Here is a 135,665-nt window from a genome sequence, read left to right as displayed (position 1 = left end):
CCTGTTGCTTTCACACTATAGTGAACTGATCAGCCAGCCCAGACCCCAAAACTAGACTTAGGGACTTGGTCACTGGACTTTTCAGTCTTTGGGTCAATAAGATTGAGCGGAGCCTGGTATCCGAGAGGCCCAGCATGGTGGCTGAGGAGTTCCCGGGCTGACGGTTCCTGGGAACCTCTCACCCTCGTCAGAAAGGATGACACTAGAAGAACCCAGAGGGTGTGTTTAAAACCAGCTCCAGTGCTTGGAGCCTCGTTTCACACAGCATCAGCTTTCCTGAAGACCATCCACAGAGATAGTCTAGGCCATTAGTGGCTCCCCCACCGCTGTGGCCTGGGCAGCCCTCTCATCTCTCAGGCCCTCGGCTTCCTCATCTTCAAGTTGGACAAAGTAATCCGAGCTCCCTTCCAGCCCTTATATCCTGATTCTAGGTAATTTCTCACTCGTTTTCTTCGAGGGGCCTGACTGCTTTACAAACTCAAAATCTTTCCAGCCACGTGTTACCACCTCCAAAGATTCTCATCATTAGAGGTCATATATTTGACCTAATGTAGTTGGAGGACTGTTAATCCTGAGAGATGCTCAGTGGTCAAATAAATTTGGGGAACACACCATGCGCTTTCCCCTCTTGGAGATCTGCGGCTTTGAGGAGCCCTGGGGAACCTAATCAGCCTGGAATAACACCACGTCTCCTAGTGGCCATGACCTCAGAAACCACTTTCTCTGCAACACTAATGACCCTCTCCTGGAATGTGCTTTGAAAAGCACTAGGCTAAGGACATGGAAGTCCATTTTAAGATATTAAAAAAATTCCTACAGAAAGACCACTGGACGTGCAGGCAGTCATGACACCTGGGCACAATTAGGGAAGCAGGGACCTGGCAAAGTACTGAAGGATTTCAGATGGAAAGGAGAAGCATTTTCATGATGGGAGAGAATAGGGTAGGGGAGTGTATTCGTTTGCTAGGGCTGCCATAATGAAATACTACAGACTAGGTGGATTAAAACACCAGAAATTTATTGTCTCAACAATTCTGGAGGCTAGAAGTCCAAGATCAAGGTGTCAGCAGGCTTGGTTTCTTCTCAGGCCTCTCTCCTTGTCTGATAGATGGCTGTCTCCTCCCTGTATCTTCACCTGGTCTTCTGGGTGTGATAGTGTCCTAATCTCCTCTTATAAAGAGTTGAGTCGTGTTGGATTAAGACCCATTCATATGACCTCTTTTTACCTAAATTACCTCGTTAAAGCCTCTACCTCCAAATACAGTCCATTCTGAGGTACTGGGGTTTAGGACTTTAATTTATGAATTTGGAAATGGGGGGAACACAATTCAGCCCATAACACTGGGGAAGAGGAAGGATACATTTGAGAAAGATGCTGTCTCTGGGGACCCTGTGGTGCCATTGCTTTGAGAAATACTTCTTGAATACTGAATATTTTCACACTTGCAAGATTCTATATAAGATTAAAAATTAGTCATGGCACAGACCTAAAGGAACTCATGAAATCATGGGAGGGATAAAAAATGCATGCAGTGAACTAGAGTGTGAAGGAGACTATGGTGATCCTAATAATCACTAGCATTTACTGAGCTTTCTCCATGCCAGGCATCAGAAAAAGTGCTTCAAATGCTTCATTCATTTAAGCTTCACAGCAGCATGTAGGAGGTAGGTGCTGTTATTTACCCCCATTTTGCAGATGAAGATACTGAGGCACAGCTCTCACAGATGGAGAGTCCAAGTGCAATAAAGGTTTGTGGATGCTGCCACTGATCCCTGGGATGAACCCTGCTTGGAAGATGTAGGTAAGAGAAAAAGGGCAAGCCTATGATAATGGCACTTTTAGCCAAAATTCCAGGAGGACTTTTTTGTGTCATGTACAGCATATAGCTTGAATTTGTTACTAGAAGATGTGGTTACAAGAGTGTCTCTAATGATGTCACCATTTTTGGAACATAAAAGATTATGTGTAATATGGAGCTGTTCAAAGAGCATTTGATGGAATGCATATCAGATTTCACATTATAACCACTTTCTGACACTCAGCGGAGTTGCTGACAAAATGCTGTTAAAGTAATTAGATTTAATTTAGACAAAGTAAAAGATGCACTAAAAGAGTTAAATAAAATCACAGAAGATCCTCGAATAAAGTGAGTTGTGGTCCTGAGGGAAAATAAAATTAATTTTGAATTTACACTAACTATAGCTATTTGGTATGAACTAGTGTTTACTATTCACATTACAAAAAAAGGCATTTAAGTTTGTCTAATTTATTTTAAGAATAATTAAATATATTTTTACAAATTTTTACATATTTTTTTGCAAATTTTAGAGAAACTGACTTTCCTAAATGAAAATGCATGTGACATATACAACAAAATGAACTTCCAATAAAATATAAAGAAATTGAAACAGTAAAACAAAAATATTTTACATGACTAAGGAGGAGAAGAGTCACATACAAATAATTCCAAAGTAACATGTTTACAAACTATTTTTTGGCCATTATAGGTCAAAGTAAAATCTTGATCAGAGGAGTTCAGAACAAATTGAGCCACATACTGCTTTTAGGGAGGTTTCCTTATAAATCCCAGAATTGAAGAATTTGAAAGAATAAGAAATACCATATGCTCTAGATAATGCTTTATGAGACAGTGAAAATTGTCATATAAGGGATATTTATATAAATGATTTATATAATAAAATGAATATTTGTAATATTTTCTGTAATAACAATAATTGTATGTGACCCCAGTACAGTGGTTGAATGTAACATGGTTCATTTCTGAATTTAAGTGTTGCTTTAAAAATCTTATTGATAGTTTCAGATGCTACCCCTTATCAGAGCAGAATTTCTTCAAATTGAAATTAATGAAAAAAAAACCAAGAGTTACAATGACTCAAGAAAGGTTGTCTAATTTGGCATTACTGACAAGAGAACACAAATTATATAAAAATCTTGATCAGGGGCTGGCCCGGAGGCTCAGTGGTTAAGTGTGCATGTTCCGCTTCAGCGGCCCAGGGTTCACCAGTTCGGATCCCGGGTGCAGACATGGCACCTCGTGGCAAGCCATGCTGTGGTAGGCATCCCACATATAAAGTAGAGGAAGATGGGCTTGGATGTTAGCTCAGGGCCAGTCTTCCTCAGAAAAAAGAGGAAGATTGGCAAATGTTAGCTCAGGGCTCATCTTCCTCGAAAAATAAAAAATAAATTTAAAAAAATTTAAAAATAATAAAATAAAATCTTGATCATAGCAGATCTTAAGTGTTCTTGCAACACCAAAAAAAACCCAGTAACCATGTGAGTTGATGGATGTGTTACTTAAATTGATTGTAGCGATCATTTCACAATGTATACATCTATCAAAACATCATTTTGTACACCTTAAATATATACAATTTTTATTTGTCAATTGTATCTCAATAAAGCCAGGGGAGGTCTTGATTATGAAGCATAATGTTGCTAAAATGAAGTCAAGAAAGTAAAATTTGTGGTATAAATACATATTAACTTATGAATTACATATGTCTTTATTTTATCCAGTCTGAACATCACTGGCCCAACAACAGAACACCTAGAAATATGCAATGATAATTGAGTGATCTTTGGTATTTTTGCCAACTTTCAGTCATATAAAACCCATGACTTTACGTATGCCTTATTTTGTGTTACAAAGATACATTTTGTTGTCAGGAAGACAGAGCACATTTTGTAACAGTTTAGTAGCGTGATTTAGAACTTTTAATTATTTAGAGGCATATGGTATGTGGTACTTTTGTCCCAGACCCTGCAGATGGTGGGATGGGGCTGGCTCTGATCCTGCCTTCAGTTTCCCTAATAAGCATAAAGCTGGAGGTGGGAAAGGGACAAAGATGCGTTTGCTTCCCTCTAGGCGAGAAGCAGAGTAACCAGCCCCAAAGCCAGCCCCCACTTCCCCATCTGGTTTGATTTACTCTGATTTCCTCAGTCTGAGCTCCTTCTCAGCCTATTCCCGCCATTCCCAGATGCTGCACCGTCTGGCTAGCCTGGAGCTTCCGGCAGAATGGGGAAAGAGGAGGGTTTCCCTGGGAAAATATGCTGTGAGATGCTATCAGAGCTAAAAATATGCGGCCCCTAAGCTCCACCTTCATTAGTCAGAAGAAAACCCAGGGATTTCTGCCTTCTGGAGTTTCAGACCAACAAGAACAGGGGAAATCAAAGAGCGCCTGATTGGGGCTTTTCTTAAACACTTCTTGGCAAGGATCCCAGCCCTGAGCTGGAGAAAGCTCACTGGGCTCATGCGTGACCGCATTGGTCAAGGGGCTGACTCTCAGCAGGGCAGCCTGGGGTCAGCCCATCCACGCCTACCGCATATTCTCATTTAATTTACTCCACCACCGTCAGCATTCCCTTTTTATACTTAAGGACCCAGACTCAGAAAACAATAGAAGTTAACCATACCACTGGCTTATTTCAGTTCATCCTGGGGCCCCAGGCTCCCCCTTGCACCGCCAGAGGCTCACACCTGCCAGGAACATTCGCCCCCCCAACCCCACTCACCTCCCTGTCTTCATAGACTAAGGCCTTCCATCATCCTTCAAGTCTCACTTGAAAGGCCTCTTCCTGCCAGAAGCCTAGGTCCCAATTGCTCCGTAAAATACTCTCCGTGCATTCTGTGCTTGACCTTCTTGCCATGTATCAGAGTTATAATTCAATGTTTATTCCGTGACCATTGAAGGGATACAGTCCGTGAGTACAGGGATTGCATCTGTCTTGCTCCCCATCATAGTGCCTGTGCCTCTCACAGCAGGTGACACACCGAAAGTGTTCCATCTATGTCTGCTGAACGAATCAATCCCCTACCCCCTCAAAAAAGCTGGCCATGTAATTGGTGTCAACAAGTTAGCCTGCCTTACAGCAGCAGCTGTCATGAAAGAGAAGAGAATAAAGGACTAATTGTCTGGCGTCAAGCTTTACGGTTGTACTATACACGGGGTTGGGAAGACTGTGGGGGTGGGATGGAGGCAGGAAGGACAGGGACAATCCCCATAAAGGAACAGAGTAAGGGACGGGCATGATTTGGGGGGAATAGCGTGGAGGCAGAGCCTGCTGGGAGCAGTTTGTGGTGCTGTGAATTTTCTCTCTTTTGGGACCCTTCTCAGCCAAGAATGGGGGTGAAAGAGAGTAACTGGTTAAAAGCAGGGTTGAAAACCCAGCTCTGCCAGGAATTAGTAAATTCTTAATCTCTGAACATCAGGTTTCTTATGGATAAGAATAGCAAAAGTGAGGGGCTGGCCCGATGGTGTAGTGGTTAAGTTCCTGTGCTCTGCTTTGGCAGCCTGGGGTTTGCAGGTTTGGATTCCGGGCACGAACCTACATACTGCTCATCAAGCCATGCTGTGGCAGTATCCCACATACACAACAGAGGAAGATTGGCATGAATGTTAGCTCAGCGACAATCTTCCTCAAGTAAAAAGAGGAAGATTGGCAACAGATGTTAGCTCAGGGCCAATCTTCCTCACCAAAAAAAAGAATAGTAACAGTGATAATACCTACTCTGCAGCTGTTGCAAGGACTGAATGAGAGCATGCACAAAATCACCTAAGCACAGCGCCTGGCATGTTGTTGGTGCTCAGTAACTGGGACGGATTCAGAGAAGAGGGTTCAGCCAGCCAGAGTCCCTCATTGTTTCCCTCTGCAGCCAGGTGCCATTTCCTTCTCTCCCACCTGGGTTTCCACTCAGGACTCCCCAGGGAAGGTCGAAGTACATCTTGGGAGATTTCGTCATCCTCACTCCCCATTCAGTCCAAAGCTATCTTCCAACAGATTCAAAAACCAAAAAGCCTGGATGAGGAAGAAGAAACCAGTTGGAGACGACTGTCACAGAACCCGGGAAGCCAGGAGGTTAGATTGGGTTGTTCCTAAAAACCAGAGGGGAGAAAATGCACTGGAGGGGAGAAGGCAGGGCCTATTTCCCCATCCCAGCCCCTCCTTGGCAGGCTCTTTAGCTCCCAAGAGGAACCCAGAAATCATTCGAAGGACCTGGAGCCTGAGGCTAGGGGTCCGTGCTGGGTCTTTGTACCCATTCCCCACCCCAGCAGTGGGCAAAGCCAGGCCATGGGAGGCCTTTCCCTCCTGGGGTTGATCGGTTAAGAAAGCTGGTCTTGGCTGCCAAGGTGTTTCCAAGCCCCGGCTTCACCCAGGAATGCTTCCCATTCCTCCTCCTCCCCCACAGACAGAGCATGTGCAGACAAAGAATACACAGGACCACGAGTCCTGAGGCCCAGGACTAGTCTTTTTCTACCTTGGGCCTCAATTTCTGCATCTTTAAAATGAGCATGGTACCCCAGGTGACCTCTAAGGACTCTTCCTGCCCCAACAGTCTGAGATTTCCCAAACTGAGACCATGGATGTGAATCTCAGCCTGCCTTGGAGGAGCTGGCAAGGGAAGGGGAGTCTGAGGTCCTAAAAGGACAGCTTGAACCTTAAGAGGTCCAGGGACAAGCTTCTGGGGTCCATGGTCTCTCTGAAAACAGCAGACACACATATATGTGCATTCTTTTCTCCTTTAGAGACAGTGGTTCATAGATTGCCTCAGATTCTCAATGGGATCCAAACAGGTTAACAACTTGTGCTCTAAACTGGCAAAGTTTAGAGCCTATTTCCAGTATTTGAAAAGATTTGGGGAATCAAACACCCTCCTCCTCTCTGGGTGCACATGAGAGAGGATGCAGCCCTATATCAGGCTTCTATTGCTGCTTTAACAAATTACCACCAATTTAAGGGCTTAAAGCAACATAAATTTATTATCTTACAATTATGGACATCAGCACATGGAAGTCTTCTGACTTAGTCACTAGGCCAAAACCAAGAATCAAGATGTCAGCAGAGCTGGTTCCTTCTTGAGGCTCCAGGGAACAGTGTCCTCCTGGCCTCTTGCAGCTTCTGAAGGCTGTAGCCCAGGGCCCCATCTCTTTAATCTTGCTTCATGTTCGCAGGGCCTTCTCTGACTCTGACCTCCTGCAGCCTCTTATAAGGACCCTAGTGATCAGGTCAGACCCACCTAGGTAATCCAAGCTAATCCCCCCACCTCACGATTCTTAACTTAATCACCTCTGCAAAGTCCTTTTTATGGTGTAAGGTAACAAATTCAGAAGCAGGGACTAGGATGTGGGTACTTGGGGGAGGGGATAATATTCAGCCTACCACAAGCCCTTTGGGAGGAATCAACATTTTGAATAATCATACCCTTTAACTCAGCAAACCCACTTTCGGAATTTCTCCCATAGGTATAACTGTACGCAAGTATAAAGATGTATGTTCAAGAACGTCCATTACAGCAGAGTTTATAATAATGAAACCTGAAACAAGCTGTCCTATTGATAATCAGTAGAAAAGTAATTAAATAAGCGATAGAATATTTATATATCAGAATATTCTAAAAAGATGCAGTATTTGAAAAATAAAGTATATTCATAAATACTAACATTAAAAAGTCTGCAAGATACATTACAAAATGAGAAAAACAGATTGAAATACAATCGGTATAATGTGATCCCATTTTTTAAAAGGATACACGCTTTTAGGTCTATGCGTGTAATATTTGGATAGAGACGAAAGAATCTGTTAGTGGCAATGACTGTCTGTTTATTGGAGGGGAGCCAGGGGACTTTTAGCCTTCATTTTATACTCTTTGAAACTGCAATTTATTTTTTCTAAACTAAAAGTGTGCATGACTTTTATCATTTAAAGAACATATGTTCCAACTGAAATTCAGCACTTTGACCAAAAAAGGAGTGGGGGTGGGGTCACAGCTCTGCGGTCATCTTCAGGAAGCTAGGATCTGGCTGCATGAGGGAGAGGACCAGTCTCCTCTTCCTGTAACTTCAGCCTCAGCCCCCTCCTGCCCCACCCCCCTGCCCTCATCCCCCTACTGCAAGAGGAGCTAAGAAAAGAAGACAGTTCGTACACCACTGTGCAGCTTTGGTGTCACACAGGCCTGGGTTTGCATCCCAGGGCTACCACTGACAGCTTTGTGGGCTTGGGCAAGACCCTTAACCTCAGTAAACCTCAGTGTGAAATGGTGATAATACCACTTACCTCCTAGGGTCGATGTGAGAGTTAAAGTTGGACAGGGTACTCCAGCACAGGGCTTAGCACTCACTGCCTTGTGGTTGTTATCATCAATAAGATCGACTGAATCAGAGCAGGCCATAAGAATTCCAGAGGAGGGACTTCAGTTAGATCAACACGTACATTTTGAGTGTCTTGGTGCCTGGTGTCATCAGCACTAGGGACGCCAGGATTCATATGGCAAGATTGGGCTTCCAAAGCACCCCAGTGTGGTGGGAGAGGTAGTCACCTAAATAAATAGCTCCCATACAAAGTAATGAGTGTAACAGTCTTGTGTGTATGGGGTGGTGCTAATATGGAGAGCAATTATCTCTGTCTGGGTTAGGAGTAGATGTTGTGAAGGCTTCAGAAAAGTGTTGTCAAAATTTCCTTGGGTCAGGGGCTGGCCCCGTGGCCGAGTGGTTAAGTTCGCGCGCTCCACTGCAGGCGGCCCAGTGTTTCGTCTGTTCGAATCCTGGGTGTGGGCATGGCACTGCTCATCAGACCATGCTGAGACAGCGTCCCACATGCCACAACTGGAAGGACCCACAACGAAGAATATACAACTATGTACTGGGGGGCTTTGGGGAGAAAAGAAAATAAATAAAAATTAAATTTAAAAAAGCAACCACATAAGGGAAAGAAACTGACACCAAACATCAAAATGCTCAGAGTGGTTCTATTAAAAAAAAAAAATTCCTTCTGTCATCGTGAGGGCTGGAAATGTTCTCTCTCTTATCTGGATGGCAGTTACAAGGGTGTATACATACGTAAAAATCCATTGATCACGCTGAACATTTCAAGATTTGTGCACTATTCTTTATGAAATGTACATGCAAACTTTAGGATTTTTTTCTTTATCCAAAAACCAAGGCTTACTAAGCAAAACACCCCAGAAATTCAGTGCAAAGTGGTGTGTGCAGGGAAGTGTGTGCATCTTTCTGGGGAAAGCATTTACAATTTTTGTCAGATTCTTAAAGGGAGGTGGGACCTCTAAAAATTATCAGTGAGGCGCTTTCCTAAAATAAGGACACTCACTCGTAGTTCTGCTGGGATTTGACTAAAGGTCGGACCACTCTGTGCAGACCAGGCTTTCAGGGAACGCGGGATGCGAGATGGAGAGGCACAAACATCTTTATCAGACCGGCTGTAAAATAAACAACTGCATTTTTCTTTGCGGAGTAAAGTGCAGATAATTATCACTAGTTGATCTTTAGCTCTACTGAAAAAAAGGTGTGTCTTTCTATTGGCCCAGCGCCTTGGTCTGCAGCCAATCCCGAGGCGGGCGGCTCTGCCCGCGCCCCCTCCCCCACGTCCCCATCCCTATCGGGGCGGAGGTCCTCCTTAGGCCCCTGCCCCACCTGACAAGCTGGGAAGAAACCTTAACCCACGCTCTGGATTCCTTTGGCGCTTCTCATCCAGGCCCGGCTGGCAAACCAGAATTTCCAGTGTGGCTATGTTGGCAGAAAGTTAACCAGCAGCAAGGAGGCCAGGGCGCCAGCTGCAATGGCTCTTTCCAAGCGAGCAGGGCTAGGCGCCTCATCTTCCATCTCTCTTCTTGGCAGATGGGAGGAAGGCAGCTCAGAGATTGGAGGCTAGCAATGGGAGTGAAAGCCCCACGGGGTGGGAATCCAGAAATTGAAATCTCACCCCCAAAATGTATTCGTGTCTTGTGTATATTGAGTGCTGGTTGGATGTATACCAGGCCCTGTGCTATCTAAAAGCTTTGCGTTGAAAGAATGGGCTCTGAACCAGACAACCTAGGTGAATCCCAGCTCAGCCGCTTTGTAACTGTGTGGCCCCAGGCCAGTTGCTTACTCTCTCTGTGTGCTACGACCCTCCTCTGTAGAAATGGGTGTAACAGTAGTACCAACCCTAAACTCTTCAGCATAGCTTCTAAGCTGGCTCCTGCCTAGCTCTCTGATTTTTTAAAAAATTGAGATACAATACACTTACTATAGAGCTTATCCTTCTCAAGTGTACAGCTCAGTGGGTTTTTTGTATATTCTCAAAGTTGTGCACCAGTTGGCACTACCTAATGCCAGACATTTTCATCATCCTGAAAAGAAACCGCATGCCCATTAGCAATCCCTTCCCATTCCCCCCTCCTCCTAGCCCCTGGAAGCCATTCATCTACTTTTTGTCTCTATGAATTTACCTATTTTGCCCCTTTCATGTAAATATGATCATATAACGCGTGGCCTTTTGTGTCTGACCTTTTCCTCTCAGCATAAGATTTTCAAAGTTCGTGCATGTTGCAGCATGCATCAGGACCTCATTCCTCTTTACAACCAAATAATATTCCATTGAATGGATGCACTACACTTTCCTTATCCGTTTATCAGCTGATGGACATTTAGGGTATTTCCACTTTGGGGCTATTGTGAATAATGCTGCTGTGAACATTTGTGTACAAGTTTTTGTATGGATGCATATTCTCACTTCTCTTGGGTGTATATTAGGAGTGGAGGATTTTATCTTGTACCACTCTCCCCTTCCTGGTCAAAAGGGCCTTCCTTCTGTCCCTCAAACAAACCAGGCTTGCTCACACCTCAGGGCCTTTGCACTGGCGGTTCCCTTTGTCTGGAAGGCTCTTCCCCCAGATTTTCCCATGGTTTACTCCTTGTTAATCAGATCTCAGTTTAAATATCACCACCTCAGTGAGGCCTTCCCAGACCATTTTATCAGTCATTCTCTGCCCTTTATCCTTTTTTATTTTCTTTATATCTATTATTTATGTTCTGATTTATTTTTTATTTATTTGCTTATTTGTAGCATAAGAACGTAAGCTTCTAGAATGTAAGCTCCATGAGAGCAGGGTCTTATCCGTATGACATTAGCTACCCCTGGTTGCTAGAACACTGCCTGACATGTTGTAAGCACCTTCTAAACATTGGTTGTTATTACTTGGTACCTCACAGCAAACTTAGAAAGTAGGTGCCATTATTATCCCCATGTTAGAAGTGCAGGAACTGAGAATCAGAGAAGTTAAGTGACTTGGCTGAAATCACCCAAGTGGGAAGTCTCAGAGCCTGGGTTTGGTATCAGGGCCATCTGGCTCCAAAGCCCATGCCTCTTGTACAGGGCTTCCTGCTTACCGCAGCTCCTGGACCTGTCTGGCCTCACAAACTGACCACTGCAGTGAGGATTCCCTGAGCTTGGAGAAGAGACAGGGAGAGGAGGCAGACTCGTGGAAACTGTCTGGTCTGGCAGCACCTAGAGGCCTGGCCCCAGGGGGAGGTGGGTAGGAGCACCCTACTCCTGGGAGCTTTGGCTGGAGAAGGGGCTCCCCAGAGGCACCAGCCAATGGCCAGCCTCCCTCTGGCAAGGCCTAGCTGGCCACAGACTCCAAAGTAGCAGACCTCGCCTGCAGTGCCACCGTCCCTCTGGTGAGCTTCATTTTATGCAAACTCCAGCAGAGACAGTGATAAATAACTTCTTACTTCATTCCAGCTCCTGTTCCAAACACTTTTCATATATTAACTCACGGAACCCCCAAGTTAGCCTGATGAGGTGTATGCCATATTGTCCCCATATAACTGATGGGGAAATCGAGGCCCAGGGAGATTAAGTAACCTGCTCAAGGGCACGTGGCTAGAGAATGGTGGAAGCAGGATACAAACCCAGCCTGTCCAACTCCAGGGTCCTGCCCTTAACCTCTTCTCTACCCTGCAGCTCAGTAGTGAGTTTGAGAACAAGGCTTCATTTACAAAAGAAGCTACCACCGGGTAGCTGTATGACCTTGGACAACCCACGGAAGCTCTCTGGCCCTTAGTTGCATTATCTGCATAAATGGACAAGAGTCAGCTTCTCTCTCAAGCCTGTTCTTTAGAACAGGATGTTAATAGCATTGTGTGTGTGGCCAGGGGTGGGAGTGGGGAGAGATTCCATGATGAATGAGGTCTGGAACTCTCCAGGTTTAACTAAATTAAGCAGGATTTTTACAAGAGGACTACTGGGTGCCTTTAATATGCTACTATGCAATAAGCATCTCTAAGAGGAGGGCTGAGGATGTAGCATTTCCCAAAATTTATTGAACACAGAACAAGGTGGAGTGGTGTTTCATGGAACACAGTTTGGGAAACACTCATTCAAGAAGTTTGTTTGCAGGAAAAAGGTAATTTTTCCTGAGATCAGATGGAATTCTCTTCCCTTTCGGTAGCTTAACTTGCTGGGAGAGTGGGATTGTGGACGTTTGTCATCTCCTTCAGGGCTGTAGAGGACCTATGGGGCTTCTAGCATAGGGACAAGGAAAGGGAACCCGTTTACTGAGCACCTATTACATCCCAGCTCTGTGATTATGCCTTAGGTTATCTTTTGTGATTCTCAAAACAGCCCTTTGAGGCAGGTTTCATTTCAGAAGGTGGTATAATGTTGCAGGTGAAAATGTTGTCTTTGGAGTCAGATAAGCTTGGGTTTGCATCTTAGCTCTACCTTTTGCTAGCTATGGCTGTGTGAACTTGCACAAGCCACCTAACTTCTCTGTGCTTCGGATTCTGTATCTGTAAAATGGATAATGCGACACCTACCTCATGAGGTTATTGTGAGGGTTTGCCTATATAATACACAAGAAGCATTTACATGAAGTCTGCACATAGCCAATATTTAGGAAGAGGTAACTTTATTATTATCTTATCATTCTGATTATCCCTGTTTTACAGATAAGACGTCTGAGGCCCGGAAATGTAAGTAACTTGCCTAAGGCCACATAACAATAGTGTGTGGCCAAAGTGAGACCCACACAGGACCGAAACCTGCTCTTCCTCCCCAGGAGCCCCGAAGGAGGCTGAGCTAGTCAGAGGCTTACAAATGAAACACCTCTCTCAGCACACGCCTCACACTGCGTGCCACTCAGGAGTGTGTGGCAATTTCCCCCTGGGATTCAGACTGTGTCATCCACACAGGAGTGTTCAGACCCATTTGGCAACAAGGTACTTGTGTCCAAGGTCCTGACAAATGGGCCTGGAGAACTGAGGAGGTCCTGAGCCTATGAGCATCCCTTTAAGAACCTCCCCATGCAGTGGAGTCTCTGGTCATCCTTCTGAAGCCTAAACCAGCTCTGTGGGAGCATCCCATGGGAGGAACGGCCGATGCAAGTGTTGTGTGCCCGGGACGCCCCGACTATCAACCTGGGATCTTCCCTAGCCTCAGTGGGGGATGTCTTAGCTGCTGTGGGGGAGGGGGCAGCAGCGAGACAACATGGAGGCCAAGGGGACAAGTTCCAAGCTCCTACACGGAATCAACAAACGAGGCTCCTCTTTAAAGAGTTTGTATGTTGTCCTTCCATGTAACTTTCTGTTTGGAAAGAAGGTTTTGCTGCCCACTCCAATCCCACAGAAAAAAGGGGGGAAAGCTCTAAAAACCACCGAACTAGACCTTCATTTTCATTGCATATGTTCCAGAAACTGAGACCCAAATGGGAGGCAACTGCCAGAGGTCCCAGCATGCTGGCGGCAGAATGGGGCCTAGAACTCACATCGCCTGCCTCTCTTTTCCACCAGCCTCTCAGGCATCAGAGTCTAAGATGGGTTTATTTTTCGACGTCTGAAAGAGAAAACAGCTGATGTTTGTCCTTCATTTTCAAGCTGACTCTTCCCACTTTTGGATCAGAGTCTTCACTCTGGCTGCGAAGCTCACGGTGCCCTGACCCTCCCTGTTCCCACATTCCAGATGTTGCAGGTCCAAACAGCCCGGGGGACGGGCATCGCCACAGGCCCCTGGAGCCCCCACCCTGAGGTTTCTGTCCTGAGAGTGACTCAGAGATGCGAAAGGCAGGGAGCATGGAAAAGATTGCAGAAGGAGCTTCGAGGACCCGCTCAAATCCAGCTCAGCCACTTGTTATCTGTGTGACCTTGAGCAAGTCACCAGACCTCCCAGAGTCTCAGTGTCATCAGCTGTAAAACTAAGATAACTTCATGTGCCTCGTGGGATGGCTGTAAGGATTGGAGGTTAATTCATGCAAAGAACCTGCTACCCAGAAGTTGTGCAACACATAGTAGTTCATCTCAGTATTATTATCTTAACTATAGCTGGGTTTCCATAAGATTTAAAGTTCTTTTCCATAAATTAAGTGCATTCGGCTCTCTGCACACCCACACCAAGGCCAAGCGATGCTGCCCTTCCACGTGTTCCTCGGGATGAGCTCTGCCCTCCATAGTAACGTGAAGCTTCTTCTATCCGTAAGCAGATATTCTGATGGGAGATCCCAAAAACACAGTGTGATCAGCCTGAGAAGAGTGGTCAAGAAACTGGCTCTAGGGGCTGGCCCCGTGGCCGAGTGGCTAAGTTCGCGCGCTCCGCTGCAGGCGGCCCAGTGTTTCGTCTGTTCGAATCCTGGGTGCGGGCATGGCACTGCTCATCAGGCCACGCTGAGGCGGCGTCCCACATGCCACAACTAGAAGGACTCACGACTAAGAACATACAACTATGTACCGGGGGGCTTTGGGGGGAAAAAGGAAAAAAATAAAATCTTTAAGAAACTGGCTCTAGAATCAGTCTGCTGGGTTTCATCTCGCCTCCACTACTTAATTGCAGACAAGTTACTTAACCTTGCTGAGCCTCAGTTTTCTTATCTCTAAAATAAGAATCGTAACAGTACCTAATTCATAGGCTCACTGGGAGGAGTAAATGGGATAAGGTGTGTGAAATCCTTAGTGCACTGGCTCACCCTTAAAAAGTGGCCAATAAAATAATAACTCATCATATGCCTTAAGGGCAGCCCTTTCTGCCCAGAAAGAAAGCATTGAGGGAGATAAAAGTGCTTGATTCGGATTCAAGTGACTTTGAGTGAAGCCCTGATTCTGTCACAAATTAGTAGTGATGCTGGGCATGACCTTGCCCTGCTCTGTGCCTCAGTTTCCCCATCTAAAAACTATGATGGTTGGATTAGTTGAGCCCTTCCAGCTCTAACTCTGAAGGAGAGCTGATGAGAAGGCTGTACAGCCACCCCATTTGGTTTTTGGATAGCCCTAGTCTTCTTAGCTACTCCAGACAGAGGAGGACCAGGAAGAGGTCTGGGAAGAAGGCTCTGGCCTATTCAAACCAATGCCTTGGTTAGGAGAGTGGCTCTGGGGATGCACAAGCCCAGCTTGAAATTCTGTCTCCACTACTGTGTGTGACCTTGGGAAAGTCACTTCACTTCTCTGAGCCTTAGTTCCCTCATTGGTAAAATGGGACTTAAAATGGTACCCAGAGTAAGGGATTGTAATGACCATGTGAACCAATGCCTGCAAAGTGCATAGCCCGCAGAGAAAGAACTCAGTAATAGTATCCTGTTTTAATAATCATTATTGATGCCAGTTTTGTGCAGACTGCATTCCTGGCCATGGTGCTCTTCTTAGAGTTGGTCTGAGTGCACCTGTGTCCATTCCAAGCATTATTTCCGATGACAATAAAGCTCTTTGTGAGGACAGCGGCCATCTGGAGAAGAAGGGTGGGCCTGCCTCTGCATGTCCACCGTCCAGATTCCCATGATTCCAGGTCAGCATGATGGAGGTGACAGCCATCTGTCCTTCCCCACCCTGCCCAGAAGACCAGCTCTTCAGGGCTGGAAAGAACTGAAAGCTACAGCATGCCCAGCCCTTTCACCTAGGGTGGGGTGCCAGGAGGAGAATGACCCAATGGAGTCTTGTGGCGTGGTTCTAGACCCAGGACTATAAGAAGTCTGTGTAGTATTGAAAAGAGTATCTGCGTTTGGTTCTGGCTTCTCAACGTACAGGCTGAGTGTCCTCACTGGACTTCAGTTTCCTCATCTGGAAAATGGGAATAATAATAGAACCTACTTCCCAGGATTGTTGCAAAGATTAAATGAGCGTGCATATAACATATAACAAGGGCTCTACAAACACCATTGATATTATTCATGTCTCTACCCTCTATTCTTCTGTCAGTGCTTTTTGGCTGAACCACACTGGAAACACCCAGTGCATTGATTTTTGGATTTCCTTTCAGCCATGAAGCTGTGTGGAGCAGTCAAGTTGGTCTAGGGTGCCTGCCTGGAAACGTGGTTGGAGCCCTGACTCTGCCTCTCTGTTGCTCTGGGATCTTCTGCTGGTCATTTTCCCTCCCTGGCCCTCAGTTTCTTCTTCTATAACAACACTGTCCAACAGAAATACATGTGAGCCACATACGTGATTTTAAATTGTTTAGTAGCCACTTCATAAAAAGTAAAAAGAAATAGGGAAGATCGATTTTAATGATATATTTTACTTAACCCAACATATCTAAGATATTGTAATTTCAACATGGAATCAATATTAAAAGATCATCAGTGAGATATTTTACACTTCTTTTTACACTCAATCGGGGAGATTCTGGCAATTGTCTGGGTTGTTTTTGGTGGTCACAAGAGGGGAGGAGGGGGACGGGGGGGTGCAGTGGCTGTGTGCCACTGGCATCTAGAGGGCAGAGACCAGGAAAGTCACTAAACATCCTACAGTGCGTAGGACAGCCACAAGCAAGGGTTATCTGGTCCAAAAGGTTAAAAGTGCCTGTTATCACATACACCAAGGTTCAGAAGAGCCACTTTCCAAGTTCTCATTGGCTACATGGGGCTGGTGGCTGCCATATTGGACACTACACCTCTATAACATGAAACATTTAGACATGCACTTAGAAAAGTCACATTTTTAGGAATTTGAGTTTTGGTAAATTTGTGTTCCTGCTCATCCCTGAATAATTGGCCAAATGAGATGTGACTGGTTCACCAGCGCCTGGCTGGCTAAGGACACAGCCCATCTGTCCCTGGCTGGTCAGACTCTTCTAAAGCCGCCCGCCCTCCCTGGGAGACAGAGCCTGGGACAGACAGTGAACCCCATTGTTCTTTTCTGGGGAGACAATGCTGCCGGCCCTGCTACCTGCCTGACAGGGCTATTGTGGCTCAGGGAGAAAAGGGCTTTGTCAGGACAGCAGCCAACGAGCCTGCAGTTCAATGGGGCCCTTTATGTCTGCACTCCCAGGGTGCTTTGGGGATGCTCATGCCAGCCCTGGCAAGGCCTGCCCCCTCCTAGAACAAATGGGGAGCCTGAGGCCCAGAGACTGTGTGGAAGGCCCTCCAGTAGATCCGAGCTCCCTGCACCTCCGCCCATTGCCCTAAAACGTGAAATTTACCTAACTCTGAAGAGCCCAGTCTCAAAGCACAGGGTGAACTCAGTGTTGCCTTTCACTCAGGGCAAGGGGCCCCTGCCGCATACCCTGAAACTTAGCAGCTCCACAAATTGTAAACACATACAAACAGAAATGTATTAAAGAACGTGTGTGCGCCCGTCCCTCAAGCTCCGGGCTCAGTTCTGGCCCAATGCAACCATAAACTAAACGTCCTCTCTTGTAATTTAAAAAGCCCAGGCCAGGAGGAAATACTCCGCATCTCTAGTCTGATGTCCTTGGAACAAAAGCAATCGAGTTTGAATGCAGCGAGAGTTTGAAGGCTGTTCCCTGGTCAGCCTCAGAGACAGACACTGTTTTGTGGCACAAATTGGATCTGAGCAGCAGAAATGCTTAGGTAAGAGAAAAGACAAGTTAAATTCTCTTGTGCAATCCTCCCTCTCAGGTAGCACGGATGCAGATATTTTTCTGTAATGAAGTATCACTTCCTAGTGGGGCTAGTCATCCCATCTCTGGCTTCTCTGTGTTCCAATTCATACTGGTCTTGGAGGTTCTCACCTCCATTTGAACTGTGGCCCCACATCCCTCTAAAGTCAGGGGCAGGCCTGGGTGCCCTTAAAGACCGGTGAACTTGGATACATACTGTTGGCAACATCTGTGACTTCCCTTTCCCTTCTAATCTCTGCCCTGCCCACCCACCCTGGGGGAGGGTGAACCGTGGTGGTTCACACACACACACACACAAACACACACACACACACACAGAAAGGAGCAGGAAGGGCTGTCTTGTTTGACAGGTGGGGAAACTGATCCTCATGGAGATTAAGTGACTTGTTTAAAGTCACCCAGCAATTAGGGGAAGCCATATGCTGGGAGAGCCCGGCTAGAAGGCCGCAAGTAGAGGGTGGAGTGTGGTGGCTGGGAGGACAGGCTTGGGGGCAGAGCAGCTCCATTTACTCCGGGTGCCCTTGCTTTTAGCTGTGGGACGTCGGGGGCAAGTTTCTCAGTGTTTACAATATGTTTTTTCTATATGGGAACTCTCTGTACTATTTTTGCAACTCTTCTGGAAATCTAAAATTATTTCATAATCAAAAGGGTTTTTTTGTTTGTTTTTGAGGAAGACTGGCCCTGAGCTAACATCTGTGCCCATCTTCCTCTACTTTATAGGTGGGACGCCTGCCACAGCATGGCTTGATAAGCGGTAGGTAGGTCCACGACTGGGATCTGAACCTGATCCAGCGAACCTGGTCGGAAGTGGAGGCCGGAAACAACCACTACACCACTGTGCTGGCCCCCATAATGAAAAGTTTTAAAATACAGTTTCCTCTCATCTGTGCCACGGAAATAAGAATGGTACCTGCCTCACAGGAGGCCTTGGTGAGATAGCGCCTGTCAAGGGTTAGTGCAGTGTCTGTCCCGTAGTGAAGACTCGGTACAGAATTATTTTTGAAAACTGCCTCGTGCAGGAGGCCAGTGACGGACACTGTCAGAAGTGACCACTGCTTTCTTGGCAGTCCCACATCATCACTGCACCAGAGCAGGAGTTTATTTCAGTCTAAAATGACAGGCAGTTTAGTGTGGGTGCTGGGACCGTGCATTTGATCTTGGCTCTTCCCCTCGCTAGCTGGGGTCTGAGCAAGTTACATGATGGCTCTGTGCCTCAGTTTCCTTTCTGTAAATCATAAAAGTATGTACTGCGTATGGATGTCATCAGGATGAAATGAAGCAGGATTTTTCAGCACTAATGACTGTGCCTGGCCTATAGCAGGCACTGCACAGTTTTTTTACGGTCCAGGTCAGTATTTCTCTAGCTTCTTTTACTATTACCCACAGTAACAACTATTCTTTCCATCACCACTATTTTTTAATGGTGATTTGGAAAACACCGGTCTCTAGATAGTTGACTCCATTTTGTTTCTCCTATTACTATATAAGGTTCTTGGGGGACAGGCAATTTGGCTCATTTTGGTCTCCATTCACTTCCTTTCCCTCTTCCATTCAATTTACCAAGCTTCTATCACCCATTCATTCCACATGTATGTATTGACCATTTATTGGGCACCAAGATGTGTCTGCTGTGTAGTGTCCTAGTGCCCAGCACAGATCAGGCCTATGTTGAATGAATGAATAAGACAGGGAGGTGGGAAGCCAGGAAAGCATGAAGGAAGGAAAAAACCCAGGGTCCTGGACCTCCTGGCCGGAAAGGGCCCCAACTGGAAGCAGTGACCCTTTCCAACACCCACGTTCCAACTTCCACCTTGGCCTGAAAATTTCCCCCTCCCTCACCATCCTGGGGCCATCAGCTCTGTCACTGAGGATGGAACTGGGTGCGGCTCCCGGCGTCGCTGAGGGGCGGCGCCCAGGGACCCGCTCCCTCGCCTGCTGCCGAGAGCGCCGGGCGGTGACTCCTCGGCGGCGACACGGGCAGCCTCCGCACCCCGGGACGGCGCGCGCTCCTCCGCGGGCAGCTCGAGCGCCGGGCCCCCGGCCCATGGAGTTGCCCAAGACGCCGGCTGACTCCTCCCCAGGGACCCTCCCCCTCTGGGGCGCGTCATTCTCCCCACCCCTGGGTTCCCACCCCGGCGGCTTCTCGCACGCCGGCCACGCGGGGGACAAGTCTCTGCCACCTGCTCCGGAGCCGGGGATCCGGGGGCGCCGTCCGCCCGCGCGTCTGTCCGCGCGCCCAGGGCCCCATGGAGCTGCCGGCCAGCAACGCCAGCTGCGGGAACGGTGCGTGCGGGCCGGGCGGGGACACGGGGGCCTCCGCGCTTCGCGCCTTCCCTTCCCCGCCGCTCCTTTCCTTCGCGTCCTCTCCTGCCAGGGGCCCAAAAACTGGAGAGTGGGGGAGGTCAGCACGAGTTGTTTCCCACTCAGTTCTCAGGCCCGTCTTGGGGAGGAGCAGGATTCTGGCTGACTTCCCCCATCTGTGGAGCTGGGTGACTGAGAGGGAGAATGGGAGAAAATGGGACGTATGCGGGAGGGAGGAGGCGGAGGCGGGCATTATCGGCTGGGCCAGGTCGACCTAGAGGTGGGAGGTTGCAGGTTTTTTTACGTATACAGGGTGGTTGCTGCAGATTTTAGTACCTGCCCAGGTCTGGCTGTCTCTCTGGAGCGCACCAAAGACAGGAGCGAGGGGCGCAGACTCAACACCCCAAAACCCACACACACCTTTTAGAAAAAGGAAGGAAAGAAGACCCTCAGGAAAGGATACGGAAAGACCCTTGGCTTTACGTTGAGTTCTTACCATGAACCGGGTAGTGGACTAGGCCCTTTACTTGCGTTATCTCATTAATCCTTAATACAACTCTAGAAGGCAGGTGGGTATTATTACCTTAATGTCTCCATTCTGGAGACAGAGAAACTCAGGCTCTGAAAAGTCTGATAGTTTGCTCAAGGTAATATAGCTGGCAAATGGAATTTGAAACTAGAGCCTTTGGATTCTAAAATCTGTACACTCTTATTAGGATCCTCAACTCCTTTCTTGGTATAGCTCCATTTTCCTCTTGGAACTGCAGCTGTGGCATATCCCTGTTTCTCTAACTTCTCTTCTCCAGTGAAACTTTCAAAGCCAGCCTGTTGGGTGTTCACTGGCTTTGGTGTCCTGACCAAGGCAGTCCGTTTCCAGCCTCATCTTCCCCTGGGAAAGAGTGTGTTCTCCGGTCCTAGCCTATTCGAGAAGAGAGGCAGGAATCAACTGGCCCAACGCCCATTTGTCAGCTGAGCATCCTTCTCAAAACTGGACTTCTGAGATTTGGGTGATTTTGGCCACCACCCCTCTCTCTTTTTCTTTTTACCCCATGGGAGAACTTAACTCAGTGGAGGGTGCTGCACCCCTTGGGTGCTTCAGGACTCCCCCAAACAGCCAAGCCCACCCTTTGGCTCCACCTGCTGGAGACACACCTTCAGGAGGGCAGGTGAAGGATGTGGGAATGGGCTTGGCCTTCCTCTTGGGAGTCACCTTCCTTGGCCCACATCCTCCCAGGCTCTGGCTCATTTCCTGAGCTCAGGGAACTCCCCAGACTCAACTCGTGTCCAAACTGAGGAACAGGAGTGAGCCATCAGAACCAGTTTGATTAGAGACCGAGATGGCTTCTTGTCTCATCTTCTCTTGATTGTGACACAGGTGTCAGAAAGAGAGATCTCTCACTGCAAAAGACACATGGATGTCCCCTGGGGGGTTCCAGACCCAGCTCTGCTACCAGGGTTTTTGTGAGACTCAAGCAAGTCCTTCTTCTTCTCAGGGGCTCAGTTTCCCCAGCTGAAAGTAGGAGGGTTAGACTGGCTGCCATCTAAGGGCTCTTTCAGCTCTGTTGTTCTGTGCCTCTGTGCCAAGGAAGAACAGTCAACATTGCCCGTACTCTGTTCCACCAAGATGCCACTCTGTACTCCAGATATGCCAAAGCCGGGGCTGCCTGATCTTGGACTTTGCGGCCCTTCTAGTACTAACCTCGAGTTCTAATTGGTCCAAGAAGTGCCTGGCCCAGGCTTATGTCCTTGGCACGGGAGCCCAGGCCTTTGTGACACACAGTTTGAAAAAGACCTCCTACCACCAGAGGTCACAAACTCAAATGCCTCAGGGGCTGAGCACATAACAAAAATGCCTGCAGGGAGCCAGTACAGACTCTGGGGAATTACAAAGAGCTTGTCCTGTCTAGGGGGGCAACCGCTGCTCGGCTACAGCCCATCATTGCCTGTGGAAAGGTATGCCCACTAAGGTAAGCAAAGGCAGCTCAAAAGCTGAATTTTCATGGGAAATCTCCTGATTTCTACAAGTTGGTACTGAATTCATGTTTTATAATTTCCCTGAAGAAGCCAAATGAAGCCCCACCCTCCTTGCTGCCTGCTTCATGGGAGGACAGGGGGTAGGGGTGTGTGATGGTTAAGAGCACGGGCTTTAGGGTCAGATGGGCTTGGGGAACAATTCTGGCTGCACCACTTGCAACCAGTATAGCTTTAGGCAAGTTAGTGAACTTATCAGGGCCCAGCGTCTTCAGCTAAAACCCTGGACCTGGTCATTGTGCCCTCTCCATGATAGGAATGCTCATGGAAAGCCGCAGAGCAGAGGCCATGTGAGTACTGGCACTGGAGGATTATTGGCTATGCTTTGTACTGTTTCATTGAACTTGGGCAGCTTAGTTCTTCTCACTGAGGATCTGCCCCTCATGCCCAGGTTTGTCCTGTTGTCCTTGGTGTTTGTGCCAAAAGGGCAAGCAAGGGTGGACTGGATCTGGGGCATGCGGGCTGGTTCAGACTCTTGGGACTCTAGGCCTTGGAAAGCAAACTAAAGACAGATTCTGCATGAGATGGTAGGGACACCTATCCCTCTGAGGCCTGAGGGAGGTCCCAGCCACTGACCACTCACACCAGAGGTCTTAGAAGTAAGGGCTGGGAATGGTCAGTTCTAACCAACAGGAGGCTCGTATTTACTCATCTTCAGGCCTAGAATGGGCTGTGGACTCTCTACCTTCACTCCCTCATGTTACCTGTCAGGTGTGTCCCTTGTGGCTGGAGTTAGGGATACATAAGTGAGGAGAAGGAGAGAATCCTGTGTGATCCTGAGCTGTTGGAGGCCGGTGTGCCCAGAGGCTAGGCGGGAATTCCTGTGGAGGGCAAGAGGTTAGATTCAGTGATGCCTGAGAGCTTGGGGGACCATGCTTGGTGTTTGGGGCATCAGCATAGCTTAGTGGTTATGTGCTGGAATTCTGGAGTCAGACAACCTGTGTTATTGGGCAAGATACCTGACCTCTCATGGCCTCCATTTCCACATCTATGAAATGGGAATTTAAGACAGCACTTATCTGACAAGTGGTTGTAAGAATTTGATGCATTCATGCAAATAAAGCCCCTAGCCTGGAGTAAGCACTCAGTGAATGTTAACTGTTATTTTTAGGTTGAGGCCCAGTGTGTGGACAGAACCCCACAGTAGCTGAAGCAGTGGGTCTGAAACAGTGGCCAATTCCAATTGTTAAAGTGTGCAAACGTCCCCAGCATGACTCTCTCACTGTGGTCTTCCCCTCTAGGTTCCTTGATCAGCCTATACTGCTCCTCCCGACAAGTCCTGTGCCAGGTCGTCGGTGACCTCAGCCCTGAGATGCCCAGCAATGTCACCTCTCACAGCTGGCAGGAGAGGTTTAGGCAGAACTACAGCTTCTACATTGGCTTGGGTCTGGCCTTCCTGTCCAGCTTCCTCATCGGCAGCAGCGTCATCCTCAAGAAGAAAGGCCTCCTGCGACTGGTGGCCTCGGGGGCCACACGGGCTGGTAGGCTCCTGGGGGGCGGGTGGGGATGGTGTGCTAGGCAGCTGAGCCCTTAGCCAGCCCCGTGAACCTCCTTACAGGGACCACTGTAGCAGTTTGAGAGCCTGGCCTAGTTGGGCACAAAGGCTCATTGTCAACCCCATTGGGAATTCAATCCACCAACAGGTGACCTTCCTTTGCAATCCAATATTTCCTGCCAACTTCAAGATACGTTAATTGGAGTGAAGAGAGAGGAAAGTCTCAGGGTCAAGAATCAGAAACCCTAAGGCTGGTCCTGGTTTTATTTCTTACCAGCTGTGTCATCATAGGCAAGGCAAGTCACAACTTCCCTGAAAAATGGGAATATAAATACCTCTGCCCAGAAGAATGTCAGACACTAGTATGCCCTTGCTTACCATCAAACTGAGTTCCCTTATAGGCCACAAAAGAATTGCTGAGTCTCTGTCCAGAGAGATTTGCTTGTTTGGAAAATAAGATGTGTATCCATGAAATGATTCTTGAGAAAAGGAATCATGTGTAAAAGAATTCATTCATTTAATCATTCATTGAGTACCTGCTGTGTGCCAGGTATCTTTCAGACAGGGGGATGCAGTGCCTTGTGGGGCATTGAGTTGAGTGGGAGAGACAGGCAAGACAATAGACAATTGTTCTGTAGTGTGTTAAGTGCTATCACGGGGAAAATCCAGAATGCTATGGAATATTTTGGAGGGGCATGTAAAGCTCAGGCTTAGGGGGTAGGGGAGCTTTCTGTAAGAGGTGATCTAGAAGCCAAGAAATAAATAATGAGGAGATAGCAAGGTGGAGGGGAAGAGAGGGAGATGTAGTGTTCCAGGCAAAAAGAACAGCATGTGCAAAGGCTCCGAGGAGAGAGAGCGTGAGTGACACTAGGAACTGAAAGTGGTTCAGGATGGCTGGAGCATGAGGGCTAAGAGATGGGGTGAGGGCCAGACCATGAAGGGTCCTGTAAAGTGGGCTCCGGAGTCTGAGTGCAATTGTCAGTGACTGAAAGGCTCTATGCAGAGGAGTGACTTAGGCTGGCTTATGATGTGAGAATATCCCCAGTTGCTGGGTGGAGAATGGATTAGAGGACAAGCCTGGAGGCTGGGAGACCAATCAGAGGAGCGAGACAACAGAACTTGGGCCTGGGAGTAGCAATGAGAGTCCAGAGACAGTCTTTGAAGAGAGAACTTACTGGATTTGGTGTTGACTGGCTCCAAGGGGAGGGTGAAAAACAGGGTCAAGAATGACTCAGCTTTCTGACTTGAGCAACTGGGGAACTGAGGGTGCTATTTTCTGAGATAAAGAATGCAGGAGGAGCAGGTTTATGGGAAGATGATATGTTCAAGCTTGGACATGTTCAGTTTAATGTTCTGTGGGACATTGAACTTTGGAAGCCGATTCCTGGGGCTCCAGCTCCAGCTCTTCAATTCCTGGTCATGTGAGCCTGGGCAAGAAAAGTATTTTTCCTGTGCCTCAGTTTCCTTATCTGTGAAATGGGGATAAGGATAGTTCCAGACTCAAAGACTGTTATGAAGACCTGTAGTGTGTTTAGACAGATGCTTGGCACAGGGTAAGCACTGGTATTAGTATTACAGTTAGCTAAGCGGGATGGCCCAGCAGGCAGTTGGACACCCAGGTGTAAAGCCAGGTTCGCTCTCCAATGGAGAGCTGTGAGGTGTGAACATGAAGTCTGGAGCACTGGTCATTGCTGCTCTATCCTTCACTTCTGGATAAGTGTTTGAAAGGCCAGAGCCCTCCCAAAGTGTGAGAAAAACAGCTGCTTGACTTCAGGGGAGAGCAGGGGAGGTATCATTGCCCATTCAGAAAGGCACCTTCCCTGGAGTCAACTTTTTCCTCCAATCTGCTATTTCAACATCTTCTGAGATTTTAGCCCTTAGAGTAAAATGCTCTCAGAGCTCTTAGCTTTTATGGGAGAGTCTGACCCCTTTAGGAACCTGATGAAAGCTAAAATCTTCTGAGAAAAATGGGCATTCACAAAAAGCGACATACAATTTTTGGATTTTCACAAAGCTGTCTAAAATCCTTCCATCATTATCATCATCATCATCATCATCATCATCGCTAATATTATTGAGTATTGACTATGTACCAGGCTCTGAGCCCCCCATGTGAACAAAGCAGGCACATTTCTGGCTTCATGGAGCTTCCATTTTAGAGGGAGAAATGCCAGAAAATAAACAGATCAATGCAGATAATAAATGATAAGTGTCATGAAGGAGAAGAGCTGGGTGTGATGAAAGAGAATCCCAAGGGAAATAGTAGAGATAAGGGGGTCATGGAGGGCATCATAGGGGAAGCAACCTTCAGGCAGACACCTATAGAGTGGGTGTAGATTTACGCAAATATCGTTAAGAAGACTATTCTATTCCAGACATGGAAAAGCATGTGCAAAGCTCTTAAGGCTGAAAAGAGCTCATCATTTCTGAAGAACTAATCGAAAGCCTGAGCAGCTAGACTGTAGTAAGAAGAGTGGCAGGAGATGCCTTTGGAGAGGTGAGCAGGGTCAAAACTAAGAACAGGCTTGTGAAGGATTCTGGTCTTTATCCTAAGAGTGTTTGGAAGGCATTGGCCAGCTGTAAACTGAGGAGTGACATAATCTGATTCACATTCTTAAAAGACCACAGACTGCTCAGAAAGGAATGGATTAAAAAGGGATGAGAATAGAACCAGAGGAACCATAGGAAGCTGTTGCCTCAACCTAGGCCAGAGTTGATATGCCTTGGAGTAGGGTGGTGGCAGTGGAGTGGACACACGTGTTGCTTTTTGGAGACAGAATCAGCAGGATGGAGTAGATGCAGAAAGTGGAGGAGTGGGAGGAGTCAAGGGGGATTCCCTTCTTTCTGGCTGAAGCAACTAGGTACACGGAGGTGCCATTTACTGAGTTTCATTTGATGGATAGGTGGGAAGCCCCATAAATTCAAGAGTTCCATTTAAGATGGAGTTTGAGACGCCTGCGAGAGATCCAAGAGTTATCAAGTAAGCAATTAGATATACATCAGGGCTCAGAAGAAAGGATCAGGGTACATATACAAAATAGAGACACCAGCATATAGACGGTATTTAAAACTTTGGGAATGGATGAGCTCACCCAGGAAAGGGCCCGGAAGCAAGCTCCCAGGACTAACTGCAGCTGACATATATTGAACCCTTAGAGACTGGGGAGTGAAGGTGCCTGAGAAAGTGGGGCCAAGCTCTAACTTTGTGTCCATTCCTTTCTACAGTGGATGGAGGCTATGGCTACCTGAAGGATGCAATGTGGTGGGCTGGATTTCTCACCAGTAAGTGTGTTCTTTGCTGCTAATGACAGTGACCTATTGATGGCAGAGGCAGAGATGAAAGGAGGGGTGGATGGGGCATTTCCGTCTCTATTGTGCAAAGTATGAACCTGAGCCTTGGCAATCTTTGCAGGTAGAACATCTTACATGTTTCTCAGATCACTTTCTCAGCCCAAAGTCAGTCTTTCGTCCATGAAGCATCTATCCCCAGAGAGGTTTGTACAGAGTGGGTAAATGAAAAAGGCATTTTTTTCAACTTCCCTTGAAACATAGGGAGATATTACTGCCTATTGGAGTCTCCTGGTCTTCTTGCTGGGACTTCTAAGCCAGTTTCCCCATTCCACAGGCAGTTTGTTGGCTCACTTAGGATATGGTTGGTCTACCACTTAAGGTTTGCCCAAATTTGCACGTTTACACATTTCTCCTGCTTTCCACCCACCCTCTCTGGCTTTCAAACCCGAATTCCTTTGGACGGAAAATTAGCCAGCTTTCCATTTATAATTTCCTAAGTCAGATTTTAATGTCAGTCTTAGCCAGAGCTATCATATTCATCATCTGATTTCAAAGGGCAGACCCAGATCATTCTCCACCAGCAGAAAGACAGAAAAAGCACTTGCAGGAGTCTGCAAACTGAAAACTCAAATGGGGTGAATTAGGCCCTTTGGAAATATCAGACTTTCTAACCACCTGCCTGTCAGTCTCGACTATCTACAGTTCCTCTGGGAAAGATAGCTACATCGGCCAACGCGTACCTAAAGAATCAATAGCTGTAGTTGTTTCTTTATTTGATAATTAACACTTTCTAGACCTTACCTTGAAGATACAGACCAAACATTGGCAGTCCCTGAGATACACTTAACAGTGCCTGGACTAGAAGCCAAGAGACATCAAGAACAAGAAGGCGTCTACTACAAACACGTCATGTGACCTTGGACTCTGGGCCTGGCTTCCTCATCTTTAAAATGGAAAGATTTGATCAGAATAGTCTGGGCCTGACCTGATCAGATTCTCCAGGGAGAGAGCATAATGATCAGGGTTTTAAGGAATGCTGGGCTGGGATTCTATGAATGGTTGAATACTGAACGAAGTCGTCTCTACCCAGATTCATTTGGGCTGGAGATGGTGCATCGGCTCCATACTAGCCTCTTTTCTCCCTTAATTTCCTAGTGGCTGCTGGAGAAGTTGCCAACTTCGGGGCCTACGCATTTGCTCCTGCAACAGTCATCACACCTCTGGGAGCACTGAGTATCCTCATAAGGTTATTGTCACCTCTCTTGCTGTCTCTGGCTCCTTCCAATTTTCAGTTTGTTGAGGTTTGGAACTGCCAAGTGGGGTCACCTGCCACTTGCAATCAGTCCCAGCTCCCAGAAAGTGGCAGTGTGCTGTCCAGCACTCTGGACCCTTGGATCGTTTGCTGCCAGTTGCTCTAGCATCCCATTGACTGACTGGGCAATGGAAGGGCAGGCCAAGCCCAAACCAGTTGGAAGGGCTTCCACTGCCGCCAAGCTGAATGTCTCAAGTCAATGTTTTGGTGCCGCACTGGGAGAAGCATCAAAGTCAAAAACATCCTCCCCAGATTAACACTCCCTGAGTTCTAACCTTGGCTTTACCACCTAGTAGTTACGTTACCATGGGCAAGTCAGTTAACCACTCTGAGGCTCAGTTTCTCCAGCTGCTAAGTGGGGATGCTAATAATACCTACCTGAAGGCATTGCTGCAAGGACTAAATGACATAATGCACAGAAAGTGTGTGGTACAGACCTGGCACTGAACAATAACCACAGCTAACATATATTGAGGGCTTACTATGTGCTAAATCTTCTAAATGTCTTGCACGTATCAACTCGTTTAATCCTAATTAGAAAGTAGGAGAGCTGAGGCAGAGGCTAAGCAATTTGGCCAAGGTCACCCAGGTCCCAAGAGTCTAGGCCAGGACTCCCATCCAGGCAGTCTAATTTCAGAGTTCAGGTGTTAATCACAATGCCATGTTGCCTCTCAAATGTTTCATAGTTTTACAAATAACTGATGTTAAATGCATGTGATTCCCATTGCCCCATTCTTCCACGCTACAAAAAATGGTTCCTCTGTGGGGGGTCCTGAAGCCCCATTTGAAGCTGACTCTGATTGTCGGCTTAACCTTGGAGCCCTGGTAAATCCCAGCTAACCACACCCTGTTCTCGTAATTTCCTCTGTTTTGTATTACCGTCTTGATGACAAGTTTGCAGCATTTACTCAGTCAAGAAACAAATAGGACCATGACTCACATGGCACAATTCGCTGATGTAGCTGCGACACACTATTGTGTGTATGATTAGTTTATAAATTCCCGCCCCCAGGAAGTTGGAAGAGGCAGGGAATCCTCCGGTGTAACCTCTGCCTGTGCTGATGCCACCAGACTCTCTTGAGTGGGCATTGTGGTTAAATGTTTTTGGTAGTTTTAGAGGGGCCGTGGGAGACATGCAGAGGAACTTGGACATCCGTTCCCTCTCTCCTGATACCTTTAACCAGGACTTTGGAGGCTAATTGAGTGCTGGGTGAGCCAACAGATTTTTATCCTAAACGGATGTCACCTTTGTAAAGAAACAGAAGCGTGCCCCAGTGATCATGCCTCTCTTGCCCAATTTCCCTCCCTTCTTCCCTCACTCCTGCTGGCTCATCTAAAGGATACGAGGGGAATGAAAATCACGCCACCAAGGATAGCAAGGAACCAGAGGCATTTTGCCAAGAAAAGAGAAGACTCAGGAAAGTCACAAGAATTCTCTTCAATGAGCTGTAGAGGAAAAACCATAGGCTTTATAATTAGACAGAACAAGCCCAAGTCCTGGCTTAGCTACTTAGCAGTCGTATGACCTTGCGAAGTCATTTTGACTTCTATAAGACTCACTTTTCCCATCTAAAAAATGGAGATAGCATATTTTACTTCTCAAAGAGTTGTGAGATGTAGGTGAGATAATAAATGGGAAGTTTCTAGCATAATATCTAATACATAATACATGCCCAAGACAGAGTGCTAATAATTGTCATTTGGGTTGTTTATATTGGCTTATAATATATGGAATTATTATAAGGAAATGGAAGAAGGAATAGATTTGTTCTGTATGGCTCAAGGAATAGGAATGGGACAATGAGTAGAAATTACCATATTTTTGGTGAATAATTACAATGAACATATAATAGATTCATTTGCCTCATGAAGGAGTGAGCTGCTTTTCACCAGAGATATATAAGCCAAGGCTGAGAGCCATCTGTTTGCAGTGTTAAAAGAAGATGTGCTCTTTGGGTAGGAAGTTAGACAAGAGTGCTTTGAAGGGCCCTTCCAACACTTCTGTTTTGGGACACTCCCAGCCTCTAAAATGAAAGAAATCCATGTGTATGTCAATTCCTCCAGCACACACTGTAACCCTCCCAGAAATGAGTTTCTATTTCAGATGTTTTTGGGGGGGTCTAGAAAAGCTTTCGTGAGAGAGTAGTGAGTCCTGATCTGTTGTTCTCTGTGAGCACTTGCTCAGCCCCCATTTTTCTTCAGGACCCTGAGGCAGGCATGGCTGCCTAATCTCTTTCTCCTATTTCCACGTGCAGTGCCATCCTTTCCTCATATTTCCTGAGAGAGAGTCTGAATCTGCTGGGAAAGCTGGGCTGTGTCATCTGTGTGGCGGGCAGCACAGTGATGGTGATACATGCCCCTGAGGAAGAGAAGGTCACCACTGTCACTGAGATGGCTGCCAAGATGAAAGACACAGGTAGGCTCCAAGCCCTGGTGAACAGGAAGGCACTGGGGGATGAATCTTGTGGAGAGCCTGACTAGGTTCTGAGCATCTCAGGTGCTGCCACCTGGAGGACGAGGCACGCTAAAGAAAGAAAGTTGGGCTGGTCCTAAGGTTAGCTTACAGGTTCCCCTCCTGATATATAGTGATGCCATTTATTAAGTGTTTATTATGTGCCAGGCACTGTTCTAAATGCTTTATATGCATTGTCTTCATCAGTTAGGTCTGCTATAGCAGAATACCATAGACTGGGTGGCTTATAAACAACAGAAATCTATTTCTCACAGTTCTAGAGGCTGGAAGTCCAAGATCAGGGTGCCAGCAGATTCGTGTCTGGCAGGAGCTTACTTCCTGATTCATAGATGGCCGTCTTCTCCGTGTCCTCACATGGTGGAAGGGGCAAAGGAACTCTCTGGGGTCCCTTTTGTTAGGGCACTAATCTCTTCATGAGGGCTCCACCCTCATGACCTAATCACCTCCCAAAGGCCCACCTCCAAATCCCATCACACTGGGGGTAGGGTTTCAGTCTATGAATTTGGGGGGACATGTTTAGTCTATAGCATGCGTTATCTCATTTAATCTCCCCAAAGTAAAGCCCTATGAGGAAGGTCCTATTATTAGCCCTATTTTACAAATGAGGAAACTGAGGTCTTGGGGGTTTAATTAATACCTTGCCCAAGTTATTAAAGAAATTGTGAAGCCGGGACTGGAACCCATGTTTGACTCCAGAGCTCAAGTTCTTAATGCAACATCCCATTGCTGTGGGCAGGGGGCTCTAGGTGCTAATTGCATCCTCTACAGCTCAGGTTCTCTCTCTTCCTCCCTTCCTGAAGGGTACATCGTGTTTGCTGTGCTTCTGCTGGTGTTCTGCCTCATCCTCATCTTCGTCATCGCCCCACGTTACGGGCAAAGGAATATCCTCGTTTACATCCTCATCTGCTCTGTGATCGGGGCCTTCTCTGTGTCCGCCGTCAAGGGTCTGGGCATCACCATAAAGAACTTCTTCCAGGGGATGCCAGTTGTGCGGCACCCCCTCCCCTACATCCTGTCCCTGATCCTAGCACTTTCGCTCAGCACTCAGGTCAACTTCCTCAACAGGGCGCTGGACATTTTTAACACCTCTCTGGTGTTCCCCATCTACTACGTGTTCTTTACCACAGTGGTGGTTGCCTCCTCCGTCATCCTGTTTAAGGAGTGGTACAGCATGTCTGCTGTGGACATTGTGGGCACCCTCTCCGGCTTTATCACCATCATCCTGGGTGTGTTCATGCTTCATGCTTTCAAAGACCTGGACATCAGCCAGACCAGCTTGCCCCACATGCACAAAAACCCAACCCCACCTCCTGCCCCTGAGCCCACTGTCATTAGACTAGAAGACAAGAATGTCCTTGTGGACAATATAGAACTCGCCAGTACCCCATCGCCAGAAGAGAAGCCCAAAGTATTTATAATCCATTCCTAAAGCTTGGAATACGTGAGCAAGAAGATGAGCCCTACGGTACAGCCTGACTTCTCAATTTCAGAGCCACCTGGTTATTTTCAGCACAACTGTTACCAGTGGACTCTCCTTTCTGACACGTTTATTTATACCTCATCGCTGTTTCCAGGAGAAAAGTCCCTACCCAGTGAGTGGTGGTGGTAGAATTTCCTGGAAACACAGCCTCAGTGACCAAATACCCTACTTTACGTTGGTGCCAGCAGGTCCCAGGGACCTGCCTTCTCACTTGTTTCCTCGGTGCCGTCTCTATGTTGTTGGGAAGAAGGTAGAATTTGACCCGTTGAATGTAGCGCAGGCCAAGAACTTTCCTGAAATGTTGGTCATCAGGAAATCCTTAGCACTAGCTCTCCTCCTGAGACTGAATCGCCATTCCTTAGCCCAAGGATGAAGTGCAGCTGGCTTCCAGGGACCCAGAGAGCTGTTCGCCAAGCCTCTTCATCCAGAGCTGATAGAGACACAACTAATGTAAGATGTCTTCCTGCTTTCGCCACTTCTTCTTCGGAGACAAAAGCAAGATCTCAGCTGACCCTCTTACTGTGAAAGCCACCTGATGTCTCAGGGAAACATTTCCACCAACCCCATTCCCCGAGCACTCCAGCCTGGAGGTCAGCATCTTAGTTTCCATCAGCTCCACCCTCCTCCCCACCCTTTCCCTCTCTCTATATGTCCTAAGAGGTCAGTCACTGAGACAGTCAGTTATCGTAGAACTCAAAACATCAATTTGCCTCCCTCTGGAGAGAGAACAGCAGTTGCACCGCTCTTAAAAGTAGCCTGGCTGTCCAGCTAGAATTTGGCAGAGTGCATTTTCCTTTTTCTTGAGGAGTAAACCAAAATATGATTTGGGGACCTGGGGAGAAGAGTGAGGAGCTAAGTCAGGATCTGGCAGAAAGCAGCCACAGGCTCTCTGGAAACCAGGGGGCCACCTTTTGTATTTGCTCTGGTGCCCCACCAAGAACCCAGGTGGAAAGGGCTCTGGGTAGTTTCTGGCTGCAGCCTCAGAGGCTTGGCCAGTGGAATCAGCTTTGAACTTCAGTGACCACGTAGGGGTAGAGGCTTGGCGTGGGGTGCATTCTGGCTGTTGACCAGATTGCCGCCAAGTCTCCAACTCCTCTGATGAACTGCCACACTGGGAAGCAGCGTGTCATGACTGCTCCAACACCACCTGCTTTGGGGACTGCCTTTGGTCCCCTCACATTTGGCCAGAGGCGTTCAAAACATAAGAGCAGCTGGAGAGATAGAATTGCTATTCCTTCCCTTCCTGTCTTCTTTTTAGCTGCAAGAGTGTGGGAGTTGGTGTAAGGACCATTGAAATGGAAGTGAGGGAGCCAGCATATTTGTAAAGAGGGAAGACTTGATCCTCAGCCCCCTAGCTGGTGCAGAGCTTCTCCTGTCTAACTCCACGTCTGTGTCCTGAATTTACGTCCCATGCCCTAAGAGAGGCAACCCCAGGCCAAACTCCTGCTGGCCTTGGAGCTCCAAAGGCTCAGCTGACCAACAGACTGGCTTCCTGCGCCTCCAGCCTCAAATCTCCAGTTTTAAGTGAATGTGGATTTCTGTCTGTAACTAAAATCAATGCAACATGTTGGATCTTGAGAAGAGCTGTAATCTGTGGGCCCTGGGAGTGTGGTCTGCAGGGTCAGGAATAAAGACCTCTGAGTGTGTTTACTTGATACTTGCGTCTTGGCCTTCCTTGGACATGGAGCAATTAAACTGGTTCCTCTAGTGCTGGGGGACCAGTCCCGCATCTCTGGAGGGTTGTGGCTGCCAAGGATGTCCCTGCACTGCCTTCCCCAGCCATGCCCTCACTACAGTGGGAAAGGCTGTTTTGGGAATAGAGTCAGCTGAAGACACTCTTCCCTTGTTAATGCCTGAGCCCTGACTAGGAGCCAAGCACAGTGTTAAGAGCTTCACGTGAAGTCTTTAAGTCCTCACAAATCCCCAAGGTAGATATATTTTTATCTCCGTTGTATATATGAGAAAAGGTCCCAGGGAGGTTAAGTAATCGCTCAAGGTCACACAGCCAGGAAGAGTTAAAGTTGATATGTGGTTCTGAGCCCACAGTCTCAAGGGCAGTGTGTCTCTCTAAAAGATTAAACTTGTCCCTGATTGCATAGTCTGACATTCCTCTGTTTGTTTCTTCTTGTGATCTGTGCTGTCTCCCCTCTGGATGTATGCCCCATGAGAGTTGGTCTTTATTTACTGCTTATCCTCAGTGCCTAGCACATAGCTGGCACTCATAAAAACATATATTAAATGAAGGAACAATACCATTCCAAATAGTCCTTCTTTGCCCAAACTCTCTTGGGGGCCAGTTCCCATCCCAGAACAGATCCTAGTAGAAGCCCAGCATGTCAAGCAGAGCAACTCTAAAACAGACTTAGGCAGCAGTTTCTGAGCACATAGCCTGCACCAGGTATGGGTGGGTGCTTTCACATGGGGCACTTCCCTGGTGATCACGACACTTTTGAGGTGGGTGTTATTCCCAACTGTACAGCAGAGCAACTCAGAGTTCTGGAATTTATCCACTGTCACACATCTAGGAAGCAGCAGAGCCGGGATTTGAACCCAGGTCTGTGCAGCCAGGCTCTGTCTTATGCTGCAGACCAGTCCATGACTATCAACCCAGAGACTGGCCGGCAGAGTGGGTACAACGGCTGGTTTAGATGGTGGTGTTAAGTGGGCAGGGGTGTTTGGGTGGCGGCTCATTTCATGAGCAGGCATTTTAGTAGTCAAAGCATTTGTGTTTCGATGCTTTTGAGGTCCTTAGGCAATCTCATAATGGTGAGAAGTTAGAAAAGTATCATCAGCTCTCAGAGACCCAGGGCTTGGTGAAGATCGGATGAGCTAAAGCCGCATGCTATGCCTAGCATATGTTAGGAGCTCAGGAAATGTTACCTCTTATCATGATTATTACGATTCCATCTGTCTTAACCTCAAAATTGAGGGTGGGATCCTTTTGCAGACTGGGAAGCACTAAAGGATGTGAGCTGTGTTGTCACACACGGCTCTAGAAGCAGAAAGCACACGCTCGGCACCTGCCCACCCAGCCCAACGGACCTTGGGCAAGTCCCTCCCCTCGCTGAAGTACAAGATCCCCAGGAACAAGATGAGGAGGCCAACAGAGGGTTTCGGCTGTCTCCTAAACGCCATAGTGTAGGATGAGAAATGTCTCAAGAATCCCACGGTCTTTCATGTCTTTCGTGACCTGAGACCTAATTAAACCAGACCAGCCTGTGTCCAGGTGCAAAGGGAAAGAGCCCCCTCGACTGGTCATGGGAAAACCCAGGGCTTTTCTATCAGCTCGAGGTCTCGCATTATGGCCTGACAGGCTGGACGGATGGTCTCTGTGGGAACTCTTCGGAAGAGTCCTCATGTGATGGATCCTACGCAGTCTGAGCAGTGGGATCTTAAAATAAAGAAACAAAACGAATTGCCAAAGCAGGCAACATCTCAAATGACAATTTATTTTAATTAAATACAAACAAGGAAAAAAGGCACCATGGCCCATTCAAGTATTTTGCATAGATGTACAAATATTGTAAACAATTAATAGGTGGACGAGAGAGAAGAGGATCTGTTTTCCATGAACAATCTCCCAAATAAAAAGAAAATTCACATTGCCCTGGATCCCAGACACATACGTACACACAGTGGATGGTTTGAGAGGATGCGCGGAAGGGCGACTTTGGGGGCGCTTGGCTTGGATTCTGCAGAACCTCTCCTTAGCGAGCTTCCCTAGGGATGGGGCACCTTTCCAGTTGGCAGTCCCATGGCTTTCTCGAGTGTCCAGTAGAGCTGTTATACACACATTTAACGCAATCCCTGACTTTAGAACTGGTCCCCGATGTAAAATATGCAAGTCTTCCAGACCCTCTGCTAAATAAGAACAAATTTGGACATAGGTAAGGGGAGTCTTTATTCAAAAGGATTATTGCAAGAGATGAGGGAACAGCTATTGCAATACCCTAAGATCTGTAACGAGAGACCAGAAGATCTGCAAGCATCTCTGAGCTGGGGCAGAAGAGGCTTTTCCTTTACAGGGAGAAGTAAACAAGGCTAAAAAGAACCTATGGCAAGCAGGTAGCCACAGCCTGGGGGAGGTGCCCTAGCTAAAACTCCCACTGAGACAGAAGACAGGGGCGCCATCTCCCTTGAGGTCCCTTGAGGTTTACATTTCAGAGATGGCTCCCAGGCTCTTAAGAAAAACATTTCCAGGGTTGTAAAACTGGCAGGAGGCTAAGTTAACTTTTAAAAAGATTTACGTACATCTCCAGCTGAACAAAGGGCGGGTTAACTCACCAAGCCGTGGTTAAGTCTCTCCTCCCCACTCGACCCTGAGCCAGGATACAGCCCCTCCTCAGAAAGGCTGAGGACAAAGACGTTCCCTTCTCTGAATGCGGCTCCTTCTAGCTGAGGTCACTCCTTCCCATAAAAGAGGCCTCTTTCTTCTGAGCTTTGAGATGCTCGCAGACCTTGCAACAGCTCCCCTGAGCGTTGTCGCAATGGCCCCCTGCTCCTCTTGTAATAGTACCTCTCCTGGTCTTGCAGTAATCCTTTCCAAGAAAGTCCCTCCTTCCTGAAGTCTGTCTCTGTTTTTATTTGTCACCTCAAAGCAGCACATGGGCACAGGAGGGAAACAGGGTTTTGTAATGGCCGGTCTTGCTCCCCGGCAGCCTCCTTGGCCTGCCGAAATGGCGACTTCTGGCTCCTGAACAGAACCAGGAGTGAAACAGTAAATAGAACCGGCTGCCAAAACTCTCTATCAAATTTTAAAAATTCGATCGTCTTCCAGTTCACAGTACAATTTTATGGGGTGGAGGTGGTATTAAAAATGATGGAAAACAAAAACAAAGACAGAAAACAGCAACAACCTAGGTCTCTTTCCCATGTGGTTCCAGGGAGGGTGGATATCAGATTCAAAAGACTCATGCAGCCACGGTGGCTGTGGCATTTTCACTTCAGAGCCTCCTACCTCCTGATGTGAGGGAGAAAAGCTGGATAAGCCATAGGAACTCTGTGAGGCAGGGCCTGGGTTTAAGGGTGATTTTTTAAGGGGGTGTTTTCACCTTTACTTTTCTGGGACCCGGCCTTGAGGCCTGAGGCATCTGGAGCAGCACGCTTAGATGGAAGGCTGTCCCCTGACTTAATCAGGCAGCAAAGAGAGTGGAGATCAGCTACGGGGAGCAACGGGGGCCATGTCAGGGAGACCCAGGGACGCAAATATCACCACTACCTGAGGGAAAAGAACCTCGTTTCCTGAGAGCGTTCTAAATCCACCCCACATGTGTACCCAGGTGCACATCCCTAATATTCCACTTGGCTACAAACCCCAGAACATCTATTGAGCACCTGTTGTGTGCAGAGCACTGTAAGGGCGTCCTGGGGGTGGCTGGGGAGTGAAAAGCTCAAGCCTCTTCTTTGCTTTGAGGTTTCAAGAGTAAACGACTGCTCATGCAGGAGTGGGGCCAGCCGCCCAGCACCCTTCTGGGGGTGGGAGACAGTCCCAGGGAACGTCTCCGGGGACTCGGTGAAAATCATCCTGTCTAGCAGAGCACCACGCAGCCTCCTTCTCTGCCGCAGGAGGCCGGGGCCCGTGGGATGGCATCCCCTGGCTGCTCCAAGTTCTCTTTCAGTGAGGGTCAGAGGAGGGCCGTGGCCAGAGAAGAGGACACCAGGACGTGGACAATCAAAAAGCCTGGTTGGCCCCAGCTCAGACCACCCCATCAGGGCTGTGGATTGCTGCTTCTCCAGAGATCTCCAGAGACAGGTCTGCTCTCTGCTCAGAGGGCAACAATCCTGCCTCAAGTCACTGACCAGACCTAGGGACAGGCTGGGGCATCTGCTTCCTTCATGGCACCTTTGGCCATCCCTGGGGACCTTACTCAGACTTAGGTGGGGGAGGAGGGGAGAAGACTCTCACCCTGCTGAGGTCACGAACACAATGGAAAATAAAGCTACGGCCCCCACAGCCCAAGTCTACTCCAGACAACACTCTTGGGAACCACAGCAGGAAATCCAGTGGCCAACCCTTGAGGCAGGACCCTGACGTGTGGGTCACAAGCACCAGGTCCCCAGGAAGTCAGGACTGCTGAGGGTCCACTCTCAGAGCATCGCACATCAGGTGGGTCCGAGAAGGGAAGGAGAAATCGAAAGCACAGGGCACTTGGAAAGTGCAGAAGAGAAAACAGAAGGCAACCAAGAATGGTGAGAGTGGACAGTGGCACCTTTGGCATTACGGCTCAGAGGAGGCCCAAGCCTGGTGCTCCCCCTGCTGTCTACACGGCCTACAAATAGTACCTGTGTGAGTCAGAGTGACCCGTGTGAATAAGGAGATGCAGGGATTTGGGAGGGTGTTGGGGGGGAGGGACTTGATTTGTTCACATGTAGCCAAAGAGCCGGGAGCTGTCACCTCACCCAAACCCTGGGCAGGGCCACAGCAGTGGCTGCTTTGACTCCTCTCAATCTCAGAGCTAAAAAGGATGGGTAAGTGCCCAGCCTCTATCTAGCCTGGGACCTTCGAGGATGACAGAAGCAATGGAAAGCTCTCATGCGTACCCTCCACCGTAGGACGTGGATGGATGGCTTCTCTAAGCTAAGTCCTGGACTGAAAGACTAAAAGAGACTTTTCCCAGCTGGACTCGCCAGCTCAGACAGCCTGGACCATCTCCATTGGCACCTCTAAGGTGAGGGGCCCGTTGAAGGGAGGTGGGAGGAGAAGCTGCCATTCATCCTCCTCCGTGCTCTCCCTTCCCTACCTGGGGCTGTCTATTGCACAAAACAACACTCAGATACCATCGGATAGCAGTCCTCCTGGGCCTCCAAGGAGGCCAAGGGGGCACTGAGTCAAGAAGGAGATTTGGAGATGCAGTGGTTCTGGGAGGAGGGGAGGAGGAGCTCGGAGGCGGCCAGACGTGCTTCTTCCAGATTCCGAGGTCACAGATCTTCCATGGTGTTCAGCAACCTCAAGGAAAGGGAGAAGCCCTTTCAGATGGGTCTAGATTTTCGAGCTAGTCATCATCCCAGACCTCTGTGATCTGTAATCAGGAAACTGTGGAAAGAAAGAGAAGGGAGAGAGAGACACATCAGCCAAATGCTGATCAGTGGCATCAACGGAGAGCTGTCCTCTTGCTTTTGACAGGTCGGAAGGATAGACAGACCATCAGCTGAGAAGAATGGTTTCCCGTAGAAGTTTGTCGACGTGTCTGCTTGTCCAGATCATCAACCCTACAGTGAGAGGCATGGTGGTGCCCCTACCCCGAGCTGATGAGCCATTCCCCCTTCCCCCCCGCCCCAAAGCTGCAGCTTAGTCCACAGATTTCCTAGGGCCTTGTGGGAACATAGGGCAGTTAGCCACACTTCCTCACCCCCTCCCCTCTGCCCCAATTCCCAGGACTGGCAGCCTGAGAATATGTCAGCCCCACAGAAGAGGTAATAAGAGGGGCCATTTGTGTGCAGCCTAGCATAGGCCAGCAGTTCATATATAATCGACTGCTTTGACTTCACAGCAACCTGATGGAGCTGGTTATGGCTGCTTCTTATTGCCTCCTTATAGATAAGGAAACTGAGACTCAAGAAAGTGACTTGCTCAGGGCCACTCAGCTGCACAGTTGAAGATCCAAGTTTGAAGCCACTGTAGCTCAGGCTCCTAAGTGTCACTTTTCACACAAAACCAAAAACCCTATTGCCAATTTAAGACAGTCAGGCAGGAACCAAGGAACGCTAAATGTTTGCTTGTCCTTGGCTTTTGTTCTGGAAGCTCAGCCCTACCTACAACAAGAAGCATGAATTGGTTTGTTTGCTCAACCACATTCTTGCCCCATGGAGCTCTCCGGCCCCAGCTTTTACCCCGAGGGCTTCCGCAGACTCACCTTTGGAGCAGGTGCTACCAGAGGCCGGGACTGCTGAGGGTCAGCGGCAGTGGGCCGCAGTATGGAGGTGCCACCCGGCCGGGGCAGACTCTTGCGGCCTGGCACTGGGTTAGCTGGGAGCGCCTTCTGGGGTGGCCGAGGCCTGGAGAAATCCTGCGGAGAAAGCCACAAGCCTGACTCAAAGGCCAGAGGGGCCTGTTCACAAGAAAATGTTCCCAATATATTATGGGTCAAAATGAGATGAGAAAAGGGATTTACTACAGGGTCCCATTTAAAAAGAAATTGTGTGTGTGTGCACATGCTCAAGAAAAAGCCGTTTTGGAGAGCAAGTTGGCAGTATCTATTAAAATTAGAAACGATCATTCTCTATCTAATAATTCCACTTCCTATTACCCATGCTAAAGAACTATTTGCACAAGGGCATGAAAATGAAACTGCAAGGATGTCCCTTGCAGCACTATTTGTGACAGCAAAAGAAATGATAAATAACCAACATTTGCATCAATAGACAAATTACTAAAATTATACAGTGATGTATGATGCAGCATTTAAAAAGAATGAAGTAGGCTGATATGTGCTGATGTGGAAAGAGGAGCCAGCCTCACTGTAAGCTGAAGCTCAAATGGTTGAGGTTTAGGTAAAATAAGTCACCATGCACCCCCACCCCACGTAAACGTAAACTACAGAAGGACGCCGGGAAGGACACAGACCAAAGTGCTAACAGAGGCTAGGGATTGGGCATGGGGGCGCTGCCCAGGTGAACATTCAAGTTTTTTAAGGAGAGCATAAATGTGTATTACGTGCACAAATAAAATTTAGAAAAGAAGAAAATGCGTTTTTTCACACTGCTTGTCTATGGGTGGCACAATTAATGGGGATTCTTCCCTTTAGATTTTTATATCCCCTTCATGTCCTGTCACCTTCTCAATACGACCTTCCCTGACCACCTTATTTAAAATTACAACACCCCAACCCTGGCACTCAGCATTCCCAGACCCCTGTATCCTAATCTACTTTTTTTTTTTTAATAAATCACTCATCCTCTTCCACATACTATACAATTTACTTATTTCGTATTTTCTGCCTCTCCATCCCACACTAGACCAGAAGCAGGGGCTGGGGTCCTTGTCTCTTTGGCTCACTGATACAGCTCAAGCTTCTAGAACAGTGCCTGGTATATAGGCAAACACTCAACACATATTAGTTGAATAAATAAGTTTCTGTGCTAGTCAAAATTTTTAAAATACGTATTTCTTCTGTGATCAAAAAACATATTGAAGGGGGGAAGAGTGGACTGTGCCACGACTCGCAGATCCCCAAGCTGGTGGGGTGTAAGAGAAGCCAGTTCGATAGGTGGGAGCTCCGCCTGCTGTCCTTGATTGTTCCCCTTCTTGAGTGGGTCACTAACAAGCACAAAAATGACCAAAAGGCAAGCATGTGGAGAGGGCGGGAGCAAATCAAAGAACTGGGATTTTCTGCAAGAAGCTTCTCGGCCATCAGTAAGCTGAAAGCAGAAACTAAAGCTCAGAGAAGAGAAGAGCAGCAGATTCTTGTCACCAAAAGACATATTCTCCAGCTCCATCCCTTCCCCAGAGGACAATGGGATCCCCCACCCTTCCAGCCCAGACAACAGCCAAATGGCCAAATGGCGGTGGTCTCTGGAGGCCAGGACAGAGACCTTCTGAGGGAAGAAACAGCTGGGTGCAGATGTCAGGCTACAGTTGGGAAATGCTGTGCTCCCTCAGCTGCTTGCTGTGCAAAGTGAGCTACTGGGTGGGGGAGGTGTATCCAGACAGGAGCCTTATCAACATGGCAACACTGGGCCTCCGGGAGCAGCACCCTGCCGCAGGCCACACCTGCTATGACCCAGCTCTGCTGGACCAGGGGCCTCACCCAGCACTGTTTTCCAGAGGGAGGAACAGTCTCTGAACCCCCCCCCCCCCCCAGCCCATTGCTCCCTTCCTCAGGGGACCGCACCTTCATCACACAGGCTGCACAAGCCAGTCACTGTGGTGGGGATGGGGGCAGGGTCTTCTCCTGCCAATCCCCATCAGCAACTGTTCCCCAAGTCTCGTCTATTTTCTCTTCTACACATCTCTCACCAGCTTCGCCCCATCACCCCTGCCCCCTCCGGCTCCAAGCTACCATCAGCTCTCCTCTGGACACCGTTTAAACCTTCTAACCAGTATGTCCGAGCACCCAGTCTCATGCCCCTCTGATCAGTAATTCGCACTGCTGCTAGAGTGAGCTGTTCCTTTTTCAAAACTATTTTTTAATTGAAGTGTAATGTACATATAAAAACACGAATCATAAACATACAAGTGGATAAATTACCCCAGAGTAAATATATCTATGTAATCGCCACCCAGGTCAAAACACAGAAAGCTCACAGCCCTAGACACATCTATGGGCCCCTCCCAGGCACTGTGCCTCCCTGCTGCCTAACAGGCAGCCCAAAGCACGATCCTTGTAAATGGTAAATCTGATCACATCACCCATGCCCCACCACTATCCCCTTCCCATGGAATGAGACCGAAGCCCTGACCAAGGCCTGTGGCACAGCCTGGCCCCTGGGCTCTCCAGCCTTAGCTCAAAGCTCCTCGGCCCCCAGGCACCTGAGCCTTGAAGTTCCTTCCACGTGTGGGCCTCTCTCCCATCACTAAACCTCCACACCAGCAGGTCCCTGGACCAAGAAAGCTCTTTCCTGCTAACTCTTGCTCATCCCTCATGTCTCAGCACAAACATTACCTCCTCAGGGATGCCTTCCTGAATTTCCCAGACTAGGTAAAGTCCCCCTGTAATTTTCTTTCTGAAGCTCTCCTTCATAGCACTGATCACTATGGTAACCACATGTATCTGAGTCTCTTCCCCAGCAGAAAGTGAGCTCCGCGAGGCGGCGATGGCATCTGTTTTGCTTAGTGCTGCCTGGTACAGAGAAGATGCTCATACACATTTATAGAGAACAGAAGAGGTTACAAAGCTTCACCCACCACCTCTGCAGGGTGGTGCATGTCACTCAACCAGGAGGTGGGGGAGCTGAGCTCCAGAGAGGGTGCAGGAGCCCACGGCAAGATGGCATCTCACTCAGCTCGAGATCCCAGGGTCTGAGCCAGGACCCGGCAGGCAGGCGGTGAAGGGTTTGGAGTCAGACCTGGGTTCAAGTCCTGACTCCTCACTTACAAACTGCAATCATGGGTTAGTCCCTCCAACCCTGTGAGACTCAGCTACCCCGGCGAGAAAATGAGGGTAGCAATAACTTGCTTCTTGGAATGGTTCTGAGGAAGAAGGCAGCTGCCCAGATCTAATCCCTGCAGCCTGTCCTCAGAGAAACCCCTGTCCGGGCCCCGGGGCCCAGGAGAAACTGTGCTTGGGATCTGTGTTTTGGGATGCCTGCCACTGGTTGGAAGCCTTCTGTGCTCTGGTTCCAGCCAGCAGCCACCAGGGAGAGCAGGAGTCAGGGCAGGACATGGAGCATCAGAATTTCTCCCCACAGCTGGATTCCACTACCCCCGGTGCCCCCCTGGCTACTGCTTGGCTCCTTGGGGTGACACTGACACCATCTTTGGTGAACAAGTCTCCAGAGTGGGTTTTTCAGGAATAAAGGTCTAAAAAGGCTGCTCCTCCCGCCCTCCCTCCCCCTGCACCTCTGCTCTCCCCTTACACCCTTGCCTCTACATGGTGGCTTTCTCCTCTCTTACTCCCTTCCTCTCCTTTCCCTCCAGTACGGGCTGAACTATATCCCTCCACCGCAATTCATATGTTGCAGCCCTGACCCCCAGTAGCTCAGAACGCGACTGCATTTGGAGACAGGGCCCTTAAAGAGCTGATTAAGTTAAAATGAGGCCATTAGAGTGGCCCTAATCCAATCTCATTGGTGACCTTCTAAGAAGAGGAAATGCGGACACACAGAGAGACACTGTGGCACACATGCACCAAAGAAGGACCATATGAGGACATGGGAGAAGATGGTCGTATGCAAGCCAAGGACGGAGGCCGCAGAAGAAACCAAACCTACTGACATCTTGCTCTTGGATTTCTAGCCTCCAGAACCATGGGAAAGTACGTTTCTGTTGTTTAAGCCTCACAGTCTGGTACAGATGATCCCTGACTTATGATGGTTCGACTTAGGATTTTTCGCCTTTACAATGGGGGAAAGCAATATGCATTCATTAGAACCTATACTTCAAATTTTGAATTTTGATCTTTTCTCAGGCTACAGATATGTGATAGGATACTCCCTCGTGATGCCGGGGCGAGGCAGCGAGCCGCAGCTCCCAGGTAGCCGCGCAATCCCGAGGGTGAACAACCGATACACTGGTCCCATTCTGTCCCCAGACAACCATTCTGGTTTTCACTTTCAGTACAGGATTCAACAAACTACATGAGATATTCAACACTTTATTATAAAATAGGCTTTGTGTTAGACGATTTTGCTCAACTGTAGGCTAATGTAAGTATTCTGAGCACATTTAAGGTCGGCTGGGCTAAGCTATGACGTTCAGTAGGTTAGGTGTATTACGCGAATTTTCGATTTACAATATTTTCAATTTATGATGGGTTTATCAGGACATAACCCCATCATAAGTCAAGATCTGTACTTTGTTACGGCCCCCTGAGCAGACTAACACACTCTCCATCTCCTCTTCTCTTCTCTCTACTCCTCTTGCTCTTTTCCCTTTCTCCCGCCGTCTCCACTCTCCCTGTTAGTCTTTGCCCTCCCTTTCTGCATGGATTTTTCTATCCCACTCTTGCCCCAGATGAGAAAAATGGGAGAGTGGAGGTTTCACATCATCAGAGAACCAAACCTGATGCTCTCAACTCTGCTGAACTGTGACACTGCTCCATGTCCGAGGGACCTTCCAGAGCTGGTGCCAACTCTATAGTCTTTAGGGTCAGCCTGGGCCCCAGTGGAGCCCTCTGGACCATACCCAAGAAAAGCAGTCACAGCAGGAAAATGAGCAAGTCCCCTCTCCCACTTGAGGGGTCACACCCAAAACATGCAAGCCAGCTCCGGAAGGCACCACACCTGATCACTGCCCTGGACCCCGCTGCCACCCTGGAAACATCTGTGTCTGCGGTGTGGGAATTTCTGCCACAAGGTACAGTTGGAGCCGTCAGAGCACAGACATGCCAGGTGAACAGGCTGCTGAGCAGCGCGGTTCTGCTTCCAACGAACACCAGTCACCGCGAGGGTGTACAGCCAGACCCCATTCACACCTCCCAGAGGCCCCTGCTCCTCGAATGAGCATGGCATCACAGTACCCTCCTCAGTCAGACTTCCCGCCTAGTGGAAGACACCAAGAGGTACAATTCGGTGGGATAAGTACTATGATGAGAGAAGCACAGGGGCACCAAACTCAGGCTTAGGTGTCAGAGAAGGCTCCTCAGGGGGGGTGGCATCTAAGAGGAGACCTAAGGATGCATAACAGGCCAACCAGGGAGGAAATCCTCTGTGGTTTAGGGGCTGCCCAGGGCGTGTATCTCCCCATGCTCATCACCCTTACCTTCTGTGCGACCCCCACATTTGCCAGAATGCAGGAAAGGCGGTCAGCTCATGACTCAGTAAGTCATCTGTCATTCTCCGCTGCAGTGGCCTTAAAAGCAACACCCCCAGCCTAGGGTTTCCAAGAGTCCACTTACCTGGGAGAGAATGCAGTTTGGTGCAGGGGGCACTGGCCGGCTTGGAGGAGGCCTCCTGGATGACTCGCTCCTCTCGACTTGGGACCCAGCCCCGAGGGAGTTCCTGGCAGCCCTGCTGAGGTGCGCTGACAATGGTGCAGGTAGGGTCCCGCCATGCAGATAGTCCGGAGGGGGCCGGGGAGGAGGCTGTGAGGGCTTCCGTGGGGTTTCAGGGGTGTTGGTCACCTGGATACATAAGACAAGGAATGACTGAGACACAGGAACCCTCGATGCACTTAAAACCTCAGGGGGGCCCTTGTGTGTCTCACTGAGATGACCAGAGGCCAAGAGGAGGACAAGCTGGCCTCTTAGATCCCCAGGACCCCAGAGGTCAATGCAACCTTTAAAGTTATTAGGGGATGTCAGAACCAACAGAATGTCTCTCAAGCTAAGAAAGTGGCTTTTATTACCAATCCCACAGGCCACAGGGGCTCTTAGAAAAATCCAGAAGGGTCCTGAGGGATAAAAGAAAAATAGTAAAGTTCAACAGTGCAAATCCTTACCTTTCGCTTGCCCTGAGGGGTCTGTAACTTGAATGTTGGGTTGGCATGGCCAGTTCCACTGTTGTGAGACACCCTGAAGGGACAACTGGGAACAAGGAATGGGGGAAGAGGAGGAAGGGGGCATTTTCATCGAGGGTCAGTGTCTTGAGTTCCCTCTGACCCAAGCACAGCCAAGAAGCAGCTAAATCTTCCCCAGGTCTGCTCCGGAGGAAGTGGGATGGGTCCTCCTAAACCCCAGCTCCCTAGGTATGGAGACAGCACATGGCCAATGGAGAGCTCTCAAGGAAAGGGAGTTGGCCTTTACGCAGCAGAGTTTTCCTCAGCACCTTCTCTTTGCCCCTTTAAGAACTTTCTCCCCCACGGAGACATAAGGATGTCACCAGCCATCAACCAATTCCCCTCAGGCATAGATCCAGAAAGACCTGGGATTTAAAATCCCCTCCACAACAAGTGTAATTTAATAGAGGACTCAGGGCCTACACATCATCAACATCCAAAGCAATGAACTGCTTAAAAAAAAGTTAGTCTTTGTCTTGAGCTGACGTCCAGCGACACCTGTGATTGACTTGGGCTACTCAGTCATTCTCTGTTGCCTCAGTATCCTGGATGGGGAGCAAATAAATTCGATAAAGGATGGCAAATCGATTTCATTTCATACTCCAACTTGAATTGGTTGGGAACATTCTGCTGAGAAGGACTCTGAAGAGATGACCAGGCTCAGTAGGGCGAACTTATAATAAAACCATCCAGCAAGGTCTGCCATGGTCATGGAGCATAGCAGATGGGGGAGGGGAGTGTGTACCTTGCATTTGCCTTCCTTGAATTAGATCCACCAACACAACTTTTTTTACCAGGTATTGCTTACAGAAAGCTTTATGATCCATAGAGGACCCCAAGTCCTTCATGGTACCCCATCATACCTGAACTGTTGCCTCAACTTGGAAGGGAGGGCCAAGGGCTTGAGGTGGCCCAGTTTGTTGTTCTGTCTACAGCAGTAGTACATCAGCATAAGGGCCACCAGCACAAAGATAGCTGTGAACACTCCAGCTACCACAGCACCAACACCTTCCAGAAACAGAACCGAAGTGAGAGATTTAGAAGCGGTCTGGGCTGTGGATTTCAAACCACATACTCCTAATTCTTCTTCAGATATTTGATTTGCACTTAATTTGTATTACTTATTTTAACTTAAAATTATAATAAAAAACACATATTATGTACCACTGAGAAACCACTAATATTAGCTTAAATAGCTAGGTCAATTTGCTTTGTGCACACCACATAATAAAATTTCTCCAGCCACTTCTGTTTAATTGAAGAGAGTCCCTTTCAGGGCAAAGAGTTCCAGCTCTATTATTATTTATCACTACTTTTCAGCCTAAATCATAGTTTTCCTAGACACAAAGAAACCAACACAAAACACTGAGGGTCTTAGACTGACCTAAGACTGGAACTGTCACACACAATCTACAATTTCACATTTGGTTTCATCAAAGCTGCCCCAATGTTCTCACGAATTATCAGTCTAACATACAAAATATATATATACCAGTGACACACTTTTATATATTGGGGTTTCTTCCTTGAAGGATTTTGTTAAAAAAAATACTTTGCTACTATTTTTTTTAAAAGCTTAGAAAGCAAAGCGTTAGAATTCATGAGATTTCCACTAAAAAACTAAAATTTTCTTAGTGTCTGGTTCCCCATTTTAAGCTTTGTTTATTCAAGGGAATCTGAACCACTATAATTTGCCCCAGGTTCATGATTATGTTTAAGTGGCCGAGAAGGACTAATCGCCAACCTACCCCCCAAAAAAGGATGCAATTATTCAATAACCTACAGACTCTCTTAATCTTTCTCTTTCTAAGCAGGTTCACCCTCCTCAGCAGAAAGGACAGAGAAATAGCTACTGATCTGAGCCCCCACGCCAGGCTGCTAGCCTCAGCCACTCCTCCCACTCAGCCCCTCTTTTTCTTATTCTCTTATCTACAAAATCAGGATCACGGAGCTGACTCATCTCTCTCCAACATGCCACTTGCCCCCACAGCACCCAACTCTCCTCACAAATGTGGGCAGAGGCCCAGAGCAGGCCAAGAACTCACTCTCAGGGGGCATGGGCCCGCTGTCGATGCTGCCCCCCAGGCCGGGCGTGTTGCAGAAGGGCGGGGCCCAGCCCCGGAAGCAGTGGCAGTTCTGGTTGTTGTTGCAGACCTGGAACGAGGGAAGGGCGGAGGCATCAGCACCCTGGAGAGCTCTGGCCTCCCATAGGGCCTGCTCCCATCGACACCAGCAAGGTGGGGCCCCAGGACCCTGGGCACACGTACCCCTTGTCCATTGCACTTCTTGCTGCAGCCTTCCGTTTCAAAGAAGGAGGTGTTCCTGCACTGCCCCTCGAAGCAAATCTGCAGTGGGGAAGAAACCGAACCGTCAGTACAATGGAAGGAACACTGTTGGCAATCAGGAGACTGGGGTTTTGCACTTAGAACATATGGGACTCAAAAAGGCAGCTCCCTTCAGGTTATTTATTACAGTGACAACCTAAAAAGCCAAGGGCAGGACAGTAGTTAACTAAATTCTGCTATTATTTTTGTGACTAGGGAGAAAACAACAAATATTATATTGTTAAAACATTATACTTAATAATATAATATATATGTGTTATTACATTCTACATTACTACTGTTGGTTATATGTTAATTATTTAATTGTATATTGACATGCACTAATTTTAATATTATACTTAAAAATAATGATGATGATGACAGCAGTCTACTCTGTGCCAAGTACCATACCAAGTGCTTCATATATTTTTTATAATTTCATTTTCATAGTTCACTCTGAGATAGGTACCACTATTTTCCCCTGGGCTTTCCTGATTCCTAGAGGAGTCCATTTCTTAATTCATATGATAATTAATGATGAGGATGATTGTGATAATAGCTAGCCAGTCTAAATGGTTTACAGGGATTATCTCATTTAATCCTTATAACAATTCTATGGGGTGGCTGCTTGCTATTACCAACACACTTTATAAAGGAAGCCACTGAGGCACAGAGAGGTTGGGGAAGGTACGATTCGAGCCCAGGCCTCCTCCCTCCTGAGCTCACAATTCCCAATCACTGCCCTCTACAGCCCAGCCCCTGAGGGAGGCTGGAGGAAGAGACTCACATGGTTGTAGCCACACTTGGTCCCAGTCATCACCAGGCCTGGGTCCAGCATGTCACCCTCCTCCTCAGGACCTCGGTAGACGTGGGTGCCCCGGCATCGGATCTGCCTCCCGTTCATGGTGATGGTGGTTTCAATGGGCACTGCGTTGGACTCCAAGGGTCTGGCCTCGTTACTCTGACACTGGATCTTCCCACATTTGGCATCTCTGGGCCCAGGAGAGGGAGAGAAGGAGGTGGAATCAGAGGCAGAGGAAGAGCTGGGGGGAAGAGCTTCAGTTTCTCTTGACCAGGACAGCAGGCTTGGATGGGGAAGGGGTGAGGGGGCAACGAATTTCCTCTAGGGACCCACCAGGAGAGACCTCATGTGGACTTAGATCATGGGAAGGAAATAGGATTGTTGTCCCTAAGCAGATCTAGGCCAGAGAGTTGGCCTTGGGAAGTCCTCTTCACTTGTAAGGACAATGACCCGAACTGAGCAACGTGTCCCCTAATGATCCTTGCACCATCATGCACCAAGGTGCTCCAGCCAGAAGCCTGGTATCACCCCCAACTCCCCATTCTCCCTCACTCTTGGGTTCAAGGAATTTTCAAGCTCTGTCAATCTTCCCTCCTATATATCTACCCTAATTCACCCCACCATCCTCTCTCACCTGGACACCGGGAAACCGATCTCCCTGTGTCCAGTCTTGCCCTTTTGGAATCTAATTTCCAAACTGCTCTCAAGCCACATTCCAAACTCCCCTAGCCATGCATTCAAGACTTTTCATGATCTGGTCCCTGCTTAACTATCCAGGCTCATTTTTCAGCAGCTCCCTCTGCATTGTTCCCCAGCACTATACATTATATCAAATTGTTATCAGTTCTTCTGACCACCAGCTTTTCTCTACTGATCTTTCTGCCTTGGACACTCTCCCATGTACTAGCACCTTTCCCCACCCTGTTCAACTAGATAATTTCTCCAGATCTCAGCTTAGGCATGACTTCCTTTGGGAAACCACCTCAGCTCACTAAGATTGAGTTGGGTGGCTCTCTCCACATCTCTATTATCACACTACACCGTATTGTTAATTAAAAGTTCCATGTACTCAGCATGGTTTCTGGCATGTCGTAAATACTCAATAGATTAGCTAAGTGGATGGGTGGGTAGGTGGATGGATGGATGGATGGATGAATGGTTGGCTGAAATGAATGAACGAATGAGTGGATGAGTGAATCAATGATGGGCTATTCAGATGAAGGTATAATTAGCACCCTGCAGAAATGACCCAAGGGGGCTGATTCCCTGCCCTACTGTAAGAAGGTCCCAAAAGGAAGTCTGACCAGGTTTCCGGGAAGCATTCCCATCCACACCCTCCCTCTGACTTCTTTGGGGCTGAATGATGCATTGTCCAACAACGGGCCTGGAATAGATCACTGACTACAACCAAATTATTGAAAGGCCCAGCTCTGGGGCCAGCCAAGCTGTGGGGCTAGGGAGAAGTGAGGACAGAGCTCACCCCTCATCTCACGGGGTCTTCCCTATGGTCATCACCTCATGTTGCACTTCTTGTGTTCCCCATTCATGTCCTTCCCACAGTTTCCAAAGGTGTCCCCTGCCACATTCACCTTCTCGAAGCAGAGATCAGGAGCAGGCCGGGCTCCTGGGTGGGTAAGAAACATTTATCAGTACACTAGCCAACTTTAGTAGAAGTCAGAAGCCCCCAAAGGACAAAGCTAGCCCTTGGTAAAATGACGAGGGGAAGAAAGTTTCGGGGAAGAAAGTTTCGGGGGAGGGAACATTCAGCCTTTTCTTCCTGCACCCCCATGAGGTTATTCCACTCCCATCTTCTCAAGACCTACTCATAGAAGGTTTTATATCAGTCCCGTATATCTTATTGAGGTTTCATATCTGTGGGAGGTCTGTGTGCTGAGCCTTCTCTCTAATGAAGGAGCCCTGTCCTACTTCAGGAATTTTAAAAATAGGCAATACGTGTACAAAATTTTAAAGAAATAAAGTCTGTCTTGGAAATTTTTCCAACTAGCCGTTCCAGTTCCTACTTCCCTACCCCCTAGAGAAGCAATCATAATTAACAATGTATCTTCCAGAGAGAATCTAATAAAGAATGGCAGCATATCCTATTCACTGTTCTGCATCTTGTATTTTTTCACCTAATTTATTGTAGGAATGATTTTATTCAGTACACACAGAGTTGCCTCCTTCTTTCATTCAGCTGCATTACGTTCCACCGTACAGATATGCTAGAATTAATTTAAGCAGCCCCTACTGAAGGACATATAGGGTTGTTATTGCTATAACTAACAATGCTGCAGTGAATATCCTTGCAAATCTATCTTTACATTATTGTGCAAATACAGGTAAGATACATTCCTAAGTAGTGGAATGGATGGGTCCAATTTAACGGCATTTAAAATTTTGATATCTCCAAATTACTTACTATAGGGGTTGTATCTATTTCTTCCCCACACTTTCCAAAAACACTATATTATTGTTCTTGTTATTGCAATTATAGTATCATTATTATATTAACTCTTCAGTCTTTGCCAATCCAATATATGAAAAATCCCATCTCATAGTAGTTATAATTTGCTTTCACTTAATACGAGTGAGGGTAAACATCCTTTCATAGCTTAAGGGCCACTTGCATTTCCTTTTCTGGCTCCATCCTCTGCCCATTTTTCTTTTGCATTACTCTTGTCCACCTACCCACTCTGAGAACTTAAAGCATCAAGGGACTGGGAAGAACACTGTCCACTGCCTCTCTCTGAAAGTCTACCCTGAGTCAAGGGTAGTACCTGGAGATGCTGTTTTGAAGCCAAGATTCTAAGCTACCCCGAGTGCCTGAAAGGGGAGGCTGGCTCGGCCATAGGGGGGCGGGGGGCGGGGGGGCAGCAGAGCACTTACCAGGACCCCACAGCTGCTGGCACTGCTCTTGGTAGGTGAGGCACATGCCGTTGTAGCAGTAGGCCTGGCCACCCTCGCAGGGGGTGCCGTCCATCTGGTAGAAGTTGGTGGGGCAATGGGGAGACTTGCCCGTGCAGAACTCCGGGAGGTCACACTGCCGCGCCTGCTCCCGGCACAGGGTGCCTGGGGCCAGCAGCTGAACCGAGGAAGGCGAGGAAAAACAGTCAACCTCCTACCTGCCCTCAATCCTCATGAGCATCACTCTCGTGGAACAGCATTTCCCATTACCATTATTTCGCAGCACTTTTTACATGACCTCATTCGCTCAAACCATCGTCAACCTTCTAATATGAATAGTGACTTATGAGTTTTCAAGGTGTTTTCAAAATACTAACTCACTTCCTCTTCATAGCAGTCTTAAGAAGTAGGTTAGAAATAATATTTATGCAACTATTTACAGTTTACTAAGTCCTTTAATAATTAAATAATATTTTTATGGAGCTCCCATTTAAGTGCCCAGTACAAATATTAATTCAGTTAGTTTCATGATAGTCCTATGTAACGTAATTATCTCTGTTTTATAGATGATGAGACCTGAGGCTCAAAGAGGTTAAGCAATGTACCCAAAGTCTCATGGTTAGTAAATAGCAGAAGAGTCAGCCCCACTAATACATACACACAGATACAGACATACACACACACAGAGGCATACACAAACTCACATATGCAAACATATAGACCCATTTGCAAATATACATCTGCAAATACAATACAAATATAAGTACACATTCACCCCTAAACATCTACATGTATACCCATGTGTGGATACACACACACACACTAAACTAGCATTCACACAACATCTTTGAACTTACAAAGCACTTTAGCAATAATACATCTCCATTATTGAGCCAGGCACCAGGCTGAATACGTTACACATATTTGTCTCACGCGATCCTCACAGCATCCATGAGATAGACACTGCTATCTGCCTCATTCTGCAGATGCAGTAACCTATCAACAGCACACCTTGGGCAAATGGTAGACTGAGCTTCCACTCGAGTCTTTCAGTCACTCTGGGTGGTCAGTGTTATCAGTACTCTTCCCATTTTACCGTTGAAGAACCTAGGGTATGATGGTTAAGAGGCTGCCCCAAATCACACAGCCGAGGCTTGCACTGAAGGCCTCAGACTCCAAGCCTCATCTTTCCCCACACACTTCTCTCTAGGGAATCCCTTCTGAAACTCAAACTGAAATCCTGGGATGGAACGAGACGAGTACTCTGCTCTGCATGCTTATTCTCAGGCCTTGGTCTGAGACTCGAAGGACCCGACCCAGCACAGCCTCCCAGGGGGGACGCCAGGTCTGCCATTGAGTCAAACCAGATGGCGTTCTAGTTCACCTGAGCCAGGCAAGGAGAGCTACGTCTGAGTATAGCACTCACCCTTGCTTCTGAGTGACTTCACGCCACCCACAATACGTCCCCCCAGAAGACAAGCTGAGAAGGGGCCATCTGAGCAGCTTGCTGAAAGCACAGAGCCTTGTTGCAAGGGTGGGCATGGGCAATGTGTAGAGGTGGAAGCCGCCAGATGCATCTCTCCATCCAGGAGCAGGATGGGGGAAGAGGACTCACCCTGGAGCCAGCCTGCCTGGGTTCAAATCCCAGCTCCTTAACCAGCAGCGGGGTCTGGGGCAGCTTCTTAACCTCTCTGTATTCACGCACCCATAAATGGGGATAACAACCCTCTCGTGGGGTTGCTAGAAGGCATGAGTTTGAATAAAACATGTGAACAATATCTGGCACATAATGAGCACTCAGCAAGTGGCAGGTGGAGCACAGGTCCACAGTTCCGATTCAAAACCTTGGGGCCAGATGGGCTTCGGACTTTTCAGATTTCAGAAGGCAGACAGTATACATATGTGTGCACATATGTGTATATACACATGTACATCACACATGTATATTACATAAGCCCCCAGCAAGGCCTGGGATTACACTTTATAATCAAACACATTAATATTTCTGCAAAGAAATATAAATGTTCACTTTAAGTCTGTGTGTGTGTATGGTTTTTTTTAAAGTCTATAATTAGTCTCATGGCAATTCAGGTCAAATTTTGTAGCCAAATGAGTTAAAAAAAATTTTTTTTCAGTTTTTAGAACTTTCTGAATTTCCAAATCGTGGATAAGAGACTGTAGGCTAATAGTAAAACCTGTGGTCATATCTTCCACATCAATATTAAGAGCATGGGCTCCAGAGTCAGGGAAACCTGGGTTAGCCCCTTTCCGGCTGTCTGATCCTGGAAAGGTCACTTAACCCCTCTGAGCTCCAGCTTCCTCATCTTAAATGGAGGATAATAATATACATCTCATGGACTTTTGTGAAGACTGAATGAGATGACATATATAAAATTTTCCACACAGTGCTTGGCATCTAATAAGAGGTCCACTAATCTTGATCAAATTTATGATGATTATTATTATAAGCTCCAAATAAAACCAAACCTACTCTCTCAGGACACTTCTTCTTTTAAAAAGAAATCTCCCATCTCCCAGGAGTCACAGCCCCCTGGGATGATGTCAACTCAGCAAGGCCCAGTGGAAGAAAGAGTAAACTTTGTTCACAGGGCCTTTCCAACTTTGATGCCGTCACTTCCCCAGGATGGAGCCTGCATCCCAGCCGTCACCCCCAGCTGAGCTTTGGGTTCCAGGTCAGACCCCGGGCAGGGGGAAGAGGGCCCCTTACCTTGCAGTGGTGGCAGCAGGATCCATGGGCACACTCCGCCCCTTCTCTCAGGGTGCAGTTGGAGGCATTGCAGCACGGGTTACTACATTCCTGGGGAAGCAGGGGCGCGACGTGAGCCTCTGGGGCAGCAGGGCAGGGCGACAGGAGTCTGGGCAGGGTGAGGGCCTTCCCTGTCGCCTGCATTTCCCCGTTCCTGCCCTACATGCCCCTGGATCCCAAGTCCCCTGGAAGTCTTTACCAAAAAAATCACTGCATGGCATTATTGTTAGGTAATGTGTATTTATCATAGAAAATGGACAAACGCATAATCGTCAGTAACACCACAACGTTGAAACAGCTATGATTTGAGTGTGGATATTTTTCCAGGTGTTTTCCTCTCCACATATACAGACATATACTTGTTTTACAAAATTGCAATATCCTCATTGCTTTTTAACTTAACATGGTATGCACATTTCCCCTTGTAACCATGTATTCTTCTAAAATATGATTTTTGGCATAGTATCACACCATATGGAAATTCTGTCTGTCTTGTCCCCAACAGAACATCCAGAGACTCTGTGTTCTACAGCTGCCCTCCCTCGCCCGACACTCCCAGGCCTTGCTGCCCCGTAAAAAGTGGCCATCAGGAGTAAGGGCATGCTGGAACCACCTCCCTCCAAACACAGTTTATGTCAGCTTCCTGGCCTGCTTCCTCAGACTTCTTTCACTACCTGCTGCTCTTCCTCAACCCTCACTGGCCTGGATCTTTTCTGAATAGAAAGTCTCTACAGAGTTCCACGCTCTCCTCTCTTCCTTCCTGCCCTATAGGTCCTGATTTGTTAACATACGTGAGATTTACAAAGATGATGAGACACCCTAATGACTCTGAATGTCCTTATCACACTCCTACTCTGTTCACAGGCCTACCCATAAACCATTTCATGACAATGGTTTGAGCTCCATGCACAGATCCATCACAGCCTGGTGAGGCGGGATTATTCCAATTCACAGATAGGGAAATCGAGGCTCAGACAAGTCCAGTGCCTGGTCGAAGCACACGCCTCACAAATGTTGGAGCCGAATTCAAGCCATTTTTGCCTGGAGCCCACCCCATGCTTATTAACCATATCATAACCATAACCACGTCCAGGGGTCTAGCATGGCACTGGCCAACCACAGATACCCATCCGCCTGTCTCCGCTAAGAGAAGGAACAAGAACACTTTCCTTCCACTAATCTCCCACCACCCTGGGCTCCAGGCAGACATGTTCCTTCCCTTTTAACATACCATGTTTCTTCCCATCTCAAGGCACAGTTCCTCCCCGACCTGAAATGTGCCTTCTCTCCTTGTGTTCCTCCCTAACTCCTAACTTTGTCTTTGGATATGGGGTCAGAGGTCATACTCTCATCCAGTAGGGTGGCTCCCTTCACACCACATATACTCACTCATAGCCCTACATCACAGGTTGCATTTATATACTTTGCAATTAATCTGGTCAGTGTGTGTTTCCTCCACTAGACTATACACTCCACAAGGACAGGGACCACATCCATTTTTGCTATCCATTCGATACCTAGCATGCAACATAGCACCCCACACTCCTTGCATATGTGTTGAATAAGCAACTGCTCCAAATATAAGCCAACTTGCTGAGCCCACTCATGGGCTGCTCCTCATCCCCACTGGGCTCTCCATGATAACACCACTCCCTCCTTTCTGAAGGGTCTGGGCTTATCCCTCTGAACTCCTGGTGGTGGGGGTGGTGGAGTCTTTAAACAGTTCTTGTTTTATTATGAAAGTTCTATGCTGGCATTAAAAAAAAAATCAAACCACAGAGAAGGTTATACAAATAGCCTTTTCCACATACACAGACCCTCAATCTCCCCCCATCCTTTACTGTTACTCATGTATTCCCCCCAGATTGTTTTGCATATGTTAGCCCACATATTTTCATTCTTCAAAAAATAGAGATGAAACTATCCAGTTCTGCTTTTTGCAGAACAACACACATCTGTTACAAACGACAGAGCTCCGCTGCGTGCTGGCCACACTCATTCTGAAGACAGAAGGAAGGGAACAGCTCCCACACAAACAGTTCTGCTCCTTCTTCCTCCTCGCAGCCCTTTCCAGGCCTGACAGTACTTCCTACATCCCCTTTCAATCATCTCTTCTCCAGGCTAAACAGCATGAGCTTGTTATTTTAAGCATCCTCCTAAGGCCCAGGTTCAAGTTCACATATCCGGCTCTGTGGCCTCCAGAATAAATTCGGTGCAGCTGGAGGGCCAAGGAGGCCAAATGGGGAAGAGACTGTGGTTTCTGGTTAGAACAGATGCTCCCAAAGAGAACGCCACCTTGACTTGGACCTGAATAGTGCCAACCTCAAACTGGGAGAGTCGGCAGAAATGGTCCATGTTTAAGGCCTACTCTCCACATCTGCTTTATGATGGGGTCTTTGATAGCCATGTGTATGTAGGAAATGCCTACGACTAAGAAATTTTCAATTGCATTCTTTTTGACATTGAGATTGTAAACCAATGCATATTCTTCCCCTCCCAATAGCATTGCTGTGACACCTTACCTCTTCCTCCCCACAGTCACACTCTTCCCCTTCTTCCAGGTACCCGTTCCCACATCTCCGGCCACCATACAGCGTCCTGGTATCTGGCATGTTGGAGAGACACATCCCACCACCTGATTGCAGATACCTGTCTAGCTCCTTCCTGTTGCATCCATTGAATACTCGGGGGAAGGGATGCCTGGCAGAGAATAAGGTCAGAGTTAGTTGGGCGTCTGAGCATCAAGCAGCCAGAAGAGCCATCAATCCTGCTGCCCATTAGGCTGATTCCACCTGGACTCAGACTCCCACAGTCAAATGCACATACATTCTGCTCCCTTAGAACATCACTGATACATTAACTTACAATCCTTTCTAACCACCCCATAATGTTTGGGTTTCTTTCCCACCTTCTGCATGGAGGAAGTATTTGAAAATCAGAAGTAGCACTTTCTGCCATTTGCATGAAGGAGTTGCAATAAATAAAGGGTTATGAGTATGATACAACAGGTTTCTTGAGCCTTAGAGCTGAATTAAATACCAGCCAACCCAAACTTTTCCTGAAGCTGATATTAGATGGAGAATTTCTTGGAACAGAGGACCAGGCCAAAAAAGGCCAAGATCATGGGTTTAACTTCTTCATTGGACCAGTGATTTGATCTCTGTTCTAAGGATGGAGGCAGCACTCCAAATTCGACCAGCCAACTCACAAATGCATGGTCTTTATCACAAGGGTATGAATGGTCCTGGGTCCCGCTGTTGGGAAAAAGAATCAAAAGTCATACATTCCCTGGTGGCAAGATAGTACCACCATTTGGGTCCATAAAGGGAGAATTATCCTGATCCCAATTCTCTAAACCAACTAAAGCTTACACACAGGGGGTTTCCTTCAGTTGTCACGTATGTCACAAGGAATTTTTTACTAACAATTGTTAAACTACTAAAATGTGTGAATAGTTTAAAAACAAACTGGAGTAGTAATTAACTCTCAACCATTTGTCTACAAATATGCTTTTTAGATTGGGAGAGAAAGGGGTAGCCTTAACAGTGGGCTCATAGGGATCTGAGCATGACCCATGAACCATCTTTTACATATCACAGCTGACAGGTGACAGAAAAACACTGGACACTGGAGCTCCAAGAAAGCTGCATTTTCTCTAAGAAGTAGAAGCAGGTCCTAATAGTCTGGGGTGGGCTCCCACCATGACGCTTTCCAAAGAGTGACTCAGGTCCTGGAAGAACTCAATGCTCTCTGCTGTCTGAGTCCAGACACTAAACATAAGTCCTCTGAATAAACTCCAGAATTCTCTTTCAAAGGCTCTAGTTTAAAAACCCCTCACAACTACAGGCAGATGCTGCTGCCTTGTCCTTGTTCCTTAAGGTAAACGCAGCCTGTGAATTCCCTGAGGAGTCACCCTGGGGTGTGTGGATGCTCCCCTTCCTTTTCCTTGTTCTGGATGCTACGTCAGCACTTTCAATCAAGCCTGGGACATAACAGCACTCATCAAACTCCCTTGACAAGGAGAGATTAAGGGTTTTGGCTGTTATCAAAATGGTCCTTATCAAAAATTCACGCAGAGAGGGGCTGGCCCAGTGGTGCAGCGGTTAAGTGTGCACGTTCCGCTTCTCGGCAGCCCGGGATTCGCTGGTTCGGATCCCGGGTGTGGATGTGGCACCACCTGGCAAAACACCATGCTGTGGTAGGCGTCCCACATATAAAGTAGAGGAAGATGGGCACAGATGTTAGCTCAGGGCCAGTCTTCCTCAGCAAAAAGAGGAGGATTGGCAGTAGTTAGCTCAGGGCTAAGCTTCCTCAAAAAAACAAACAAACAAATAAAAAATTCATGCAGAGAAAAAGATACAGGTGGTCAGGCCAATTTTACAGCTGAAGATCTTAAGACAGAAATTAAGTATATCCAGGGTTCCACCAGCACCAAACCTCTTGCTAGAAACCTAGTGCTCCTTCCATACATTTCCTTTCTTGGTCCCCTTCCAGTGTCTTTGTTGTCAAAGCTGCATTTCCCTCCAAGGCCCCCAGCAGAGGTATAGCAGAGGCTCCCTGGGGCCGGCTGGGAGGAGCACATGGGTTGCACCGGCCTCATATGCTCTGCCTTCTGCACCTTCCTATCTGACTCACCCAGTGGCAGCTGCCATGATGCACCCACCGTCGGCCGCGCTGGCTGAGCAGCAATCCGCAGAATCATGGCTCATGCCAAAGTTGTGGCCCATTTCGTGGGCCATGGTGGCAGCCACACCAATGGCATTCTCGGAGTGGTCCTGCTCAGGGAGAGAGTTTAGGTCAAGAAGACAGCTCTCCCTACCCCCAACCCTGCCTTTTCTTTAGCCAAGCCTTGCAGCTCTGCACTGATTCCATGATCACCGTGCACACAGGCTGTGATAAAAGCCTATGCTTTTAAGTACCATGCTGCGACTGCTGATACACAGGATGGATACAGAGGGGTGGACAAACAGATCACAGCAGCCTCCTTGATACCTAATTCTCAGGCTAGAATTGAATAGTCAAAACACTCTCACAAAGTCAGAGAGAATTTCAAAGGAAGGTAGTAATTTCCCAATCATGACTTTGAGACAGGCTCTTGTTTCATAATGATATACATAACAACACAAGACCTAGAATAAAAAACATTTTTTATCTCTGTTGTCTTACTACTCCCCAGCCCCTGGTTTGGAATATACGAGAGATCTAGTGATGTATTAATGTAATCGTTTCAGGGTTCTCCTGAGCTTGAATATCGGGGATTAATTACAAATAAATGAAAATTCACCCCTGGCTACCTCCATCTCTTAGAACTTTATGACTTCATTTTAAACAATTGCCCTTTTTGATGTCAAGCTTTATTTTTTTCTGCAACAATAAATATAAAATTATTTTTTACAAGATGATATCCTGTCTTGTGAGGCAGCTTTCCGCCTTCTGCAGCATCAACATACTGGCTGAGACTCACCATGTTGACGCCTCCAGACTGGTACACGGAGCACATGGCCATGAGGGGGGCCAGGCCGATGGTGGTGCCATGGAAGGACATGCCCCTGCAGGAGGGAGGGAGAGAGGGTGATTCGGATGGGGGCTACACGGGCTGTTCCAATGTGCCCAGGAGCAGGTGGCCATTATGGTGTTCCCAGGCCCCACAGACATTCCCAAGGAGAGAGGCCCTGGTATTCTAGCCTAACTGGACAACTTCCAGGTCACCACACCTCTCACTTCCTCTCACCTATTCTCTTACTGCTCCAAAGAAACAGAAAGAGAGAGCAAAAGGTCACTTTTTCCCACAATATGCCCATAGCCCCATTCCCTGGAAGGAAATGGGCAGGGCTTGCAAAGCTGCATCCCATTCCTGCTGCAGAGGAAAAGGTCAGAGGGAGGGGTAGAGGGAAGGGTGGCACAGGTTCTGGTGCTGAAGTGAATCACGCCCACTTCCGCCAGCTGCTGGGTTCCCATGCCACATCCCTGGCTCTCTGGTATGTGTATTGGAGTCGGGTGGGGGGATTGGGCAGCAGCTGTAGGGGCTGATGCTTCATTCCCACATCATTCAGGGGCCAAGGAAACAGATGTGTCCCATCAGGAGCCTCACAAAGTGCAGCTGGGTACAAGGATGAGCTGTTTCTGCCTTTGTTTTGCAATTGTGATCCTAATCTGCCAACAGCCAGACCTACATTCCCGCAGTTTAACACATCCCTCTCTGAGCTGTATATACCCAGGGCAGGGGAGAAGGAAAGAATAAAATACCAGTGTTTCCATGCATGCCACAAACATGTACTTCACTGGAAAGATCTATATGGAAATTCATTACGTGGTACTTTTATATTTCCTCCATGTTTGTCTTCTCATCTGAACCACGATACCTTTGAGAGCCAAGACTCTCTTATTTATTTGGGGTCACCAGAACTTAGCATAGAATCTGACACATAGTAGGTGCTTAATAAATGTTTGCTGAATTCAAGGCAGACTCTTCTTTAGGGAAACAATCTGCAAAGGAATATGCAAAATACATTCAAATCTAGATGAAGCCCTACAGGTTATTTCATCAACTGAGACACGGCTCTGAGGAAGTCCTTCCCAAAGCAGGACAACAGGCTTCCAGAATTTAGGTAACCAAAACCTCTTCCTGGGTGAATGTAGTGCCATGAAGTAACCACGCACAGACCAGACGTGGGGTACTTCCAGGCTACTTCCCTGGTTTCTTTTAAAGAGTAAACAAAGGTTTAAATGATTGCTGATTCAGAGAGATATTTAGGGAAAAGAAGGAAAATGATTTTATTACCTATATGCCCTTGGTTGTAACTGCCTCAAAATAATAAATACCAGATAATCACCCTCGGGGGACTTTCAGGAGCCACCATGACCCCCAACAGTGTCTATTCTTTTCTCTCCAGGATTAAAGAAACTCCCACCCACCCCCAATGTCTCCTTCCACTGAACACATGGTTCCTGCACTACCTGCCACTTTGACTATCTCGGCTCTCATCCCTGAGCCCCTGGAAATGCAGTGAAGGACCACCCAAGGAAGCCCCTCTCCTGCACCTGCTTTGAGAGCTTAGCTCACACACTAGAACAAAGCGCTGAGAAGATCACGATGCGCCCCTTAGAAAGTCTGTTTCAAAGAGGCCCATGAGCAAGAGCCAGTCACTTCCCAAACACACCCCCAAACATTTCAGACATTCAACATCTACGTCTATTTTCCCTTCTAGGTTGTAAACATTTCTTGGCACTGTTACGACTTGTAGGCCTTTTAACATTTTCCGGGGTGTGCTGGGTACAGAGCACAAGTCTGAGAATTCCTTGATTACCTGGACCAGAGAGGCAGCATGGCCTAGGACAACCAACACTCGACACTGGGGAAAGAAAGGGGCAGACAGCACACGCACTGGGGGCAGGGGCTTTGCAGCCAAGGCCAAGCCAACACACATGGAAAAAGGCTATTTACGTGATTAATTGTGCATTGTCATGGTTCTTCTGGGTGAGTAGTTTGCGCCTCCAACTGAGAAATGACCAGAGAGTAGAGTACGGGTTCTCCGAAACTTCACACATGTTCCCATGAGTCCACACTTCCAAGCCCACGAGGGCAATCCGGATGTTCAACGATCGGTAAAACTGAAAGCACACAGAAGAGCCACAGCGTCATCTGTCAACATCACCTGAGATTTACAAGGCCCTAAGTGCTCAGAGCAGACACCAGATTGCTCTGCTGCACGTGCTGCCAAGGGAAGGAGACAATAGGTGTTATTTACCTTTTTCAGAAATGGGAACTGAGATCCTGAGAGAGATGCACAGCATTCTAGTGGCAGAGCTGGCGTGACTTAGCTTAGAGAAAAGACTGAGATAGGACATAGAGTTGCTTTCAAATATGTACAGAGCTCTCATGGGGAAAACGGCTCACTGTTGTTCCACATGGCCCTGAAGTAAGGTTCAGTCAATAGGTAAAACAGACAAAAAGACACATTCCATTTTAAAACAGGAAAAACACTTTCAAGTCAAGCTGGTTGTAAGTAAGCTCAGAGACAAGCCTTGCCATCGTCTGTAATAAGTACCCTTGGTCTGACTGTCAGGGATGATTATCCCTCCCAATTCCTTTCCTGGTCCTTATCTTTTTCATACTTGTCTACAATGTTCTTTCATATATGAATTTTTAAAAGCAATTTTATTGAGGTATAATTTACATAAAATCCACTCATTTTAGATGTACAGCTCAATATTTTTTAGTAAATTTACCAAGATGGTAAATTTGGTATTACGGTAAAGAGATCACCATAATCAAATTTTAGAATATTTTCATCACACCAGTAAGATCCTTTATGTCCATTTATATTTATTTCCCATTTTCACTGCCAGATTCTGGCAATCACTAATCTAGTTTCTGTCTCTATAGATTTACCTTTTCTGGACATTTCCTATAAACAGAATTATACAATATATGGTCTTTTGTGTCTGGCTTCTTTCATTTAGCACGTTTTTGAGATTCATCCATCTTGTAGCCCATATGAGCTTGTCATTCCTTTTTATATTGCTGAATAGTCTTCTATTGTATGGATACACCAAATTATATATGGATACATTATTGTAAGACGTCTCCTACTCATTTTGGAAGTAGATGGGTATAAATGATATACAAGTAGATAGATATGCTTACTCTCAGAAGTTTCCTTCTCCATCACTGGAGGTGTTCAGGCTTTGGCAAAGATACCATAAACAGGTTGCAAGCATTAGACTGCAAGGTCCCAAATAACCTTCAGGATTCTGTCCAACCTGGAGATCCTGAAATTCTATAAATGAGACCTGACTCTTGGGCTCCTTAAGGCTAGAACTACATCTGACCTTGATGACATGGGATCTTTCATCTCATACACAAATAAGCAGGAAGAGGGTTCTCTTTAAAGCTAAGTACTGGAAGGTCTAGGTTCAAGAAACTCTTTGACTGGCCTAGCCTAGAGATTACTGAGGCAGTGACTTTGAAAAAACAAAAGTCACAGGTAAACCTAGGTCACCTGAGCAGGAGACACCACCTTAATCCATAAGTGACACGGACTGCCCTAGCTAAAAATAACAATGGTAACGCCAATGTTTATCAAGCACTTGCTATGTATTAAGCACTGAGGCTTAGAGAAGGTCAGGAACTTGTCTGAAGTCTCAGCAGGAAGAATGCGGAGCCAGGGTTAAGGCCCAGATTGTGAGACCTCAGGGCCTACACATGATCCTACACTGCTTAAGACTTGGCATAGTTATACATCCAGAGAATCAACTTGCCTCCAAGAAACTGTGGTATGAGATGGGCTCCACGTGCAGTGAAATATCAGTTGATTTCAATGGAAATTTTGATTTTCCTCTTTTGTGCCAGGTCAATCATTACAGAAAATAAATGGTTTGGATTCCAATTTGAACTGGCTTGACTAGGAATCTTTTTAAGGACTTAAACTTGGCTTTTTCACAGTTAAGAAAAAACACTTTGGATTGGGTTCAGGATTCAGCAAATTAGTGCAGTTCATTCCAGTTTTAGTTCAACAACAGTTCAGTTCGAGTAGCTGGGTCAGCACGCCTCAGAGAAGTGGATTCGCCTTCCTGCGCCCCAGCTGGGAGGGACTAACATCAGCCGCTGAGAAGAGAACCATGACTGCATCAGAGAATGGACCAGCCAGCAAGGCTGGGGCTTCACGTGAGGACTGGCGTTTGCTGATGCTCTCTTCTCCTTCCACTTCTCATCACACCCTTGGTTCTATCACCCAGACCAGCTGGACAGTTCACAAAGGAGAGACCTAGCCAAGTCTCCCACCTGCTGCGTCTCCAGAACAATAGATGTCACGTGGGTGACAACAGTGTCTGCCTCCTGTAGACACCCTAGGGAAAAAAGCTTTTCTTGTTTTCCCAGATGTTGAGTGTTTGGGATGTGGGATAATTTAGATGTTATTGTTGATTGAGTTAGAGCTAGAGAGAGTACTAAACTGTGTCCCTGGAGTCCTTCCTTCCAGGAAATGCTAGTGTTTGACTTTCACCTGTCACTGACCACTGACTGGTGTTTCCAGAGCCATCTAGGGCAGAAAAGAACCATATGGCATAGATTCTCCCACCTGATGACTTCAGAACACCACCATTTGCTTGTAAATCCCTAAAAAATACTTAAGTTCTCTTCTTTATCTTCTAGTGTTTAGAAAAAAATGACTTCCCCTTTAGACCTGTGATGCAAGAATCCCTAACAGACTCAGAGTCAAGCTTCAGAAGTTCCGAGTGCCCTGAAATTGTACAATAAATGTTACCAGATTCTCAGAGACCTGTGACCCCAAAGATGTTAACATCTACTTTTTAAAACTATTTACACTAGCCTTTCAAGAGGCTACTGTCATTCTAGGTTACCTATTCTACTGCATTTTGCACTATAAATACCCTCTTTCATATAAACACTGTATAAATAAAGTACTCTCAAGTCCCGGACCAGCCTGTTCTAGTAAAATTCATGAATTTGGGTATTTCTGAAGAACATGTTTAAAAGGGTCTGACCTAGGAAAGTTAACCATCCGCACCGTCTTTCTAAGAGAAAAGAAATAATTTCAGAACCGTTTTACAGATGAAGACTACTCTGATTGGCCCAAAATAACCCACCCCTAAACTTTTAAGGCTCTCTACCTTCCCATGCTGAACTACCTCTCCCCTCCTAAGTCACAGAATTCCTTGGTTTTATACTTGGAAGGAACCTTAAAGAACCTTAAAGAACCTTAAAGCATTCTTAAACTGGGCTCCTCCATGTCCTAGGTTCCCCAGGAGGCACTGCAGGGGTGAGGGGAAGGGGTCAGAGGACAGTACTCTGGGTCCTCACCCCTGCTTCAGATTAGAGCAATCTGTTTTCATCTGGCTTTTATATTAGACGTTGGCATAAGATTTCATTTAAAAGAAGGATTCCACCAGAAAAACAAAAATAATCAAAAGCCATTGATTCAGACCAACCCCTCTATTTTGTAAATTAACAAAACAAAACTGCAACCCAAAGAAGATAAGTTACTTGGCTAAGGTCAAAGTGAGGGCTTTGTCATGACCACTCTGAGCCTCTATGGCATTATTATTGTCTCAGAAACTGGTTGCGGCAGCCATTCCATTGAAAGGCAACTCAGGTGCCACGTGATCTCCTATCCTTCGGCCCCTGAAAGGTGCTGGCACCTTTCCCACAAAGTACACACCTGGTCTCACCTTATCAACGTAATTGGCGATCTCCATGAGCTTGTATTTGGTGGCATCCTGGTCTCGTCGATTCTTCTGAAACTAAACGGAGCAAGCAGAACTGGGTGAGACTCCAAAACCCCTTGCAGGACCCCTCCTGTGCCCCATTACTTGTCTTTGAATTAGCTTTTGTCTTCTTCCATCTTCTATGAGCAATCGTTTTTATACAACTGTCTCCCCTACACACAGAGTATCAGCTCAGCAAGGGCAGAACCTGGGTCACATCCATCCTGGTATCCCCAACTACTCGCTCAATGCCGGGCACAGGTTGGGCATGCAATAGTTGTGTAGTGAACTGAATTCTCTTTCTCCAGCCCTTGAAGTCAACCTTGTTCATCTGTCCTTCAAATTACATGGCCTCTTGCAAACTCCCACTGGGACTTAGAAGAGGGACCAATCCAATCCTTGCCTTGGTCATCACCCCAACATGAAGCTACCATCACAGGGATCTCATGAGGCCTCCCTACATGTGATCAGTCAACATTGGTCAAATTGCTGTTGAATGCCTGCTTATGTGCAAGGCATTGTTCTTGGCACTAGGGAGGACACAGAGTGTGAAATCCTGGTACTAGCCTAGGGGAGCTTCAATCAAAACAGAGAGAGGGCCAGAAATAACAATAATGGCAGATTCCGTATTTAAGGAGTATACCATTGAAATGAGCTGAGAAAACGTGCACAGAAATAACTGCAATTAATAACTCAGATCGATTGGCAGTGCCTTCTACAGTGAGAAGAATTCTGAGACTGAATGGGGCTCGGCAGCAAAGAGTGCTGGGCTTGATTAGAAATGTGTGGCACGGGTACCAGGAGGAGGACATTCAGTATGTAGCCTCACATTTATCATTCCTGCTTCAGAAGGGTAGATCTCTTTCAGCTCCAACAATGAAAGAAAGCTTCACAGTGTAAAGATAAAATTTGCTACAACTGCAACCTAAATTTGCAAATGATGAGCATTTCCTGCCACTGCTATTCTTAGAAGGAATCTGGGTAGCTATCTGATTTACCTTTGTTACACGCTACATATGTCATTTCAATTCTAAACTTTCACGTCCATTCTCCACCACATCCCACAAGAATATCCAAGCAAGAAACAAAAAACAAATAAAACACTCTAAGATATTTGTTGGGATGGGGGTGTGTTCCAGCCATGACATAGGGAAGAAACCCACTGTTTCCTATTCTCCCACTGCTTTTGGACTTTCCTGGGCTTCCTCGGAACTGCCACTCATAAGAACTGTCAATTATCTCACTTTCACCGTCGCTTTCTACAGAGTTAAATTCAATGTAAGGCCCTGTGACTTACAGTTTTCCAAGGTGCTAATCCCGAAATTTCTCACTATAGAGTCACCTCATTTCTAAATTGGTCTCATTGCACAGAAAGTGTTGCAGCATTTAGTGAATATTATTGAACACATTCAGATTTCCTTGTCTTTCAAAGACATTAATTCTGTCTTCCAATGACTGCCTGATAATCCCCCTGTAGTTTAAGGAACGTATCATGTTGGCCAGAAGAATCTCAAGTAGGAGTCAGAAAACTTTATCTGTAAATGGTTTTATTGTAAATATTTTGTAAATTATAAATTTATAGATCTGTAATTATAAATTACAAATATTTGTAATTATTTACAAATATTGTAAATATTTTGGACTTTGCAGGCTTATTTTCTCTATGACAACTACTCAACTCTGCCACTGTAGCTCAAAAGCAGCCACGGACAACATATATGGCAGTAGGCATGGATGTGTTCAGTAAAACTTTACTGACAAAAACATGTGGTGGGCTGGATTTGGCCATGGGCTGTAGTCTGCAGACCCCTGATCTATAGAAAGGAACATTTCAACCTTACACTTTCTAGGGTGACACAGGAAGTAAAACCTGGTGTGTCATCTGGCCTTTCCCAACTACCCCACATTCTGTCCGTATCATGAAAGTCCTCTGCATCTCTGTTTTTACAGCTATCCTGTCCCCTACAACATCTAACCTTGCTCTTCCCCCACCTGCATTTCCTGTTTCTGCTGAGGACTGAACAAGCTGAGAACCACCCCAGGCTCTCCCACCCACGCTCAGGGAGTGAGCAGCTGCTTGGGCATATTGACTGCTGACACCTTTCTCTCTAGGCAGCAACACTACCCGTGTCTCTGCTCCCCGTATTGAGCTCAGAGCCCAGAGGAGGAGCCCGGCCTGTCTCAGCACCAGGCTGTAAATCACAGATAAGGCAGCCCTCCTCTTCCCTGTCTTCCCATCCTCTCAGATTAATTAATTGTCAGGAATACATTTCTGCCTGCAGAGGATGAGAGGCCGCTGGAAGAGGGAGCGGGGAGGGGTGCTGAGGAGGGCGGGGATTTGTGAACCTGTGAACCCAGCCTGGCCTATGATGTCCCTCCCGCTCCAGGAACCATTCAAAGTCCAGGACCCTGAGAAATGAGCACGTTCCCTAGCCACCATGCTGCATGAATCATGCTCTGCCGGGAACGCCTGTGAGGGTGTGATGAGGGCACTCTCCTCTGGAACAAGAAGATGGCTCTAGGTGACACCACAGTCCTGGAGGCACCTTGGGCAGACACTTTTCTCTTGGGGGTTTGTGACCCTGGAGGTCAGGAGACTGAAGATGCCCAATCCCTACCCTGCCCCCACTACTCCAGCTTCCAGAGACTCACACCCAGTGGGTGTTAAAACCCTGCACCAAGATTCCACCGGGGAGGGTGCAGGGTGGAAGGGGAGGGTCCCCGCACCTTCACATTAGAGCAGCTGCGTTTCTATATGCTTAGCTATCAGCGTCCCAGGAGCTTTCATCTGAACAAAGGATTCTGTGGCTGGAAAAAAAATGGCTCAAGACCACTGTATTAGACGATCTTAGATGCAAAGCTTAAAAGGAAAAATGTCCTGGAGTCAGAGGAGCTCAGCTTTCTTCCAGCAGCCCTCCCAGCACAGGTGGTCCTGCCCAGCAGGGGCCAGTGTCAATTACCTCCTCCCATGACCATAGAGCCTCCTTGGCTTTTAAATTAGCTTCATATTTTGCCCCTCACACTGCTCCCCCATCCTACACACACACCAGTCTTTAGAAAAAAAAAGAAAAAAAGAAAAGGCTGCTGGAGAAATTAATATCAACGCCAATTAAAAGCAAACCTCTTTTCAAGCAGAACATGATGTCCCCTAGGCCTGGAATGCCCTTTACCTCCACTTGCTGTGCAGTTAACAACTCTTTGTCTCTAAGACAAATCAAGGGACACCTCCTCCTGCCACTGGCCCGAAGTCTAGTGTTCTTTCCACTATCCCGCACTGCCTCCAGGATCTGTGCTTTGGGACTGTGCACTAGGTAGAGCTGCTTCACAATGAGGCCTTTTGGAGGAGCTGGCAACTAAACCATCTGGATGGGGTATGAGAGAACCCGGAGCTGTGGTGAATTTTGTCCTAAGGTGAGCATGCAGTCTTGGAACATGGCGAGTGCTCAGTTCATGATGACTTTCCATGGCCCGAAGATGTGTTTAGTTATGTGGTTGAGTCACTATGTAAAGTGAGAATTGGAGGTAAAATACAGCTAATTTGTGCAAATATGGGCTCTAGGGCCTGAACCCACTCTTCAGGTGTCAGCTTCAACATGACCGCCTCAAAGAAGCTTTCCCCAATTCCCAAAACCACATTGGATCCCTCATTGTCTGCACTCTAATCCTCTATAATAAACTACCTTAGCAGTTATCACACCTGCAACTAGGGCATTTTTGCACTGCTATTGTAAACTCTGTGATGCCAGGGGTGGGTCTGTGCTTGGCACATAACAATAGAATCAAGAAATCATGGATGAATAAATGAAATAATAGAATGAGAGAGATGAGTTTCATCAAATCTTAGAAGCCAAGGCCTGCGAGAACCTGTTTAATTTGAGGAATATGGAAATAAAGGCCAAATAGCTATTCCTTTAGGTCAATAGTTCGCAAACATGCCTGTGTATCAGAATCCCCTAGAGGGCTTGTTGAAATGTGGATTGCTGAACCCCAGCCCCACACTTTAGGATTCAGTGCATCTGAGGTGTGGCCCAAGAATTTGTATTTTCTCAGGTTCTGGAATGCTGCTGAAGCTGCTCGTCTAGGGACCACATTTTGGGAACCAAAGATTTAAGTTCTCATTTGGCACCAATATGATTACAAAAATGGACTCATACATGGGCAAGAAAATTGCATTCAGTCAGATGATTGAGAACACACTAGTAGTGTAAAAAAATATTTTATAAAGTTCTATAGAGAATTCATAGACTCCTTAAGAACAAGCATCAAAATCTAAAAGTCTTCAGACCCAGTCTAAGAAATGTTAATCCAAATAACATTAATTGTCTTCATTTTCTATCTGCTTAATGTATCAAGCTAGAAGAGACTTTTTCTTGTTTTTTCCCCAACTATGTTTAAAATAGCAAAAACAGCCCTTGGTCGGATTTAAGGTCAAAATCACAGGACAAACCGGAAAAAGATGAATGCTTCAGCATTTCCCCAAAGCAGTTTGAAGCCTGGAATGGAAGCTATCAAGAGAATAGTTGTTCTGCTAAAACTCATTGCCTTCCCCTTACCTCTGCATAATCAGCCACGAGGTAAAGCTCCACATACTTCATGGAGTGTAAATCTTCCCTTTTTATCTAAGAAAGAGATATAAGCAGATCAGAGATGTAGAAATGGTGGACTTGGCCTCATTTCAAAAAACTGCTAATAGTTGATAAGCAGTGGACCTCCTTACTAATTTTGTACTTGGCACTAGAGATAGGCCCGGCTGTGGTCGTCATCACCCTCACTACACCTTCCGCCCACCATCTTGGTTATCACTGGAGGCTGGTCTGGGACACTGGGTCCTGTCCTTTATTCTCAAAAAATAACGAGCTAGGATGGTTAGTACAGGCAGAACAGAGGCCAACATACTGTGAGAGAACATGCTGACAAGGAAGTTCCCAAAAAACATTTAAACCACACACCTCTATTTGTGGTATAAATAAATACAAGCATTTTGTGCATATGGTTAAGTGGCTATTCCAAAAAGGAAGGCATACACTTTTTTCTCACATTTTAAAGTTTCTGAACTCAGCATCTCAGAATATTTTAAATGTAGTAGTGTTTTTCCCCAAAACAGTTATTCTATCGAATACAAGGGTATCTCACACTCGATAGTGACTTAAAGTAAAAGAAGAAAGCGATTTCCTCTTTCTTGGCCACATCCCTTTGATTTAGAAATACTCCTGGATGCAAAGGTCCTCAGAGGGGACAAGCCTATCCCCAGACTGACTCCTGCGGTGAGGAACTCACCCTGTGAGGTCGTTTCTTGGTCTGGTTTGTAAACGGAAGGACCCAGTCCCTGGCGGTGGGCTTGGAGTGCTCGAACCCACAGTTCCCCGGGGGCAGCTTGAGATGTTCAGATCTGTAAATTAGGTGGTGGCCCTCGCTGTCAGGGAGGGGCTCGATGATGTAGCTGAGGTTACTGCTCACCATAATCAGTCCTCTGTCGACAGGAGAAATAGAACCTCGGGTCAAAGATCATGGTCCTGGAAAAGTCCCTTGCTCAGGCCTGTTTCCCCATATGCAAAATGACACAGATGATTTTGAATATTGGTTCTTAACCTTATTATGGGGTCATGCACCCTTTGGTGAGAATCTGCTGCAAAGTCAGAGAAATACACATGTATATGAAATGTGGTGCACAATTTCAGGGTACTAAAAGCTTGTCGTAGAGAAGCTCAAAAGGTTCTAAAAAGGCCAGACTAGGGACAGTTAACACTCATAAAGGACAGTAGGACCAGGATTCCAAAAAGCCTCCCCAATCCAAACATGGCATATGACAAATAACAGGTCGAAACTTTATGGACTCAGAAAAAAACAGTATGGTGACTGGAGAAAGAACACTGGCCTGGGGTTGAAGAGACCCAAGTTCTGGTCTTAGCACCAACATTGAATTGTCAAATGCTCTTCAACAAACCTCTTAAATCACTTTGAGCCTCAGTTTTCCCATGTGTAAATCAAATGATAATTTACTAACTTAACGGGATTCTTGAGATAATTAAATGGGAAGACAAGTGCCTTTGTGCTTTAAAACCAAACCTAGAGGCATCACTAATGGCCTTCCTACCAGCCCCAACTTCCCTAGGTGAGCAAGGCAGCCTTTTGGTGAAGCGACAGCCACAACCAAGCATGTGGGGCCACTTTTCTCTCAGTTATAAATGCTAGCGTTGAACTCAGAATATGTGTTCGTTCACTATATTCTTTCACTCATTGAGCCCTGACTCTGCACTAGATGTGATCTAGACATAATCCTTCTCCTCGAGTAAGTCAGCCCACTGGAGGACAGACAGTCATTCATTCCACAAATATTTCCTGAGCTCCTGCTATGTGCCAGGCATCATGCTATTGGATGACATCTATAAGGATGGAGTAGTGAACAAGATAGACACAGTGCCTGCCCTCATGGAGCTTAAAGTCCAAACATGGAAGTAAATCACTAGGGTGTATAACAGAGGCAGCAAAAAGGTTTCATCACCACTAACACAGAGGGATTGGAGGCAGCTGCCTTGAGCACTGCATCAACGAGGCTTCTGAGAGCTTCGTCTGGATGGGGAGAAAGAGTGCCATGACTTACCGTCAATCACTATCACAAATATCAATGGAAGGGTGAGTAGGGGCCCGTGTAGCAGGTATCTGCCGTCCGTGATACAGTGAGATGAACACTACAGTGAGGGAAAGTCCTCAGGGCTCTGGGTGAGGAAGAAGCCCAGCAGCAGTATGTGTGCTCCAAAACCTCAGGCCCTCATCCATCCCAAGATTTCAAAAGCAAAAGTATCTCCAAGCCAGTCTTTGCCACTCCAAATTAGCAAGATGCCTCTTGTGGCTTCTCGGCTGCCATCCTCTCCCTTCACCCCTCGGGATCCCTGCCCAGGTTTTGCCCTTTGGGAAGCGCCTGTGATGCTCTCAGGAGAGACAGTGCCAGGCTCTGATCAGCAGCAGCCCTTCCTGGAATCCATCCCTGGCTGACCTCATTCCAGTGCCATGGAGCCTGACGACTTCCTGGCTGCCTCGCCCAGGCTGACGCAGCAATCCCGGGTCAGCCCTTCGGTGGGACAACCAAGGTGCTCCCTGAACGGCTAGGGGTGGGAGTAGGGCAAAGAGCAAGGGTCAAATCTGCTCCCAAGTCCAGACAGGAAAGGGCAGAAGGCAGAGCTGCTATGGGCATCCTGTTCCCAAGCTATCTTCTCATCTGGGCTGACCAAGTTCCCTTCCGTCACTTCAATTTCCCCCGATGGCTACAAATGTGAATAGAGAGATGACCACAAACCAGCTGATGGTTTATGTGTATCAGGTTGTGGCTGCGGAGATAACACCCAGTGAATGGAAAGTTCCACATAGGGATTGGTGAACGTTCCAGTGTAGTCGACTGGACAGCACTTGAATAAGCCTCTGGGCCAAATAGAGACCACACAGAAATTTGGTGCACAGTGAATAATAATCATGGTGGCTATAAATTATCAGGACTTTACTACGAACCAGGCACTGATGCTGAGTATTTCATTATTCACACCAACTTTTATGATCCTTACAAATATTATCCTCTTTATACAAACAAGAAAACTAAGGCTCAGTGAGGTTAATTAACTGACCCAAAGTCACACAGGCAGTAAGAATCTAAGCAGTCTTGTCCCAGGTCCCTGCCTCAGTCACAATAGCCCTGTAGAAAGGGTCAGAAAGACATCTCAGTCTACAGATGGTTACCAGTGACAGGCACCAGCAACTCTCCTCTGAGGTGTGAATGGCTGTTACCCAACTGGCCATCTGAAGTAAGACACCCGCTGGGAGATAAGAAGGCAAAGGAGGCATTCAGCCTCCTTTCCATTTTTACATACCACTTTTTGGGAGTTAACCACAGGCCCAGCACTATGCTTACAACTGTCATTCTTATTTCATTTCCACATCAACACTAGAAGGCACCATCATAAGTCCCATTGTATAGATGAGGAAACTGAGCCCCAGAAAGATTAAATAACAAGCTCTCATGGGTATCGGGAGCCAAAGATTTAAGGTCTGGGAGATTCTGGACCCCACGCCCTTAACCTCTATGCTATCAGCCTCCATCAGTGAGTTCCAAACCCATGTGTCAGAGATCTCTAGGATCAGAGCTTCCAGAGCTATTTATTAGAATATTCTACTGATTATATTAAAAATACAGACATAGGAGCTATGGATTCTGTAGGCCTGAGCATCTGCATCGTGAACATGTCCCACGGTAGTTCCCTGCTCAGCCACACTCAGCAACTTTGGCCTGGAGCCCAGGCTCTGCAGCAGGAGGCTGCCTTTTCACAGAGCCCCAAGCAATTCCACTTCAGGGAGTGGGCACATTATACTTTGAGAAACACAGGCTCACAAGGACACTGAAGGTCTTTCCAGCAACAGGATTCTGTGGCAGCTCCCCTCCCTCCCCCTACTGTGGCCCCTAGTAACTCACCCCATGTCACAGATGCAATCCTCCCAGACTGCCCGTGATGGAGGATAGGCTGGCACCGACCCCAGCACTCAGAGAATGTCTGAGAATCTAGTTCCTGGGCCCCCCTCCATCGCCATCCCCAAGTCCTGCTAGCTGCCCTCCCCTGAGCACCCACCAGTCATTTATCCTTCTAGCAGCCTCTGTTGATCTAATTTGCTAAATATTAGCACTGGCAGAGCTCAGCTCGGGGCACGGGAGGAGGACCCAGGAGGCTGGGTGGCCGGGACCTCACACGCTATTCTTTGTTCTGCTCTGCATTCTATTTCTCATTGTTAAGAGCTTGATACAAATGAAATTGTACAGAGGAATCCTGGCGGGGCAGGCCAGGCAGGCAGCGGGGCAATTCATGTTTAACCCCTGACTGACTAACTGCAGGACTCACCCAAATGCATCCTTCAAGGAACTAGGCAAGAACCACTTCCTGGGAATCTGCCCATTCAGAGCTACACCTAAGGGGACACATCCCACATCCCCACATCCAGAGCTATCTTAAGAGGTAACCACCCTGTTCCCCTTCTTTCCTTCCCCGCTAATCTGCATCCAAGTGAGACAGAGTTACAGGAAACTTCAAAGGCAGCCGAGAAGGGAGGAAAGAAGGCACAGAGGTGATGTGCTCCCTCTGCGATGGGGTGGCAAGGCACAAGAGGCAAGTCTGGGCTCAGGGGTGAGACACACCTGGATTCCAATTCTGGCTCTGGTTTCTACTAGCATTGTGTAAGTCACGAATGCTACCATCACATGGGTTTGCTATGATAACCGACTGAAGTAATGGGCAATGTTTACTAACAATCAAAGTCACATTTTAAAAGAATAGCTAAGAGTCATTGAGTGTGTATTAGACACTACACAGAGTGCAAACATTGTATTCAGTAGGCATTCAACACATATGTATTGAAAACCTGCTATGTGCCAGGAACTATGTTCTAGACAGGGGGATGCAGCATGATAAAAAAAGAAAAGCCCTTCTCTCAAGGAGCTGGCACTCACCACCTAATGTAAATCCACCAGTGACGTCACTATTGTTTTCCCCATGTTATAAGTGAGAAAATTGACGCTGGAGAACTGAAGTAATCTGTCAGGCTTTAAACCAGGAACTGTCTGACTCGAGAATCTACACTTGTCATGACTTAACAGTACTGTTCTATGAGGGCTTACTCCCCAAAGTGCCTGACACAGAGGTAGCATTTATTATCTATTCTGCTCAAGGAAGGCCAGGTGTTCAAAGAGGAAAGGGCCATGCCACTCCTTGGCAAAGGGGCAGACAGGTATGCACTGGCTGCGTGCATGAGCCTCCTCCTCCTGCACCGGGCGCCCGGTCTCACTGCAGCCCAGAACTTCTGATGCTCAAGGGTCCTTTTCATGGTCTGATCTACCTTAACGTTTCAGACGAGAGGAACCAAAGCGCAGAGGAAAAGGAACTTGCCCAAGGTCACCCAGTGAGTTACTGTTAGAGCCAGGGGCAGAACCCAGTCTCCCGATGTCCAGGCTCATTACTCCAAGGTGGGGCCCTGACTCCAGCCCCCACTCTCCACCCTCAACTCGCAGCCTCCTGCACCGTGAGCACCATCTACAGAACAGAGTAAGGCCCGTGGGAGGCACCAGCCCCACCAAGGCAAAGATAAGGAGAAATTGAAATGAGGAGCAGAAAGCTCAGAGACCACACAGCCAGGAGATGTGGAGGTAGATCTCAAACTCAGGTCCCTCGATTCGAAATTCTGAGCCCCTTCCAGGCCATCATGCGCATACTCCCACACATTCTCTTACATTCGTTCTCAGTCTGATATCGTCTCTCTCACAGAATCTAAGTCCAGGAACCAGGGAACCGGAGTGAGCGTAGGCCCCTGAGTTTTGAGGACAGAGCTGCTATAATATGAGTGATGCATCAAATAGATCACTACAGATGATTGATCGTCTATCTTTGAAAGACTTTCTCTGTAATTAAACTTGCCAGACATTAGTACACAAGATACTACACAGCCATTCAAAGAATGAGATAGATCTATGTGTGCCTAAGACACAACGTTAAGGTGGAAAAAAACTACAGAATGTTTTGTATAGGGTAATCTCATTTGGATAAAATATAATACATCCATACACACACACACGTATTTCAACTGCGAATACCCCAACAGGGATTACAGATCTGGAATAGACTAACCAAGGAAGGGTGGGACAGGATAAAAATCCTTCACTTCTTTTAGTTTTACACTCCTGTATTATTTGAATGTTTAACACACTAATTAGTTATGTAATGATAACTTTTAATAAGCATTTTCTTTAAAAATGAACAACCTACCAATCAGGTTAAAAAGAAAAAGGGTTTTTACTGCAATCAATCAATACTGCTCTTGCTGATAGACAGTGAGCTAGGAACACACACACACACACACACACACACACACAGAGCATCTCCCAGAACCCACAGGTTCAGTCAAGGACACTTCATCCCAGCACTATGTAGATTTCTTCACAAATAACCATTGCTCCTAACATTTATACTGTGTGTTAGTTTGCAAAGCATTTGCTGCGTGCAAGAAGTCATGAAGACATTTAGAGGCTGAGTCCTTAATCAGAGATGGCTTGGAGGACATGGACACTCAACATCCCTAATGAAATGGCATGCCGTATCTTTTTATTGGTGTATTCTATAGGTATCCATGGCCACCACTTAATTCTCAAAGGGGTCAGTGGCCCAAATAAGATTATCAAGCACTATATTACATATCTCTGTTCTTTTTTTTGCAAGAAATATTTCTAAAAGGATACACAAGAAACTGGTAACAATGGCTGCCTCTGGGGAAGAGGCATCTGGAAATCTACAGGGAAAAAGAGACTTGCCTTTCACTGTATACTCTTTTGTACTATTTGAATTTCTTTTCACTATGATCACTTATTACTTCTACCATTAAGTAGCCTAAAGTATTGCTTTGGAGAGAAGAGGGGCCTAGCAACAATCGAGAGACTCAGCTGAATTCCTCTGTATTTGTATCATCAGCCTGAAGATCCCATTTGGTATAAATCCTACCTATTTTCTCCAATCACAAGGAGCATGTTTCCAGGAGAGAAGCATAATCACTATGGAGATTTTCCATTGCAGCATCGCTTTATGGGTCTTGGGGGGGCGACTTGACTGTTACAGGGGTTTGAAGGCTTCTGCTGCAGCTGCTCCTTCTCCAGAGTCTGAATCGAGCCATCTGGCATGCATCTCCAGCTCTTAAATCAGTCGGGCCACAGACACCCTCGGTTTCTTAAGGTGTAGTGAGAAGGCTGGGAAAGTAAGGTGGGTGGACGCCGCCAGAAGGAAGTGTGCAAAACAGAAACACATGGACAGCTCACCCGGTTTCCCCCTGTCAGCACGGCTGCGGGAATGATTTACAAGAGGCCACGCTGAGTTCCCACTGCTCCAGACCAAGGGGACAGAGGAAGAGGCAGGGAGAAGCAAGTCACACCTGCATGTTCCCTTTCCTCCTTCTTGGGACAGACATTGTTTACTTGCAGACTGCAGGTGGTGGTGGCTGGGCTTGTAAACACCACTGGGAGGCCAGTTGGCTTGGCTCAACCAAGTCACTTGAGCGGGAGATTTGGAGCCACTGTTAAACGGCCTCCCAGCCAAAGCTTGTTTCCTGCCTAATTCCCTCTGGCCAACTCACCACGGAGCCTTACAGAGGAGACATGTCCAAGTTTACAAACAAACACGTGGCATCTGCAGCATGAGGAGCCTTGCATTTGCATGTGAGCCTGGCTAAGTCTTAGTGTGGTTTCACTGTTATAAGATGATACTGATCCTGTACATCTGTTGAGTGCTGTAGGGTCAACACAGCACTTAACACTCTCACCACACCTATCATTGATGCCCACTGTACAGATGAGGAAACCGAGGGCTCAGAAAATGACTTCTCAATGCCTATCTTTCTTCTACCTGTGTAGGGCATGGGTACAGAGTAGGCGCTCAGTATTAATTTGTTGAATGAAAGAAACAATCATTGAATGAATCAATTGACACAGAAGAAAGGTACACAGTGGAAACACCTCCTACTGGCTCCTGAGATCCACTCGTGTGAATATTTTCTCAATTCTGCCTTCAGTAACACCATATTGACAGCTTTAAATTGGTCATGGTGGGAGTATTTTTGCCACCATATTGGAAGATGCTACAAATCAGGGTGCTTTTTTCCTTTTCCTTTTTCATGGATCCAGTTTATCGACACACTGGGTATAGGTACCACACAACATAGGCAACTAAAACCCAGGCAATTAGTACAGGCAATTAGGATACAGGTTTTTCAGATCATCCTCTCTTTCCCAAAAGGAGAGGAGAGTGGGAAGAGTCTAAATAAATATTTATTACTTCAACATACACGTGTAGATCCTATCACCTGCCAAGCACTAGGGTAGGCTGGAGGAGAAGAACAGATATTTGAGATATAATTCATATCCTCAAGGAACACACATTCTCAGGTACAAACTATAAGGTGCGCACGAATCACCTGGGGATCTTGGTAAAATGCAGATTATGATCCAGTAGGTCTGGGTGGGACCTGAGAAGCTGCATTTTGAACGAGTTCCCAGGTGATGTTGATGCCACCCCGCTAAGGGCCACACCCAGGAAGCAAGGGTCTAGGAGGTTACTGAGTGCTCCTATGTGCCAGCCAGTTCTAAACATTAGGTATCTACAACAGTCAGTCCTCACGGTGCTAAGGATATTCTCAACCACGTTTTACAAAGGAGAGCATCGAGGCCCACTGTCCAGCTGGTAAACTGATACTGGCTCAAACCCAGGTAGTCTCGCTCAGAGAATGAAGAGTCATTCTCTTTCCAACATGCCACCTAGTTGGAACTTTTCAGTTAATTTTCTGTCTTGAAAATTCTCCTTGCTTCTCCTTTCTCTTCGCACCAGCTGCCCATTTCCTTTTTCACCACCTACAAGTACTTCTACCAGAGAAGAGCAAAGGACAAGTGGGAATAAAGGCTCAAACTCATCAATTTCAAGAGTCTGAAGCTGGCCTTCTATTTTCTATATTTTGAAGCTTTGACATCTGGGCCTTGTCCCTCCAGGGTTGGCCAATTCCTAGAGATAGTAAACAACTCACCAGTCAGCATGCCTTTCAAATGCAGCTCTCAACACCTGGGCCACGACCCTCTGCCCTGTTCACCCCAGGGCCAGGTACCAGACCACCAGGGACAGCCCCTGTGCCCCAGAGCCCGCTGAAGTTTTTCAAACTAGCCCAACCTAGCCCTGCTTACCCTGCCCCACCTGTTCCTTCCTGCAGAAACCACAGAAGGGCTCTCGCCCACATTTCCCCCCACGGCTCTCTGCTTCCTGGTGACCCCTGTGCTTCCCTCTGTGGCCCCTCGCAAGGCATGCCCCCTCCTCTTGGGAGCTTGAGAAGAACAAACTGTCTTTTCCATGGCAGTCATCTCCTGCTCCGTTGGCTTCACCATACCTAAATAATAATAAAGCCTCAGTTCCTCAGGGAAGAGAAAGCTCAATCTCAGGGAATTTGTGGATTATCTGGGATTTCCCTTGTCCCTCCAAGCTCAGCCCGTCTCAGAGCTGGCTTGCATATACTCTCAATGGACAGTTTCTCGAGGTCCCTGCCCAAGGCCAGCCCTGCTTGTCCTGAAAATTCCATTCCTGGGGAGAGTGCCAGGTGCCCCCCCACACCTTCAGGCCCTCTTACCTTATTCCCCGGCAGGTGCTAAGTGTGACACTGGACTGTTCTGCCTTCCTCACCGTCCCGTGGTAAAAGCAGTGATCCTAGCAGGGAGAAAGGAGGTAGTCAGGCCAAAGAACACTGACAGGCAGGGCAACGCTTATGTCCCGTGAAGGTCACGGACGATTCATGGCTATTACATATCTACCCCTACCTTACAGCCTGCAAAGAGCTCCCCAAGCCATCACTTTATTTGATGCTCATGATGGTCCTGGGAGGTGGAGCAGGGCAGCTGCCATCGTCCCCATTGAACAGATGAAGAAGCTGAGCCCAGAGGAACAAAGAGATTTGTCGCAGGTCTCCCTGACAGTTGGAGAACCCAGGATTTACAGATCTAGTTCAGAGCTCCTTCCAGGACATGAAGTTGGCCACAGGAAACACTGTCTTCTGAAGCGCCTGCCTCCCCATCAGAGTCACCTGTGTGACCCTCCTGTAGGGCTGAATAGTGTCCCCACCCGCCCAATTCATATCTAGCCAGAACTTCAGACAGTGATCTTATTTGGAATAGGGTCTTTGCAGACGTGATTAAATTAAGATGAAGTCAAACTGGACTGGTGTCCTTATAAAAAGAGAGGACACAGAGAGACACACACACACACAGAAGAAGGCCATTTGAAGATGGAGGCAGATATTAAAGTGATGAAACTACAAGCCAAGGAGCACCAAGGATGGCCAGAGGCCACCAGAAGCTAGGAAGAGGCAAGGAAGGATTGTTCCCTAAGACTGCAGAGGGAGCACAGCTCTGCTGACATCTTGATTTTGGACTTCTAGCCTCCAGAACTGGGAGAATGCATTTCCATTGATTTAAACCTCCAAGTTCGTGGTACTTTGTTACAGCAGACCTAGGAAACTGAGAGACCCCCCTCCTTCCCCATCTCCCCTGAATCCCTGGGTGCCTGGATCAGACTTGATTTGGTACCTGCATCCACGGATGCATAGAGGCCTGACACTGCCCTCTAGTCAGTGTGTCTCTCGGCCATCTGGTCTTCCCAGCTAGGCTGGATTCCTCCATGACTGCAAACAGCTGTTGAGCACCGCTGTGTGCCAGGCCCTCGGCGAGGCCCCTGAGACACAGCGATGAGCACACACACACACACAGCTCCAGCCTTTGCAGGACTTAGGGTCTTGTGAGAGCCAATCTTAATTAAAAAGCTGTCCAAAGATATGATTACAAACCATGAAGAGAGGCTGGAAATAAAAGTTTGAGGTGCCAGCAGAGTGTTTTACAAGTAGGGTAACCAGAGCATTTCTGAGGCAAACCAGGACACTGCTGAGAGTGCTAACACACGCAGACGGGCACAAACCAGGACTGTCCCCAGCACACAGAGGGGTGATAACAAGGGACACGCTCCTATAAGCTTCTTCCAAATAGGTCAAGAGAAATAAGCTGGTCAGAAAAGAGAGAGGGTAAGATGCTCAGGGCAGAGCTAGGTTCTAAAAAGGTCTTAAGTAGTTGCCGACACAGAAGCGTTCTCTTTTCCCCCCTAATACGCTAAGCCCATGCAGCCCCAATCAGGGATCTCTGGCATTTGCCCACATAGCAGTCCAAGTGATCCGTCACCAGGACCATGCATGCTTGTAGTTGTTCCCTGGTCCCGGCAGGCAGGGATGTGACCCAGGAGCCAGCTAACCCATTTGTCTCTATTCTCTGGCTCCAAACTCCCACGCAGCTCTAGGCATGAGTATAGCCTGAGAATTAAATTCAAGCATTTTGGCATAGCCAGGCCAGATTCAAATGCAAGCTCCCACACCTACCAGCTATGTAAACAGTTGCACAACCTCTCTCTGACCTCCAGCATCTTGAGCCTCTACCTCATGAGGTGGTTGTGAGAATAGTGTCCAGTAAGTGCAGGTACCTGGCCCACAGCAGCCGGCAATAAACATTAGTGATCATATTATCGGTACTAAATTCTCCTTTGTCAAAGGCAGAACGTGGCCTTGAGGGAGCTGGAAGGCCACCAGGGGGCTGAATCCTCAGCCTTAGCCGCATCAATTCTACATCCTACCCAGCCGAGCCGCGCAGCCAGATCACAGGATACAGGCCAGGCTGGCGCTCAACCCAGGGTAGGCAGTGTGGTTCCTCCGGCCATTCAAGTTAACGCAGTCGGGAGGAGGGACAGGTGCCCCTCTCTTTGTATCAAACTCTCCTGGACTTCATACATGTCACATTCTAACCTTCACAGGAGCACAAAGGAAAGCCACCATGCCAAGGACACCCCGCAGCAGCTATGAAAGAAGGTGAGGCAGGGACAGCCCTCCTTCCAGCCAGGATTCCATCTGATTTCAAGTGCCAGCCTGTCACAGGGCTTTTCCAACTAACCCAAGGCTCTGGGACCTGGAGGGCCACCATCAAAGCTCAAGTTCTGAACCTGATCTTTAGAACTCAGCAACAGGACCCTGAACAACACAACCCAGGATCACGCATGGGTAGAAGAGGGCACCGGGCCCGTATGGAGTAAACGGGGCTCATAGTTGTTGGAACGACAAAAGTCAAAAAGTTCAGAAAGATGGGTCTGCCATATTTTTGAAAATCCTGGTACTTCTTCAAGCAAAGAGAATTCAAATCCAGGGATGGATGTGAAGAATCCCTCTACCTCTTCCCATCTTTGGACTCATGCTAACAGTATTCACTGCCTGGGGGCTCTCTGAGATAGCATATCAACCGACTGTTGTAGTACGCTTTCAATGTACAAAGGGCTCTCACACATCACCACCTGTGATAATAATACCTGCCATTGACTGTTGTTAACAATAAGAGCTAACATCTACCCAGCTTTTACTGCTGGATAAACAACTTACATAGATTTCCTTTAATTCTGATCACAGCCTTAGAAGGTAGATATTATTATTCCCATTTTTTGAAAAGGGAAACCAAAGGATGGAGAGGTTATAAGTCATGGTTTAAGTCAAGGCCACACAGCAAAGGGGAGATTCAAACTGCAGGAGCCTGACTCTGGATCTCATGTTCTGCCCCTCCCAGCAAAAGCAGTCTCAGCAAAGTGCAAAAGACTTACTTTGTCAAAGCTCTACAATCTTCTAGCACTAATGGAGACTTTTCTAGTCTAAACCTCGCCGGTTACTGGTTATCTGAACTTAAGCATGTTTCTTTTTCTCTTCTCCTCTCCATTTCCTCATCTGTAAAATATGGCAGTGGAAGAGATGTTTATAAATTCCCATAAAATCAGTGATTCATCTTACCCTTCCACAGCCCTGAGAGTCAGATCTTTAGCATATCCAATTTTCAGATGAGGAAACTCAACACTCGTATAGTCAAAAGGGTTGTTTAAGGTCACATAGCTAGTTAAAGCCAAGACTAACACCCTGGCTTAAGACCCCACGCTCTATAACTCTTTCTACTGGAACACAGTCACAGACCCATTCCCCCAGTGACCTGACCTAGATTAGGGCTGTAGCCTACAGGCCCGGAAGATGAGCTTGATAAGGTTCCCAGAACTCCCGCTACCCCAAGCCAAGTTTGGTAGTAGAGTATGGCCTTCAACATTTGGGTCAAGTGCAGATAAATGCTTTATTCCATTCCCATTTCTTTTTGAGTCCTCAGCTCCCAAATAAGAAAGCTAACTGGGAGCCTCACGGGGCTGGGTGGGAGCTTTACAAGAGTCGAGTAGCAGGCGAGGTGAGAAAACAATGAGTTGTCCCATACTTCAGCTAGGATGTATTTTGGTCCACAAGACCTTCAGGAAGGTGGGGCATTCTGAAAGTGAGGGGAAGTTCTCTCCCATTCCTCTGTTTCTGAAAGGCCTTTACAACATCTCTGCCTAACTCTGAGAGCACAAAGAACAAGTAAATGAACAGTCATGAAGTCATCGCATTCTTTCTCAGCTTCTCGGCCTGAGGGGACCACCCCGAGGGGGCTTTCAAGGCAGGAAGCATGAGCTCATGGCAAACTTGTGCACTGAGACCCATTCTTGATCTGTGGGCACAGAAGTGTGGGATCCAAACTCAGAGGAGGGTGCTTTTGTGAGGTTGTAATGGGTAGGGGCTTTTGAGGCATGCCTGTCTGGGGACACCCCTCCCGGAGGCAGAGAACAGAGGTCTTAAGGAAGGAAGGAGAAGTTTCAACCAAGCACTGAAGAAGGTGTGGAGTCACAGCGGGACAGCTTCCCCAGAGATGAGAAGACACACACAACTTGCCGGCTATGGGCACTGGCCACACGGCCAACACCTTCCCCATCCAAGAAGGTCTTGGAGAAGAAGGCAGCACTGATCTTCATGTCCAACAATCTAACACAACCCCTTACTGTTACTATGCTCTAGACCTCTTAGATCTATCAAAACTTAACCGTCCTCTGTCCCTTTACCCATTCAAAGGTAATCCGATAAAATAATCGGAGCTGTTAGTGACTGACAGTGGCTGTCATTGTCTTCTAAACTTTTGTACTGTGGCAGAGAGAGTTCAAAGAACGAGCCATGTGGGAATCTCAGGTTCCACGGAAGCTGCTAGAAGATGACTGAGGCAGAGAGGCCTGTCCTGCTGTCCTACACACCACCCCTCCATGTCTGCATGCTACAGAAGTCCATTATGTCCTACCCCAAAGGCAAAAAGCCACTGCTGCTCCTGCTGGAGTCCAGCTTCCCTTCTCCTTCACATCTCATCAGCCAGAGTCTGAGAAGGATCACTCTAATCCAGACTTTCTCAACGGGAGCCTAGTGACATTCAGGCCAGATAATTCTCTGTTGTGGAGGGGCTGTCCTGTGCATTGTAGGACATCTAGCAGCATCCCTGGCCTCTAGATGCCAGTAGCATCCACCTCCCAGACATTACAATCAAAACTGTCTCCAGACATTGCCAGTGTGCCCTCCATGGCACACACGGTTAAAATGGTCAAACAAACAAATGGAATATTTTAGCATAACTGCATCTGATTGAAATGGGTATAAATCATTGTGAAGCATATTTACTTTGCTTTATGTTAGTTACCTACACATTAACAAAAGTTTAAGTAAAAGAAATTATTTAAACCAAAATCACTCTTAGTTGAGAACCACTGCTCTGATCTTACAAATTCTAACAGGTTCCTCAGTAGGAAAAGCTAGCAAACCATGAAGTGTGTACGATTCACTACCTTAAGTGTCCAACAGTGGGGTGGGGTGAAGCAACCTAAAATATATCCATCTGAAAGACCATTTTTTAAATGATATATCTTTGTGCAAACAGCCAAACTCAAAAACAACTTTGAGGGGAAATATATCCAATATGAAGATAGCAATAAAATAAGAAAATTTTCATAACCTAAAGTCATATTAAAAAGGCAGACTACAAAAGTGCAAAATGTGTAAGACTCCTGCTTACACATCCATATGAAAAAGAAACAAATACCTGATTGGGTGAGATGACAAAATTATCAGTACATCATTTCTTTCACTTACACTTTTGTTAGTATGTGAATAATTAACATAAAGCAATGAAAATGTATGTTTCACAATGATTTCTAACAGTGATAATCAGACGCAATGACCCTAAAATATTGTTTGTTTGACCATTTTAGCCAGCAAAGGAGAGGGTGCATTTATGAAACGGCAAATCCCCATTCTGCTTCTCCCATTCGCTCCCTTGGTCCTCAGTCAGGGGAAATGATCCCTTCAGAGGACAGACTGTCTTCAACACACTTCATCATCCTGGGGGTGGGGTTGGGATATGGCAGCTGCTTGATAGATATCTGCTGACTGGAACTTACCTCAGACTTCAGCGTGGTCGTTTGAGGGCTGCCACTTGGAGTGTAATGGGTTTCTGTGTAGGCTGGAGCAAAAAGGTGCCTGCAAAGAATAAAAACAGACATTCATCTCTAGAGTTAACGGACTCCACCGTCCCAGGAACAGCAGCCAGTGATTCTTAGTGAACCAGGCAGAACCACCCCAAGCATCTCTATGCAGACGAAATGAGGAGGCCATAAGGGCCTAAGAACAAAAAGAAGACCAGGAGGAAGCTTGTTATTAATTTTGTATTCATTGGGATCATCATTTAGTTCAGACCCAGATGTTCAGTTCAGATGGAGTCAGTAGATAGAATTAAAGCAGTGATCCTAACTTTTTCTGGGTCCTGGGAAAATACACATGCAAATACACACACACACAACTTCCCAGGGTCTGTGGACCGTACTGTGTACCTTGATTGATTTTTTCCAGTGCATCTACCAACTTTTAGTACCAGCACACTGATTTTTCTGTAAGGGAATACCTCTCCCCTGCTGCATGTTTTGGTGAGATGTCAATCAAGGTGTCCCACCCGGTCCTAGCCAAGGGTGGCCCATACTGCAAGCTAGGCCAATGGAGTAGTGTTGCAAGAACTGAACAGAGGGGAGCTAGTCATCTGTTCCTTTGTTCCTGCTGTATGAATTCCCAGAGCTGCCTTTGCCTGTCCTTTCTGAGATCTAGTGGTTTAGATTTCCTGAGACCTGGGTGTTCTGTGTGTTATCCCTCCCATAAATTCTTTATTTTTCTTTTCTAAAATTGGACATTGGTTTCTCTCTAGCCTCAGACCCCTTGAAGCTGAGGTTAAGAATCCCTCAGCAAAGGCAAGGCGACACCAAACAAGGTTCCTAGAATTTCTCTAAAAGTTAAAAGAAAAATGAAAGAACCAAATGGATGCTTCAACTAGCTCAGCCACATTAAAAGCAGAATGCATCTATAGGAAGTCAAGGTCAGAGGACAAAAAAGGTTTCTAATGGAAGAGAAATTGAGTCTAACAAAAAAACAATTAAGTGGATCTATATGACTAAGATGGAAAGATGTCTAAAATGTAGATAAAAACAATAAATTTCAGGAAAGCATGTATTTTAAAAATCCCTTTTAATGAAAAACTAACAAGAGTATACATTAGTGCATGCATTGAAAACAACTGGAGAAGCAAATGCCCATTGTTAATGGTGGTTATCTCAACGGACTGTGGAAGATGTTCACAATGTAAGCTGCATATTTCTGAAAACTGGTGGATCTTTTAAAATAATGATCATGTATTTATTTTGAAAACTGAAACCCTAATTTGAAACTGCTTTAAAAAAGGAAGAAAATATAGGCTGAGGCCAGCTCAGAAAGTGAAGGGAATCTGCAGGGCCCACCCTGGTTTTGGAAGAGGCGACATTTCCCAGCAAGAGAGAGTCACTAAAGAGGGTCTCTTGAGTCACTGAAGAGTCACTCCCAGCTCTAAGTTCTGGGACTCCTGACTCTCAGATTCCCCTCTACTCTCAGAGTGCAATCAGAAGGAAATGCCACAAGAACTGCCTCTTGTACTGTGTCAAGCCCTTCAACATTCAGCCTTGGACGAGAAGAAAAGAAACCCAACAGGGAAATGTAAAAATAAGCAGAGCACAAAACCCAGCTTGTGTAGAGAAACTCTCATTCACATGGAAACTTTGGGTCACTTGCTAACTTGCCAGCTTGTGTCTCCCAGCCCTTTTTCTTTCTTCTTAGCATCTAACCAGCCAAGGATCCAAGGGAGGCATCACTCACTTGCTTGAAGGCGATACACTGTAAGCCCCACGACGACAAAGGCCAAGCTGTTTTGCTCACCAGTATATATCACTGGTGAACATTTATTCAATGAAAAAACGACTTAACTAATTATTGAATGAGTGAATGAGTGAATACATGAGTTGTTCAGTATACTAGGAGCTTAGAGCATGGTCTGGAGTCTGCGAGACTGAAGTCACAATTCCAACTCTAACATTCACTGTCTCTATGGCCATGCGCGAGTTACTTGAACAGAACAATCTGCTTTCTCTTCTACCTAACGGCCCTCTCTGAACCTTTGTTTCCTCTTCTGCAAAAACAAGGATAATATACTTACTTGAGAGGGCTGTCTTAAGAGTAAAACAACAAAATGCATGAAAATGGCTTACCACCAGGCCTGGCACACAGTGAAACTCAGCAAAGGTCAGTGATTATCATTATTGCTTTCAACAGGGATTATGATGAGAGAACCCAGAAAAACTGATGGAATTTACCTATTTCCCTCTAACGCCACCCCCCAGCCATTAACTCTCCAGTATGTCACTTGAGAGAGGTGAAAAAGCAATTAGCTCATTCCTGCAGCCCATTTCCTGGGTCTGCTTTCACAGACTGCATAATGCACAGCTAGTCAGGGGTTCAGAGTTTAATGGTCCATCCCGGTGCCACTGGGGAGATGTGAATTTTCCCGCAGGAAATGCACTCCTAGTAAATACACTCTCAGCCTCTTCTCAGAGAGTCTTAGGGGGAAAAAAATCATTCATCCAGCGACGTCAAGATGCTCAGAGCCAGCCCCATGGCCAAGTGGTTAAAGTTCTGTGTGCTCTGCTTCGGTGGCCCAGGTTCACAGGTTCAGATCCCAGGCATGGACATACTCCACTCACTAGCCATGCTGTGGAGGTGTCCTACATACAAAATAGGGGAAGTCTGGGAAAGATGTTAGCTCAGGGCTAATCTTCCTCAAGCCAAAAAGAAAAGATGCTCCAAAGAGAGCAATCCAGATTGAGCCTCAGGTGTCCACATTCTTGTCAGTTCTTGGTCACACATCCTCAGAAGGGCAAGGATCTTTCTGCAGCTTCTTATTCTGAAGATCTGCCCCCATCATCATAGGCCTCTCAGAGCCTCAGCGTTGAAAGGGACCTTAGGGTTCATTTAGTCAAACTCACTCGACTGTGGGCTCCCTAAAAGCAGGGGGAACAGCTGCCTTGTTCAAGGCATCTTTCCAGTCCCGGAACCAACCAGTCATGGTAGTACACGCTTATTCTGTGAATAAGTGGATAAATGAGTAAACGAATGCATAAAAAGACCCTTCTACTTTGTGTAGGAATCTGCTAGCTGGCCATTCGGCATCGGACATCTCCAGTGACAGGGAGCTCCTGAGACCACTCATTCCATTTCTGAGCACATACAGTAATTAGAGAAAGCTCTTACATTGAACCAAAAATTACCTTTCTGTAACCAGCACCAACTGGCCTCACTCTGTCTTCTGAATTTGTCCAGAACAATCTACTTCCTCGTCTACCTAACGGCTCTTTCGGGACCAGCAGCATCAGCATCACCTAAGAACTAGCTGAAACTGCAGACTGTTGGGCCCCACCCTAGATCTACTGAAGCAGACAGAAACTCTGAGGTGGAGGCCCAACTATTTACGGTGATAACTCTCTGAGTGATTCTGATGCAAACCACTGCCCTAGACCACAAGTTCTCCACCTACCCTCAAGGCAGGCAAACTGCAGAAATATCAAAGTGTCTTGTTACCCAAGCCCCCATCACCTTCTTGCCTCCATCACATCCTGGAACATTCTGGGCTTCAGAAACCCAGAAAAGTTGCAATCACAATAGTGCACATGTATTTAACTGTTAAATCACAACACACCTATCCTTTTCCCATTTAGTAACTGAGAACACTGGGAACTCAAACATGTAATTTGTCCAGGTTCTCATAGCACAGTGTCAGAGCCCGGTCGGTTGGTACTGACCATACTTTTTAAGTCGTTTTCTGCTCTCTCTTAAAACGTAGAAACATAAAACTAAAGCACTGCCAGGAACCAGTAGTCCAAACTAAGATTTGATGGTGATGATAGCATCCTTGGGGAAATATGTGAGGTCCTAAAATAGAGACCATTAGCTCTCAGATGTGATTATATGTGGAGAAGAGCAATGGGGGAAAGCAATGTCAGGGGGAGGAAAAAGAGGATGGGCACACAAGAATTTCAGGGCTGGCTGTTTTGAAATAACAACCTTTTCCCCAAACGGGTTGTAGATATTGACCAGGAAGGTCGTTCCTTCTAGAAGCAAAAGTAATGGTCATGTTTCATCACCATCATCTGTACAATTTTACTGATGGGCGAAAACTGCTTTCGAACGCTCCCCACTGCCCCAAGTGAGGCCCCTCTGTGCCCTTGTGCCCAGATGGTGCCCTGGCACTGCTCTTGGGACCAAAGACACTGCCATCCCCTGAGAGAGGGAGTCAGAGGGCCACTGAGCAGCCCAGCTGGGCCCACCCGCCCCTTCTCTGACCACATTTTGCTCTCATCTCCTCCCTGACAAGGGGCTGGCTCAGCAGATCGACAGGAAACTGTCTCTCACCACTGGAGAGTATTAGGATTTTCAGGAAACGAGTTGTGAGTGATGTGTGTCCAGGAAGAGAGGACTGTCCAAGATTTCCCACCCCGCCCCCTCCTTTTTCTGGCTCTGAAGGAAAATCAGTTTCTGTCAAGCGCCTCCCGCCCCTGCCTTCCAGGCTCACAAGCCCACAGGCAGGCAGAGATCCTCAGAGATTCTCATGGCTGCTAGCAGCAGCCAGCACTGGTGTGCTCACTGAGTGAAATGAGGTCCATCAGATCCCAAAGTCCTCAAGCAAAATCTGCATCTTCTGAATCCCACCTGGGAAAACAAGCTGCCCCCCAAATACCGGACAGAAAACATAAGGTCGCTCTCCAGGGAAGGACAACAGAATTGCCCAAGGCGGCCTAGAACTTGTTTGTACACTCAGCCAGACCTCAAAAGCACGATGCCATCTGAAACAGCCCTGACCAACCTTTCCTAGGGCTCAGAGCCTTCAAATCCAGAACTATCCCTTTAAGGACTGTTTACTGTCGGACAAATTTCAAACGCCTCTCCAAGCCTCGGATCTCTAACCTCCCTCTGGGGAGAGAGAAGCGGCAGGACTAAATCTGTATTTTTAATATTTCTTCCAGGTGATATTTCTTCAGGCTCTGGGAATTCTCCTAGTCAGTTTGATTGATTTTAACATTAAAAATGTTTTCCCATTTCTAGCCTCCTAATCACCCTCCTAAAATCTAAAGATGATATTAGCACAGCACGGAAGGAAAGTCTAGGGCTCTGAAAGCTTTGGTTTGAGTACCAGCTGCACTACTCTCTAGACGAGTGTCCTTTCAAACCATGGAGATGAGGCGAAAGATGACCGTGGTTCCTTTCAATGTTGTACAAGAGCACTGTCACATTGTGGGCTCTATGAGGCCTGTCTAAGGTTCTTTGGAACCTTAGCAGCTTTTAAAGACTATTTACAATTAACTAGGGCAGCTCTTGCACAACCCTGTACAATTAGATGTTAAATGGTAAAAACCTAGTAAGATATGACAGAGATGCAAATGATTTCCATCCGGAAGAAAACATAACTCCCAAGGTTATGGTTTTCCTGCCCCTAGGATATTAATTAAACAGTTGTCTATCTAATTTAGCAATCCTTTTTTTCAGTGTTGAAAAAAATACATATATATATGTTTCCCTTATTCAATTTTTAAACCAGTTTTATCATCTTGCTGGTTGACAAGCGCTCACTACGTATTTGTATGAGAACTGTTCCACCTGAGCCTCCCATTTTCTAGACTGCAAATGGACTGGGTAATAATTACTCTCTCGCAGCATCGTTGAGACAATGAAATGAGAAAATACATTCAAATACCAGCTCTGATGCTTAGAAGTTCTGTGAGCTTGGGAAAGTTGGTTAACCTCTCTGTGCCTCAGTTTTCTCGTCTATAAAATGAGGGTAATGATGGAAGCTACTTCATAGGGTTGGTGTAAAATGTTAGAACAGTGCCTGACTATGAATATGTCTTAAATAAAATGAACAAGTGTGAAAGAATTCTTCGTAAAGTATAAAGTATTTGTATTCTACAGGTATAATTGTTATCATTTTCTCCAGGACTAGCTACGTGCACATGTGGCAAATCTTGATTTCTGTTCAATTGAGATAATGGTTTCCTGAGGGTTCATAATATTAATGCCTCTCCTTTTGGGTAAGTTTGGAAATTCTGATATTAATACTTTTTAACTAGCTAGGTGATACTATGTAAGTCACAAGCTGCTCAGCCTCAGTTTCCTTTTCCATCAAAAGGAAATGGTGATGCCCAGGACAGGCAGGCACTGGGTAGGATTTTTGAAAAGCAGAGGGTACTAATCTAACGTAGTGGCCAATGCATGCCCATATTTGGGACAAAATAACCAATTCAGTAAGTATTGTTTCATTTTGTTTTTGAACATAGAGAAAGAAAAAGGGTGAAGAGATAGCTTGAGCTGTTTCAGACCAAGATTTCTGAACCAGTGCTCATTCCACCTCTGACTCCAAAGGAATGGAAACAAACCAACATGCCAAAGGCATGGCTCTAAAGCCAAATAAGGGATTGACAAGTCCAGGGGCCCATAGGCAGAGGCATTCCTTTTTGAAGGAACAGAAAAGCCAAGGAAGAAGGAACTTTAAATGTTGCTCCTAATGTAAAGACTGGGGATCTCCTCTTAGCCCAAGGACTCACTTGAACAAGCACCATTACTGCCAGAGGACCAGCTCCAGAAACAACACTGTGAAGCAAGATGGCACCACCCACAAGCCTGGCAAAAAGCCAAAGCTACTTAGCATGTTTTCTTTAACCTTCTATTAAGGAAGCTTCCAAACAATGCATTAAATCAACACTCCTTTTTACAACTGCTTCCCATTACATCTTCTCCCAGTCCCCACGAGACCTGGCACTTTTCCGACCAGCTCCTGGTCCTGTGTTTTGCTTTTAGGTTATATACCAAAGGATGTTTGGATGAGCACTGTTTACTGCACTGACCAGCAGGGTCTTTATTTAATCCTCTTCATGCTTCCCTCTTGGCTGCCTCCACAAAGATAAATAACCTCTCTGTGCAAATAGGGCCGATTTCTTGGGATCAGGGAGCTTAACTGGCAGGGACCTTGGGGGCGCCCTCAAAATGGCTCACCCAAGAAGAGTTTACAGGTTTGTTTTACAGTGTCCTAAATAGCCTATAATGGGTACTTACTGGAACTGGATAAGACCAGTTAAGGGAAATGGGGTACCACGTTCACTATTTCTGAGAAAAACAAAAAAGTGAAAACATTGCCTGACAGTGGCCTCTCTAGCAACCAGTTTTTGGTAAATAACCACAGTGTTTGTTTATCAGATTAACCTGAAGGGAAGAACTAAAGCAAGAAGTAATGACTATATTGCAGAGATAAACTTTGTAGATAGGACACAGGGGCAGTGAAGAAAAGGAACCTCTAAGACCTCTGGACCTTTGAGAATATGCTTAGAAAGAGGGGACCTGGTGGACCATCCCATGAAAAAAGCAAACAAACAAAAAGCACGTGGATGAAGACCACAAACCAACCTGCCCAGAATGTGGGTGCTCGGTCCCTTTTAGGCTCTGAATAAGTATCCAGCAACTTTGATAAACCTTACCCAATGTTAGCATCCTAAAGCACAGGTCAAGAAGGTTAGAACTTGGAAAACCCACTTAGATCGTCGTGGACATCTGTTGTTCCAGGCTCCAGCATCCATACCACCTTCTGGGATAACAGTTCCCCAATGTGCCTTTAGAGAAATGGTCCCCTCTTGCTGCATGCTGACCAGGGGCACCTGGAGTCACTCACAACAAGCCAGGACAATCAGATCTCATTTCTCTGAATTTCAAGATGCGTGACACCTGGTACAAATGGCTGGAGCAGAGGCACCCCAGTGGTGGCCCCTGAAGGGACTCTGTGAATTCCTAGATCCTGTCCTTTTCAAGCCCTTAGTTCTTCAGCTTTTCCCTCATTCTATGTGGTGCCCCATATCCTTTTCATAAAGTTTTTTTGGAGGGGAGGGTGGTTAGCATATAAACTGCAGAGTCTACTGGAACAAAAGAATCTTTATACGCCAACCTCTGTCCAGTGCCTCCACCACTCTACTTTTACAGGTGAAGAAGCTGAAAAAGAGCAAAAGCAACTTACTAGTATCACAGTTATATTTCACTTCTAAGCCCATCAGTCTAAATAAACCAGAATAAGCTAAATGTCAGTGGTAGATAATTCAAGAGTTAGGCCATCCAGACACTCCCAGAAGGCAGAGAGGAAGGATGTTCGTGCAATCTCATCAATAATTGCTTATTAAGCAACATAATACAGTACAAACTGCAGGGCACATGGTATCAGGAAGACCAAGTTCCTCCTGGCTTGAATTCGTCACTTGTTTGCTCTGGATCTTTGGCCAAGTTGCAGCACCTCTTCAGAACCTCAGGCTCTGTGCTCGCAAGCCCACTCACTCATTCCACAAATATTTATCGAGGCCAATCGTGTGCCAAGCACTGTGCTAGGGGATGTGAACGAGGCAAGCACATTTCCTGCCCTTCACCCGACATCTCCCCTCATGAAGATTAGAGCCAGCTGAAGGGGGCAGAATACACCACCCCAAATATGCCACTTCAGCAGAAGGATCATTTTGAGCTGAAGGTAACCAAGAAGAAGCAGACACAAGAAAAGCTCCCTGTCCTCCCCCTATTTGCCTAAAAGCAGGACATCAGTTTTCAATGGCATCCCTCCCACCCTCTCTACCATTAAGGACAGAAGTTAATCACCAGAGACAACTTTAGACCCTTTCAGCCCGGAGAAGGCACTAGAGGAATCTACACAACAAACTTTACCAATTCACCTTTATCTGTCATTCATTTCCCATATATTTACCTGCCCACAGTTTACCGCTTTAGAAGCCTAAAATCTCTTTCCTTTGTCGTGTCATTTCTCTACAAATTTTTTGTTCTTTGTTGAAGATGCTACAGAAGTCTGAATTCTGAGTTACACACGTTTTCCCATATATACGTGTATCTCCCATATACATGTTCATAAAATTCTGTTTGTTTTGCTCTTGTTAATCTGTCTTTTGTCACAGGGTTCCCAGCTGAGGTGAAATTATTTTTTTCTCTCCTACCAGGTCATTTGTAAAAGTACTCTGCAAACACGAACAGGCCACACAGAAGGCAGGACTTACCATCTTGTCCCTGGAAGCCAAGTCACTGTTTCACAGCCCAACTTCCTTCCTTCTGAGGAATTTCTGAGAAGTGCTGCAAACCAGTGCTGCAACCACCTTCCAATTTCCCCTAACAAGCTGTCCACACAGCTATGGAGAGTGGGTGCATGTGCATGAGTGTGCGTGCACCTTTGTGTGTGCGTGTGTCTGTGTGTGCATTGAGGGCAAGAGAGCAAGGTCACCCTAGGGATCAAGAACTCAGGATCCTCACTCAATGCTGCTGATCTCCTTTTCCACAGCCATATTCCTGTCACCACGTAACTGAAAGGCCAGTTTAACCTTTGCATTCTTCCCCAAGCCCCAAATCTAGCACCAAGAAGTCAAGAGATAAAGAGTTTCCAGAATACAAGGAGCCTGACATCTCTCCCAACACTTACATCACCTCCTTCCCTAGCACTCCAGTCTCCCTCCAAAGGAATCCTTTTCCATGACTTGCCCTTCCTTTCCCCACAAATGGGTGGGGGTGGGGGAGGACTTGGAAAAAGAAACCATGCCTGATATAATGCAGCCATTATAGCCCCTCAGCCCATCTGGACCTCTCTCCAGGGAGACTGATGCAAGAGGAGAAAATGTGGAGGCTGCCAATTTTCTGCAAATCCATAACCTTGGGTAAAAAGAAAGAGGAAAAGGGGGCAGTGGGGCACAAGGGAGCTATGGAAGGGACTGGAAAAGAGCCATAAGTACAGAAGTCATAAAGACCCCATTTCTCCTTAAATTGGCTGAGGAAAGCCTGGCCCAGCTCCACCTACTCAATGATATCATTGTTTACAACAAAAGCCGGTTTGAGAACCCCCAAAGAGGCCCCCAGTAAGGCCTCAGCTGCTAGAATGGGCAAAGGTCTCACCAGTTCCTGAGAGATTAAGTGCTTAGAATTGTAGATAAGGAGGGAAGACTATGTAAGAGCCCAAATTACAGAGGGAACCAGGGTAAGCACAGACTTTGCTTCTTCCAGGCCTTTTAGGGTCCTGGAAAGAGCACAAGACACTACTTTTCTTATAGGTTTTATCAGTGGATCCCCACCATGATCCTGCAAAGTTGGTGACTGCAGACTATTACCTTCATGTAGTGAGAAAACTAAAGAGCTGAGAAAAGAAGTGGTTTGTCCAAGGTCCCACCACAAGCTAAGGACAAACCCAGGGACTGGCACTACTTACTCAAGCAGGAACCTCAGACTGGATCTTAATCCATTCTCTCCCTCAGCCCATATTCAACCCACCTCCCCATCTCCATGATTCCACCATGTAAATATCTCTGCAATCCACCATGTTCTCTCCACATCAGTTACGTCTTCCCCACACTAGATCACCATAATTTCTCACTTAGATTACAATAAAGCTTTTGAGCGGGTCTTATTACTATTGCTAATCTTGCCCCTTCCACTTCATCCTCTACACTCCAGTTGAAGTAGTCCTTCTCAAATGTATTTTGGATGCTGCCACTATCTGGCTTTTAAAATATTCTTCATCAGCTTCCCACTGCCCTCAAGATAAACACCCAACCTCTTTGGGGAGCCCACAAGGCCCTTCTCACCCCTCCCTGCCCACCTGGCCAACTTCTTTTCTCACTACTTCCTTCCTCCCTATCATTCTGCTCTAACCATAAAGAACTTTTCTTCTTCAAGTGTTACTCTTGCTTTTGGACCTTTGTTCCTGCTGTTCGTGCTGCTTAGAACCCACCTTCCCTTGTATACGTCAACTCTACCACTCCCTCTACCACCGCCTACTTCTTCCTTACTTCACTTCATCCTAGAAGCCTTCCCTGACCCCAAATCCAGGGTAGGGTCCCCTCCCCATGTTCCCAGGGTACCCTCTGCTTCCTCCATCACAGCATGCCCCACATTGTTCAGTAATGGTTTAGTTCTCTGTTTCCTCCACTAAGCTCTAAGCCCCATGATGGCAGAGACTGTGTTTTGCTTGCCATTGCTCTCCCAGAAACACCCAGGACCTAGCCCAATACCTGCCACGTACTTACAACGCACAATATTTGTTGAATGAAGGAAGAGAAGGAAGGAAAGACAAGTTAAGAATTCCCAATGAGTAGTCCAGAGCCCCATACACTAGAGACTCTTGTCAGAGAAGCCAGGGACTCTGACCCCATATCCACCCCCAGTTAAATTTGAGCAAGGCCTGCAACTTGACCCAGGGTGCCCAAAAGCCTATTCATTTAGTATTCAAGGTGTCAGCCAAACATCTGTGTATGCCACTGAGTTCTAAGTAGAGAAAGAGTAAGCTTACATTTTTAAAATCAAAATACTTCTGAAGTGCAATGTAAATGCAGTTTCATTTCCAGGACAGAACTAGTCCAGAGGCCCCAGTATCAGCCTCCTCCTCCCATAGATGTTTTTTCCCAGGATAGTCATGCTCCATTGCCCAAGCAAAAAGGTTGGAGAGTAGAAACATCCTCCAACTTCCAGGGAGTCTGGATGAAGAGCTTCAGCACATCCTTAAAGCTAGGGAGAAATAGAGGTCTGGAAGATGAGACTTCCAGTGCCTCTCCCAAATCCAAATATATTCATAAATCCATCTGTACCCCACCCACCACGCCCTGCTTCTCAAGAGACTCTCCTGCCTCCCCAAGTTGTGAAGAAGCCATCTCTGCCCTGTGCTCAGCCCCTTGCAGTCCATGACTCCATCCACCAGGCACATCTCTGTCCACTCAGCTTGGCCCAAATTTCCTTTCAATAGGGAAGGGTGGGGGAAGAACTTCTTCTCATCCAAGGTGTAGAAAATACAGCCTAGCTAGTGCACCTCAACCATCTTTCCCTAGAAGTACCATACCCACCTCCCTGACCACATAGTTTTACCTGAGGCAAGCGAGAGCCTAACTCAAAGTCAAAAATAGGAGAATGAAAAATTGAGCTTTAAGCCACTCAAATCCTCGGATAGCTGAGCCATGGAAGGAAAAGAAACCCCCTCCTCATTCCCCACATACCACTCTTCTGAATTAAAATGACTTGGCTAGTTGGAATACTGAATTCCTAAGAGACTATTAGCACTACAGCTTTGGCTCCCCTTGATCCAGACGAACTGTTTACGTATTAATTTCTCAGTCTGAATTCCTTCCTCATTCTTCCACTCACCTCTCCTCTCCCTCATCCAAAGCCTCCCCTCCTTGCTCCTGCAAGACAGAGCTCCAAGGAACCCCCTTTAGTGAAGCTTTCTCTATCCCTCAGTCAGAAATTCTCTAATCCCTCTTGCCTCCACAACCCTTTTCTTTCAACTCTATTATGTAAACTTGTAATCTTCCTTGGATGATGCTGTTTGCTTACTGTCCCTCTCACACAGAGTAAACTGCCGGAGGGCAAGGATGGCGTGTTTGCATCTACTCCCTAGAGCACCTAGCATAGGACTCTACACATCAGTGCTCAATCAATATTTGCTGAAATCAACCTTGTAAAATGGAGACAAGTTATCTCTGGCTTAAAAGGCAGGAGATCCATCAACTGATAAACGGACAAACAAAATGTGGTATATCCATATAATGGAACACTAAATAGCAATAAAAAGGAATGAAGTACTGACACACGCCATTCAACGTGGAAACAACTCACAAACATTACACTAAGTGAAAGAAGCCAGTTACAAAAGACCACATATTGTACAATCCCTTTTAGATGAAATATCCAGAATAGGCAAAACTATGGAGACAGAAAGAAGATTAGTGGTTGCCTAGATCTGATAGGGTGGGGAGAATGGGTGGGGAGTCGGTGGGGGGGGGGGGGGTGACTGCTTATATTAGTTTGCTAGGGCTGTCTTAACAGAGTACCACAAACTGAGTGTTTTAGAAAACAAATTTATGGGGCTGGCCCAGTGACATAGTGGCTGGGTTTGCACACTCCACTTCAGTGGCCCAGGGTTTGCAGGTTTGGATCCTGGGTGCAGATCTACACATCACTCATCAAGCCATGCTGTGGTGGTGTCCCACATACAAAATAAAGGAAGACTGCCATGGATGTGTGAGCTCAGAGACAATCTTCCTCAAGCAAAAAGAGGAAGATTGGCAAAGGATGTTAGCTCAGGGCTTCCTCACCAAAAAAAAAAAAAAGAAAGAAAGAAAACAAACATATTATCTCACAGTTCTGGAGGCTAGAAGTCTAAGAAGAAGGTGTTGGCAGGGCCATGCTCCCTCTGAAGGTACTAGGGAAGGATCTTTCCAGGCCTCTCTCCTAGCCTCTGAGAGTTCCTTGGCTTGTGCCAGCATAGCTCGCATCTTCACACGGCATTCTCCCTGTGTGCATGTCTATGTCCAAATGCCCGATTTTATAAGGACACCAGTCATACTGGAGTAGGGGCCCACCCTACTCCAGTATGATCTCACCTTAACTAGTTATATCCATAATGACTCTATTTCCAAATAAGGTCACTCTAAGGTACTGGGGGTTAGAACTTCAACATATGAATTTTGGGGACACATTCAACCCATAACACCGTTAATGGCTTCTTTTTGGAGTGATTAAAATGTTCAAAATTAGAATATGGTGGGGTTGTGCAACTTCATATGTATACTAAAAAAAAAACTGAACTGTATGCTTTAAATGGATGAACTATACATCTAAATAAAGCTGTTAAAAAAAAAAAAGTGGGAGGGTTTGGGTTTAAAGAGTCTGCTCAAGCACAACAATCAACCCATCAGTGAGAGTGTGTGAAAACAACCCTCTCAACAAGGCTGGTGGGATGTAACTTACAGAGAAACCAAAGGCAACGTGCCTTTACCCATCCATTTGTTTCACCTAAACTCCCTTTGACCCAGTGATTCACGATTAGGAGGTGATCCTCCAGAAGTATCTTCCAAAGAATACAAGGGTGTTCACTCTAGCACTGTTCGTAAAAATGAAAAAAAAAAGGAAATAGCTTGAATGCCCATGAATATAGGGTGAGCACATTAATCTTGGCATCTTGATTATTACCGAAACTGGATGATGGGTATATGCAGATTTACTACATGATCCTCTCTACTTCCGTGTGCATTTGATAATTTTTCATTATAAGAAATTTTAAAAGTTAATTAGGGCATACATATACAAAGTAATATCAAACAGCCATTAAAAATGATCCAATAAATTTACATGGAAATGTATCTATAACATACTCTCATATTCCACGGTATGAATGTAAAATGGTACAGTCTTTGGAGAGTAATCTGTGGAGTGGGAGGTATAATTTGTCAAAATTTAAGACATTTTAAACATGTGTGCTATGGGACCTTGCAACTCTACTTCTGGGTATCAATCCTACAGAAATACTTGCAAATATGCCTAAAGATTATGTATAAGTCCATTACTGCAGCACTATTTGTAATAGCAAGAAATTGGAAACCTAACTGTCCATTAACAGAGAAATTAATACATTTTGGTCCCTCCATTCAGTGGAATCCTATGTCACCATTAAAAAGAAAAAAATAGGTCTATAAATGTACTAGTGTGGAAAGATACTCAAGACAAAGAATGAAAAAGCAAATTGTAGAATGGCATATAAAGTATGATCTCATTTATTTTAAAACACTATTACTTGTGTAATTTTTTTCTGGAATTCTATTATCAAAGTTTTCAAACATTCCTGAAAGTTCTCGTGCACATTTTTTCAAATGATTTGAGGATTGCCCAAGCTATGTTTCCAAGCAAAAAAAAATAAGTTACAAAGCTGAGGATACAGTATACACATAGGATTAAAAAAAAATCTATGTAAAATAGCACATTCATGGTAAACACTCACTCACTGGATGCCAACTATCGTTGTCTTAAGGCTGTTTACTTTAAGATACCCTGTTTACCCTGTTGGTAAAGGGATCCTCAAACTCACGAAATCAACCCTGACTTCCTCCAAGTGCACAGCTTCCCTTCCCTCCGACAAGGGTCGATCTGAGGTCAACAGGGCAGCTGACAGCTTCCTCCCATTCATTTTACCCCATGCGCCTGCTGAAGGGCCGCCAGGAGAAATAAGCTTGAGACAAAAGAAAACTGTGGACATCCTTCCTGGCTACACAGGCAGCCCTGGCTGTGGGTCCCTGGAAGGAGATAGAGCCGGAACTCGTGAACAAACCCCAACCTCCTTATCGGACAGTTCGGGGCCTTGCCAAGGGAGGGGCCGGGCACCGATTCTGCAGGCACAGAAAAGAGGTACAGTTTGGCTGACCGGAGAACCCTGCAAAGCTGTGTTGTTGCGATACAGTTAGGTCAGACTGGGCATGGCTGGAGAGCAGAAGAGAGTTTCCTCCCAGGAGCAACGGGTTTCAAGGCCAAGTCTTCTTAATTACATTTGGAAACCAACTCAGGGGAATTCCCTCTTACTTCATTCTTAAATGTTTTTCCGACCCTGCAAAATACAAATAATAGCGACTATTTACTGGGCTTTCACAGAGCACCAGGCAGCATGTAAGTCCTTTAAGAGCATGACCTTACTGAATTCACGTGACATCCGACAAGGTGGCCACTATTATTAGCTCATCATGTGAATGAGGAAACTGAGACTCCAAAAGGTGAAGCGACTTGCCAAAGCTTACATCACCAGTGGGTACAAAGAGCCAGGCTCTGAATCCAACCTGCATGGATTACACCACTACAGTACATGGAAATCCAAATTCGAACCAGGGCCCATGGAAGGCAGAAGGAAAGGGAAGAGGGAGAGCAGAAAAGTGGAGTAATAATGCCAGTGCTAACCAAGAAGAGCATACCGAGCAAGGACAGGGCATCCAAGAGGCAATTTAACGCCACGGCTAAGAGCCTGGGCTTTGGAGTCAAAGAGATCTAGCTTCTCGTCCTGGCTCTGCCCTTCCCACCCAGGTGACCTTGGGCACGTCACACTGCTCTATGCCTCAGGGTTCCCACCTGCCAACAGGGCTAATACAGGTACCTACATCTCATAGGGTTGTTGTGACAATTCAAATAGATGAACCATGTAGAGATTGCAGAACAGAGCCTGCTACATAGGCACCTCCTACATGGTACCTATCACCACGATCGTTGACATCGTTATTCATATCTGACCACCATTCCTCAGCCAGAAGTTACCTGAAGGCAGACTGAGCATCAGAGAACATGACCTGGTACTTAGGAAATGCTTATAAACGTTAACCACACACGCTATTTCTCAGTATGTTTTTCTCTTGTCACTTTCATACTTGAAGACAGTCACTGGGACCACATGCAACCCTTTGCACCACTAAGACACTTTAGAAAACACTTGTTCTTGATTTTGCACTAATGAAACTTAGCATGTATCAAAAACTTGCTTGTTACATGCCAGGCATTGTATTAAGCACATTATGACACGTTATTGCTAAACCTCAGAAACCCTGTGGCTTCTGTGTAACAAATTCCCACAGACTTGGCAGTTTAAAACAACAGAAAGTTAGCCTCCCACCGTTGTGGAGGCCAGAAGAACAAAACCGGTATTATTGAGCCAAAAGCAAGGTGTCAGCAAGGCTGTACTCCCTCTGAGAGATTCCATTCCTTCCCTTTTCTGGCTTCCGGTGGCTGCCTGCATTCCTTGGCTTGTGGCTGCATCACTCCAATCTCTCCCTCTGTGGCCACATTGCCTTCTCCTCTTCTGTCCTCGAGAAAATCTCCCTCTGCCTCCCTCTTAAAAATATACTTGTGACTGCATTTAGAGCCCACCCAGCTAATCCAGGATAATCTCTTCTTCTCAAGATCCTTAACTTAGTCACACTTACAAAGATTATTTTTTGCCATATAAGGTAGCATAGTCTCACATTCCAGAGTTTAGAATGTGGATATTTTCGAGAGGTGGGGGACATTTTTCAGCCTACCTCACCCTGCAATGAAGGTATTAATGTCTATTTTCCATGCAGGCAGTAGAATATAATAAGAGGTAGGTAGACCTGAGTTCGACTCCTGGCTCAACCTGGCATTGGGTAAGTTACTAAATTCCTCACAGTTGAGTTTCCTCATTTATAAAGTGTAAATAACAATAATATTTCTTCAAAGGGCTGCCACAAAGACTAAACAAGACAGCATGTGAAGTGCCTTTGCACAGTGACTGGCTCTCAGTAAAGGCTCACTAAGGAGTGAGTGTTATTGTGAACACAGATGAAGAAATAACATTAGGAAGGCAAGTGACTTGTTGAAGGCCACCTAACCAGGAAGTGTCGGTACCTGGAACTGAATCTGGGTCTCTCTGGCACCAAAGCCCAAGCCTGTTCTACTCTATGGATTATGGTGTTTCAGGCTTATGCGCTCAAGGCCTTCAGAATCAATACATCTAGGTTATTTCTATTCCAGATGCTCCCTGACACTCTCCTCGGGCAGCCGTTTAGCTGCATCCCTTCATATCACCACTTGTAATTACTAGACTGAGTTTACGCAATGGACCGTAAGAAAGCAATGTCATGTTTCCAAAGATTAAGAAATAACGGGGACCCTGCGTATGCAGGGGTGGGGTTGAGAATTTGTGCAAAGATTGTATCAGATTGGCTGGCAATCCATTTGGCCTGCAACTCCAGGGGCTGGAAACATGAGAACTGTAAATGAAATCAGTCTCAGTCTGCAAAGCCGCCGTTGGAAACTACACCTCCAACAGGACCACAAGATCTCTCTGGAGCAAGGTGCCGAGCACAGCGCTTGGAACTTAAATTAGCTTACGCATTCACTGCCTCAGAGTCAACGCAGCAGGGTTAATTCAGTTCCTGATACTTAAAAAAAAAAAATGTTTGAAGCAAATTTCAGACACTCACAAGTAGCTCTCATCAAATTCTGGTGTCTCCACCCAGCCGTCCAACGGCTTCCTCGGCACCAGTCCGCTTGGCTCATATAGTCTCAGCTGCGGGGAATGGGGAGCCCAGCTGTGGGCTGAGTTTGGAAAAACATTTTGAATACTTTAGATCTGCCAAATACTTGGTTAAAAAACGACATCCTCTAATTTCTTAAGCCATGTGTATTTTAAGTGAAATGTAATCCATATGTCTGTGACTCATTTAAATGCAACTCAGTGAAGCACAGTTTACCAAAAGCATTGGGATGTCATCTTAAGCCTTTCTTAAGCTTCTCTTTGATCCAGGAAATTGCATTTTGCCAACAACAAATGAAGCTCCTGACAAGAGAGAGTCAAAGAGAGCTGTCCTTTGTCCTAGATAAGATGTTAAAGTCTACTCTGGACCCATGAGGGAGCTGCGAAGGTAAGGGTGGGGGAGAGCTCCATGGCCTGGGTGGTACACAGGGTTTTGCTCTGGATCAGCTACACATTTCTCCCAGGCCTCCTCGGAAGAGAAGTGCAGCAGAAAGAGGTGGTAACTAATCCATCCTGTCTACTGCCGAAAAACTCCTTTCGTGCTGCTGATTCTCCCCTCCTCAGGCCCTCCAGGGTTATACAACTCAATAGCGGAGAGGGAAAAAGGAGAAAATGAGGGAGCTGGATCACTCCATTTGAGTAAATGATTGCTCATTTTCCAGGTTTGTAGCTTGATTTCCAGGACAACAAAAGCAGTCTCCTCCCCTATGGTATCTCTGAGGGAATGATAAGAAGTAAGAGACGTGAAGAGAGATAAAGTCAGAAGTAACGGTGGAACTATAATCAGCAAACCTCTAAATGCCCAAATTCTGCATTGATAATCATTGTTCCCCATGAGGTCAGGAGGTAGATAAACATACAAAAGAAAACAAATACCCATTCTTACTAGCTAGACTTGTACAAAAAGGATATCTCTTTAGCTGGAACACAATAAATGGGGGAGAGACCTAAGAACAGCTCTCCCTTTCCCAAGCCAAAACCTAAATCTTATCACCATTTGCACTCAAGGAAGACAGTACAGTGAAGAGATGAGAGTTCCAGAATGTGCTTAAGAGACTAGCAGAGAGAAGCATACAGCCAACAGTCCTCTGGGCACAGTGCCCACTAGTTGAGCTGCTCATTTGCTTTTGACGGTGACCTTGTAATGTAGTGATCCTGCCCTCTAGTAACGCAGCCCAATGAGCAGCCTGCAAAACTGGTTCAACAGTTCAGTGTGCCCTCCTCTTGAAAAAAAAGTAGAGAAAGGAGAAGGGAGAGAGCCAGGGTCAACATCTCCCTGGAGGCATTCATCTCCCCAGACGCCTATGGCCAAGGAAGATTCCATTTGATTCCAGCAAACAAGTTTTTGTCCAATATGCTTTCTGGGTTGACAAGGCAGTCCTCAGAGCATGGGGAAAATTACATGGAGAAAAAATATTATGGATTTATGCCTCAAAACTGTGGGCTGTGGAAATAGCAACCTATAATTTCTTCCCTGTCATTTCCGTTCTCGTGTTTATATTGCCATACGGTGGGTCCTGAGCTAGCATTTCATCCTCAACTTCAAGGTCCATGGTTCTGGGGGCCATTTGCCTTTATCCTACTGCCCTATTTCCAGGGATGTTCCATAACTGCAGAGCAAACTCTCTGAGACAGGGAATTCTTTTCCGTTTGTCCACTTACACAGTATCCTTTAAACAGGTAGTGCGGGAAAAGCTCTCAGAGCCCAACTGGCACAAAATCCCCATTATACAGATGAGAAAGCTGAGGCCCAGGAGGGCCAGCTGGCTGGATGACCAATTCCACATCATCTGTCTCTGAGCTCAGTACTCTCCCTACTGTACCACACTGTCCCGATAGCAAGTAAGTTTCTCCTAACAACAGCTACACACCAACATATGCAAATTATGTGTACATGCATGAGTAAATGTAAAACGATGTAATATGTACTTTATTAGAGCAGAGTACTACCTTCATGACACACAGTTGAGTCTAGAAAAACAAGTGTGGAACAATATGTATAACAGAATCTCATTTCTGCTCCTCCCTCCCCAACAAAAATAGCAGCCTGTGTGTGTGCTTCTTTGTGACTGTGTCTGAGATCTATGTGCGTGTTCTCAACCTGTAGGAAAGGCCCAGAGTATGCCCACCAAACTTTTAACACTCGGTCCTCCTTGTGGGTGGTAGACCTTCATTCTTTTACTTATTATCTTTGGTATTGCTACATGTTTTACAACGAGTATGTACTGCTTTTGCAATTAAAAAATCACGAGCAAGAAACAGCAGTTGCCATTGACTGAATATGGAATAAAAGTCAGGCACTATGCTGACCCCTTTACACACATCTCATTTCATCCTCCCCAAGGCTCTACAGCGTGGGACTATCATTATACCCCAGATAGGGCAATTGAGGCTTAGAGAGGGCACACAGCTAGTAAGTGGCAGACCCAGGATCTGAACCCAGGTCTGAGACTAAAGTCATATTCAAATCATCCTTACAATGTCACTTTTTCTCAGCTGCACTCAACAGAGAAAAGGGTGTGTGTCTCCCATGGGGATGTCATCCATTTATCCTGATTTGCTTCACAGCAGAAAAAGGCTGCTGGCTGCTGTGCTGTTGAACTAAGGCATCTTGGGGTATCTGCTGCCTGAGCCAAAAGCCAGCTTGCTCCATCCCCTCCCTCCTGGCCCATCCCCTGTGCTCCTCCGTCCTCACCATTCTTGGCCATCTCTCCATGTGTGAATGCCATTACAGGCCTGCTCACTGCTATTTTGGGCCATGCATTAGCACGTGGGGTTTGATTTGATGGGAGAAGGCCAGACACCTCAGGATGATGAGAAAGAAATTAGAAAGGTCCTCCCCCTCCCCTCAGAGTCCCAGAAGCCTTTGCCCACAATTCCTGGGAAGCCTGGGTCTCCACTGTATGGGGAAGTGGGGAGGGGATTGGAAACCTTCATAAATCTGTTAGGGCCTTTGAACTTGGCTGTTCCTTCTCCTTGCAATTGTCACCTCCTGGCCATCCACATGGCTCACTTCCTCACCTCCTTCAGGTCTCGACTCACATATTAACTCATCACCAAGGCCTTTTCTGATCACTATTCCAATATAGCTCTTCCCTCCCCACCCCCTGCTCTCAAGTCCTTATGTTCCTTTGTTTCCTCCACAGCGCTTCTCATCAGACATACTCCACATTCACTTCTTTATTTGTTTACTGTTTCTGCCACTAGAATATAAGCTTCGTAAGGGCAGAACTGTTTTATTCACAGCTACATCCTCAGTACCGACACTGGTGCCTGGAATGCTACAGATGCATAGTAGATGAAAAAAATGAATGAATCCATTGAGGGAGTTAAGAACCAGATTCTGAGGAGTCACTTAGCACAGGGCCTAGCTTCCCCTCAAATATCATAGGATTATAAAAACTAACACAGCAATTTGAAAAACCAGAAAAGCATCACACACACACCCCCCCCACCCCCCGCCAAGCTGTTTTGAATCCAGACTCGCACGCACCATGAATGGGAAGGCTTTGGGAAATAAACACACTAGGAAGTCGTGTGCAGTTGGAGTTCCGCTTGCTAACACGTGTTCAAAAACAAAAAGCCCAATTTAGACGAAAATAGCAGGAAGCCGTCCCCCAGGGATACCTGGTGAGGTCATATTGCTTGGCTCTGCTGCTTCCATTTTTGTCAAGTCTCCTGCCTCCTGCCAACTCAGGGAGGCCAGGAACCACATCCAGGCCCCCGCCAGTCACTGGGAAAGCACAGAGCTGCTGGGAGCAGCAGACAATAGAGCCGCATCATTGGGCTCTCCTCTGGAACCTCAGTGGAGGACAACAAAAATCACAAGAGTAGTCGACCACTCACCAGGTGTTCTGTAAGTACCCTGTGCACATCACGTCATTCAGTCCTCACAACCACCCTACGAGGTTGCCCGTACCAGCCTCATTTTATAAGTGAGGACACTGAGGTTCCAAAAGATGCATCAATCTGCCCCAGGTTACACAGCTAGTAAGTTGAATCTGGGTTTCTATGACTCCAGACCCAAGCCAAGAACACAAATGAGCCTAGTCTCCTCTGTCTCATTTACTTTCTGTGTCACCTTAGACAAGTGCCTATCCCTTGAGTCAAATTTTCTACATCCATGCATAGGACCGTCACAGTCAGTGTTTTCTAAGGCCTCTTCCCGCTCTAACTTCCTATGACCTCTTGCAAAGTTTCCAAAATATGAGGGAAGGATGGGATCCCTGTTTGGCCAGTCCAGCTCCTAAGGATTTGCTCACGACATCACCTCCATCACTTGGACTATCCAGAGGAAGCTGAAGGGTCAAATGCTCTACCTGGGGGCAGAACAGGACAGATTAGATTGAGGAGGCAATAGGGACCCTTTAGACTAGACCTGGAGTTCAGGGGCCCTGAGAAGCTAAAGCAGGCCCCCGAGAGAGACTGTCAGGAACAGACCCTCTAATGGCTTTTTCCTACCAGACCAAAGGAAGAAAACGTGGGAAGAAATCCCAGGTAGGCAGAGCCTGCACCCTCTGGGCACTCAGCCAGCCAGGTCTGTTCCAGGGAAAGGGACAAAAGGAACACATTCCTGGGCTGGTTGTACTCTCAGGAGGAAAGCAGCAAAAATGACCGAGAAGCTCATCTCTCTGGCTTCCCGAAGGCCACCATATACTGGAGGCAAAGGGAAGACGTGGACGAAGCCCCGTTACTGCACATGCTGTTTAGGTTGAACTTTTACCACACTTCTGACTCCACTCACCCTATTTGCAAGTGTCCAAAAAGTCCAAATTTGGAATAATTTATATTCTCACTTTCCACCCAAGCTTAGCAGCCATTCCCATCCTTCTGGATATGGGAAGGTCCCTATCCATCCCTTTCTTGGCAGTGATGTGTTTGATTACTCATCTGCTCTCAGAGGACTCTGGAGGCTGCCAAGAGGAGACAGGCAGTTCTCTGAGCCATGCAGTCTTATCTGCAAGGTCTGTGCAGCAAATTAAAAATGGGACCATTGGAGGGGAAATACCAAAGGCCTTCAGGGTCCCCCAGCCAAGTAAAGGAGAGCTGTCCACTGGTCAAGCAGATTAAGAATGGCCAAAGAATGAGCAGCAGATGCAGCCATGCACTACATCTATTCATCGGCTCAATAATGAATCAAGATAAAACCGTGCTTGATGGCAAATCAATGTGGAAATATTTTTGAGCCAGGTGGCCACCCAAGATGAATGAGGTTAAGAACGTGGAGGAACTGGCTCGAGGAAGCCAGGAGACTGCTGACCATGCCCTTATTGGCAGAACCTCAGATTTAGCTGACCCAGAACAGATGGAGCAGCCAGGGTTTGAGGCGCCAAATCCCACAACACTCCGCCTTGCCTCTCTCCTCTCCACTGTTTTCCTCTAATCTCCTTCGCTTCCTGCCATGCGCTGTGCTGCAGCCAGTAAGACAGCTGCCGAAGTCCTCCAGTCATCCCTCCCTCATCTCCCACACACACACACACACGCACACACACACACACACACCCTGTGTGCCTGCAGTGAACTCTAAGAAGCCCCGGAAATACAGCCTAAAGAGATTCAAGGAAGATGTCAAACAGTCCAGTAATTTCACAGTGATTCAAGAAACTGTGGAAATGCTGTCTTTGCAAGACACTCCCCACAGAGGAACCAAGGATTGAGAGCTTAGGTCACGTCACTAACTGCTTCCTTCCAAAACAGCGGCACCTGCGTCCGGCGTTGACATGGAAGTGAGTTGTTTCATTTTACACAAAGGAGAAGTCCACTTACTCATTCTTCTCCAGGTCCAGGATCAGTTCTCGCCCTTCAGCCATTACCCTGAGCTCAGCTTTGAGTGGATGCTAAAAGAACAACAAAAGAATGTCAGTTCCTCAAAGCAGGGAACAAGGTTCCCAGGAACGGGCACAGGATTGAGCACAGAGCTCTCACATTGATCTACAGGAAGTGAATGAAAAGGGTCAATTGCATTTCCAGCCCAAACATGAAATAACTTCAATCCCAGAAGGACCCAATTCCCCTCCCCCATCTGCCTTCTCCTAAAAGACAGAGGAAAGGAAACTCCAAGCTGAAATGTGGTGTGAGTGCTTGCAGGTCTGGTAAAGGCAAATGTGGGAAAACACGATCTTCAACAGCAAATTTCGTTTGGAGCCAGATCTGGATTCAAGTGCTGGCTCTGACACTGCAGTAATATGAACTCAAGCATATTACTGATCCTCCCTACAGCTCAGTTTCCTCATTTATAAAGTAGAGATAACAACAGTCAACCTTACGGGGATCTTATGAGGATTAAGTGACATAGTGAACATAAAGAATTTATGACAGTGCCTGGAACACAGGAAGCCCCTCATACATGTTGACTATTATGTAAAATACCAGGAAAGCCTCTTTATGGTAGGTGCTTATTTTATTTTGGCTCTCAGGTTGGAGACCCCAATCATCTCAGAAGAGACAACTAGGAACACTTCAAACTAAGGTTTTACAGGTTTAAAAGAAGATATATTTTACACACAAGAGAAAATTTGCTGGTGGCCAAAGTTTCTATGCACCCAGCATAGGTCATTTATCATACAAATGGCCAAGAAGCATGAAAAACATGGTCAGCATCACTGGTAACTGCTCCCTGCTCCTTTTTTTTTTTAAAGATAGCTTTTAAAAAATCAAAGTGATGAAGCTCCTTTAAAACCAAAATCACAACGCAGTGAAGCACACTGTAAAATTGGCACTCTCGCACCCTACCAGTGAGAATTTAAATTGATACCAACTCACTGGAAAATAATTCGATAGTATGGACCAAGAGTTTTAAAATGTTGAGACCCTCTGACCCAGTAATATAAGACTGTGTCTGAAGCCAACAAATGGAAGAACAGGCAAAGGTCTGTACACAAGGATGCTCATTACTTATAATAACAACTAATGAAATATAACCTAACTATGCAAAAACAGGAGAGCGGTTAAATAAACGATGACCCATTCCCGTGATAAAACATTAAAAACAACGACTTTAAATAATTTTTAAATTATCAAGAAAATCTACATGACAGTTATTAAGCGCAAAGGTTCAAAACACAACACTGTGTATTTTAGTTAAATATACTTTTGTAAAGGAAAAAAGAAGAGAGAAGTAAATCAAAGGGTTATCATGGTTACTTCTGGCAGTGGGATCATGGGTTAGTTTTATTTCATGCATCTTTCCTTGTTTTTATAATTGCTTTTATATTTTTTTAAACAGGCTTTTTATTTCTGTTCTGTTTACCTTATTCGTGTGGAAGATTTCAAAGAAATTAAAAATAAAAGTCATAATAAACTTCCATGCTTCAACAACTAAACTTAAGGCAGTTAACTTCTTTTTAAAGGAAGAAATTATTTATTTAAAACAGGAGTTTTACATATTTAAAACTATTTAAAACAGGATCAGTTCTCTGGAGTGTTTTATATACATGCTTTCTAACTTGAGACGGAGGAACCGGTGAACTCTTGAAGTCTCTTTCAATCCACAGAAGCTCTGGCTACAGCGGATCTTCTTCCCCTTTTAAGGTTGACCCTAAAGCTTAGTTTTTGCGTGTCTGCTTTGCCACCTCTAGTTAGGAGCCTGCCTCTTCCGAGCATATTCCTCTTCTTATTTGCCCCAAACTCTACTTCCCAGTAGGGTCCTGAGCATCCCTGAGATTTTGGGGCCACCAAGAGCTCTGATGAGATCTGAATATTCTGATCCAGGACACTTGGGCAACCCTGTCCTTTGCTATTTTTTGTTAACTTATCCTGTTGACTTCTCTTAAGAAGGGACATTTCAAAACCATGAGGGGAGGAAGGTGAGGATGTTTGCCCAATAACTTTCACTAAGGGATTCACTTCTCTGTTTCTGATGCCCTGATTCAGCTCTGCCAACGCCTATTCTGGTTCTTTGCCACTTTACTCTGGGGAGTTCTGGAGCAAGTTCCCTGCTCAATCACATCAAGCATCAAGGACACAGTACCAAGTGGGCATTTGAGGAAAAGCACATGGCAACAGAGCTGTAGCAACTCCCTTATCCAAGAGGTAGGTGGCCACGTGACAGCCCACACAAAAAAGGAAAGGTGACACAAATCAAAGCACTGTCACCTCTCCCCCAAAGAGATACAAGCTGCAACAAGAGTAGGAATATTTATTTTTAAGCGGGTAATCCAAAAATATTTCTCTCTGGTCTGGAAAATGCTCAGACACTGATATTTAAAGTATGATGTTCTTTGTTTCCAGGGCACATTTCAAGCAAAACAATGAAGCAGCATTGCAAGATCTATGCAGCTTCCCTGTCCAGCTTTACTCAGCTTTTCTCTCAGAACTCCACTCCGTGCTAGGAAGAGGCAACATCACCTCTCCTGGGAAGTGCAGGAAGCCAACCCGCTATTTTTACTTCCCCCAGGGATGGGTGAAAATTCCTTTCTCTTCAGGGTTGGATTAAACAGATCTTCAGCTCCACAGGGTATTGGAAATCTGTCCTATATATCTGCATCCCCCTTAAGATCTAGCACAATATTTGGTATACAGTGAATGATCAATTAACGTTTGATGAATGAATTAGATAATTGAGAATAAGAGGCCTGAGTGGACCTACCTTCTACTCTCTCTGTCTCTTTGACATTTATTTATTTGTTCATTCAACAAATACTTATGGTGCCAGGCACTATGCTGACTATTTCTACAAAATACAGTGACCCAGATTCTGGGCAGACAATGGCTGGAAACAAAGACAGGATCTCCACTTTGTTTCTCAGGCTCTTCCTGAGGATGCCCAGCATCCCACATCTGGAGGGAACAGAGAGGCCTCTACAAAAAGTATCAGATCCAGCCCTCAGGCAATAATGGATAGGTTGGACTATCCAAGATCTTAACTTTTAAAAATAACCTGCTCTATGAGGGCCATCCATTAACTTGTCTAGACGTTTCCTGAAGCTATTTTCAGCCTCTCCTACTTTTTGATGACATGAATTCCACACATTTACCGTCTTTAGGATAAAATGTTACTTGCTTTCATTTGTCCTAATATTTTCACTATAAGTTCCCTTATTTAATCCAAATCGGAGCATTTTTGGACAGGTCTGTACTACTCTAGCCATAACTTCAACGATTCCAGGCATTTCTCCTCTCCATTTACCTTTCCAGATTCAAGAGTCACAAAGTCTGAAATCTTTCCTGACACAGCTCTCTCCTCTCTCCTACTATAATCTTGCTGTTACACGTTGCCCAATAAATCACTGACCGTTTGAACGCAAAGGGATCTTATGAACTACCCCCTCTCCCCAGCTCTCTTCCTTCTTATTCACTCTAAGCCCTATTTTATAAATGAGGAAACTGAAGTTTAGAAAGTGGAAGGTCCCATAGCTGGTTACCAGCACACAGCAATCACATCATCTTTTCAAGCTTTTTCATGTCTCACTTAAACTGTAAAAACCTGAACCACAAAAAGTAACCTAGATGCACAGGTCCTCTCTGTAAGAACAGGATGATGTTTTCTGTCTTATTCCCAATCTCCTTGATAAAGCCTGTGCATTTTGCTGGTATCAGAGCCCAAGGACCCTACTGGATTTTTAGACATATTCCCAGCACTAGGTCCCTACCCTGTCTCTTACAAATAAAAGAGTTTAGAGGGCCAGCCCGATGGCGTACTGGTTAAGCTCATGCACTCCACTTCGGCAGCCTAGGGTTCACAGGTTCGGATCCCAGGCACAGACCTAGCACCACTCTCCATGCCATACTGTGACAGCATCCCACATAAACTAGAAGATGGGTACAGATGTTAGCTCAGGGCCAATCTTCTTCACACACACACACACACACACAGAGAGTTTGGATTATCATTTTTCTCTCCAAGTACATTATCTCATCAATAAAATAAAGCATTTATTATGCAGAACAAAAATAATAATGACAATATTTAATCAATTCCAATTTAGAGTCAGTGATTTCTGTAACACATATTTGCACTTAGCTTGTATCAGCATTAATGCAGATTTTCATTTCCTCAACTAATAACATTCGGAAGTGATCTAAAACTTTGTCACACATGAAGGAAAGTCCCATCTAGGATTTCCAAAACCAACACACACGATAGAACGGGCCAGAAACAGAACTAATAGTGATGACTGGGCCTCCAGGAAAGCTGAGTAGGTCACCCCAAGCCTCACAGAATAGAGTGGTCACTCCTGCCTGTGAAAATGAGATACTTTGAGTCTTACCTTTTCTTTCGTGGGGCTTTCTGCAGTCTTCCACTGAGGTATTGTCAGTTCATGCTGTAGCAGGGGGCTGCCTTCCCCACTTCCTCCTGCCAATACAGGATGCACAACCATTGGAATCCCAGACCTCAGCAGCCTAGCGAAGCCAGGCAGGCACTGCCAAAGACCCCATATTGGGTCACTAGAAGACCTGCTGTATTGCAGGGCCCTGGTACTTGCTGCGGGTCAGGCACTCTGCTAGGTGTTGGCAACATAGCGGTAAACAGGGCTAACAAGGTCTCTGTACTCCTCACAAAGTTTACCTTCTAGAGGTGGGAGATGGACAGTACTATACATAAATATTCTCAAATGGTACAACAGCGTCATGGAATAAAGAGATGCCGAAGAGGCCGTGCCTATTTTAGAAAGGACGATCCGCAAAGATGGCATTTAATGGAGAGCCAAGGGACAAGAAGAAGGCAGCCTTGCAAAGATTTGGGGGAAGAATGACCCAGGTAGAGGGCCCAGCAAGTGCCATGGCCCTGCCTGAGCAGGGGCAGACTTGGCCTGTTTAAAGAACAAGCAGAAGGCAGAGGTAGCTGGAGTCTAGTAAATGAGGGGGGAAGTTGGTAGGAGATGTGCTCAGCAAGGCAGCCACGGGTCTGATATCGCAGAAGCCATGGAAAGTGTCTGGATTTTATTATAAATAGACTTGGAAGGCACCGGAGGGTTTAGACACAGCAATACGATCTGTGTTCAGTTTTAAAACGATCACTCTGCCTGCTGGGGGGAGAAGGGGTTGGGGTGGGGGAGGGGGGAAGAGTGAGAGTAGAAGCAGGAAGGCAGAGCTGAAAACTTGCAGGAGCCCTGGTGAGAGATGATGGTGGCTCAGACTAGAATGACATCAGTGGAGAGGAATGAAGCAGTTGGATTCTGGGTATATTCTGGAGGTCAAGCCCATGGATATTATTCCCATTGAGCTTCAGTTTTCTCAACTGTAAAATGTAGACAATGATACCCGCCAGCCCATCTCAAAGCGTTACTGGGGAGTGTCTCTTTGAAATTGCTTCCCAATCCACAAAGCATCGTGGCACTAACTTGAGCTTCCTAATGGCAAGTTTGCATTTGCATATCACTTCCCAGTTTCCAAATCACTCTCCCAACTCAGTTTCCCTCATCCTCAAGACAACCCTGACAGGTAGTAGCAGGATCTTACAAGAAAGGTGAATTGAAACTTGTTTGAGGAGACACTTGTTGTGGGCAGTGCAGACCTCAAACACTGGTTGCAGACAATCTTCATAAAGTGGGAATTTCTCAAGACCTAGGTAAACTAGTCTCCACAAGAATAGGCCAAATCCATAGGATTCCTGGAGATGGGGGTGAGGACTCCAAAATCTATTCTCTCTAAACCAACCACAGAATATAATGAGTGATACAAAAGATGGCCATAGTTGTTCTGTTGGAGTGGCCGGATTATGAGTGATTAACCTTTCTTTCATATTACTGATATAATGTATTCTCAATCAAAATATATCCTAAAAAATAATCTCCTTAGACTAGCATTAGTTTCATTATATTGGTAAAAATCAGAAACAATGTATTCATTTATTCATTATGTGTTTTGTGAGTACTTAACTATGTACCAAGTACTATGCTAGGTGCTTGATATTCAGGGGGGACCAGAGAGACATAGACCCTGCTCTAGTGGCTCTAAGAAGTCTGGATTCTTTGCAACAAAAAGGAATTATATGATGTTTAATGAAATATTAAAGGAATTAAATGATCTTTATGATTGCACAAAATACTGAAAGCAATGTAAAGGCTCAATAATAGAGGAACACAGCACATCTTAAGAAAAATTCTTCAAAATCTGTAAATAAGGCAAAAAGCAAGCAGGATGTCTTTCAATCCACATTGGAGCATTGTTTGACAGGCCCTCCCATAGATCACTGGATTAACTAGGGGAGTGTACCTTTGCTTGACTTTTTAAATTGACTATTAATTAAAAGATTATACTCTGAAGTTCTGGGTTAACTCTAGATTTCTGTGGGCTAGAGATGCAAATAACTTCAGTACAATAGATAACCAAGAATCATGGTTGTTTGGGCCCACGGGGCATAGACCACTTTGCATCTGTCCCAGCACATGATTTCAACATTCTTCCTCCAATGCCTGTACCACTCCCGTTCTTCTAATGCTTTCCATCAGCCTTACCCTTCTATTCAATGCCTCATTAATGAATTAAATAAATCTTTGCCACCCATTCATCCTGTATTTGTATGAGAGTCATGTTTTTAACTTTTTGAAAATTATACTTCTGTGATTTCTTGATGGAATTTATAGTCATTAAAATCATGTTTTTGGAGAATGTAATGATGTGGGAAAATAATGTGCGGTGGGAAGTGCTCATAACGTGCAGTGGAAAATGCAAGCCACAAAACGGTACATATGGTATGGTTCCAATTTTATCAATATATATTTATAGGAACACACACACAAAGAAAAGGAGACTGGGAAAGCAGCGGACAGAGAAGCCGAAAGCAGTAAAACAGAGGAAAAAGAGAAAGAGAGAGGAAGGCGAGCGAGGGAGGGACCGGCTGTTTTCTGCCTGTCCTCGGTCTCCCGGACCTCCAACCACCTCCCGGGGCGCACAACGTGGGAACAAAGCCTGGGCTCCCAGGCTGGGGGCCGGCGGGGGCGCAGCCCCCCGGACTTGCGGGGGGCGATCCCCAGGTCTCTGGGCCACCCAACCCACCCGCCTCCATCCCTCCCCAGCACCCCGGCGCCCGGACACTTACTTCTGGTCCATCCTGGCAGGGCGAGCGCCAGCAGGCAGAGCCGGGCGGCGCCCACGCCCCCGGGCATGGTGGCAGCGGCCCCTCGCGCGCTCCGCTCTCACAAGCACGCGGCCATGCCAGCCCCCTAGCCAGGCGGCAGCGCGTCTGGAACCCACTGCTCACCCTGCGCCTCCCAGCCCGGCTCCCAGCCATCAGCCGCGACGCTCCGCCCTCATCCCCGCAGGGCTCCGCCATGGGGTGGAGGAGGGGACGCGCCCGCCAGGAGACGGCGGGAGGGACCTCGAGGGGAGGAGCCAGCGGGACCCCTGGGGAGCCGGGCCGGCTCAGGTGATGGGGAGCAGAGGAGAGGGTTGGAGCCCGAGGAGAGGCAGGGATTCACGGTGGGCGCGGCCTGGGCAGGGTCGGGGCCTCGGCTTCTAGGAGTTAAACTGGACCCCTCTTGGGACAACTGCCCGCTTACTCCGTGTCGCACCGTGCTAGACGCCTTGGGTGACACTCAGAGGCTGCACAGCCAACACCGTCTCCCAGAAGCTACCACTCTTGGAGGCAGGCTCCGAAAGAGTTAAGTGATTCACCAGGCACAAAGAACTAAGTGCTATATGGAGTTGTTTTCTTAGCAGGACACAAATCAAGGAGCCATTCCTCCTGACTGGGAGGAAGCGGGTGGTGAAGAGAGGATTCCCAGAGGAGACGACATGTGAGCTGGGGAGGAGGAGAAATAGAGGACCAGGCAGGGAAAACGGCCTAGACAAACCGTACTAGGGCCAGAAAGCCCATCAGCTGCACTGGGGGGAAACTGGAATTTGGGATGGTTAGGATTTGGGGCTTTGGAGGTGACAAAATAGAAATGGCAGGCAATAGGATATATTGGAGTATATGAGGAAGCCATTTGGTGTAAACCTAATTCAGCCTGACTTTGTTTTTCCAAAAGGACCTGACTGTGGCTGTTGAGCACATATTGTATATCTACTTTAAAACATTTCCTGTGGCAAGAACAAAGGCCCTTGAGATAAAGGTGCAACTTCCTCCCACATTGGCATTTCCTTAGGGATAAGCATCTTTCCTCAGGCTAGGAACTGATTGCTGTGCTCACCTTTGACCACCCAGCTCACCTGTGACCACCCAGCTCCAGACAACAGAACTGCCACCCTGCTGTGTTCACCGGGACAGCAGACCTACCTGCTGTTTCCATCAATCGCTGTGCCGACAGAGCAGTCTCGCGACTATTGTAAAAGGGACATTTCAATCATGTGTGAAACATCCTGTTTGGGTGTATATAACCACTCTGTGCACCCCACTTATTTGGTGCCCTTTCTTCCTTCGGGAAGAAAGGCACCAGGCCATGGTCCTCAGATTTCAGCTCAGAATAAACTCTCCCAAATTTTCATTTACAGATTGGTTATAGATTATTTTCGTCAAAAGAGGGCAATAGAGGGAGATGGGACCTGAAAATAATAACAGTGACATTCACTCACTGAGGGCTTACTATCTGCTAGAATAAGAAAATAATATAACTAAGACTGATAACACCCTTACTAAGTGCCAGACACTGTCCTCAGTACTTTGCATACATTAGCTTAGTTAATTAAGGAAAAGAACTACTTTTTATTGTCCTTTAATATGTTCCAGGGATTCTGCATACAACATCTCTTTTCATTAGCCCAATAACCCAATAATCTCCTGGGGTAGGTACTGATACTGTTCTGTTTTACAGATGAGAAAACCAAACCTGGGAGGCTAAGTAATTTGCCCAAGATCACACAGCTGATGTCAGAGTCTGAATTCAACCCCACATCTGTAGAACTCCAGAGCTTGAGGCCACACACCTTATTTTATAGATGGATAAACTGATAATCAGAGAGAAATGGCTTACCTAAGACCCCTTAGCAAATTTTGGCAAAGCCTGGTTCTAGAAACTGAGCCTCAGACGTCTCTGCCCTCTGTTCCTGCCAACTGAACCTCTTTCTTCAAACCCAGGGTTGCACAAGCAAACAGGATGCTGTGGATTGGGGAGGAAAAGGCACTCCTGAAGATGATGAGTAGGTGGGTCTGTCAAAACCACTGGGCATCCATGGGATAAATAAAAGATACACTTTTTGCCATTGATGTATTTAGAAGCTGTATTAGTCTGCTCAAGCTGCCTAACAAAATACCCAGACTGGGTGGCTTAAACAACTGAATTTTATGTTTTCATAGTTCTGGAGGCTAAAAGTCCAAGATTAAGGTGCTGGCTTAGTTGGTTTCTGATAAGGCCTCTCTTCCTGGCTTATAGATGGCTATCTTCTCACTGCGTCCCCACATGGCCTCTTCTCTTGTGTGGAGAGAGCATGCTCTGCTGTCTTCCTCTTCTTGAAAGGACACTAATCCCCTCAGATAAGAGCCCCATCCTTACCATCTCATTTAATCTTTATTACCTCTTTATAGGCTCCATCTCCAAATACAGTCACATTGGGGATCAGGGCTCCAACATATGAATTTGCGGGGGAACACAGCTCAGTCCATATCAATCTGTCCTTTGGCCCCCCAAAATTCATGTCCTTCTTGCACGCAAAATACATTCACTCCATCTCAACAGCCCAAAAGTCTTAACCCATTCCAGCATCAATTCCAAGTCCAAAGTCTCGTCTAAATAGCATCTCAATCAGACATGGGTGAGACTCAAGGTGTGATTCATCCTGAGGCAAAATTCCTCTCCAGCTGTGAACCTGTGAAACCAGACAAGTTATGTGCTTCCAAAACACAGGTGCAGGATAGACGCTCCCATTCCAAAAGGGAGAGATTGGAAAGAGGAAAGGAGTGATGGGTCCTGAGCAAATCCAAAACCTAGCAAGTCAAATTCTATTAAATTTTAAAGCTCTAGAATAATCCTCTGGCTAGATGCTCTGCCTTCTGGGCCCACTTGAGCAGTAGTGTTACTGCCACAGCCCAAGGCAGCAGGCTTGTCCTCTTGGCTGTGGGGAGCAGCCCCACCCCTGTGGCTTTTTGCTGCAGCACGGCGCCTGAACCACTGGGCAGGGGCAGCCTGGCTCCCTAAAACCAAGAGGGGGCCACATCCTCTAGAACCAAGAAGGGTCCTGTCCTTTAGTATCCCAGAATTCCGAAAGCCTTCCTTTATTTCATCCTGTCTCTGTTCCCTTTGGTCCAAACTGGCACTGTCTCTGCTGGTATGATCCCATCTCTATTCCTGGTTTCTGCTGACATGGCTGATTAAGTGCATGGGTCATCTCCTTATAGAGTGATTGTCCAGCCACACCCTTGGTGTCATCTCTAGAACATGCGTTCTCGTTTTTGCAATATGGATGGGCTGAGAATTTTCCAAATCTTCAAGCTCTGGTTCCTTTTTGCTTTGCAATTCCTTCAATTTATCTATTTCCTTTCGAATATTACTATAAGCAGCAAGGAGAACACAGGCCACACCTTCAACACTTTGCTTAGAAATCTCCTCAGCCAAATATCCAAGTTCATCACTTGCAATTTCTACTTTCCACAAAACACTAGAACACAATTCAGCCAAGTTCTTTGCCACTTTATGAGAAGGATCACCTTTCTTCCAGTTTCCAATAACGTGTTCTACATCTCCGTCTGAGACCTCACAAGAATCGCCTTTAACATTCATAGTTCTACCAACATTCTGTTCACGATGATATATGTCTTCTCTAAAGTGATAGAAGCTTTCTTTTCAGCTCTTCTCTTTTCTTCCTGAGCCCTCACCAGAATTGCCTTTAACATCATATTTCTCCCAACAGTCCCTTCAAGGCATTCTAGGGTTTTTTTCTAGCATGTGCCTCAAAGCTTTTCCAGCCTCTACATTTACCCAGTTCCAAAGCCACTTCTATATTTTTAGGTATTTGTTACAGCAGCACCCCACTTCTTGGTACCAAAATCCGTATTAGTCAGCTAGGGCTGCCATAACAGAATACCATAGACAGAGTGGCTTAAACAAAGAAATTTATTTTTTACAGTTCTGGAGGCTGGAAGTCCAAAATCAAGGTGTTAGCAGGGCTGATCTCTGGTGAGGTGTCTCTTCCTGGCTTGTAGATGGCCACCTTCTCACTATGTCCTCAGTGTGGCCTCTCCTCTGTGTAAGCATACAGAGAGAGAGAGAGCCCTAGTCTTCCTCTTACTATAGGAACACTAATTCTATTGGATCAGAGCCCCACCCTTATGACCTCATTTGACCTTTATTACCTCCTTATAGGCCCTGTCTCCAAATACAGTCACATTGGGGGTTAGCACTTCAACATGTGAATTGGGGGGTTGAGGGGAGACATAATTCAGTCCATAACAGGAGCTTCAGCCCTAGCGCCATGAGACTAGAACTTTGGTCCCAGTTCTTTCCAACCAGCTCTGTGACTTTGGGTAAGTCCCTTCTCCTTTTTGGGCCTGAGTTTCTGAACAGTGACCTGGGAATGGTAATGGTTGCTCCAATCTAACCCAGGAGCTGTGAGAAGCTGTTGAGATAATGGTGGTGAAAGAGCTGAGCCAAGTAAAAAAGGCTGAAGTGCCAAGTCTAACTGATTCTATGGACAATGTACTTGCAATAGGCATATAAACTCCATGCCTGAAATTTGCTTCCAATTGCTGACACTCACCTGATCAATATTTAATCAGCAGGTACCCCGGAAAAATTGGGAAGTTGCTCGCAAGAGAAAAAGTCCAGTGGTTACTTCACCGACCAAGGGGTAGGGAAATTCCCAATTCTGTCTCTCATTCACCACCCTCCACATTTATTCACAGGAATAAACATATCCACACTTTTGATTCCCTGGAAGCCTTTCCATTTATTCGGAAAGAATGTATTGGTTATTTATAAAGAATACTACATCTCCACATAATCTTTAAACTATTCATGACATTTAACCTAGTAATCACATTTCTGGGAAACTATCCTAAAACAATAATCTGCAACACACACAAAGATTTATGGACTAGAATGTTCATAGTGGTGTTATTTATAATAGTGAAAATACTAGAAACAACCTAAAAATCCAACTGTGAAGGAACAGTTAATAAATTATAGAATATCCATATGATGGATTATTATGCAGCCATTTAAAATAACATTTACAAAGAGTTTATGCTCTGATATTTAGTGAAAAAAAGCCGAGTCCAAAGATACATTTAAATATGATCTCAGCTATGTAAATAAAAGACATTTAAAAAAGGAATAGAAGGAAATGTGCCAAAACATTAGCAGTGGTGATCTCTGGGTGACTGATGAGACTGCGGATGGATGAAGGTTTTTTGTTTTTGTCTTTTCTTTTTTCCGATTCTGTTTTTTACAATACTTGTGAGTCAGTTCAGTAATGGGGGGAGGGGGGTATATGTTAAACACAGGGAAGGAACGCTAAAGGAATAATGGTTTATCTGGTGTCTTATGCAGAGTTTTGATCTCTCTACACATGCTTGACTCTCTCCTCTGATGTTAGGGAAACAAGGCCAATTAGAGCAACCAGTTTCAGAGTCCAGGTGACCCAGCTCACTGTTCTTCTCTAGCTACAGTATACTATCATGGTTTGGAGGTGGCCATCCTGCCAGGATTTAAATCCCTTTGCTGTCCTTTACTAGCTGTGTGACCATAGGCAAATAAAGTTTTCTGTGACTGTTGCCTCATCTATAAAAGATGCTGATAAATACAGTTCCTAGCTCATAGGGTTTTTGTGAGGCTTAAATGGGTGCTTAGAGTTGCACCTCTCACGTAGTAAGCAGCCAATAAACGCTTGCTTTCATTATCCTCGTTCTGCTGCTAATAAGTGTGAGGGTGGAGAGAGTATTCATAATGCTTAGCTTGTGCTTTTAGTTGTGTGATGAGTTAAGAGTCTAATTAAATACTGATTCTTTAATTATTATCAAAGATAATGATTGTGTTATACTGTAATTGTCTTTTTCCTATCCCAACCCCACTGCATTCTGAGCCCTTTGTGAATAGGAGCTGGACCTTGTACTTCTCTCATCCTCCCAGCACTTAGAAGAGACAATAAATGTTTCATTAAATAAACTAAAAATTAGGGGCCAGCCCCATGATGTAGTGATTGAGTCTGGTGCACTCCGCTTTGGTGGCCTGGGTTCATGGGTTTGGATCCCAGGCATGCACCTACACCACTCATCAGCCATGCAGTGGTGGCGACTCACATACACCATAGAGGAAGACTGGCAACAGATGTTAGCCCAGAGCAAATCTTCCTCACAAAAAAATAAATAAATACATAAATAATAAATTAAATAATTAATAATAATAATTTTATTCTGGCTTAGCGTAAACTTCCAAGATGCTTGTGGGAGAATTGTCTTCATTGGTCCTTACTATGGGAATAATGTTGGCCCTGTGATAACTTTACTCTGTAAACCATTTTCCTAGCAACTAGCTCTTTTTTTTAAAGTCTGGTTTATTTGGGAATAATTTATATACATTAACATTCTCCATTTTTTTAGTATATACAGTTATGAGTTTTGATGAATGTGTACAATTGAATAACCACTGCCACAATCAAGAACACCCCCAAAAACTACCCTCCTGTTCTGTCACTCCCAATTATGGCAATCACTGATCACCTTTGTGTCTCTATGGTGTTGTCTTTTCCAGAATGTCATATAAATGGAACCACACAGAATGTAGCCTTTCGAGTCTGGCTTCTTTCATCCAGCATAATGCATTTAAGATTCATTCATGTTGTCAAATGTACCAGTAGTTCCTTCCTTTTTACTGTTCAGTAGTATTCCCTTGTGTGGATGTACCACAGTTAGTTTATCCATCCACCAGTTGAGGAACATTTGGGTGTTTCCAGTTTTTGATGATTATCAATAAAGTCACTATGAATATTCAAGTTTTATGTGAAAATAAGTTTTCATTTTTCTAGGGTAAATAATGAGAAGTGGACTTGTTAGGTCTTGTGGTTAAATATATGTTTAACTTCATAAGAAACTGCAAAAAGTATTTTCCAAAGTGGCTGTACGATTCTGCACTCCCACCAGCAAAGTATGAGAACTCCAGTTGCTCTGCATCCTCATCAGGACTTGGTATTGTCAGTTCTTTTGATTTTAGCCATTCTAATAAATGAGTAGTTCCCCAGCAACTCTCCTGCTCTTCAAATACTCCACGAAGCAGCCAGGTTAGGATTACTGAATTCATTTTGATAGAAGGAATTAAAGCCTAAAGAGGGTTTTTTACCCAAAAGTCTCTTGGTTATGTTCAAGATTTTAGTCTTCAGTTCTGCTTTTTTCCTCTCCCCAAAATCCACAGGAAAAGAAAATCCCCCCAATCCATGAGAAATACATATAGATCTTGTACATATTTTGCTAGATTTCTATCTAAGTATTTCATTTATGGGGATGCTAAGGCAAATGGCATTGTGTTTTTAATTTCAAATTCTACTTGTTCATTGCTGATATATAGGAAAGCAATTGACTTTTGTATATTAACCTTGTATCCTGCAACCTTGCTATAATTGCTTATTAGTTCCAGGGATTTTTTTTATCAATTCATTCAAATTTTTTACATAGATGATCATGTCATCTATGAATATAGTTTTATTTCTTCCTCTCCAATCTGTATATATTTTGTTCCCTTTTCTTGTCTTATTGCATTAGCTAGAACTTCCAGTATGATGTTGAAAAGCAGTAGTGAAAGGGGACATCCTTGCCTTATACTTGATCTTAATGAGAAAGCTTCAGTGCTCTGAAGTTCCTCCCATTTCAGTGTGAATTCAGGCTTTGTCTCCAACCTAGCAGCTTTTGTATTAATTGATTTTCTCTATTGATTTCTTGTTTTCAATGTCATTGATATCTGCTCTAATTTTTATTATTTATTTTCTTCTGCTTACTTTGAATTTAAATTGCTCTTCTTTTTCTAGTTTCCTAAGGTGGAAGGTTAGGTTAATTTTAGATCTTTCTTCTTTTCTAACATGTACATTCAATGCTATAAATTCCCTCTATGCACTGCTTTCACTATATATTTACAAATTTAAGTTGTTTTCATTTTCACGTAGTTCAAAATATTTTTTAATTTCTCTTTAGATTTCTTCTTTGATCCATTTGGTTATTTGTAAGTGTATTATTTAATCTATAATTTTGAAATTTTCCAGTTATCTTTTTGTTATTGATTTCTAGTTTAATTCCACTGTGGTCTGAAAGCTGACATTGTATGATTTCTATTCTTTTAAATTTGTTAAGGTGTAAGATCAATGGAACAGAATTGAAAACCCAGAAATAAAACCACATGTCTACGGACAGCTAATCTTCAATAAAGGAGCCAAGAACATAAAATAGAGAAAGGAAAGTCTCTTCAATAAATGGTATTGGGAAAAGTGGACAGCTACATGCAAAAAAAATGAAAATAGACCATTATCTTACACCATACACAAGAATTAACTCAAAATAGATTAAACATTTGAATGTAACACCTGAAACCGTAAAACTCCTAGAAGAAAATATAGGCAGTACACTTTTTGACATCGGTCTTAGCAGTATCTTTTCAAATACCATGTCTACTCTGACAAAGGAAACAAAAGAAAAAAGAAACAAATGGGAACTACATCAGACTAAAAAGCTTCTACAAGGCAAAGCAAACCATTAAAAAAATGAAAAGACAACCCACCAACTGGGAGAAAATATTTGCAAACCATATACCTGACAAAGAGTTGATTTCCAAAATATATAAAGAACTCATATAACTCAACAACAAAACAAGTAACCTGATAAAAATAGGCAGAGGATAAGAACAGACATTTTTCCAAAGAAGACATGCAGATGGCCAACAGACAAATGAAAAGATTTTCAACATCACTAATTATTAAGGAAATGCAAATAAAAACTACAATGAGATATCACCTTACACCTGTCAAAATGGTGATAATTAAGAAGAGAATAAATAACAAATCTTGTAGAGGATGTGGAGAAAAGGGAACCCTCATATGCTGGTGGAAATGCAAACTGGTGCAGCCACTTTGGAAAACTGTATGAAGATTTCTAAAAAAATTAAAAATAGAGAGCCAGCCCCGATGCCCTAGAAGTTAAAGTTTGGCACACTCTGCTTCAGTGGCCTAGGTTCAGTCCCCACATGCAGAACCATACCACTTGTCTGTCAGTAGCCATGCTGTGGTGGTGCCTCACATAGAAGAACCAAAAGGACTTACGATTAGAATATACAACTATGTACTGGGGCTTTGGGAAGGAAAAAAAGAAAAGAGAGGAAGATGAGCAACAGATGTTACCTCAGGGTGAATCTTTCCCAGCAAAGTTTTTAAAAAGTTAAAAATAGAAATACCATATGATCCAGCTATCCCACTGCTGGATATTTACCCAAAGAACATGAAATCAACAATTCAAAGAGATTTATGCATCCCTATGTTCATCACAGCATTATTGATAGGCAACCCAAGTGCCCATCAATGGATGAATGGATAAAGATGTGATACACACACACATACACGCAAACACAAACGCACACACAGTGGAATAGAACTCAGCCATAAAAAAGACAAAATCCTGCCATTTGTGACAACAATGGGTGGACCTTAAAGGTATAATGCTAAGCGAAATAAGCGCAACAGAGAAAGCCAAACATGGTATAATTTCACTCATATACGGAAGATAAAAAAACACACTGATAAGGAGAACAGATTTGTGGTTACCAGAGGAGAATGGAATAGGAGGAGGGTGAAAGGGGTAAAGGGGCACATATGTGTGGTGACAGATAAAAACTAGACTATTGGTGGTGAACACAATGCAATCTACATAGAAACTGATATATAATAACGTACACCTGAAATTTAGGCAATGTTATAAGCCAACATGACCTCAATAAAATAATTTAAAAATTTTAAAAATAAACTTGTTAAGATGTGTTTTATGCCTCTGAATGTGGTCTATAGTGGTGAATGTCCCACATGATCTTGAGGAGAATGTGTGTTCTGCTATTGTTTGATGAAGTAGTCTATAGAAGTCAATTATGTCCAGTTGATTGATGGTGTTGTTGAGATCAATTATATCCTTACTGATTTTCTGCCTGCTGGATCTGTCTGTTTGTGACAGAGGTGTGTTGAATTCTCCAGCTTTGATAGTGGATTCATCTATTTCCTTTCGTAGTTCTATTAGTTTTTGCCTCACATAGTTTGATGCTCTGTTGTTAGGCACAAACACATTAAGGATTGTTATGTCTTCTTGGAATATTGACCCCTTTATCACTATATAATACCCTTCTTCATCCCTGATAAATTTTCTTGCTTTGAGGTCTGCTCTGTCTGAAACTAATAAAGCTACTCCTGCTTTCTTTTGAATAGTGTTAGCATGGTGTATTTTTCTCCATCTATTTATTTTTAATACATATATTTAAAGCAAGTTTCTTGTACACAACATATAATTGGGTCTTGTTTTTTGATCCACTTTGACAATCTCTTTTTTTAATTTGTGCATTTAGATCATTGACATTCAAAGTGATTATTGGTATAGTTAGATTAATATCTATTATATTTGTTACTGTTTTCTATTTGTTGCCTTTGTTCTTTCTGTTTTTGTCTTCCACTCTTTTTCTACCTTTTGTGGTTTTATTTGAATGTCTTATGTCATTCCATTTTTTCTCTTTTCTTAGCATATCAGGTATACTCCTATTTTTCACTTTTTTTACTGGTTTCCCTAGAGTTTGCAATATGCATTTACAGCTAATCCAAGTCCACTTTCAAATACCACTACACCACTTCACAGGTTGTGTGAGTACCTTGTAATAACAAAATAATCCTAATTCCTCCTCCTGTGCCTTGTATCATTGCCTTCATTCATTTCACTTACATATGAGCATACATAAGCATAAATATACATATACACAGGCTGATGCTTTGTTCTCAGGTGATGCTGATGCTGTTGATTAGGGAACACATTTTGAGAACCACTGCGTCTGGATGCCATTGAAAGGAATTGCAGTCATCCTTTTGCCTCACTTCCAAATTTGGGATAATTTTTCTCAACAGTTCTCCTCAAAAAATCAGGAGATTTATTTCCTTATTTTTAATCCTGATCTTGGCTTCTTTTGAAAAGTTATAAAGATGGGCAATAGTAAGCCTAGATTCTCCCATCGTGACAATTGGCTGGAGACCAGTATTAGCTGCTCCTTTTAGATAGAACATTTGTTCTCCATTTTGTCACAGTCACCACCACCCCCAGCTCACATCACTTATTTATTTTAAAGGCATTTGATTTTGCTATCACTGCAAAAGATAGTGGAGACATAAGGCAGAATTTTGAGAAGCGGCATGAGCATAGCTGGTTTATCCTATCTGATTAGTTCAGGCACTCAGGGCTGACTTCACAGAAGTGTGACCCGGGCAGTTGCATAGGACCACGCTCTCAGAAGGGCTCCATACTTGGCCTAATGACCTGCTGTTGCTATCTTGAAATTCTTAATAATTTTTGAACAAGTGGACCTACATTTTCATTTTGAATGGGGACCCACAAATCATGTGGCTGGTCCTGTAGCCACCCCACACTCAATGGTACCTTTTTCATCACCAGATTGCTAAGGAGGAGGGAAAGTTACTCCTGGGATCAGAGATCTGGGTGGCACTTCAGAAATCATCTTGGTCAGTAGACAGTAATTATTTCATTTTATAGCTAGAGCTACGAAGGTCCAGAAAAGAAAAACAGACTTCTTCAAGGTCATGGACAAACCCTGAAAAAGGAGCCAAATTAGAAGTCTAAAGTGATGAGTCTGCAAGGCAGTCAATACTGAGGTTGCCAATGAGTTTAAGTATGTGATGTACCTCTGCATACCAATGAGAAAATTTCTGTTTGTCACTTAGCTCAGTCAATTCTGGGTTGACCCGATTGAAGCAGGAGAAGGAGGTGAGTAGAACGGAAGGGTGGGGGTGTGCTCTTTAAACAGATGAAGAAAATTGTATAAACAGACCCAGTTTAGGACTAGGGTTGGGAAGGAGGAAAATGTTATATATGAACTCCACCTCTATGTTTGTTACAAGGGGCAGACCTCCACCTGAACCCCACATAAATTGCAAAGGGCAAAGGCATTCAGGGAATGCCAATCTAGTGCCCGAATAAAAATGGCAATCAAGGTTCAAGGAAGCACTTAATTTCAGCTGGTCCCACTTAGCTGGAAAATAGCTCAATTACTTGTAGGTCTCAGCTGCCTGGTTTTAGGTTAATGGTTGCATATACCCAGTGAGAGAGCTGAGTCGCTGCAGCTGGTTGAGTGGTAAGTTGGACCAGGAGTTAGGCAAATAAATCAGCCCCAGGTGGCTTTGCACCTGTTCACATCTGCGCTTGTGGTTTGTGTGGGGTGAAGCCTCCTCTCTCACCCCTCTACCCCCCCCAGACATAGTCAAGGAACCACGCCTGGGTGTAGAACTTCATCCCCATACCCACTGTGCTTGGCTCAGTGATGAGTGTGTAGCCCTAAGCGGCACCAATGAGCATCCTCCCCAAGACTCTTGACAGCCATATCAAAAAGTTGCTTCCTTTTCTTCTGAGATGGTGAGCAATGTAAATCTGGGACTATGGGTGGTCCTTTTGCCACCATGTCAGGAAAGAATCTGTCTGAAAATAAAGTCAAATAGTGGCAAGAGATAGAAAGAGAGAGAAAGGAGCTAAATAATATTATTTAAACCTACGGATCCAGCCATGTCTGAAGTGAATCTACCCCTTGAACTTCTGAATTACATGAGCCCAAAATTTTCTTTTTTGCTTAAGCCTGTCTGAGTTAGGAGTTTGTCACTTGTGGCTGAAAACATCTCACTAATATAAAGCCTTTCTCCATCCTAGGCACTGTGCAAGATGCTGGTATTACAACAGTGGACAAGACGCACATCATTCCTATCTTTGTGGTACCTAGAGTCCAGTGGGAGGATAGAATAGGCAAGCAACTACACAAATAAATAAATAGAATCGTTATACATTGGGATTTGTAAACAAAAAGAGCTAAGAAAGGAACACTGCTTTAGGCAGCATGGTGGGGGAAGGCCCTCAGCTGAGTGTCTTTTAAGCTGAGAGTCAGTGGTATGGAGAACAGACGAAGAGAGTTCTGGGCAGAGCAAACAGGGACTGCTCTTAGTCTTGAGAGGGCCTGATTCGTTCAAGGAACTGAAAGAAGGCCTTCATTTATTCATCCGTTTGACTGTTCAGCAAACATCTACTAGGTGTGGCATGGTGCTAGGCACAGGAGGCAAAGATAAACAAAAACAGCCCCTGACAACTGGGCAAGATATAGTGAAAACCATAAAAATGTTCAAACCATTCAATTTAACAGTTCCACTTCTAGGAATTTAGTCAAAAGAAAAAAAAACACAAGATGTCTGCAAAGATATAGCTACAAGGGCGTTCACTGCAGCATTATTTATTTTTTGTACTTTGCATTGAAGTACAACATACATACTTGTATTGAGTGCACATATCATAAGTATACAGCTCAACTATTTTCACAACCTAAACACACTGACAAGATTGGTACCCAGATCAAGAAAGAGAACATGGCCTGCACTCCAGAAGCCCCCTTTTGCGACTTTCTAGTCACAAATCTCCTTTCCATCAAGGGTAACTATTAGCCTGACTTCTAACAGTATAATTAACTTTATCTCCTTTTGTACTTTATATAGGTAGAATCACACATTATGTAGTTTGCGGGGGGTGGGCGGTGGGAGTTGGGATGTCCTGGTTTCTTCTGCTTAACGTTATGAGATTCCACTATATTGTTTATGTAATGATAGATTGCTTATTCTGTATAGTATTCCATTATTGGAATGTACCACAAGTTATTTACCTATTCTGCTATTTATAGACATGTGGGTAGTTTCCAGACTGAGACTATTATAAACAGTGCTGTTGGGAACAGTCTTTTGGTTAACGTATATCTGCATTTCTTTGGGGTATATAGCTAGGAATGACATTGCTGAGTCATAGAATGCTGGGTCCTGGTATGTGATCCACTTTAGCACATATTGCTAAACAGTTTAACAAAACGATTCCACCAATTTACACCCCTATCAGCTTTGTAAAAGAGTTCTGTTTTCTTTACATCTTTAATAACACTTTATAATGTCCCTTATTAAAAAATTTTAGCCATCTGGTGGGTGTGTTAGTACTAAATTGTGCTTTCAATTTTCATTTCCCTAATGATTAGAGAGGTTGAAAACTTCTTCATGTGATTATTTTTTCTTTCAATTTACGTGTGTTATTTTTTCAAATGATTACCAAGTTGTTAGGACATAAAAATTTACTAAGTTGTTTGCATCTAACTACTTAATAAACAGAATTATTAGGTATCTCTTTTGGCCTAGAGGTGCTATAGAAAAATTACTGAGACATTAAAGGTGCCATGTATCAAGAAAGTTTGCGGGACTGGGGCCGGCCTAGTGGCACAGCAGTTAAGTTCACACATTCTGCTTCTACGGCCCAGGGTTCGCTGGTTCGGATCCCGGGTGCGGACATGGCATGGCTCAGCAGGCCATGCGGTGGTAGTCGTCCCACATATAAAAAAAAATGTAGAGGAAGATGGGCACGGATGTTAGCTCAGGGCCAGTCTTCCTCAGCAAAAAGAGGAAGATTGGCAGCAGATGTTAGCTCAGGGCTAATCTTCCTCAAAATGAAAGAAAGTTTGGGAACCTCACTGAGGCAGAGTCTAGGGCAGTGCCCATGATTCCACCCTGGTGTGTGTGTTCTTGTGTGATCCCCTCCTTGCGAGTGTGACTTGCTTCTAACCAACAGACTATGGCAAAGGTGATAGGATGTATGTGACTATATGTATATGATTATGTTACGTAAAATTGTACCATCTGACTTGGGAGGAGTCTCTCTCTCTCTCCCTCTTTCTCTTGCTTTGAAGAAGCAAGCTGCCATGATGTGAGCTTCTCCATGGAGAGAGGCATGCAGCAAGGAGGTAAGGGTGGCCTCAGGCCAACAGTCAGCAAAAAACTGAGGCCCTGTTTGGCAGCCTTCAAGGAATTGAATCCTGCCGAGAATCACATGAGTGAGACCCTTCCCCAGCTGAACCTCTGCTGAGACTACAGCCCAGTCAACATATTGATTGGAGCTTTGTGAGACTCTTAAGCATGCCCAAACTCTTATCTACAGAAACTTTAATAAAGTGTGCATTGTGTTAAGTGCAATTTTGTGGTAATATTGTTACACATCAATAGATAACTAACACACTCGCCATATGGATATCTCATTTACCAGCGTCATGTAATGAAAAGACCATTCTTTGCAACGTCACTTTTGACATAAATCAGACACAGCATTTTTTATAATAATGAGAAGTAGAAACCACCTGAATTTCTAATAGAGTTTTGATGAATAGATCATGGTATATTTTATATATTTATTTTATATTTTATATTATATTTATATTTTATATTATATTTTATATTTATTTTATATTTTATCCACTTGACAGGATAATAGATGGCCAATAAAAATCATGTGGTGGGGCTGGCTCCGTGGCCGAGTGGTTAAGTTCGCGTGCTCCGCTGCAGGTGGCCCAGTGTTTCGTTGGTTCAAATCCTGGGCACGGACATGGCACTGCTCATCAAACCACGCTGACGCAGCGTCCCACATGCCACAACTAGAAGGACCCACAACTAAGAAGATACAACTATGTACCCGGGGGCTTTGGGGAGAAAAAGGAAAAAAAAAAAATCATGTGGAAAAGTAGTTAATTACATGGTAAAGTTTTCACAATATGTCACTAAATGAAAAAATGAGTTAGAAAATCATACATTCAATTATATCCTAATAGTGTCAGATGTGAGTTTTGTGTGTATCTGCATTGCAAAAAAACTGTTAAAATGTCTTTGGGAGTCCCTAGGGAGGATTACAGATATTCAGCAACCTTTTTGTGCATTTTTTATTTTTCTATAGAGAAACTGCCTACAAATTTCATACAAAGAGAAAGTATTACTTTTATACACACACAAATTCATACACATATTTTTTCAGTCAAAGAATTGTCCCTGCCTTGAAGGAATTTACAACGTGGTAGAAGGAGACAGGCAATAGACAAATAAGGGCACTACAGAGTTAGAGATTGTGTGTCCACAACCATTCAGAGACCCAACCAGAACCATCTTAACGCAAAAGTCTTGTGGACTGTGATTGGTTTCTCACTGGGGTTAATACCATCCTTGCATCAGTTGCAATCGCCAGAATGTGGGGTTCTAGGCCAGCATCAAGAGCCCACCCTGGGGCCAGCCCCATGGCTGAGTGGTTAAGTTTGCGCAATCTGCTTCTCCAGCCCAGGGTTTCGCCGGTTTGGATCCTGGGTGCAGACATGGCACTGCTCATCAGGCCATGCTGAGGCGGTGTCCCACACAGCACAGCCAGGAGGACCTACAGCTAGAATATACAACTATGTATTGGGGGGGAGGGCCTTGGGGAGGAGGAGGAGAAGAAGAAGAAGGAGGAGGAGGAGAAGGAGAAGAAGAGGAGCAGGAAGAGGAGGAGGAAGAGGAAGAAGGAGGAGGAGGAGGAGGAGAAGGAAAAGATTGGCAACAGATGTTAGCTCAGGTACCAATCTTTAAAACAGAAAGAAAAAGCCCACCCTATGGAGAGTTGAGGGGAATGTTTCCAAACAAAGGTGGTGTCACAATCAGAAGAAGAAGGCGGATGAGAAAGGGGACAGTGAAAGACAAAACAAGAAGCAGTCAACACTGCATGGAGGAGCAGGGCAAAGGCATGAAGGAAGTGATCATCGAAGGTGAGGCATTTCTGGACAGCTGGGGTCAGGAGGGCATCTGGAGAGGAGAGAGGGAGAGGTAGAAACAACAGTGGTAAAGGGAGTCAGAGACACAGATGGAGACCAGATCATCCGGAAGTGGCTTTTGTACCAGGCTAAGGTGTTGAACCTTCCTCCTAAGGATGATGGCAGCTGCAGAAGGATTGAAGGCAAGGACAGATGTGTTTGATCACCTTTGTTTCCCCCAAAATATACAATGCCTGGTGAATACTATTACAAGCAAGAATGGTAATAATATTTTCTGTCTCCTGCATTAGACTCCATGAACTCTCAAGTGACTGTGAGGAGGACGGTTTGAGAAATCCTGTACAATAGCCTCCATGAAATCAGTGTGTCTTCCTGTTTTTGACCATGATCCTCAATAAGAAATGCCTTTTACATCACAGTTCAAACTGAATTTCACTGAATTGTGTTAAAAACAAACAAACAAACTTCCCTAGACCACTAACTCCATGACGGTAGTGACCGGACTGTACAACTCTTGATTATCACTATAGCTTCTATGTCTGGCATAACGCTTGTCCCATGGTGGGACCATAATATTACTATTATTACAAGTAAGTATTTACTGAATGAATCGATAAATTATTCAAATGCCTTGCAAACTACAAAGAGTTGTACAGATGCAAACAATTGCTGTTAGCAACCAACTTCAACTTATGAAGACTGTGTGTTAGATAAATCACCAGAGCTGGCAGTGGGAGTGGATGCTGAAGGCAGAATAGAGTTGGGTGGGTGGGTGCCCAGTACACTACATTGGAATGATTCATACTACTTCCTGGGCCACAGTCCTTCCCCACAGCTGCAATTCCTCTTTTACAGACCATGAATAATTTCAGTGGTATCCAGGAATCATGATTCAGAAACTGGAAGTGAGAGGGTTTTCTTTGATGGCTGGAAGATTCCATCGCAAAGAGAGTGCAGCAAATGCACAAGGTAGTTTTTCTCTCTGAATAGAGACCTGGGTTTAAAAAAGACACTGCTGTAGATATCTTGAAAGTGCATCTGGCTCAGGGATGGTCACCAGGGACCACTTAAGCCCATCATTTCCTCCCTGCCTCTTGAAGCTTATTGATCAGTATCAGTTGCAAAGCCCTTCCCACATGTTCTCTGTAACCAACGTTCTCTAAGTAAACAGCCAAGCCAAGGAAAAAACTTTAAAATGCGCAGTTTGCCCAAAGATTAGCAATGCTAACTGGCGCTGAGCAATGACTTCCTCCCAGTGTCAATAATCCTGCAAAGTTTAAGGACTCAGATCTCATTTGAAGAAGGGCTTGTCAGAAGAAATAATGATTTCCTGTCTTTTTCAAAGAGCCAGAAACCTTCATGATGGATGAAGTCATCATTAAGGATCTTTAGTTCAGGATTGCTCTAACTGTTTAACAATTATAGATGACTGGGTGGGGTGGGGGGGGGGGGAGGCGGTGGAATTTCCAATACCAATCACACTGAGACTTTTTCATTCAACAAGCAAGCTGAGAATTAAGACCATGTTCTAAAGAGTCCTTAGGGTTCAAGATTAAGGGACTTTGGGAACACACAGACCTGGGCTGGATTCCAGTCTCTTCCCTGTGCCTTTTAAGTAATCACTTTGGTCATGTGAGCCTCAAATTCCTAAGCTATAAAATTTCAAAATAAAATTTCTGAAGATTAGAAAAAAAATATGGAAAAGAATTTAGCACTGTACCTGGCACATTGTAAGTGTTGAATAAATAGTTGCAGTGGTGGTGATGATGATGATGATGATGATGGTGATAATCCTTATTATTATTTTGCTTTAAAGAAACATAAGCTCAGGTTCATATTCCAAATCCAGTTGATGAGTTGGATTCCCAAATAATCACAATGGTAAGCCGTATTTGAGAATGACTAGTACATTCCTATCTTCTAGCCTTTATCTAAGCTGTTCCATCTACTGGAAAAGACCTCTCACACCATGCTCACCTTTTCATATACAGCCAGACTTAATTTCAAGTGCTGTTATTCTACTGGGCTCCCCTTGGTTGCTTAAGTCAAGCAAGTTGTCCTGCAAACCCTCTGCCCCCCACCCCCACCCTTTGTTTGTGTAAGTCCCCCTGTAGCCTTTCAATAAACACTG

General features: G+C 45.7%; 2 protein-coding genes across 2 annotated transcripts; one reads left to right on the top strand and one right to left on the bottom strand.

The window, feature by feature from the left end:
* Window positions 1-19,826: 19,826 nt before the first annotated feature.
* NIPAL4 (NIPA like domain containing 4) lies at window positions 19,827-33,676 on the top strand. The gene is made up of 6 exons (XM_046667827.1): window positions 19,827-19,921; window positions 23,212-23,451; window positions 26,691-26,747; window positions 27,912-28,002; window positions 30,324-30,484; window positions 31,342-33,676. Exons 1-6 carry the CDS (start codon window positions 19,885-19,887, stop codon window positions 31,968-31,970), a joined length of 1,215 nt encoding a protein of 404 aa, XP_046523783.1. The 5' UTR covers window positions 19,827-19,884; the 3' UTR covers window positions 31,971-33,676.
* Window positions 33,677-35,456: 1,780 nt separating this feature from the next.
* On the bottom strand, window positions 35,457-117,028 carry ADAM19 (ADAM metallopeptidase domain 19). Its single transcript, XM_046668052.1, has 23 exons — window positions 116,839-117,028; window positions 114,065-114,150; window positions 109,623-109,693; window positions 86,044-86,122; window positions 80,315-80,391; window positions 71,414-71,606; window positions 70,690-70,755; window positions 66,101-66,172; window positions 62,355-62,521; window positions 60,375-60,459; window positions 59,546-59,685; window positions 57,433-57,610; window positions 54,872-54,961; window positions 52,126-52,321; window positions 50,755-50,863; window positions 49,225-49,429; window positions 48,381-48,458; window positions 48,159-48,267; window positions 46,977-47,121; window positions 46,057-46,141; window positions 45,515-45,739; window positions 39,875-40,027; window positions 35,457-39,054 (listed from the first exon to the last, which is right to left on the bottom strand). Exons 1-23 carry the CDS (start codon window positions 116,903-116,905, stop codon window positions 39,001-39,003), a joined length of 2,730 nt encoding a protein of 909 aa, XP_046524008.1. The 5' UTR covers window positions 116,906-117,028; the 3' UTR covers window positions 35,457-39,000.
* Between the last annotated feature and the right edge of the window lie 18,637 nt (window positions 117,029-135,665).

Source organism: Equus quagga, chromosome 7, assembly GCF_021613505.1.
Source record: "Equus quagga isolate Etosha38 chromosome 7, UCLA_HA_Equagga_1.0, whole genome shotgun sequence".
Lineage (NCBI taxonomy): Eukaryota > Metazoa > Chordata > Mammalia > Perissodactyla > Equidae > Equus > Equus quagga.
Note: the sequence above shows the minus strand (reverse complement) of the source record. Positions and strands in the feature narration are given on the sequence as shown.

What these genes read in the sequence shown, in the direction of transcription:
- NIPAL4 (XM_046667827.1), top strand. Translation starts at nt 19,885, where the DNA reads ATGGAGCTGCCGGCCAGCAACGCCAGCTGCGGGAACG. An exon ending in GTGGGCTGGATTTCTCACCA is followed by an intron (nt 26,748 to 27,911) that starts GTAAGTGTGTTC and finishes TTAATTTCCTAG; the next exon opens with TGGCTGCTGGAGAAGTTGCC. An exon ending in GCACTGAGTATCCTCATAAG is followed by an intron (nt 28,003 to 30,323) that starts GTTATTGTCACC and finishes TTCCACGTGCAG; the next exon opens with TGCCATCCTTTCCTCATATT.
- ADAM19 (XM_046668052.1), bottom strand. Translation starts at nt 116,905, where the DNA reads ATGCCCGGGGGCGTGGGCGCCGCCCGGCTCTGCCTGCTGGCGCTCGCC. An exon ending in AAGTTGAGGCAACAGTTCAG is followed by an intron (nt 46,142 to 46,976) that starts GTATGATGGGGT and finishes CCTTGTTCCCAG; the next exon opens with TTGTCCCTTCAGGGTGTCTC. An exon ending in CAAACTGCATTCTCTCCCAG is followed by an intron (nt 40,028 to 45,514) that starts GTAAGTGGACTC and finishes CTTTCTCCGCAG; the next exon opens with GATTTCTCCAGGCCTCGGCC.